General features: G+C 44.5%; 1 protein-coding gene across 1 annotated transcript; it reads left to right on the top strand.

The window, feature by feature from the left end:
* Positions 1–24,212: 24,212 nt before the first annotated feature.
* Positions 24,213–97,199, top strand: CABLES1 (Cdk5 and Abl enzyme substrate 1). The gene is made up of 10 exons (XM_074146623.1): positions 24,213–24,748; positions 61,961–62,032; positions 64,317–64,409; positions 71,286–71,363; positions 80,380–80,479; positions 81,974–82,130; positions 82,912–83,015; positions 94,248–94,354; positions 95,278–95,485; positions 97,059–97,199. Exons 1-10 carry the CDS (start codon positions 24,213–24,215, stop codon positions 97,197–97,199), a joined length of 1,596 nt encoding a protein of 531 aa, XP_074002724.1.
* Positions 97,200–101,365: the final 4,166 nt, after the last annotated feature.

Here is a 101,365-nt window from a genome sequence, read left to right as displayed (position 1 = left end):
GCCTTAAACCAAAATAAAAGAACAGAAAGTACAGATGCTTTTATTGATATATATTTACAAAATATATCTGTACTTTCTATTGTTGTATTGTTTTATATATATATATAGTGTATGTGTGTGTGTAAAAAATATGTATTTAAAAACTTGGGGGATAGGACCATGTAATTCCAAGTGTATTGTTACAGGAGTGGCAGTAGGTTCTGCTGGTAGAGAGGTTGGTTACATTATTCACTGTGCAGGTAGAACTAGAATATAGAGCAGAAGGAGGGCATTTGCAAAGCAGAAGGTAAGATTCCAATTGAAAAGGAGACACAGAAGAAGGGGTGTGATAGATGCCAATAAAGTCATGAAGTGTGGGAATGGTAAACAGGAGGTGTTGCTCACTAAGGGGCAGCAGGTTTAGTTACAGGCAGGAAGGAGCATCTTCCTGCATAACCCAGTTGAACCTTGGATTATGCTGTGGAACTGCTGCAGGATGTTATGGATACAAAAAAAGTTTGAGCAGGTTAAAAGGAACATAAGGTGGAAAGAAGTCATCAAGGATGTGTTATAGATGCTACCACTGCCTTAGGAGTTTTTGAAGTCTACATTACAGGAAGCTGGAAGAGTATTCTAGGGGGAAGTATCTGTGTTTCCATAGGTGTCCCTCGGTCTGGCTGTACTTCATGTTTCATACTGCCAAAATTCCACAGTATATTTACTGTCTTACTGTCTGAGATACCACTTTTCCCTTCAAAAGGTGATGTACTCCAGCTTTTTGTCTGCATCTGCCAACTTAGGAATAGCTTAAGAGTTGTTTCACTAAATATATGACGTGTCCTGTGTCCAACAAGCGTTACAACTATAGATCTGTGAAGTGTGCCGTTATTTAGACTCTGCCATTTGATACTAACTTCTGCTTACTTCAGAGTTTGTTAGTATTTCAACTGCCAAATACAAGAGATGTTTGCAGAGATTTTTGGTACAAAAGAGTGAACAATGTACAATTGAATATTTTAGCAATACACGCTTTTGTTTTTTTGAAAGGTGGTTACTGTCTGTGAGGACAGTCCTACTCCACTAGAGGACAGTAACGAACTGCTTTTATATGTAAAACAATATAAGAACTACCCTTTTTTCCTCTTTAGTTAGCCAATTTTTTAAGACTGTAGTTGCCTTTAAAATTTTAGATCTCTTGCCCAGCTGTTCTGATGTCAGGAAAAAATATTTCACTACTGAGAACCAAACTTAATCTTGACAAGTAAGATCAATTAAAAAAAGTATATCTAGAAACAAGAATAGAAACGGAACAGCTGAGATAGGCTAGGAGTAAGAAAAATTCCTAAAGAAATACCAAAAGTCTGAGCAACTTTTGTGTTACAGAAAAAATGATGGAAACTTACGAGTTTTAGAAATTCAGTTAGAGATTTCTACTTGCAATAATTCCTAATTGCAATTTCCAATTATGGCTTATCTGTATTTTTAGCAAACTCTTGTAATAATGTATTTTTTTTTCCCAGAGAAAATGGATGGAGAAGGGGAACCAGGCAAGCCCGGCAATGGAATCTGCTAAAAAAATAACCAGAAAGATTGTTACATTCAGAATTAGCATTGAACATCTTTGTACTCTTTATGGCCTGGCAGCACGTTGCCGTTGCGATCAGCTGCACTGTCAGGGGAATGAACAGTGTTCTTTGAGTTGTTCTTCTCTACATCTGTAAGCAGTGAAGAAAAAAGGGAATTTCAGATAAAAGCCATAAGCTGAAGTGGGTTAGTGTCTGTCGAGGAGACTGGGGCAATTGGCTAAAACTGATGTTTATGAGCCAAGTATTGGTATACTTTCTTACATGAGGCAACTGCTCACAAGTTGCGAGTGGAGGGGAAGTACCAATGATGGTACAGCCTTCAAGTTGGTGGCCTAGTGTCATTCCCAAAAACGTAAAGGTGGCAAGTTTAGCACATCCAGAGCACTATATGTCCAACCCACAAAACAGATCTCCGCCTGAAAAGCAGGCCTTTGATCATAAACCATTTCTTGGGCTGCTTGGAGCACAGAAGTCAGACAGACCGTTGTTAAAATGTTCACAGGCAAGCGGCATTTCCTGCGCTGCCTGCAAGGCCAACTTGGTCATTAGCTGCTTTTAATTAGTTGTGCTTTTGAACTTTGCCTTTCTCAGGCAGAAAGGATGAATGGCTTGTCCCTAATGAAGCAGGAGGAAGATTATGTCTGTTTGCTGATTAATGGGAACAAAAAAAAAAAAAAAAAACCACAAGAGAAAAAAATTATAGGCAGGGGAAGAGCAGAAGAAGAAGAGGAGGGAAGAGAGTGGTGAGGTGCTAGTTGTTGATAGCTCATGGGGTATATCCATGGACTCTTCTTTTTAGATGTAACACTAAAATCATCCTGGCCTTGTTGACCCTGATCCTCAAAGAAAGGGCTTTGCTGCATTTAAATTTACTTGTGGAAAACTTGGAAGAAAAAAGTGAGGATACCTTCTCTTGCATGTGTTAGTGCAGAAAGACTGCTCACTTTGAGGAGATTCACTCTTTGCTTTGTTCCTGCACAGTGAGCATAAAATTTCCAGGAGCATGCTCTGTGTATGAGTATGAACAACTAACTACCAAGGGAGGGAGCAAGACAGTGCAGAAATAAGCCCAACATTTGACTCAATGGAAGATGGCCCAATCTTGCTTCGTGCCCATGTAGAACAGTTTTATTGGATAAAAACTGAAATGGAGAGCATTTTTCTCAGAATTCCTCTTGCTTCTTTAGTCCGTGCTTTGCGTGCAGTCTTGGAGGACAATTTGCATTCCTGTACATCAGCACATGGATAAATGATGTGCTGTACACAATATAAACAGTGTTGTCATCTGTGAATTATTTTACAGGTTGCAAAGTGATGGGTCAGCACAGGTTGGGTTGCTGTGTCTTAGAACAAGGATATGCTATAAAAATACACAATTCATTTTGACCATCAAGTTTGAAATTATGAATGCTGTAAATACGGATAAATCTCTTCTCCCCTTAATGGTCATATTAATGTGAGAGTTTTCCTGGGTTACAATTGTGTCTTCTGTCTCCCATTCTTCTAAATCTGCTTCTCTTCTTTAGAATACTTCTAGGACACACGTGGCAAGACGTTTGGCATCCTGGGCACAGTGCTTAAGGTGCAGGCATCGTCACAACAGAGCCCCACGGCTCCCAGGGGCCTGGGAGGAGGTATGGCATCACATTCAGTGGGAAGAGAGGCACTGGGAGTCTCCAGTCGAGGACACATGTCTCCCACGCTTGGCAGTGGTGGGAGATAACCCTGCCCAGCAGGAACTTGGAGAAGGACGTTTGAGGACTGCTTGCCCTTGGTTGTTTTTTGTCTGCATTCCAGCTGCAGCCACCAACAAGGCTAATCAGTCTCATTTATAGCCAAGGCTCCTTTTTACCAACTTGTTAGGAAAGTTAGTTGGAACTTAAGGTCTACATGGGAGAAAAGTTTTTCATTACAGATGGGAAAGCTGATGTAAGCTAAAAGTATATATTTATTGGGAAGGCATCCTCAAACTAGAATATGGTACCAGATCAGGACAATAACATTTGGTACGTGCTTTCTACATCAGTAAGTGGCTATCCTTGGAAGTAGCCAATGCACGAGCAAAGTTTTAAATACAATCTGGTGACACGCATGAGATATTCAGGCAAGGAAAGTGAGGACAATAACCCTAGAAATCACAGTAGGAAGAGTCCCATGTCTACCTCTATACCACCCATTTCTTCTCCAAAGATACCACTTGCGCACAGTGATGACGCATATTAAATACATTTTAACTACTGTTCCAGAACAAATATAATTTTAACCGCAATTTGGAAATACAGGGAGAAGATCTCCCTTTTTTTCCCCCTTCTTATTTCTGAGTAGTTTACATAGAACATCCTTGATGTTCATACTTGGGACTTTAAACTTCAGAGCAGAGATTGGTTGGGTCTGCTGTTTTTATGTTTGAGATTCACCAACTTTAATAACTGTTTTGAATGAATTCATTTTCACTTACTTAGTATAAACAACATCAGGTAAAGTATTTAGCCAAGTGCTTCTGGTGGAGAAGGCTTTAAAAAAAAAACCCACAGTGATAAAAAAGACAAGACCTTTATATGCCTGTACTCCAGAGACAGCAGAACTTGACAGGAGACTGTGCTGTGGATCAGCCACATGTGAAACAAGCAGCAGAGGAGACACAATGCAGATCCAGTCATCAGCTCAAATCCATGTGGTGATTAAAGCCACCCAATTCCCTCACAGTAAAAATTACCAACTAGATGAGAATAGTTTTAAATAAAGTGAGAATGAAATAAGGCTAGATAAGAAATAAATGGCGATTTGGGGGCCTTTGGGAATCTTACATGTGCTTTACTCGTGCCCTTGGGTAAATCAGTTGTGGGAAAAGATAAAGAGATTAAATACAGTCTTTGAAATGACATTCCTAATGACTCACCATTTCAGAGAGCTTGGGAATTTAAGCTGCAATTGAAAAGAAGCATAAAATGAAAAAAAAATGCTAACATTATCTTGGATAATGTGTATCAGATAATGAGTTGATATTCTTCTAATGTTGAGCAGATGTCCTAGAAAAGGCAATTATTTTAATTCAAGTTTTCTTTTACTTAAGCCAGTTTGCAAAAATACAGGTACTCTATCACACAAGTGTAAGGATTAATATAATTAGAACCAAGACGCTGATGCTTGCAAATGAGAAAAGCTGATTTCCTATTTCTACTCTATGGAGTAGAATAGTCAGTATCTCAAATTGTAGTAGCATTCCACTTCGGAACAAAAAGCCAAAATTTTCCACAAAATTAGATCTAAAAGAATTGGGTTTAGACTTCTTGAAGTATTTCACTCTGTCATAATGCAATTCAGTTTATATCATTACTGTCAAATTAATAGAAGCAGGCAAGAAACTCAAACTCATCATAACAACCCTCTCTGAAATCACTGTGCTCTTTATATGTGTTTCTAAGGTGTTTTGCTTGCTGGGTATCAACTGAATACTTTTCAGTTTGCTAGTCTGCCAAATACACTCTATTAATTGCTAATGAATTGTTAAATGGTTGGCAAATCATTCAGACAAACCAATGGGACTTTTGAAGTTTAGTCCTAATAATTTGACACTTAAGCAAGGAAAAAGGGAAATATAAAAAGTTATAAAGAATATGTTTTTAGCCATGCTTCCCTCTGCTTCTCTCTTGGTCTATAATAGATAAGCACATGAAATCATCGGAAATAGGACTCTGTTCTTCTCAAGCCTGTGTTGAGAGAGTTAACTGTTTAAGGGCGATGTGGGCATCAAAAAGCTCTTCTTATTCCTCAGCCTCTGAGTATTGACACAGAGTATTTTCTTAGTGACTCCTGAAAGGTATTACACGTTCCTGAGGAAGGATTGCATGTATGTCTCATCTGCTCCATCTTCTGCCTTAGTTAATGGAGAGCATCGAGCTGGGAGAGTCTTTGCTTAGTGGTGCTTACTGGTAAGCCTCTCCACAACTGCACTCATCAAGACTGCGTTAAGGCTATTCTCCACCCTAAGAATAAGCAAAGGAGGCTTTGATGCCAAGGGTCATCATCTGCATTCCTTGTGGTAAAATATTTTCCCCGGTAATTTCCCATCTGTATTTCCCATCTGCAGTGATAGGACAAAGGGTAATGGTTTTAAATTGAAAGAGGGGAAATTTAGATTAGATACCAGAAAGAAATTCTTCACTGTGAAGGTAGTGAGACACTGGAACAGGTTGCCAAGAGAAGTTGTGGATGTCCCATCCCTGGAAGTGTTCAAGATCAGGCTGGATGGGGCTTTGATCAGCCCCTCCCTCTAGTGGGAGGTGTTCCTGCCCACGGCAGGGGGGTTGCAGCTAGCTGATCTTTAAGGTCCCTTCCAGCCTAAACCCTTCTATGATTCTATGTGTACAGCTTTTGTGTGTGTGCCTACTGGGAATTTGTGCTCAGCCTGGCTACAGGCTATCCTTGCCTCTTGGGCTGCTGGATCCAACAACCACCAATAAATAAAGCTTCATGAACCTCAAAACAGTCCCCATGTCTAGGGCTCTGCTCTGCTGAAAGCAGTGGGAATGAATAAGTGAGCTAAAGTCTGATATTAAATGAGTTTTAGACTATCGGGGTTTCTAAATGAAGGATTTCCCTTAAACATGGAAGGCTTACAGACACATGGGGTCCACCTGGTCTCTGCTGGTGGCTGCTCAGAGATCTGTACAGGGGGAAGTTCTGCCTGCTGTGCTGGCACCTCTAACTCAGCCCCCAAGAAAAATCAAGAGAAAGAAACCATGGAGGAAGAAACTTTGAGCTGCAACTAGTGCAGAGGCTGCATCTTCTCCCATCGGATTTCACTAGCGCGGGGCCAGGCCTCCAGGGTGGCCGTGCCTGTGGGTTTCATTCTCTAATGCTGCGAGGGATTACACAGCTTCGAGCACAAGATCACCAGCTACGTGACCTGGGGCTGCAGGTCCCTCCCACTATCCAGTTACTAGGAAATTTCCAGTAAGCGAGACCCCATAAGGAGGTGTCAGTGATAAAAGCCAACCTGAGAAGAACCCTCTCAGCATCAGCGCTGAGCGCACTAATGAATCATTTAGCCCAGTGCCTTCTAAGTAACAGCCCCAAAGCAGCAACATTTACATAGGTTTCTCCAGCTCGTGCACAGATGGTCTCCTACCGCTTGTGCTGCGAGAGAGCTCTCAGCGTGAGCAAGAAGAGGGAATGGCTCGGGTTATTCATGGGGACATTTTGCACGCTTAGCTTCAGGTACTAAACAGTGCAGATTAAAGCAGAGACAGTATTTTCTATGAGTCTGGGAATTCTGACCTGTGTCTAAACAAGCATCTGTTTACTCTGAGCATCATAACCATAAACAAGCACAGGAAAAACCTTCTTGCAAAAGCAGAGCAATGGAAAGCTTTTAAACCCTTTAAAATTCCTGAGAACCATTAAAATTCCCTTTAAAATTCCTGAGACGTGGAATCAAGCGGAAACGTTGCCTCAGCACACGCCAGGATGCCTGGCTGGGTTGGCTGCGATGCCGCTTGGAACAACCGGTCCACTGTCTGAGTGAGCGGAGACGGCAAAGCTTCATAGGTGATGTCCGTGTTCTCCCACCAAGAAAGCAAAAGACACAGTGGAAGCAGGTCATCTATGCTTGAGCTGCAAAACCTTCTGACCATGCATGTCTTAAAGAAAGGAGCAAGGATCTCTCTTGCCTCCACCTAATATTCAGCCTGATTTCCAAAGCATGGACCAGGGAAATGAACAGCGAAACACGCTGGTCCAAGTGAGCAGTTGATACAGTGACTCAAAATACAAAATGGTCTGGCATGATTTGTTCCACATCAGCGCACCGAGCATTCACGCATGCTGCATGGACAGTCCTCCTCAGTGAGGGCCAGACCCTCAGGGAGCTCCCCTTTCCCCCATACTGGAATTTTAAAACTGAAAGGCAGCTTCAAGGTCTGGCCCATATGTCTAAAAGATAGCCATGGGAAGAGCAGCACATCTACTTGGAGCAGAGGTCCAATAAAACACAGCTATGACTTAAAAAAGAGTATAGAAAAAGACATGGGTGAAGTATAGCACGCTGTTCTTCCCGCGGCACAGCATCCCAGCTTCCAGCAGTTTGGAGATTTCCTGCTCCTGAGGCTATGTCTGGACATACAGCTTACTCACACTCTCCATGAAGCAAGAAGGCTTGTTCCCATGTGAAATAAGCAAATATCCCAGGGGAAACAGTAATGAGCAAAACATCTCTGTGGGACCCGACACCAAGGGTTGAGAGCACCCTGCCACCTTGCCAAAGGGTCCCAGCTCAGAGCCTGCTTGCTCACGGCAAGTAAAATGCAGATTTCGGGTGAATCGGGTCTCTCCTAGGTCTTACTTTAGGTCCCATCTCCATCAAGCAGATTACCTTGCACAGGAACAAGCTGTACGCCCAACAGTAACTTGAAGCCAAGGAGATGGAGTAGGCCAGCAGAAGCTGACGGTGTCCATGTTGACTTGTGACCCACCTGGAGGTCCCCGTATGATCTCAAGAGGGGCGCCGGGGTTCAGCAGTAGGGAAGAGATGTGCTTTCTCCCTGCAAACGACACTGCCAGCACTACACCTGGGGCACTGCTGCCTTCCGCCGGCAGAGCTAACGTTAAAAGCATAGACTGTCTCCATGAAAAAATCCTCAGGGAAAGCAATCTTCCGCTGTTACATCAAGGAGGAAGAGGAGGATGCAATCCCCAGGGAAGCTCTGCTGGCAGCTGAAGTCTGTGCGCCAGCTTTTACTGGCCGGGTTAGGCCAGGCAGGGGAGGAAAAGGGATTCCTATGGCCCTTCATCCCTTCCGTTTGGCACATGCGTGGCTTCAGACACAGGCCTGGAGCTATGAAGACTGAGATTTGGTTTTAATCAGGTCTTTAAGAGAATCTAACAAAAAATGTGAGCATATTGGTTTGAGGTATGAATACCTAATGGAGCAAATACCAACCAAAACCGAAAGCTACTGTAAGCAACCACTGTGTAACAGAAATTTCGGTTCATCATCACAGTACTTTTTAACGTAGGGGTTATCCGCATGTAAATCATCAGAATATTTTTTGAAAAGGTAGTTCTCATAGAACAACTTGATTTGCTCTAGTGACACATTCTGGAAGTCAACTTTCTATTTATTTATAGACAACCGGAATGAAAATATTATGTCTGTTTTCATGTGGCAGGCTTCGAAAACAAAAAAAACAGTCACAGGAAAAGCATTTGTGATGGAAAGTTACTGTCTGCTCATGGGGAGTGCTCAGGCTGTGAGAAGAGAAGGAAAGGGGAGGGCAGGGATATATATATATGTATTTATTTATTGATATGTATAGTGTGTATGTTTTTATATATATATATTTATATATAAAAGTAAGAATCATAATCTCAGGAGAAACCAATATGAATATTTTTAGCTACCATAAGAAGAAATGTTTCTTAGGCTAGAAGGGAGCAGTTTGTGCTCCACCAATGCACGTGTCTTTGCTGGGAGCTGGAGGCCTGGACATTAGTAGTTTTGGTGAGGGCACGAATGACAGACAAATAAATCCAGGACATGGCTCCCACCACTGTAGCTCCTAGCACATGTCCCCAGGACATGGAGAGTGGCTGGGCATGGAGAGGTGGGTGCAGGGGCCCCAGCACTCCCGCAGCTTTCCCGTGGGAAGCCTACTGGGGGGCTATGGGCTCCATAGGAGCCTCATACGCTGTGCTCTGCATTTATGAAAAGCAATTATAAGGTAAATTATAATACTTTTCTTTTTTACCTGTAATAAAGAGCAGCCATAAGAAAAACTGCATCTCATTCAAACTCCTTTGCTCTGCTGCACTCTGCATTTCTCCAGCTTTGGCTGAGCCAGCCCTGGACAAACACCAGTCCTAACTCCCACACACACACACTCTGTCTGCCCCAGGGGCTCAGCATCTCTGTAAGAAAGGGTTTCACAGAATCATAGAATGGTTAGAGTTGGAAGGGACCTTAAAGATCATCAAGTTCCAACCCCCCTGCCATGGGCAGGGACACCTCCCACTAGAGCAGGTTGCTCAAAGCCCCATCCAGCCTGGCCTTAAACACTTCTAGGGATGGGGCATCCACAACTTCTCTTGGCAACCTGTTCCAGTGCCCCACCACCCTCACAATAAAGAATTTCTTTCTAATACCTAATCTAAATCTCCCCTCTTTCAGTTTAAAACCATTACCCCTTGTCCTATCATTCCACTCCCTGATAGAAAGTCCTTTCCCATCTTTCCTGTAGGCCCCCTTTAGGTACTGGAAGGCCTAAGGTCTCCTTGAAGCCTTCTCTTCTCCAGGCTGAACAACCCCAACTGTGTCAGCCTGTCCTCATAGGAGAGGTGCTCCAGCCCTTTGATCATCTTCGTGGCCCTCCACTGGACCCGTTCCAACAGATCCATGACCTTCTTGTGCTGAGGACTCCAGAGCTGGGACACAGTACTCCAGGTGAGGTCTCACCAGAGCAGAGTAGAGGGGCAGAATCCCCTTCCTTGACCTGTTGGCCACACTTCTTTTGACGCAGCCCAGGATACAGTTGGCCTTCTGGGCTGCAAGCGTACATTGCTGAATCATGTTGAGCTTCTCATCAACCAGCACCCACAAGTCCTCCTTGGGGCTGTTCTCAATCCCATATTTGTGCTTGGGATTGCCACGACTCAGGTGCAGGACCATGCACTTGGCCTGGTTGAACCTCATGAGGTTGGCATGGACCCACCTCTCAAGCCTGTCCAGGTCCCTCTGGATGGCATCCCTTCTCTCCAGCGTGTCAACTGTGCCACACAGCTTGGTGTCATTGGCAAACTTGCTGAGGGTGCACTCAATCCCATTATTGAGTCACCTTGCATCCCGAAAAATCAGCATCTAAAAACATCAGCTGGTGCTTTAATAAATAAAAAGGGAGTCCATAGGATAAAACCTACTGGAGACCCAGCAGATTCTCAGTGCCCACGCGTGTGCATGCACACCATGCCGCCTGCCTAGATGGACAAGCAGTGGGCAATGAGGCAAACCTCACGTGCAGCGATGCCGGCCGACTTGTGGAGAACAAATCCCTCCACCAACTCTTCCAGGAAAAAAAAAAAAAGCCTAATCAAACCAGCCCTGGGCCATTTCAGCCAGCGACAAAACCAACAAGCAAATCAAACAGAGAAATATCCCAGCAGACCTCAACTGGCTGAACAAACAAACGGAGAAACTCAGGTTCCAAAGAGCAGGGGAGCTGGGTTATGAAACAAGATTTTTGATACAAAAGGAAGCTTACAGCTATCTCTGGTGATTAGACACGGAAGAGAAAGGTCGCTCTGGGTGTCAGACCACACTTCACACACATGGAGGTTATTCAATCAATATTTGTCCTGGAATCACATGTGGTGGAAAAATTTGCAAGTGAATGGTCAGCAGAATTTAATGCTCGTATTCATTCATATTGTGCTCTTGGATGGACGTGTGTTTTTAAATCTAGCATAACCTAAGCTTCAGAATCCAGCAGGTTTTTAACGAAAATACAGGAAAATCTTGGAATTAAATACTATTTGTGTATTCCTTTCAATTACATCTTCACCAGGACAGGGACCTTTCACCTATGATTTTAGAAAGGGATGTGTGGTAGGAAGGAGATTATTTGAATTTCCAAGTTTTGGATTTAAATGGGGAAAATAAGGCTCCAGAAAGACAACCCTGTGCACAGAACCCACCCTCCTCCCCCAGGCAGCAGGGAGGGATTTATTCCTGCTATTGCTGAGTTTCCCGGTCACTCTGCTGCGCTGGCATTAGAGGTTTTATTTAGGGTCACGACAGTAACAGCAGGAAGATATAATCTTCTGATCAACAGACAGCTGTTACCCCCCGCCTTTGTGAAAATGATGATCTCAGGTTGAGGATACTGTTGCCTTGAATCATCATATTTTTTTAATCCCCCCGTGAGTTCACCACAACAGAATGTTTGCTTATGTTCAGGTCGTAAGGCCGTCACTCAATTTTCCCCCCCCACTAGCAAGAATTAAAGGAAATTTGACCATAGGGGCCCTAATCATGGACTTTAGAATTTGGCTGCAAATAATGATGATTAAAACATAAACAAAACAAAATAAAAACAGACAAACCCCAACCCTCTTGCTTAGTGACTTAATGACAAAATATGCACAAGGCACAGCACAACATCCAGTTCACTTCAGGTTGTGATATAGCTGAAGGGTGACATTCAGATACTTATCATCACAGGGGCAGGACACCTCTAAGTCCTTAAAATAGTTGTTTCGTGCAACTAAGGTAAGGTATTAGTGCTCTCTCAGATTGCATTGGGGGTAATTGCAGCTGAGAGGGCAAAGCTTTGAAGAGGAGAGCCTCATTCAAAAGCACAGAGATTTATAGAAGGAAGGTATATACAGAGGCAGGGTGGCTGCTTCAAGGCAGAAGCTTTTGGGGGGAAGTTTATTTTAATAGCCTAGCTGGAAATTCACTGGAAAAACAGCTCCATCAGCCCTGGTCAGGAAGAGTGAGGGCAGAGATTACGTTCCTCTGGCAGTCTGTCCTGCTGAAGCACCCGTGCTCCAGCAAAGACCGAGCATTGCCATGTCCTGCATCAGATGAGCTTTATTCCTCGTGTGGCTAATGCAAAAGAAAAAAAGCCTCTAAGTCGGTCACACTGTGTTAAAGATCGCTTTGATGGACTTCAAACAGCCAGCTGAAATCTTCTGCTGTGCTTGCAGGGCCACTCTGCTTCCCAAGGAGATGCTGCAGGAGGGCAGAGGGATGAGCAGGGAGCACTGCCCAGGTCAGGGACACATCCATATCTAAGGGAAAGGCTCTCTGTCCACATGGTGGGTGGAAAACTAGTAAGCCCCACGCCGAGGGGGTTTGCCGTAGCACTACCCTGGTGCATTCATGGGAAAAAGCAGCCCTGCTTCTCTTGCAAACTATTTATTTTCCACCTGCGCGCCTCCTCCCCTCTAAAACCACTCACCCTCAGGGCAGCGCTAACCCACCCCACCGTTGTTTGGGGAGAGGAAAACTCCCTACTCAAAGCGGGGAGCCCTGGCAGGGAACAGGGTTTATCCTGCAAATGGTGAAGAGCAAGGCTGGCACATTTCCCGTGGGGAGCTGCTCTTTCTAGGTTTCACCCACACAGGATATTGCATTTACATTTCGTAACACTTGCAAGGGAATACTCAAAGGGGAGAGAGAAATGAAAGCTCCTCCTTGAACATGATCTGCCCCTTTCAGAGCTTTGGCCCTCGACCTGTTCAGCACTGAGCATTACAGTGTCCTGCCTCCCCGCGTGATGTCCTCTGGTTCTGAATTGGGGCAAAACCGCACAGATTTGGGCACAATTAAAACAGTGGTTTGTGGAAGTCACTCTTAATGCTCTGTAATATATTTCCTTAAATAGCTACACATCTGGCCTAAAATTATTTGGCTTGATGTCCTTTAAAAATATCCACTTTGGAAACAATTGCATACTGAATTAGAGCATTTGAAGTTCTGGGAAAAATGACCCTACCTACATTTGTCATCCTCTTGCCTTCAGGGCATCTTCCTCCTGCTTTTCTCTGCAGCCCGGGTATGCTTCATACAGGGTAATAAAAGCAACATATCCCTCAACTATCTTGTTCTGGTTGGCAAGCAAACACTAAAGGCTCAAGACCAGCAGACGGCTAATCAAATAAATTCACGTCTTATCAAGCCTACAAAGGATTAACACACCCATGTGTTCACCGCGTGGTTCTCCTGTGAGCTACAAGGGTTGTTCTAAAGGCAGAAACTGCAAACGGTTGTTTCCAAGGGCACAGTAAGCCTCACGATGTATTATCAGATATTATATTTGGTCCACTGAAATCCTGATTAGGTGTCAGTCAGTTTAAAATTCCTGTACCTTCTCAAAAACAAAAATAGGAAGAGGTGACAACATGTCATTGCTGTTTAGACCAGCACAAAATGTAAACCAGGAAATTTTCTAGAGATAGGAAAGAGGAATTCCAACACTAATTGAAGTTCTCCAATTTTTAATCCTCCCTCTGTAGCCTGTTCCTCTTCACTTCTTTTTCTCACAAACCTGCTTTCTACCCCCAAAAAAAAGCAAACACTCAGGTGAAACTGTACAGGGAGGTGGGACCTCGTGGCCCCTTGTGAGCTGCTAAGGTGGCCCATAACACCAGAACCTCATAAACTAATGCAGGCAGCAGATCTCTTCTAAAACGTGCTTCAAGTTTCTCAACACCAAGCATCAATCCCACCATACTTGATTGGAGGTTTTTACAGGTGCTTTAAATCTAAAGGTGTCTTAGGCACCTTTTGGATTTCTTCTTAGGCCATCTCACCATCATCTGCCCTAAGGATGACAGGGGAAATGGCACACACAAATGGTCCCTCTGCCTTTAGCATGTGGATGTCTCACCCTGGCCACCCTCTGCACCTCAAGTGAGGTGCAAGGGGAGTTGTACTGATGTTAGAGTGTCAGTGAAGGAAGCCAGGACTATGCCAGCAGAGACAAGATGCAGATGAACCAGCACTGAGGACAGAGCTAGCGAAGACATTTAAGCAGTGGTTACAGGAGAGATAAGACCAGGACTGGAAGATACAACTCTGACATCCTTGTTTCATTTCTTTCCACTAGAAAATTTGTCCCATCATGGGACATAATGGGACCACACTTGAGGTTTCCTTTACATCTGTACCCTTGATGTACAACGCATTTGACTCCATTTAACTGCGTATTTCCCCCCAACTTACAATCTTGCCTTGACATTCGAGTCCCAGCCTCCCTGTAACTTCCAGTCCGTTCATTCATTACCTGCTGGCAAAGAACCGCAGGCTGAGTTCTGCCTCCTTCATATCACTTACGGGCATAACGGCTACTTCGCTGGCAATCTTAACGGCTTGGAGTTAAAAATAAAGCACAGATACATTTGATCAGCTTCAGTTCAGGGAATGAACACTCAGAATATTGATTCAAAGAAGCATTCAGCTAGCTGCATCAATCGCTCTGGTCTCGGACCGACTGGTCGGATCGACGCTTTTCTTCCCCAGAATCCCTTCTTTTCAAGGCATATTTGAGAGAGCTTTGAAGTTCCAGGGTTTTCTTCTGTAAGCATTGCTCCTGCTGCAAGTCAACATTAAGGCAACATAAATCTCTTACGATACACAGCACAAGACCTTGTTTTTCAGAGGAGATACGCATTTAAGGCAAATGTTAATATAAAGCCAGTTCTTAATATGCTCCCTTACAAAGAACCGTACTTTAATTCAGCAGTAGTCCCATTAAAGCAGGATTACTCCTGCAGCGTGGTGCTTTTCAAAAGGGGTACCATCATTAGGGTGCAGCTCTGGGAAGTAACACCATGGTTGCAAGGAGGGTGCGAAGAAGCTTTTACTACCGAGGATCTACTGGTTAGTCCTAACGATAATTTGCATGTGGCTGATTGCATCTTGCCTCGTTGGCAGAGTAAAAAAGAACTTAAATTCAATTTAATTCTGGTTTAATTCACTCATTTCCAAAACTAATTGGAAGCAATTAGTTTTGGAAATGAGTGAATTTAACCAGAATATTGCCAAATACTTGATATTTACAAAATATTTAGTTTTGTGCTAAACCACAAATTTTTAGCCAGAATTCACCTACTCTTCCTATAGAAGCCTCTTGCTTCGAGGCAGCTTGTTCCCATAGGAACACGGTCACGCAGGCATCATGGAGATGGCTAAAACATTTCCAAAAACAGCCAGCAGAATAATTCTACTGCGTATTCCTTCTACTGCTCTAGTTTGAGCGTATGTATTATGTCCTATTATATCTAGTTGGAATTACATCCCTGCAGGGCAAAATGAAATATATATATATGCACACACACACATATGTACACACACGGGCACTCATATAGAGAAAGTGAGCCAAAATCTTGTTAATTCCTTTTGGTGTGCATTTGAACTATTTCCTTTTTTTTTTTCCCTGACGGGCTGGCACAAACCCCAGCCACCTCCAAAGACATTGCAGTAAATTACTGCAATGAATGCAGTAAATGCATTAATTTTGACTTTGGAAGAAGAACTTACTTGTATGTCAAACTTCCCAACAGAGAGACTGCAGATGCACCAAATATGTACCAAATGCCATGCTAAGGGAGACATGCTGTCCTGCTACATTGACTTTTCTTTCAGTTTGCCCCTAACTAAGTTTTATTTTGTAATAAATTTTAGAATGGATCTGACAGACTCTTTCCAGATCTTATTTCTTCATAGCTTAATGAATTTATCCTTTCCTTGAGGGTCAAGAAGGCTTGAATTTTAGTCTTTTGATTTGAATGCCATCTCTCTTCCCTTACTTTCTTCTACACTTGAAGGCTTCATGTATTTAAACAGCCTCATTGATCTCAACATGAAGATTATTACACCGAGGTGCTATTCAGTTTGAGCAAAGACTGCAGAAGACTTTGGATCTGTCTTTACCAGGGCATCGCCTTTACATTTATGTTATTTCCATTTGCTTACCAAAATTTCCTGCCAAAACCTTCAGAGGAGAAATCTATCTTACTTAGACCAATTTTTAGGAGTTTTAATTTCTATCAGATTACGTGAGACGTGTGGCAAGTTATGGTTACTTGGGGCAGGGCTCAGCTGATGTTTTCCCCCCTGATGGCAGGAAGCCATCCATCCATCCATCCATCCATCCATCCATCCATCCATCCATCCATCTATCCCCTGCCCTGTAGGCAGCCAGCGCGGAGCTGGGGCACCCCTGGCCATTCCTCTTTTTTTTGCTGTTCCTTGAGCCAGGGGCTGGACTCCCTCCCCTCCCAACATGAAGACAAGCAGGAGAATTTGGGGAGTGCAGGCAGCAGCCCCACCTGAGCATCACAGCGACTGCCCAGGGCTGCAGTGAAAGACCTTGGGAGGGCTGTGGTGGGAAGCCTGTGACCCGACCCAGCCCACAATGAGACCTCCCCAGCCGGGCACACGCCAGCATCGGAAGCGCACAGCTTTTCGCAGCTCAGAGGTTTTTGGGGAGAGGAGCAGCCCACCATCCTCCTCCCACACAGCTCACAGCTGAGGCTGACCCCATACCTCCCCCCTACCAAGGTCACCACCAATTCACCTTCCTTCACAGCAGCTCAGTCGCTTGTGCTAGTTTTTCTGTCCATCCTGGGACAGAGGCAGAGATGATCTGGCTGGGTATTATTATACTGGGAAATTGCTGGTGGCAAATATTTACCCAGGAGTGTTGCTTGCAGGATCCAGGCAGGACACGTGCCCTGTCCTGGGGGCAAGGAGAAATGGCTGCAGATCCCCTGGATCCTCATGCAGGTGCCCCGAGGTGACAGGACACAAGGGTGTGGGTGCAGGTTTTACTTCTTCTCTCTGGCTGCCTGCTTTCCACACCAGCCTGTGGTGAGCACTACCCGCTGAGGATCTCCCGAAGTTCAAAGGGCTCTAAAATCTTCCCTGAAATTTTGGAGTGAACCGAGCGCAGTGCTCATGGGATATCACATTGCACGCAGACCGAAAAATGCCATTGAGCTGAACACAAAACCCCAGCTCCCGCTGCCAAAAAGTTTTCCATTTGCCTCCTTCATTCCCCTTGGAGTCACACTCCCTGAATTTAATATTTTCAAGAGCAGAAAAAAAAAAATCCTTTGAACTTTTTTTTCTTTTTCTTGGATATTAAACATTTCCAGCCGAGCTGAACTCATAGGAGAGCCTCTGAAGTGAAACACTCCACGTTCCCTGCACGTCCCTCTGGGAACTTCAGATGGTATTTATTTAATGTTTTTACTCATTGAAGACTGTGTCTGAGAAGGTGTCAACAGTGTTTTCACTCTCACCCAGCTCCTCGGGTCCGACTGTCTTGTGAACCAGAGTATTTTCCTACCCTAGGCAGCCAGCAAACTGAAGGACTTGCTCACATAAATGTTTCAGAAACCTGCAGCCTGTTTTAAAATTATCCCGAGGTGATTAAAAATTAACAGACACCGTGATGAAGATGGATGTTCTTCCCGGCTTCCCTCTGAAATCTTAACGTCCAGTGATTCTGTACTTGATTCCAAATTGTCTCAAAATGGTAAAGAATGGGACAAATCACAACTGTCAGTTAATGAAAACCTTAAAAAAGCCCTTTTTAGGAACCAGTCGTTCTGTTCTACTGTAGTGACAAGTTGCTTTTTATTTATGCCGCTGCTTAAGGAGATTTCCAGCCAGACAGGACATTTGCTCATTCCTCATTTCAACAAAGACTACTCCATTTTGAACCTCATGCCTATGTTAACTTATTATGATACAGCAAAAAAAATTAATTCTAATTTCACAGAAGAAAACTGCAGCAAGACAAGGTCAAACACAGACAGGGGTTGTTTTCTGTACAAGTCCCCACAGTTTTTGTTTTTCAAGGGAGGGAGGAGCTACGTGGCCCTGTTCCCATTTAATCACTCCAGTAGGAGCCAGCAACAGCCACATTCCAGTTGCAGTTGTGACATGGCCACCTTCCTTGTTTTGTCTAGTTATCCCGCAAGCTCACTGAGGCATCGGAGAGCATTTTAGCAGCACCCAGAAAAACAGAGCTCCCGTTTTAGTGTGGGTCTTTAAGGGATCCGATAGTATGTAGAGCGAGCAAATGATGACAGCAACAACAAAAAAAACCCTCAAAGCCAGCTCAAGTTCAACAATGAACTTTAAAAATTCAAGTGTGCAAAAATAAAAGTGAAGAGGAATTCAGGTTGGATGTGCAAGCCCTCAGCCCCACTGTGTGTATGCATCCGACCTGGGGATGGGATCTTTTCCTCCTGCAGCTCCTTCCCTCTCCACATCCAAACAGGCCATTCCCTCCTCCTGCTCCGCTTGCCCGCTCCGCACCCGTGGTCCAGCAGCTGGGAACATCCTTCCCAATGTTCCTGTAGGGCTGGGGACTGCATGTGCTCAGCCCGTTCTGCAAATGCAGAAGGCTGAGGTTTGCTCCATGAAGATATATCCTCCCTGGCAGTTTCAGCTGCTAGGTAGGAATAAGTCCCCAGCTAGCATATGTGAGCTATGACTGAAAGGCTTAAAACTGGACAGAGGTGGGTGGATTTTGACAGAAAGGGCACCCCCTCCTCCTTCCCCAGACCCACCTTGGAGACAGAAGCCCACCTCCCAAATTCTTGTCTCAGTACGGGAAGGCCGGGGTATTTCAAAGGAAAGGTCACAAGAACTTCTACTGTGGGCGAAAAAATGTGTTTTTCTTGGTCTTGCTCTTGGAGCTGGCATAACCATTTTGACCAAAGTTTTCCAAGAAATGTTTGGCCCGAATTGGATCTAGCAATGGAAAATGTTAAGTATTCTTAATAAACGGCTGTTGCCACCAGCCCCACCTAAAGGAACTGTAAGTTGGGGTAATGATACAGATTTCAGTTTTAATCACTTAACTGGACTGCCCTAATTTCTCCAAGAGACAAAAGACGATCAAATTGGCCCTACCACCTACATGTGTGCTACTAGCCTGCTGAAGAGCTAAGGAACCTTTCAAGGCACACACAAACACCATGCATGCCACACCTCTGACATCCAAAATAACTGGCAGGTTGGGTGCCCTGACCATCCACACCTCAGCTGATCTGCGGAGACACCGTGTCACCTTTGCTGAGGGCATCTGCTTCTGCACGTCCTGCCCTGCAATCACCCACACTGCTCCAGCCATGGTGTTCAGCAGTCACAAGTCTCTCCCACCTTCCCACTGCCATATATGAATTTGGTTTTACATTAACTGGCTGATGTTGGCACCTACCATGGAACGATGAAAGCAAACAAAGTTAGGTTCTTCATAAAGAGGCAAAGGCAAGTGTGGACCCATGCATATCCAAGGAATGCTGCTCTTCTAACAAGGTGACACTCACATTAGCGTCAAGCTTTTATGTTTCAATTAGCAAAGGTGGCCCTCAACAAGTAAAACACTCAGGATCCTGAAAAATCACCAACGGGAAGCACAAGTACTTAGCATTTCTGAGAATCAGGCTAAATTTACAACAGACTGAAGGTTAGGGCCTGGCACCAAAACAGGCCTTGCTATCCAGATGCAGTATTAGTCTTTAGTAAAGAATTTGTACTGTCTTTATCCAATTTCCATTCTTAACCATGGCTCGCAGTGAAATGTGTTCAAACTCCGTCTACATTTTTTTTTCTGCTAGACAGTCCTTCTAAGCAGAAGGATTATTAAATTCATATTCCAAGTCTTTCTCCAATATTACAACTGCTCTCCTCTTTTGAAGTGCAATTCTCTTCTGAAAAGGGACTCTGGGAAGGAAAGAAAAAAAGCATTTATAAAGATTGTACGTTTCTTGTTTCTCCAAAGTCTTGCACAGCAACACTGCTCACAGGCTTGGGGAAGCCTGCCCGACTGTTGGGATCTGACAGCCATGTATCCATGACCACCGGTAATAACGATCTCTGTTCTCAACTACAGGAGCGCAGAAGCTCCAGAGCACATCTTTGCTGAGCTTTGCATAACAGCATCACCTGACTCATCCTGACAGTCAGAAAACAAGCCTGTCAAAATTACAGGAGACAATTGCACTTACATTTTCTTCCCCTAGCTGCCTCGGTCCTGCAGCTCTAACAAGTATCAGTGACAATAAGAAACTTGTTTTTGTCGCTAAAGCAGGCAAACACTGGGCTGAAGCCACTCAAGAACTGGCCTGGTGACTCACGCCGGTGACTCAGGACCGGTTATTCCTGCGGTTAACTCTCAGTATAATACAAATCTTGCCTCTAACTCAAATTCCAGGTGAAGTTTTCAAGTCACCTGCAAAGATATTTTTAAGCTTGACTTGGCAAGCCGCTCAGGAGCCCAGCTTTTAGCTCCAGGTCGGTGGCCTTTCAGACTGGCTCTTCATGTCCTGCTGGCCACTCGCTTGCATTGCAGCAGGACTGCCCTCACGCTGGTTACAGTAAACCCAAGACAACATGAAGCTTCCACGCTTGGATTAACTTCCCTCTGAAGGCAGGTACGCAGAGGCACCGTTTCTCCAATCTCATTTCTCAGAGCGGCAAATTGCTGAGCCTTCAGTTTTGTCCAAACTCCCTCCACCTTCCTCAGCCAGCCTCTCCCCTCACCTGTGTTAACAGGCCCCCCATGAATTCCATGTTGTCTCCAAACACCCACGACTGATGTGTCTCTCTTCCAGCTCTTGGTGCACTGGGTGAAAAAGCCACCGTGCTCTCCCACTCCTATTACCGCTTGTCATCCAACTGCTTACATAAGGCTGTGACCTCTGAAATAAAAACATTTGCCTGCTCTTGGGTAGAGCTGGTTGGTTGGAAGAGAACTCAGAGAGGGAAATGATTGAAAAAACAGTCACCGAAACAAGCTTCCAGAATATGTCTTTTTGGTTTTCCTTTCAACTTTGCTATTTCCTCTAGTCAACCACTGGTTCCCCATCAAAGAAAAAAAAGTTTCAACTGGCAAAGTCAATTTGTTTAACATTTTCACGTATCCTCCAGCAGACAGGACTACTATAGCACATGTAATCATCTGTAGTTTTGCTAAGCACAGATCAAAAGGACATAAGTAACTGGAAAAAAACATTCACCTTAGGTTGTGCACATTCATTTAAATTTGCTACTAAACGTATAAATAGATCTAGAGAACCTGGTATGTCTAATGTGCCAATTATCTTTGTACTGCGATACCCCACTCGCTATCAAAAATAGCTTCCCTTCACACTGAAAAAGCCCTGCTTTTCTTCTTGTATGTGGCTTTCTCAAACAGGTTTATTCTCACGTGCATGTTTTAACCCACCTTTGACGTGAGTGTTGGAAGAGGCAGTCTGTGCACACGCAGTACCCTCAGAGGTGGCTGTGCATGCTAGACCACGAGCATCAGTTCAGGTCCACTGAGGTCGCTAGGCTGGTGAGCACAGACACGCACTTTGCCAAGGTTGCGCTGGGCGACGAGGTGAGCTCAGCTGAACGAGCCCCGCCAGCAAACACCTACAATTTATCACGACCCCTCTAATTTTGATGCAAGGAGATTCAATAAGCTCAACCGTTCACATGAGCATTCGTGATCCCAGAGACGGTATTGTAAGACTCAGGTGCCAAAAAGCATCTGGACACAAGTATGGACAAAGCGGGGGGTAACACTTTCCTCTGGGACAGCCCTAGAGGAGCTCTAGAGCAGAGGTTGTGGGTCTATTAAAAATAATACTTACAATAGAGAGTAATTTATCCCATCATAAGAGTAATTTTGTGAAAGGAATGCACACTTCTGCACTCATAAAATTGTCCCAAGTTAAACCAGGCTCTGGAACCCCACCTGGCATTTTGGTGTGGTTCTCCTTCCCAGACCTGTCTCTCATGAGAGGCTGGATTTGGAAAATACGCTCCAGGACTCAGTTGCCATAGCAAGCTTTTGAGCTCCAGAGAAAAACACGCACTGTGGCTGCTTCCCCTCAGAAATGCAAGAGGAAAAAAAAATCCCAGTGTATAACTTACTCTGCTACAATGTGGGAGGCCTGAGTTTCATGACCTATCTACCACCTAGCTGTAACCCTTGGATCAGAGGTCAGCATCCAGGGAACACGCTGACCATCAGGCTACAGAACTGTGACACTTCTCTGTGGCCCAAGAGCCCTCCTCCAAAAACTCCTGAATTCTTTTAAAAGCAGTACTGGCTCAACAGGAGCACGGGGCTCCTCCATGGCAGCCGAGTGCGTGGTTGCCCCAACACCAGACAGCCCACTGGTTCCCACTGGAGGGATGAAGCAGACGGTCAGAAATGGGCATTGCCGGCCCCATCAAAGGAAGGTGCAATTCCTCAGACTTCCCCTCTGAAACAGAAGTTAGAAAGACAATTTGCAACCATAGGGGTACACAGCATCCTCCCAGCACGTGGGAGATGCCAGATGGGCTCTCCTCTGCACTCAGGCCAATCTTGCACTCAGGCCAATCCACTTCCCATCCAAATGATCCATTCCTGATGTGCCACAGGGACAGGCACACCAGTGCCTTCTCTTAGGAAAGACAAGCATCAGCTTAAATCTCAAGAGAGCAGTCTGAAATGAGAATGCCCATCTCAAAATAGCACTTACCTCTAAGAAGGTGTGATCTAGGAAACAACCCCCATCATTTCCCCTTCCCTTGTTCAGCGCTTCCTGCTCAGGATGCAGCACTCTTACCATGTAAGAAGCCCACTCCAGGGACCTGGCCCCTGAAAGTTTGAGTTCTGTGGCACTCAGTGTCAGTAAAGGCCAAACTTTCAGAAATCAATCCAAGTCACGGAGCTCAGTTCTAAAGTCAATGAATGTCAAAAGGTCAATTTTGAGAGGAACACAAGCCTGGGTCTGTAACTTCCTCCAACAATACAATTAGGTCCCCCTCTCTGACCAAACAATCTAGGTTTTTTATCAGATTAGCAAACTTTTGATAAAATCATAGGGGGCACCACAACATTTGTGACAGTTTGGGATAACTGTAAATCATCTACCAACTATAACTTGAATATACTACTAGTCATTGTAATGCTTTATGAAGAAGGCTCACGTCGCTATCTCACAACAACCATATGTTCTGCTGTTTGTATGTATGTGTTATCCAACCCTTACATAAGCTGTTGATGAAATTATCATCACAGGACAAGAACACTTGTGGCACGGTTGAGTTGATCAAAATAAAGTAACGAAGAAACGAAGGAGCTTTATGCTGAGGTGGGACTGGCCGCTTGCCCTCCCCTGCAGCAGGAGGAGGGAGCCTTGCTGACCAGCAGCCAGCTCCACAACAGCCATCCCTTCGGAAAAAGACAGGGAATACACAAATTCTGGAACTGGGGCTACATACGAAGGGGCAAACTAAATACCTGGTGCGGGGCAGAGGGGAGGGCTGGGAAGGGGGTTGAGGGAAAGGCTGGGCAGGGGGCTTGCTTTAGCGGTTTAGGGAACTAGTGAGATGTTACACACATGCCTTACGCTGTCTCCAGCCTCCTGGGCGAGCTGGGGCAACCCGGGCGCGCCGCACCGGGGGTCACCCCGCCGGCAGCCAAGCGCATCCCCGGGGGACTGCCCCCCTCCGCCACTCCCCTCCCCGGAAAAACAGCGGGGCAGCCCCCGGGCCGCTTGCGACGCCGCGGCTGCAGCCCGGTAAGGCTCCAGCAGCCGCGGTGGGGAAGGGGTAACGCCGGGTAGCCCCCCGGGGGTCCGGTGCTGCCGGCGCCAGGCTCCGAGGGCCATGTGCCGTGTACTACGGGCGCAGACTCCACCTTCCGCCCGCCCCCACGCATCCAGGAAGGGAAAAAGAGGAGGAGGAGGAGGAGGGAAAGGGGTGAAAGGGAAAAAAAAAAAAGAGAGAGAGAGAGGTTGAAAGGAGGGAGCTCGCCGAGACCCACCCTTCTCCCTTCTCCCTTCTCCCTCCTCCTCCTCCTCCTCCTCCAGGCTGCTGGCCGGGCTTTTGTTTTCCTCCAGCTCCCCGTTTCCCACACGTGATTGCCGTGTTATTGCACAGGGCGCTCGGCGGCGCGGCTGCACCTATAAATACGGAGCGGGCGGGCGGCGGGGGCCCGGGGCAGCCGGCCGAAGGGAACCCCCCCGCCACCTCCATGCACCCCGGCGGGCCGACGGCACCCATGCCCCTCCGCCCGCCCGCCTAAGGGGGAGGCAGCCAGAGGCAGCGCCCGGCCAGCGGGGAGGGAGGGGGGGAACCGGCCGACAATGGCGGCGGCCGCCACCGCCGCCAGCCCCGGCAGTCCCGCCGCCGGGCCCCTGCCGCCGCCGGAGCCCTGCCCCAGGAAGGGGCCGCAGCCGCCGCCGCCGGGGCCGCCGGGGCCGCCGCCGGCGCGCAGCGACCCCCGCCGCAGGCAGGCCGCGCTCTCCTTCCTCACCAGCATCTCCCTCGACGGGCGGCCCCCGCCGCCGGGCAACGACGGTCCCGCCGCCAGGCCCCGCCAGGCCCCGCCGCCACCTCCGCCGCCGCGGCTGGGCAGCCCCCCGGCGGCGCCCGCCGAGCCCCCCCGGGCCCCAGAGGAGGAGGAGGAGGAGGAGGAGGAAGACGCCTTCGCCGCGGTGCAGGTGCCGGCCGCCGCCTTCCTGGGCGCCGCGGCGGCGGGCAGCCGCGGCCGCCTCAACTCCTTCACGGCGGGGGTGCTGCCGGCGCCCTTCGGCCGCGCCAGCCCCCAGGGCCCCGCCGCCGGCAGCGGAGAGCTGGGGCAAGCCGGCCCCGCCGCCGCCTTCGAGCTGCAGCGGTCCCGGTAAGCCGCGCCGCGGGGGTGATGGTGATGGATGCGCGGGATGCGGGGATGAGGGATGCGCGGGATGGGGCGGGCGGGCGGTGGGGTCGCCCCCTCGGGAAGGGCGGGCACGGCAGCTGTGGGGAGCCCGGTTAGCCGCGGGGTGGGAGCGCCGGTGGTGCCGAGCATCCCTCTGCGGGGCCAGGGGCGGTCGGCGGCCGCCCCACCCGGGGGGAGCAGCGGCACGGCGGGGATGTGCGATCGCGCAGGGGCAGGTCGGCTGCGGCGCCCGTCGTTCCCACCCCGAGTGGCTGGAAGTTTGGCTCCCTGCTCAGCAATAATGCAAGGCGTAGGGCTGCTGTGCCCTCACTGCGGCCCCAGCAGAGCGCCGGGGCAGTTGTCACCCCCTTTCTCAAGGCTGGTGGCGGATTCGGCCCGCCTCGCTAGGGAGCCAGCCCTCGAGGAGCCAAGTCCTCGGTAGCCCACAAAGGGGAAGGAAATCTTTCCATCGATGCCCACGGATTACGGTCTGTGCGTGTGGTGCAAGCAGCGGCTCGCTACCTCCCTTAAATAAGCTCTTTATCTCCAAGCGCTTCGTGCGCCTCTGGGTTGTTCCTCGCCGCCGGGTACTCTTTTGCCTTTTAACAAGCTCATCTCAAAAGAGTAACCTCACCTGCTTGAAAAGCTGAGGCTTTTGGCTAAGAAGGTGCAATCATGTAAAAATGTGCAAATGCGTATGGATTAATTGCTCCACGGGTACAAAATCATCTTCCTTCACTTCTTCAACAACATATTTGGCTATCAAAGGCTGGGGGGGGGGGGCGGTGAGAAGAGCCAGCGAAGAAGCCGGAGGAAATGACTGCGCTCCCCAAGCCCACATCGGTCGCCACTCCCACATTCCCCATTTGCCACACTCCCTTCTTGTTTCTCCCTTGGACAAATAGGTAGACTTTGAGTCACGTGTTATTGCAAGGGTTTATAAGGGTAATTGAGCATAGATTGCTGTAGAAAAATCCCTTTCAAAACCAACCAGCTTGGAGAAGTTGGAGGTATTCCAGGAGAAAGTTGTCTTAGCTGTGTGCCCCACTGTTGGTTGTTTTCTTTTCTTCCATCTGGATTGTACTGGTGGCATTTTTGAGCACCTTTTCAGGTGCTGTGCTAGGGAGCCCCACCTTCCCAGGTAAAATGCCTGCTGGTGGGTTACCACCCATCTTCTCCCAGTCACATGTCTCTCAAAACATTTCCTGCAGTGACAACTCTCTAATTGTGCTGTGGATCATCAGCTCAGCAACACGACACGCACACACCTGTGCATTTTCCTCTGTGACATGGTTCTGCACACTGCTGTCTGTGGCCGTGTGAGTTAGGAGAGCCACCGACCATGATTTGGGAATTGCTTTTCTACTCTTGAACTTTTCACTCATTGGTGATAACGCGCTTGGCAGTCCCCTCTTAGCGTTCAAGAGACTTGGCTTTCCAGTTAGTGAGTTTATTATTCATGCAGGATTCCTATGTCCAAACCAAGGATCCACCTTGTTTTTCCTTGCTTGCACGCTTTCATCCTACTCACCGTTCTGGGAAGGATGCTCAGATCTCACCTGTATCACTTCTTCCTTCTGCTCGTCATTGTTTTCCCTTGCCCCTGTTTGCCAGTCTCTGATTTTTTCTTTCCACAACCGATGCTTTTTTTTTTTTTGGTTACATGAGAACAGTGTGGAGCTTAAGAGGAAAAGGTAATTACTGGTTTTGTTAACAACCTGGAAATCCAGCGTTGTGCAAGTTCGGCTGTACTACGAGCACGCATGCAGGCTGAATGGATAGCCCAAGTCCGTGGCAAGGGAAATCACCTAACAAAACCTTCTCAGGGTGTTCCGCCAGTCCTATAACAGCCCTTCTTTGTGCCATATATTTTCTTGTGGTGTAAGATGTAAGGAAAGTGCTGGTTTTATCATGCTGTTTTGTTTTCTGGAGTGCTAGATTCAGCAGTGGCAGAGACCTTGCATAACTTCACTGCCAAGTGTGAGGCTCTATTGTAGCACTTGCTTAGGGCTGGTGCTGGTGCGGGAGAGCTCTGGGTTATGCCCCTGGCTTTGCTGACTGCCGTGATGCTGCATGTGTGTAGCCTGGGGCAGACTTTGGCCTGCCTTCAACAGATTTATTTCTCTTCTGGAAAAGGCATATATATTTTTAAACATCGGGAAGGGACAGCTGCAGACCACGGAGGTTGTACCGAGCGTTTGCTCCTCATCCTCTTAATGTAAAGAGGTGGCAGGGGCTGCAATTTCTGGGTTTGCTCTTAGCTGCACGGAAGATGAACTGTTGGCGCAAGCCCAGGGACAGAGGGATGGAGCAGACCTTCTGCTGCTCTCTTCCTCTCCAAGGAGCCAAATGCCCAGCACATGGTCTGCCCTTCTTGGTGCGACGGGGTGGGAATCAACAGCAACTGCCCGGAGTCAGGCGTTAGCTCACCTGAAGGAAGATGCGGAGAAGCAGAGAGGAAAATCAGAGATTTTTTTTTTTTTTTTTGTAGTCCATGTGTACATCTGCTGTCTCTCCTCCCACCCTTCCGCTCGCCTTGCAGCGGGCTTGAAATTGGGTTTGATGCGCCGTTTGACAGACTAGTCCTCTGTGCTGAGACACGTAAGTTATGTTGTAACGTGAAACCATTTTCTATTACAGTGTCAGGCAAGACAGGCTGCCCTCTGTTGTTGTTTTTATTTAGTTTTCAGAAACCATTGTGAACATATAATCAGAGTTTCCTGGCTTTTTTTTGTTTGTGTTAGCAGTTTGGATAATTGTGCACTAGTTTATATTTAACAAGGTTATCATTAATGTGGTTTGGGTTTGTTCTCTGTGTGTACTCACGAGAAACAAACCATATAAAAAAAGAACGTGGAGCTTCTAGCTGTTTGGAGGCTAGTATGTAATTACATGTAAATGGAAAAAAAAAGCTTGTCCAGAAGTCGGCTTGTTGATGCCAAAGGCTCCTGTCTAGTGCAGAAGGAGTTTGTTTCAGTTTTGTGGTGAATAGGTGGCTGAGGACATGAAGCCGCTGGAAACGGGGGGCAGGTTCTGCCAGGTTTTCCTTCATGTCAAATTACAGTTAATTTTAATAGCTTCATCTTTAATTAGTGGGGAGCTGAACGAGATTTCAGCAACACTGGTTTAAATTCGTTTCAGATCCTGTAGATTAGGTGATGTTCCCAGGTAGTTGTTTTTATGTATGCCTAGAATTCTTGTTGCCGTAGGGTTTTTTGGGGAAAAATACTGCTGTTTCCATACATGGTTTCATTTTCTACGTAAGGCCTTTTCCAGTGGGTCGGGTGGTTAGAAAAAAGCACATGCTTTTTTGTGGTGTTGTTTTTGTGGTTTGGGTTTGTTGTTTTTTTTTTGCTAAGGAAGCAAATCAGTGATTGTATTTGGAGTTTAAGCATCGCTTAGAGTTGTATTTGTCTCTGTCGCTGTGTCAGACTTGAAGGCAGATGGGCAGGAGAATTCTTTCTGGGAGCAGCTGGTGCTGGGAAGGAAGCGGAGAGGAGTATCTGCTGAGTAATCGCTGCGGAGGGAGGTCCACTCAAAAGGACATTGAAGTTATTGTGGTCCAAATAGATTTATCTTCAGAATTTATTGACCTACAAAAGAAATCTCATTTCCTGAGTAATTCTAAAATTAATTTATGATCAGTAAAGCTTGTGAAGATTCAATTTGTTTCTCCCCATTAGAAAATACAGAACTGTGTATGGCCTTGCTATTCATCTTCTGGAGAGATGCAGTGAAGAGGGATGCTGCAACGGTTGACTTGCCTGGCCTTTGTAGGTCTTGCAAGGTGCGATGGGTTGTTAGTGCTGGAGGAAGCCTCCAGGATGTTGCTGAGGATCTGAATCCCACTGTTTAGTTTTGTGGTGGAGGGCTGTGATGTGGGAGCCTGATCCTCCATGGCCTTGAGAGGGCAGGCAGTGCAGGCTCAGCCCACCACAGAAGATGCCTCCAAACACGCCGGAGACAAAAGAAGTCTCTCAGAAACAAGTGTCTTACAGGCAGAGTCCTGAAAGAGGAGCAAAACAAAGAGCTGGGGGCACTGTCCACCCTGCAGGGTCATCCCAGCATCAGGAGTGGGCTTGTGAGCCACTTGAAGCACATCGGACCTTTTGTGTGTGGTGGAGCCTCTGCTATTCACTGAACCTAAAGGCTTTCAGGCAGCCCGAGTTTCAGAATGATGTATACAGGAACAGCGTGAAAACAGCATTTAATGGTCTGAGAAGTGAATGGGAAGTACACATGCTGAACTAAGTCTTTTCAAAGGTGTGTGACCTTGTATACCACTGGTGGTTGCTGTCTCTAAAGAAGGGGATGCTTATTGACTTCGGCTGTCACTTCAGGAGGTTAAATGGCCTTCCTGTGCCCCCCTGAAGAGAGGACGTTCAACAGCAGGGTTAAGACTGAGGTAATAAGGGCTGTTTCACTGGTTGCGCCAGCATCCTGCTGCATCTCTAGGGACAGGTTCCTCATGGCCCCTTCTCATTGCTACAGGCCCTGCCTAAGTCTTTGACACTGGTCCCAAGGTCTGTTCCCCCAAGAAAGGGCTTGTGGTCCCCGTGCACACAGCTTGCAGGCTTCTGCAGGAGTCCCATGAGGGACACTGAGTGCACCCACGGCTTTAAGCACAAGAATGCTGAGAGGCTGGGTCCTCACGGTCACTTTGAGCTCTGCAGGAGTGGTCACTGGCTGCCAGTGGGCTTTCTCAGCCAGCCCCACGTTACATTGACCATCGTCCATCACCATTGGTCTCTGCTGACCTTGTCCCTTGTTCAGGACACATGTTTGTGCCTCCCTCTGTTGCTTCCTTTGAAACTTGTGGAAATGCGGTCATCTTCCAGATGTTAGTTGGAGTTGACCAGTGGTTCAGAAGTCACTGCAGTATGACGATGCACAGACAGATGGGCAGCATGGATACATCAGCCTTGTTCCCTTAATACACAAAGCTTTTAAGAATAAATCCCACAGAAGTTTGCTCTCATATATTTAGGCTCTTATTATACTACTTAGGAAGCATCTCTGGCAGATAAAAAGGTTAATATTCATCAGACAAGGAAAAAACCCCTTTGCTGTCAGTTCTGAAGATGAGCAGGGACAGAACGTAGCATTCATGACTATTAGGGAATTAATTAGACACCTTCACAGAAGGACAGATGCTGAGAGGGAGCTGCTTCTGCTGAAGCCTTGGGACTCGGCAGGTTTTGGAGTGAGACGGCCGTAGAGCCAGATGGGTGAGAGGGCTCTGTCTGGGTGGGTGCTCATTAACCTCTGTGAGAAAACCTGAGCCGGTAACATGAGAAGAGTCATGTTTGTGTTGGCTGCCTTCGCTGGACAACATTCAAAGCTTTCTAGGTCCAGCCCCACCTTGGGAAGTCCCATGGTTACACCGTGCAGATGCCTAGCCAGTATGGGGTGACCCCTCATTAGCTGTCAGGAGATTGGAGGAGCGAGACATTTTGGCAAGTTTGCTTATATGATCAGTGCATTTTTATTACTCAGTCTTTCTTTTCACCCTTTTCTTTACCAGCAAAGTCCCTGTGCAGGCAGCCAGCCTGGCCCTTTTCCTAAGGAGCCTGCTACACAGCTTTCCCCTCCGCAATACTTCTGCAAACAGCTTGAAATGATGAAGATCGGTAGCAACCATGTGAGTCACCAGCCCTCCAGACCATCACAGAAACATAGTTTGATGGTAGATAGATAGGATAATGACAGATCATAGTTTGGTGACAGCTTTTGGATAAGAAGTATGCTTTAATCTGTAATTATTATGACTTTGAGAACTGATCTGGTGGAGGATATAGCTTAGGTTGGAACAGTTCAAAACAGCTGAAACACAAATATGAGATTCTCAAGCGTGCTCTGAAAGGAAAAACACAATCCTCTAGTAATTCTGTGGCTTCCTTGTTTCAAATAAGTAAATACCAGGTGGGCTGTCCAGAGGCTCTGTAGAGTGGCGATTGTGATTTGAAGTAAAGACGAGAAGCAGAACCAAATCCTAAATATTTCCCTAATTTCAGCTGTTTGTGGTCTCTGAGGCAAGATCTCCACTACACAAAGACTCATCTTCATAATTTAACCTGAAAATACAGAAGTTTGATTTCGTCTGCTGGTGCCTCTGCACATTGAAACTTCAGTAGGCACCAAATATCCCGTGATAAACATGAGAAATCAGATTCTACTTGAGCCAGGCAAATATCCACAAAATTCACATCTGGACATACACTAATACCTCCAAGGAGGTAATCAGTCCTTTCTGACAAACACTCTCTTCTACGCTCAGTATTGCTATTGATGGCTGTGGGGCTGCCACCAGATATCAGGCTTAGGAACGTGGCAGGTGCAGCGAGACACGGAGCTGGCTCTTTCCATAACCCAACTAAAAAAAACCCCTTGCCAGTTTGCTGCAAGAAGTATTATTCCTAGAAAATGGAAATGACATAATTTGGCATATGGAGAGTATCTGTCTGCCGGCCTGCAGTTTGCAAATAAAAGACTTCAGAAATTTAAGGAATGGTATTTGATTTCATAAGAAGGTCTTAGCAGAAGTTTTATTTGTTGCAAGGGTAGGGTAAAGAGATCGGCAAATCAGTTAGGAGAGGAAAATTTCAGCAGTGGTTGGAGAAAACACGATGTGCCAGTGGGAAACTTTTAGGACTCTCAGGGTTTGCTTTTCAGGCTGCAATATGCAGATTTAGAGGAGTACGTATTTAAGGAACTGTGAGATTCCTTTACAGGGGCTACTGTGTTATATGTGTAGCAACTGCTTTCCTCTCATGAATGCTAAATGTATTTTCTGTTCTCATGATGTATTTCAAAGTCAACACTGCTCTTAGCAGCTACATTTCAGAATTTTTGCCTAAGGAAGGTTCTCTATTGTGGAAAATTTAGAAGTGAATGAAAAGTGAAGCAAAGGCTACCTTTAGTATTTTTTTTTAAAAAGCTTTTCACCCTATATATGAATATGAAGGACAAGTACATGTTCTTAGCAAGCAGTTGGGTTTTCCTCCATGTTGTTATAGATTAGGCTAGCAATTGTGTGAAATTGAGGTTTGGGGGAAAAAAGATTCGTTCACCACAACTGAAATGTGTTTACCCCTGCTTGTCTTAGATGGCAGAGGAAGGAATGTCCTTTCTGACTCAGGATCCGGCAAAGCCCGAACTCTCCATTTACATATGTATAAAATTACTCAGTTAACTTAAGTGCCAGTGTATAAAGTTATGCTAGTAAGTAGATCTTTTCAATATCAGAGAATTTACTGTATAATATTGGTGGGATTAAAAAATAGAAAGCTAGATAACTTTATAATAATTTTTCAGACAACAACGGATTGCATTTTGGTGCTCCTACAGATAATCATATTACCAGGGTAAATATGATTTGGTTTTCAAATCTACATGCTGTCAAGGCAAATCAGACACAGGCACATCAGTTTATAGGTAAAGGCATTTGAAAGAAGCATAAATTTTCCTGCAAAGAAAAAAAATCCCCTCAGTTTGTGTAAGGTGACATTATGCTGACTTCTTTCTGGACCACATCATGCAGCTGGAACTGAGCCGCATGGAATAAACAGGGATGAAGCTCTTCAGCTTGCTTTTCCCTTTCTCTGGGCTTTGCGTAGGATGCAGAGCACCAAGAAGCCAGCAGTGCCACTCAGTTTGCAGCCTCCTTGCAGGTAACTGGGTTTTTTTCAGCCATCCTCATGCTGTCTGCTGTGTGTGGCCTCACCCGTGACTGTACAGGACATATCTGCACACAAGTTTTATGTAGACCCAAGGGACAGAGAAGTGACAGTGGGATGTGGTGGTGGTGCCACTGCAGCCTCAGCAGGTACCAGGCACTAGGCGCTGTTGCTGTCCTTGGAGTTGAGCTTCTGCCTTCTGCATCGTGGGAAGGGTGGTGATGGGTCTCTGTCTCTGTCCCCTTCCCTCCGTGGGGCATCATTTCCTTTCCCATTTCAGGGTGGAGAAAGAGTACTGCAGGTAAATGGTCAGCAGCTCCCAGTAAGGAAAGTGGATGGGGAAATGTGTGGGAGGCTCCAGCATTCCCAGCATTGTTGTTTCTGGTGGGTCTGCCATGGGTGGAAGTGCAGGGAAAGGTCTCAGCGCTCCAACAAGGTTGGATCACATGGAGTTTAATATCCCAGAAGGGAAGAGGAGGAGGGCACCCCGAGCTGAGGTGTCTCTCTGTCTGACAGGAGGTGTGCATGCTGGCACAGTGGCATGGATTTTAATTTCATCGTGATGAAAGGATCAGATGCTATTACCATTGCTTTTTACAGAGATAACTCACAGCCTGGTCCTCAGAGTGGCTGCTAGCAGAGCCATTGTCACCCCATGGTGGTGGTGTGCCCTTTGAAGGGTGCAAGCAGCATTACTTCACCAGCTTACTTCAGAGGGAGATCTGCTGAATTTTAGTTTCCTGGTGCTGGAGAAGAGGAGAGCAGACCCTCACCGCCCCAGGGACCTAGGACACATTTGGCACTCAGGGAGGACCGTTGTGTCAGCTGGAGGGATGTCTGGTTTCATCCAATACGCGTAGCAATGTAGGAGTGGAGAAAGGGGAACCAGGGGATGAATGTCACATAATACCCTTTGCTTTCTGGCCTGCTTGGATCACATACGTTTGTGTGTACACAGATACATACCTACAGTTCAAGAAGCTCTCGTTACTCCTTGTTCACGCTGCAGTATGCTAGAACCTGCACTTCCCACCTGTCTGAAGGTTGTAACATAGAGCAGAAGCTAGATGTCAGCTATGGTCTGAAATGTGTCTTGACAACTTTATTCCTTGTGTTTTGTCTGTCATACCCTTCTGCAGATAAACCTTTTCTTTTCCTCTTGCTTCTGCACTTGTGTTAGTGTCTACAGATTCAACAGAAAAAGAGATTAATTTTCTCCTTTTTCAGTCGAGGTTGCAGTCAGCTACACCCAGGCAAATGTGGGGTGACAGGAGGATTGTCCACATCTCCGTGGGGTGCGGTGGACTTGCACAGCAGGGAATAAAGTCCTCAGTAGGTGACAGGGAGCTACATAAAAACCAAGACTTCATCTCGATATCTGGGATGTGGGCAGAGTTGAGCTGAGTTGATAAGTTACAAGCAAACTTCGTAGTTCTCCGAATTTACTTAACTGAATGATATAATTTCTGACTGTAAAACATGGAGGTGTTTGGTGGTTTTGGTGTAATAGGAAGAGAGGAGAAACAGCTTTCAGATGCTGCAGTGCAAAGTAGGGTTTAATCGCTTGGGTAGGTGAGTCGGGCAGGTGCTGCAGCGGGGTATGTAAAAAGGCGTGGAAAGCTCGCCATCTGCTATTAATAGGCTTGGAAGCGTGGTCTTAATCACAAAGGTGTAATTACATTTTCTAAAATGGAGTTCACATAACCTCCCGTCTTCGACCCATTGTGTATCTTACGAACGTCCTTAATTTTATGAGGCTGATTTCTTAATTTAAGCAAAACGGGGTTTGATTTTTTTTTTTTATTGGTGGTGTTTACCGTTTTGTAGAATGCCATCTTTTAGCATAACCTAATCCAGAAGAAGTGGCAGCTTAGAGGTGGTTGCTTAAAAAGGCAGAATTATTTACAGCAGCACACAAAGTGCCACTGTCAAGTACTTCCATCGTGACCTTTGAAATTTATTTGTAAAATCCATATTTTTCCATGTGCATGACTCGCCTCGAGATAAAATGCTTTTCTATTTTAGAAGGCACTCCAGGTACTCAGAACTCACGAGCAGCCTCACAGACAGCAAGTGTCTGCGCACATTTGTTTTAAGGAACAGACTTTGTTGCCCACGTTTTTTTTGCTTCTGTTTGTTTTAAAGAGATTATTATAAATATTGGTTTCTTGTTTGTCCATTAGTTTCCTTATTGATGTAAGGCTATTCAAGCCAAGGGTAGTGCTACGGTGTAACAGGGAGCAGAGTTTGAGCAAACGCAAATTGTATGAATTTGCCAGCACCCTTAAAAAGGCACTTTCCAGGCAGTAGTTTCTGTTGCTGTCCTCGTGCTCGGCGTGAAGGTTGAATGGATGATGGGAACGGAAACGTGCATTTTCTCGCAGTGAGTTTGTGCGCTCGCAAAGCTTCCTTCTCCTGGAAGGAGGTAGCAGCGAGGATTTTTTTTAATGTTGTGGTACTGATGCTGTGCTCAGTGCCGTACAAAATGCCATTACTCCTCCGTATCCCTTAGGAGCTAAGTCCCAGGCCCACGAGCTGTCCTGTGCAGGAGGAGACCGCACAAGGGTGTGGGTTGTAACTGGAATTCTCTTCCTTGGGGAGGATGGGGTGGGAGCGAAGAGGCTGGAGTGAAAAAGCCCTTGCGAGCCACTCTGTGTTTGCAGAGGCCGAGGCATCTGAAAATGAACGGGTTCTGAACTAATTGTGTGGCTGCTCAGGTACAAATGAGAACAGGATGAGGCCTGTCTTTTCTATTTTAGGTGTGGAGGTAGTATTTCCAACCTGTCGAGCGATTGCGTATCTCTAATGTCTTACTGGATGAATGAACGTGATATCAACAGTTGAGGGTGACCCGGTCTTTCGTGTAACTGGCGGTTGTTTTGCAGTCGTTGCACTTCTCTGTTTTGTACCATCCCTGGGAATATTTCAACATGGTCTTGTCTGGGGTTTTTTTTTTGTGTGTGTGTCATTTCCATATGTTAGAAGAAACACAGCTTTTGAGAGGCTCTTGACCCTCACATCTACTTTCCCAAGATGTGGGGTTACGGTAATGAAGACTTGACTTCACTTCTCCAGTGTTTGTTCTGAATTAGATGTCTGTCTTGTGTTATTCCAGCTAAAGAGAGCACAGCAGTCGAGCAATTCAAGCTGGGTTTTTTGAAGGAGCCTCTGAACCATGAATTTTGAGGAACTCTCTGAGCTCCTTTGAAAATCTCACTTTGAAAAGGCAGTGTGTGCTTTTCCTTTAGGGGTTTTCACAAATTTTGCTTACCACACTGTCCAAACATGCTCCCGTTTGTCTACTTGTCCTCCCTGGCTTTTTAGGGGAGCAGTTGATGTTGCTGCGGACTGTAGTTGTGGTTCCGCTTTTATTAGCTAGCAGCACACCTCTGGTTTAATCAGTGGGTCGGAGAGCTTGCTTTGGGCAAGACACCTTAATAGACATGAACAAAAATTCTCTTTATAAAACTTGAAATGTGGAGGCCACAGCAGTACTAATCCTCTGCATCTTAGCCCGTGGAGGGACGTGGGCCATAAGAAGCAAACTGAGGGGCAGGTTGTGCTTTTCTAACTCAATGTGATTGTAATTCTCTGATTGCTCTTCAAGCTGTCGCTTCCACAAGCTCAGAATGAGAGCAAAATTGGCATAAAAAGACATCTCAAAGGCGTAGTCAGCTCCTCACCCCATGTGCCCCTGCCGTCTGTGGGGTGACGGTCAGTCCCAGCAGGCTGCACTCTTTCTTGTTTTGCACAAGCTGCCTGAACATCCAGTGCACTGAAACAAAGCTAAAGAAGAACCACCAGTGCTATAAATCATTTAAACCTGGAGCCTTCATGAGGGAATTGGGCCTTCTCCATCCAGAAGGGCCGTGTCTGTGTCAACAAGCAGCATGGCCCAGCCGGAGCAGGTTTGATAGAGCCAGGAGCTTGGTGCTGAGGACCAGGTGTCCACGCTACGGATGTTCACACCAGCTCTAGCCTGGACCTGTGGACCGGACACCCAGCAGTAGTTGGAGGATAGGCGCTGTGCTCCTGCAGGGTGACACCTGGCTTCCCACTATCGGAGGGGAAGCCTTTGTGCTCCAGGGCTGGTCCATGCACCATGCAAAGAAGAGCGTGTCGTAAGTGGGCATGGTTGGGAGACTCGCTTTGAAAGTGTGCTTCTGAGCCAAGGTCAAACACAGTGGAGATAGAGATGGAGTCTAGTTCCCTATTCTAGGACAAAGAGATTCATATTAAGCTAAGTTAAATTTCTCACACCCTTCCTTCCACTTGGGTTAATACACTTTTTGTTTGACCCTATGAATTCAGATGCTTTTCCCCTAGTCATTTCCATTGGAAATTACCGAGTTCCCTCTTTCCACTGGGGTTTCTAAAAAGATTTTTTAGGGAAAACTTTTTTTTTTTTTTTTGCTTGTTGAATCAGAGAACTGGGCATCTGTTTTTCTTTTTACTGCTCAGTTGTGGGCTTTCCAAATCTTCATTTTGTAATGTGGTAAATTCTGTGAAAACTGATTATTTTTTTTTATTACAGTTATTCACATTAACAGACATCTTTCCCGTCTGTTTAGTGGAAAAGGTGAAACAGGAAAACCAAAATTTCAAAATTCTGTATCACATGTTGATGGCAGTTTGTGAGCTTGATCAACACAGAGGTCTAATGTCATACCCAGCACGGTTTTACCCTTGCCCTGTGCTGTTTTTAGATGTGAACGTGCAGCAGCTGAGGAAGTAGTGGTTTCTGTTCATGAGGTCTGGGGAGGAGGGTTCGTTTGCTTAATTAAAAGAAAGAAACCCCCCCCCCCCACTTTTATACAAAGTATAGATAATTTCACTTTCAGTGGAAGCAATAAGGCAAAATTTTGCCTGTGACTTCTATGTAAGTAGCTGCCAAACGAGCCTTCGTGTTGGATCCCACCGGAGATTTGCGAGGTGGAACCACACCGGGGTTTCGCACCGAAGTTGAAGACTGAGCTCCTCCTGCGGCTCCACCATCTGCAGCTCCTCACATCCACCTTTGTGCTCCTCCCCGTGCCCAGCCAGATGCAGGCAGCGTTTGGCAAGTCCATCTATGCATCTGTCTGCATCTATCTGCCCCGACCCATCCGAGCACAAGCCATTCCCCTCTCCCCTCCACGTTAGACAAACTCATTATTGTTCAGGTCTGAGGAGGCAAAGGATGACAGAAACAGAACAATGCGGGTTTTATATAATTTGGGTTTTTTTTCTGCTGCTGTGGGGGGCATGGGCCTCGTGTAGCGGCACATATCAGACTTCCTCCTCTGCAGAGACTTGCAGGGAGGAGTTGGAGAGACAGCAGCAGGAATGATTTTTGGGTTTTTTTGCTGGATGGATTCTTTCTAAGATGCTGCTGCTGCTAAAGGAAAAATAAAGGCATATAAATCTCATGTTTTCCAAATAGCGGTTAGCAGATCCTGCCCAAGAGAGGAAATCTTCCCAGTTCTCCTTGTAGCTCTGTCACAGGTAACTGAGTGCTGCTCTGTTACCACTTGCGTCTCCCGTTTTACTTGTTGCACTTGTACAGATGGTTTCCTGCTGTCAGGATTGAGTATCTGAACGAGTCTGAGCATTGGCTGGAAAACCCCTGGTCCTCTCCCCACCCACCCCACCGCCTCCTTGCACCTTCTTTCTCCGGAAGGCTTGGCCGTGGCACACAGATTCCTTGGCCATCCCTTCTCTTGGTGACATTGTTCTTGCAGCCTGCCAGGCTGTGTAGTGCCATCACTGTGAAGGCTTTAGATGTGCTTTACTTCAAACAATAGCTGTATGTCCACACTATATTTGTCCTTATTAGTACAAGCAAGGATGTTTATTCTGTATTGATAGCTGTATTTATTCTTTGTGAGGTGCAGGGATAGGTATTTCCAGTTGCTAAAACACAGCATTTTTTCAGGTCTAGAACTGCGACAGTTCTATTCACAAATTTGGTTTTCAATTATTTTTTTCTTAAAAACCTTCAAAGCATGGTACTCTTGTGGTTCGGTGCAAAAATTTGTTCACATATAAAAAATACAAGGGAAGGAATTGGCAAGGGGAAGTACTTAGTCCTAGGCACTCTTTCTCTGAACTCCTTCTGGCTAATGTGACTACAGAGACATTTTTATATGCAAGCAAGTTCAAAAGGATACTAAGCGGTTGTAGTACTACTATGTTGTAGTATTGTCATCAGGTTACTATTTTCTGTGTATTGTCATCTGGATACTGTTTTCTGTGTATTACATACATAGCAGGTACTACTTTATATATAATTTAAAAGCTTTAAATTACCAAAAATATGCTACAAAAGTGTATGCTTCCTGAGCTCCTACTTAAAGCCAAAAGAAAGAGATGTGTATTTACAGATAATAAAATGTATTGTTTTGGGGAGGAATATTGTATCTTTAATTGCTTGTCTGATGTCTTCCTTGGAAGACTAGGTATTTTTGGTAGCAGCTTTGGGGTCTGTACCCTGTTTGTTTAATAAAATGATGTAGCTGGTACTGGCGCAGGTAAAACTTGAGCTTGCGTTCACCTCCCTGGTAGGGTATTGTAAATGGGAAACTGTTGTCTGTGCATAATCCCATTAGGCAATATTGTTGTTCAAAATCCTTTTTTTTTCTTTTCCCTCTCACAACAAAGCTCCTAGGTCTGCGGTGAAGTGTTTTGTGGCACATTTTTGAATGGGCCTTTTGCCCTGCTTTCAGTTCTTTAATGCAAGAAGCTTTACCAGGAAACAAGAATCTCTTTCTTCTCTGTCCGTGTTTATTCAGCTTGGGGCTGTGATGCTGAATATGCAGACAGATACACAAGTCAGATGATCTAAGATGTGTGATATTATAAGGTTAGACTTTTCACATGAAAATTTAAAATCTATATCAGAGTTGTTTCATTTCCATTTTGTGTCTATGCCTTCTAAATGTATCTTAATTACTTTTTTAAAACATAGATTTTTGTGTGTTTTCACATCCCCCAAGGCTGCTGTAAAGTAAATATTCTCTTGTGTTATATTTAATTGCATCTTTTGAAAGAGGCGATTAGTTTGTATTTCTAAATTAGCTTTTGTCATTAAAAAAGGGCTGTATAAAAATAGAGCCTGATCCTGCAGTCTTACCCTCCCAGGTAACTTGCCGCCTTTGGCTTATAAAGTCACTGCCTAACACAGTCAAAATGAGCAGTTTTGTAGTTTCATTTTAGCACGAGCCCTGTCAGCCGAGGTTTCCACAGAAGTGCATCATTAGTCATGCAGTTAATACTTTTGTTTAGAGTATTGACCTGCATGCGGTTTTGCAGGATCAGATCAAATTACTGGTATTAGTGACTTTTTTTCCAGTTATTAGTCTAGTATATTTTAAAATCTTGGAGAGAAAGAGCTTTCAGTGGTCACCTTTGGGATGTTTCTGTAAATGAATGTACGTATTTAGTTCTTGTAATGTTAAAAGCTGAATACAGCTTCGAGCAGCCTGGGAGAATACTGGGCGCTGAGATTTTTTTCAAGGCATTTCACACTGTATGTTCCCCTTTATATGCTTAGTCTTTAAAGGAGATGTGATCAGCTCCTGTCAGGTTTTTTTTCCAGCTGTTTTTCTGTTTTAAGTTTTTTGTTGTCTATCTGATGTTGCTTATAGAGCAAAGACTTTTGCTGTATAAAAGAGGTGCCTTTAGGTGATTTGGGGCAACTTAAGAGATTACTGGCCCCAAAGCAGAGGCTGGCCAAAGCAAATGGGCTCACAAATCCAACATTTTATTTCACAACCCAAAGTATCACCTTAAACTGAATTAGCTGCTGATTTAAGCTAACACACAGGTCTGGTTCTGCTCTATTACAACCCCACATTTAGGTTTTTCAGCTTTCAGAAATGTGTAACTTTTTAGATTGAATGGAGTAGGAGAGCCAGATCCACTGCATCTGTTTTCAGGGTCTCAAACTTCTTCCTTTTCTTCCTGCATATGCAAGTGCCTTCAGCAGAACTCTGTAATCATGTTTGAAAGGTAGCATATGTATGCACGTCACATTCCTGGCTTGGGAAAATAGGGGAGCAAACAACATAGTGAGCCATGGCTTAGTGTTTTTAAGCTGTTTAAGTTTAAGTTTAATAGCTGTTTTTAAGATTTTCGTATGTTTTTTTCGTGATGGTTGGAAGCACTAGTAACATTTCTAAATAACATGATCTGATAAAGGATCCTATGTCTCCTCTTCATCTTTGTTGCAGAGGAGCTTATTCCAATATCGCCAACTTCAAAGTCTTGCAATGCATGATAGAGACTTTTTAAAGTTCCTGAACTACTGGGATGAGCTGGAGATGCTCAGTCTGATCTCCTTGTATTCTGTCTTTTTGACAAAGTTCCTAACTTTCAAGATCAAAAAAAAAGCTTTAAAAAGATGCAGCCTTAAAGACCTACATACCAGAAGGCAAAAATAAGACTCTTTAAGGATTCACAGAAATTCATGAATTTTTAATTTGTTTTAACTTTGTATTTGTTGTTTAAACGGATAATACAGAGTCACGGTCTCTCGTGCCTTCTGCTTTCAGAGAACCAGCAATGAATACTGGAAGCACCATGTCTACATTTTTGCGTGTATTTTTGTCATGGAGATAAGGCTCCCTGAAAAATGCCGGGTGCAACTATGGAAGTGGTGACAACTGTCTCTGTCGTGACATTGGTTTTAGTGTCTGGCTTGGGACTGCCGGTCATTGGAAGATGCAGCTTCTGAGGCAGATGTGGGTACAGCACAGCTGGGATGGGGCAGCTGGGGCACCTCGGTACCCAAGTGTCCCCGAGGAGTTGGGCTGTCTGGTGGATTGCCCCTGCATTGACATCTCCCGTAACAGGAGCCAAGGTAAGGTAGATGTGAAACCAGTAGGCCCTGACGATCAGTTCCTGAGTTTATGGGAGGAGGTGTAGAGAAACGCAAGGGGAACCATGCATCCTTCTGACTGTTGAACTTTGTTCTCGTGTCCTCACCCCTCCAGTGGTATCTGTGGGAAGGGTCTGGATATGGCAACCCCTTTGTCTTCTTCTCCCAGAAATTTGTGATATTGAACTCATGAGGGACTAAAAGCCTTAGGGATTTTATTCTTTTATTATTACTTTTTCTTTTTTTTTTTTTTTTTCTGCAAGGCGATTGCCTCCAGTTTCAAAAATGCCTTTGGCCCACGGACGTGACCCGGTGGCACCGTTGCCTGTCTCAACAAAACCGGCTGCTCTGGGGTGTGCCAAATCCCTGGCAGGTTGTTAACCTGTCATGAGACAGGGTGTCATCTCCTGCTGGACTGAGATGTTCAAATCCAGCTCGCAGCTCTTTCAAAATTACCTGTTCTGCACGAATAGGGGTTTCGTAATGGTGTTTCATGGTGGCACCAGGGGCGGTGCCTGGAGAAGCTCATCGCCAGCTCCTGCTGAAACTAGTCCCAACAGCAGCCACTCGCTTGGGTTGCGCTGGCTGCGGGGCTGGCTGCTGCCCATAATCCTGTCTTTGGGGTGTGAAGCCAGCCATGAAGTGTCTAATTAAAATACCTGGGTCTGGATGACTTAATGATTTTTGACAATAACAGAATTACTGGCAATAATAAAAGTTCCTTGAAAAACAAGACGTGGCGCTGTGACATTGTCACAGCGCATAACATTGGGATGGGACACAGAGCTGCCCCTTGTATTTGTGACCCTTATTTTTAAGAATTTCTCTCCAATTGTTGTAGTCAGTGAATTGAAATAACATCATGTCTCCTCCTGAATATTCATGAAATTGGGCAACGCTGTGGCCAGCTCCCCAGTCCCTGTGGAACCGGATGGGTTCAGCAGCTGTAGTAGCTTAGGAGGTTGGCATTACTGAGTTTCCTTTCAGTTTGTGATTTATTTTTTTTTAATGTATGCATGGTCTGTCAAATCATTTGCCTGTACAGTCAGAGGTTAGAATGAGCATCTTCCAGAGACCAAGATAAATATTTTTATAATTAAAGGCTTGATTCTGTGGAAAGCTTAATGGGCATTTAGTTATTCTCTGGAGTAGTTCACTGGGCTTCGAATGGGAATTAAAAATAAGAAACGCTCGGAGTGGAGGTCATGGCTGCGCAGGACTCTGCAGCCCAGGGAAAGCTGCTGCTCCGGTGCTCCAGCTCCCCCGTAAACCTGGCAGGGATACGGTGGGATATTTGCAAGAGTGAAGGAGGGTAGGGCTTTTTTGTCTTTCCAGGACAGAGGAAAGGGAAGTAGCTCCTGTTTTTACTGTATGTGTAAAGGAGAGAAAAGCTTTCAGAGGAAATACAAGGATGGGAAGGGAGAGCAGCCGTTTCCTCCTTCCTCCCACTTTCCTCTTCACTTCCCCGTCCCTCCCCCATTGCTGGAATGATCTCAAAATGCTGGGCTCAAGACTTATTCTGTGGCGAGATGCAAATTGGGAGACCGGCTGGGGGTTGCCCAGGGAAGCTGTGGATGCCCCATCCCTGGAAGTGTTCAAGGCCAGGCTGGATGGGGCTTTGAGCAACCTGGTCTGGTGGGAGGTGTCCCTGCCCATGGCAGGGGGCTTGGAAATCGATGATCTTTAAGGTCCCTTCCAACTCTAACCATTCTATGATTCTATGTAATTTTCTGACATTCGAGTTAATTACAGAGCCGGAGGCAGCGTTCCCCGGGGCTGCCCAGACGAGCCAGCCTCTTGGGGTGTCAGCCTTTGCGTTGCCTGGGGAAACTGCAATTTCATTGATGTAAAAGAGCATCTCTTGACTGTTCTCATTTCAGAATAGGATAGGTAATTTGGCTTTCGCTATTTCAGAGAGTCGGTGCTCTGAGTTGCTCGGAAAATTGCCATTCTTTAGCGTGAAAAGTTGCGGGTTTGGGGTGTGTGAAGCGAGGCGCACGCTGTTTGCCTGCAAGTGAAACCAAGCAGGTTGTTCAACCAACCATCAGGTTGGTCTCCTCACTCTTTTTTTTCTAATGCTTGCGGCAAATAACCAGGAGAACTAAATTCAAAGCGACTCCTCATGAGAGAGGTAGGACAGCTCAGGAAATACACGGTAGTACAGGATAAATATGTTGTTTTAGTGATGCCTTGGTACAGCATCACACCGTGGCCACAGGGGCAGGAGAGACACCTCGCCACGTCTGAATGTTTGGACCACTTTGCAAAATACTTTGAAATTCAGTTTTTTTTCCTTTTCCATTCTCCACTGGCTTGCCTGACGGTGTCAGAATTCCTGCTCCTCCTGTGGTTACAGCCTGGAAGTAGCTGCTGAAAGAGCTTCTAGAGAATAAAATTGAAGGGTAACAAGGGACAGAGCAGCATGGCCACACTTTGTGTATTATCTGTAATCCCTAACAGAGCTTCTTTAATGGAAGAGATTTCTTCTCCACTGTTCTTGTGTTAGTGGGGCACAAGCCTACAAGCAAAAAAAAAATGGGATAAGTGAATATTAATGAAATCTGTCATTAGTTATCACCAGAGCAGACCCTGGTGGGAGAATTGGGTTGCATTTTTGGTGGATTTAAATACAACTTTGGTTAAGCAATCCTGTTAAACATTGTTGCGGTATGTCACTGAGAAAGCTCATTATATTTGCTCTATAAAGATTACGACTTCGGGGAGGGGGTTTTAGCGGTGGTTGCCACCTTTCTTGTGGTCACAACAGCGAACTGTTAAATGTGGAGAAGAGGAGGGAAGCTGTGGCTAAGCCAGATTTTCCATCTGCCTGGAAACACAACCTTTAATGCTGTTAAGTCAAACCAGAGGAAACTCTGTGAGCTTTTTTTTTCAGGAAGCAAAATTATTCAGAAACGGGGACATGTGAAAAACAGTGAAAAACGTTTTTGTCTGAGTGTGAGACTTTTATATCATCTGTACAGATTAATATATATAGGTGTATATATAAAATAAGAAAAAAATATTTTCAAAATGAAGTATTGGCTTCAGGCAAATCGAAATGCTCTGTTCCCCACAAAATTTGAGATTTTTTTTTTTATTTTGTTGAGAATAGTGGCTAAAATGAAAGCAGAAATGTGGGGGTTTTTTAGTAGATGATTCAAAACCCTGCACCCAATGACTAGCAGTGCCTCTGCCCTGCCAGTGTCATAGTCTGTGTTGCTGATTGCTGGAGCTGCTTGGCATTTTCAGCATGACAGTTTTGCCCTTAGAGCCATGTCGTGCATTCTTTTTTGCTGTTGTGAACCTAAGGGTGTCCCTTTGGCCTGCTCGTTTCTGTTAGCGAAAGTCTGAGCTCGATGTGAGGGAAAGCAGGTCTGCCTGTGCTCGCAGCGCCGGGGTATGGCACAGGGGGTCGATGTCCAGACACTGTTCTCAATGTATTTTATTCACACCAAGCAGCACTTGCTTCAACAAGTCATTTGCTGACCCCACTTCAAAGTGATGTCTGCAGACTGATAGCTCTAATTGGACACAAGGCACCTGGTGTATCAGTGATTAAAAAAAAAAAAAAAAAGAGTCATTACGACTAGTTACTGCACAACTGGCTTGAAACCACTGTATAATGATGGTACATTTGCCATCAGATTAGGTCATGAAGCAGCTTTACTGCAGCTTGGAAAATTAGGATCAAAAATAGTCTTTTGATTAAAACTTGAGCTTTTTGAAAGCTCTTCAGAGAAGAAAGATGTGCGAATGCAGATGTATGGGAGAAATTAAGCAGTCTGGTTAAGCACAGTTCTTGAATTTAAAGAGAATAATTGATTGAACCACTGTGCTAGCTCATTTCTTACAGTCACCCTGTCTTAACAAAATTAAATGAAACATCAGAATGATCTGGGAATAAGTTGCCTAAAATACAATCTATAATGGGTCAATGTATTAACATAGTGAATTTAGTAGTTTCTGTGGACATGCAGTTGTTCAGCGTGTACCAATGTCAGCCTGCAATACCGTTCGTCTTGGTTTAGATTTATGAATTTCTCCCACATCTAAAAAAAAAAATTTCATACGCTTTATCACACATTGATCAGCAGTAAAATAATTTCTCTTTGAAACAACATTTGCTTTCTGATATCATCGGTAATTGGTCTCCTCCACCGCCGCCCTTCATTGCAGCAGCGTGATTCCATCAACCACGGGGAATCCTACGAGTCCCTTACGTCCTGCCAGGCAGCTTTTAAACACCAGGAAAAAAAAAAAAGAATGTTGGAACCGATAAAGAAAAATTATTAGACTCTCATTTTGCTGTCATTGTGTTGCTTTCTTTCCTTTGCATCAAGCAGAAAAGCATCAACTCTGCTGGAGTTGTGCTATCGGCTACCTAAAGGCTGAATCTGGTTAGTATCGGCCACAGGCCTGTTTGATCTCTGTATCTGTCAAGATTGAAGGAGTCCAGCCTAAACCTGTTCCCTGTGACTGTTTTCGGTGCCCGCTAACAGGCTGAGTTTAGGGTGAGACCTGTAGCTGCGATGGAGAAAGGCTTGAGGACAGGGGGGGAGCTATGGGAGCAGCTGACAGGGATGTAAAGTCACAAGTCTATTGCTGTGATTTGAGGATTGTTTTGGGCCAATCCCGTTGAGGGCAACAGGTGTGTTCTTCCCTCACAAAACCCAGTAACAGTTGATCACTAACCTGTTTTTTCACTTGTCTGCTTGTTAGCGGGATTGATTCCCTTACTGGCCAGCTGCAGGAGACCTTCTGCTGGCACAGTGCAAGGAGGTGGGTAGATGGCTGAAGCAGCACGGTGCCTTTTGGTCACACTGTAAACTTATTAGCATAAATGAGACTGGTTTAAACCAATCATGAAACTGTAGTTTGCAGGAGGTCTACGTGAGGGCTGACCTTCGCTTCATTTAATCTTATTTTGGTGTCAGGATGTTCGGTAGGTTTCTGGAGGTTTTGTCCACGAGGACAGTTTCTTTGCACATCAGGCCTCCAGCTGTGGGCTATTCTGCATGTAAGGTACCAGACTTTGATAAGTCTTAACAGTGTTCACTTTTTAAAATCCCATACCCATCTTAGACAAAATTCAGTATAGTGTGGGTTGGTATCTGTTTAACTGATGTCTGTTCACCCCTGTCTCAAGCCCATTTTTGTATATTAAAAGTGGTGCTACGTTGAAGTAGGTGTTGCCCATTGTCTATGACGTGGATGTGATTTATGGTACTGATAAAGGGTCATGATCATGGTGAATCCGGTTGCCGCCTGCTCCCTCTGCAGCAACTCCCTTAGCCTGGACACACAGAAGGCATTTGCTCAGTCTTGGAGAGGAGCGAGGAGCGGAGAATTAACTGGAGAACATAAAATCAACTAATGAGACAAACAAACAGTGTCAAATACGCTGAACCCCAAGCTCAAGTATGACGTACGCCAAGCTCAGAGGTGAGCACGAGCCTCATGCCTGTTCAGAAAATTGCCATGGGCTCTGCTGGAAAGCAGCAGAGATGCTCCTGGTGATAAGCGCGGTCCCGGCTAGCAGGGGAAATCAAATTCCCTTGCCTGTTTATCAGTGTTCCCAAGCTGAAAGGCTGATAGAAAGTGCTTCCTGATCAGCATGATAAATGGAATTTTGCATGATAATTATGTTTACAGCAGGACAGATGTACTAATAACACATCCCCTAAAGACTTCAAATGAGCAATAAAAGAACCAAATCTCTGCTGAAAATGCTGGCAGCAGTAGTATTAATTGTGTAAGTTACAGCTGATAATTGTCTTGTTTCATTTGAATGAGGCAGTCAGCTATTAATGGCTTGTGTTCCCTAGTACCGAAACAGCAGACTGCGCACAATTTGTCAGTCTGGATAATATGGTTACGTATTAGTAATGCATCCTAATGGACATACTCTAGTGGCTAGGGAAGGGAAAGAGGTGTTACAGTTAATTTCTAGTGCTATTTCATCTTTTATATCAAAATACTTGCTTATGTGCCTTCAGGAAGAGAACTTATTTTTCTTATCTACAAATTGTTTGATGTAAGACAATGCCTGCAGTAAAAAAACAAGCTCTCTTTGTGGTTATTGAGGATTGAAATGGAGAATGACTAATTAGCTGTCTTGTTCCACTTATCTCTTCCACACTGGTGATATGAATTAAAATCTTACCCTTGTTTTTATGTGTGTAAAAGATCCCACTGTTCTGCAAATCTGTTACAGAGCATGCATAAATGTGCAAGTGCATAGAGATATACATGTATATAATGTAAACGTGACCTGGAAACCTGTTAGAATAAGCTATTAAGCCTATTTTTAAAATAACTGTAAAATGAATTCCAAATCAGTGGTCATACTAGGTATCGTGCCAGGTTTACAGTTAAATAAAGATCTTGTAGGTAGCTAACCAGATTTAAAACCCTGCTGGTCCAAATTGAATTACTTTTTGTGACATCCTAATTCATTTGCATTCCCAAAGCGTGTCTCATTTCATCTGCGGTAAGTTGAGCTGCAGATAGTATCCCAGAGGAGCGCACTTCTAGCAGTCCTAACCCACATCCTTGCTCTGGCTGATAAATCTGTAAATCCTTCACATTTTCTCTCCCATGCTATTACATCAAAGCATCCCCGAGTAAAACATGTGAGCAGAATCCTGAAATGTGTCCCTTTAGCATGAGAAGGACTCTTTATGTGTTTCATTAGGCAATACTTTGGGTTTTTTTTATGGGGAAACAAGGGGTTCGCTTTCTGAAGAGTGCAAGACGTGTTCTTTGGTTAGCAAAAGAGAGCTGGTGCCTGGAAAAACTGCCTGGAGATGCTCCGTAAAAATTGTCCTTGGTTCCTTGTAACCTTTCATCAACTTAATTCATTGCTTACGAGCTGCAAGTTCATTGCAATTCATTGCAGAGCTTTAAAATTGCCACGGAGTCAGATGACAAAGTGCCTTGTTTTATGTTATCATAAGAAAAATCCTCCAATTGATGGAGGACTGGGCAGTAGCGTAGTGCTGAGAAGTCTTGGGCCCCTTGTCTCTAAAGGGTGTCGGTGGAAGTGCAGCGATTTTGAGAAGAGGAAGGAAGGGGGAGAGCAGAAAAACATAAAATCTTTGTTAGCTTGCATCCGCATAGGTTTTATCCTTATGCCTGCTCACCCTAGGGAAATGGTAATGTGATTGATTTGTTCCAGGCAGATAGGCAAAGCCTTAAATATCAAATATATCCACTTCTGCATTGGCTTAGTGTTTTTTCTTCCTAAAAAGTGCATGTATATAAAAAAATGAAACACCCACAAGAAAAAACACCAAATCAATAAGGGTCCCAGCTAAAGAAGAGCTGAATAATTTTTTTCATCTATAGTCATGGCATTTGCCATCCAAAGGTCTGTTACTCTGCATAGGGTTGTACTTGGCATAGCTGGAGTTGTAACCACAACACTGCTTCTGCCAGACCCTGTAAGTCATTCAGAGCCAGTCAGGGTACCGCACCTCAGCTTTGGGAGGACCCACCACTGCATTGGCTCAGGTTCCCCTGCCAGGTGTTTTTCAGGTCTGGTGCTGTGATTTGCTCCTGTGCTTCCCAGACATTTGGAGACAGCCAGCTTGAGGAGCCAGCTTTGACTGCTGGGAAGATTTGGAAGTGTTGAGTGGTGTCTTACACCCTTCTAAATACTTTGTTAATAAAGCTTATGGCAATTCCTTTTCACAAGGGAGAGGTCCATCATCAAATGTGGGATTGTGGAAGCCATCCCTGCCTCTGCTGAGCCTCAGAAGTGGAGAAGGGAGATCTGCTAACAAACTGCGGCCCCTGGGACTTTACTGTGATTTTTAAACTTTTTGCTCCCACCTCCTATGTGTATAGGCCCCCATCTGAAGTAATGTAGAGGGTATATAAACCTGCCATAGGCAGCTTAACATTTCTGTTAACAATTCATTTGTGATGGGAAGAGCTGGGTAACTCAGATACTCCAGACTTCCTCTAGGGTTTGGGTGTGAACCCATTCTCAATTAATCATCTCTACCAGAAGATGGGTTGCAACTGTATTATTAATGATTGCTTTATCTATTTGTTTTCTTATATGCACTTTAGATTAGATCAGGTCAAAGGCTCAAGAGACATTTGAAGTGGGTCACTGGGACATCAGGGGTAGATCAGCCAACCTCTTCCCTTCTTCGTTGCATAAAATGAATGCAACATATCTTTTAGGTGTGCTGGGGAAAGACTGAACATCTCAGGAATTACCACTGGAGTTATTTGGTACAGCAATCACTGTGCTTTAAGAGGGCTGCCTGCCCTTGCATCTGCCTGAGCTGATGCCTCTGCTTCTTCTGGCACGTCATGGCTGTACATGGAGATAGCGAACACAGCACTGACATGGGTGAACCAAGGCAGGGAAGCTCATCAAGTACATAACCATGAAATGTGGGTGTTGTGCTGCCTTCTAATAATCCTGGTCTTAAGGCAGCCCTCTAAATTGCACTTTCTTGGCCAGATTTGTCACTATAAGGTGCTTTTTATTGCTCTGATAGTATAAAATATCAGTGGACCCAGTCTAGCAAAGTGCTCTGGCAACTTTCGTCACTTCTGGGGTGTTGATGAATCTGCTTATAGAATAGAATAGAACAGAACAGAATAGAATATTTCAGTCGGAAGGGACCTGCAACAATCATCAAGTCCAACTGCCTGACCACTCAGGGTTGACCAAAAGTTAGAGCATGTCGTAAGGGCATTGTCCAAATTTCTTGGAGGGTTTTTTTTTTCCCCCAAAACTGACTGAAAACTGTTATGTCAGTACTGGGTATTTGCTGGCCAACCAACTAGCTGAGACAGAAAAATTCAGTCCAGTAATAATTAAGTAATTTACTAAGTAGGAGACTGCTCGGATTACCAGAATAAGCATTATTTCTGTACATCTGAAAATCCAGCACTTTCAGAATATGTAGGGAATTTAGGAATGTGAAAGGCCATAAATTTGGGACCCTTTCAGGTCTTCACATCCAGCTGTTTCTGGGATGGTAGATCAGCGTGTGTTCCCTGAGTGAGTCAGTGAGTGAGGATGGTGCCCTTGGAAGAGGCTGCTTGCGGTAGAGAGCTGGGGAGATGCTTTTGGAGCCTCCAGGCTCTGCTGGTTGTGGAGTATGCTCTCGGGGAAGTTTTGATCCTGGGAAAGGCAGTTCCCATGCCCATGGATGTAGGCTGCATTTACCAAGTCAATGAAGAGTTCATTAGGGTGACAGCTAGGTGCTCTCTCTTGTGAAAACAGGCAGGGAGGCTTTTTGGCAAGCTTCTCTATATATTGGATGCTACTGTACCACCATACCTTAACAGTGGGAAAATAGTACAGCTATACAATCAACTGTTACCAGTATTATGAGGATCCCCAGAATCATAGAATCATAGAATGGTTAGAGGGAGAGGGGACCTTGGAGACTGGGAGTAGGGAGAAGTTGAGGGTTCCTCGCAGAGATCCAACCTCTTAAATGTAACCCTTTAAACCATGATTAGACTTTGTATGTGTACCTGTGGTAAGCTGTTCAGTTCATAGCTGGTCTTTCACCCTGTGGATCATACAAACTAAATGCTCTGAATGAAGTTAACTGGCTTCTGAAAACATTTAAATTTTTAATAGAGATCTGTACCCGGAGAGAGCAACCTCAGGCTGGGAATGTGCCAATTACAGTATGCCATGCTGAGCAAGGGACCTCAACAGGGAGAGAAGAAAATGATCTAACCCTCTGCTACCACCTATCAACCCAGTGCCCGGTCACACTGGCAGGGACGGAGGGAAAGAGAAGGCAGTTTGCTTTTCCCAGAGCAATTACGCTGGTTGGCTCCAGGATCTGTCCCTAGCAAGAAGAACTGAGCTCTCTTGCGAGCCCAGGCCCACAAGCTGGCAGGCACGTTGGAGCGGTTCTGCTGGACAGTAGGGGTCTTCCTTTAGCCTAATAGTGGATCTTGTTGTACTGTTTTTGAAACGTATCTCCGTTATTGCAAATATGTTTTTAAGTTTAAGCGTTTGCATAAGCAAATGCAATATTTTAAGTAAATGCATCTTTTTGCGCTCAAATGTCTTTGGCATTACAGCTGATTGTTCACAAATTAATGGACAAGAACGCATTAATCCCTGTGGATGTAGTACTATTTATAATTTTGGTACTGGAGTGTCTTGCGTTATCACAGATACCCAAAAGTATACCCAGTATTGGATATCTAAGCTATCCAATATTTAACTTCTCTGAACAATATGAATTGTCTTGGGCCTTAGCGATTCATGGCCAGGGAAAGGAGGGCATTGACTCCTGGGTATGTAATAGGATGGTGGGAAAAGCGCCTCATCCTGAGGGAATTTGTAGCAAATGTGCCCAGAACTAAATCCAATGTATGCACCAGTAAACGCTGTGATTGCCACCACCTGTGCCAGCAGTCGTATCTCATGCATGAAATGCTTCGTGCTAGCTTTCACTTGTTTGGTTTGGTCTTTATGTCCTGCTCACATAGGGGGCTTGCTTTCTTCCGTCAAAAGAACTTTATCCAGGCAATTCACGCTGTCTAGGATACATTTTTTTAGCAATGAGATTTATTACTGCCTGTTCAGATCTCTTCTAAGTCTAAGAGGTCCCTTCCAACCCCATGTGATTCTGTGATTCTGTGATTTTGTAATGTTAAGGTGTGGGATTGCAGAGTAGGTTTTCCCAGATAGCACATGTGCGTCTGGAGGCAAGACAGGGATATGAGGTAGGACTGTAGGTAACCTAAGAAATACTGCAAATGAAATAAAGGAAAACAGGAAAAGGCAGCACTTTTAATTGTAAAAGTGCGTGTAACTGGCCTGTAACCAGTGGTGTCCCCCAGGGGTCAATACTTGGTCCAGTCCTGTTCAACATATTCATCAGTGACCTGGACGAGGGGACCGAGTGCATCCTCTGTAAGTTTGCTGATGATACCAAACTGTGAGGGGTGGCTGACACCCCGGAGGGCCGTGCTGCCATCCAGCGTGACCTGGACAGGCTGGAGAGCTGGGCAAGGAAGAACCTCATGAGGTTCAACAGGGAAAAGTGTAGGGTCCTGCACCTGGGGAAGAAGAATGTTAGGCACCAATACAGGCTAGGTGTGGACCTGCTGGAGTCAAGTTCTGAAGAGAAAGATCTGGGGGTCCTGGTAGACAGCAAAATGACAATGAGCAAGCAGTGTGCTCTTGTGGCCAGGAAGGCCAAAGGAATCCTGGGCTGCATAGGGAAGAGTGTGGCTAGTAGGTCAAGGGAAGTCATTCTCCCCCTCTACTCTGCACTGGTGAGGCCACAACTGGAATACTGCATCCAGTTCTGGGCTCCCCAATTCAAGAGGGACAGGGAACTACTGGAAAGAGTCCAGCGAAGGGCAACAAAGATGATTCAAGGATTGGAGCATCTCCCTTATGAAGAAAGGCTGAGAGAGCTGGGACTCTTTAGCCTGGAGAAGAGAAGGCTGAGGGGAGACCTTATCAATGCTTATAAGTATCTGAAGGGTGGGTTGAAGGAGGAGGGAGCCAGACTCTTTTCAGTGGTTGCCAGTGAGAGGACGAGGGGCAACGGGCACAAGCTGCAACATAGGAGGTTCCACTCAAATATGAGAAGAAACTTCTTTACGGTGAGGGTGACAGAGCCCTGGAACAGGCTGCCCAGGGAGGTTGTGGAGTCCCCGTCTCTGGAGACCTTCAAGACCCGCCTGGATGCAGTCCTGAGTAACATGCTCTGACATGCTCTGGGCAATCCTGCTTCGGCAGGGGAGTTGGACTAGATGATCTTTATGGTCCCTTCCAACTCTAAAAAAATTCAGTGAAATTCAGTGAAAATTGCATACTTATGTATGCAGGCTATAATTAGTGTCTTTTTTTTTTTCAGATGACTTAGTAGTGCGTATATGTGTTTCCACGTGTTATAGTTCCTACTACATATAGCATTGACTGGCAAGTCAGTTTCTTAGTTAGTTCCAAAACTTTGGCTGCTCTGAAATAAAACCTTACAGGATTTGATAGTTTAAAAACTGAGTTTGCAGTGTGGCTTTCTCAAGTAGTGTCCTCAGTTTAAGTGTTGAGTTTTTATTTCTTTTCTTAGAAAAAGGTATCCTTAGGATGTGACCTTTAAGGAGCAACGTTGCGTGTGGACAGACCTCAATATTCCTTGTTTTATAATGCACAGAGTTTGTCAGGCAGAAATGACACATGAAGAATCGGTTAGATTAATGTTGATCAGATAAAGGCTATTATGGTGTGGGTTTTACTGTAGAAAAAGTATATAAAGATGGGGAATTTGTATGTTCTTCACAGTGCTATTGTATCTGCTTTGGCAAGCATCCTTGTTTTCATAAGGGCAGATGATTAATCTTGGTTCCTCCTCTGCTAGTTTGGAGTGTCTTTAATTAAGCTGGTGCCCATTGATGTCTTACCATGATAATATGTGTTAGGTTATGAGGTAATGGCTGTTCTGAAAAATATAGCTGTGGCAGCGTTTGGGCATATTCAAAATAAATCACTGCGCACAAGCCTCCTTAAAGCTATCACGTTGCTGCAGAGTCAGTACAGTGAAGTCAGTGAATCTGTAAATCATTGGTTACAGATAAGAGAGGATGTAGATTTTGGGCTCTTCAGGGTCTGCAAGAGCTCTGCTGTCTTTAAGTGAATCTTACTGAATTGCAGCTGTAGCTCCTCATTACGGCTTGGGTAGAGCCAACGGTAGGAGGACTGGGTGCAGAGGCAGCTGCCTGCAGAGGGAAGATGGTAGGTTTCAAACAAGATCTGAATTTGGTCAATTGGGAATCCAGCTGGGGAAGGTGAAAATGAAAGAGCCCGCAGAATCAACAACATGTGGTGATTGCTCTTCCATTCTCCTTAGACTCAACTCTGGTTTTTTCTTCACTAGAGATTTCATATCAGTGCCTAATTTTGAATGCATTTCCTCCCAGAATCATGTGTTCTAGCAAGACTAATAATTAATATATCAAGTGGAATTGTGCAGGATGCTAAAAAAAACCTCCAAAGACAGTTCTACCATACCTTCTGTTTTTCTGCACACATGCATATACACATTCACACTATACAAATGCTTTGTCAGTGAACAGCTTGCTTCTCAGCATTTCTGGTTTAAGTCACCTGTCTCTTTGCAGTGCTGGTACTCCTGAATTTATATTTGATATAACCAAACCCAGGTGATCCCTCCAGGACACTGGGACAGTGCCGTGCTAGAATTTTGTGGGCCATTTGAAGGAACACGTATGTAAAGCTCCATAATAATTTGTGAACAGAACATTATGTTACATTGCCACACTATGAAAGGTCAGCAGGATACTTCAGTTATAGTCATGTTGATTTCCTTCATTCTTTCTTATTTCCTTCTTTTTGCACTCTGTATTTGACATGAGTATGGTTTGTACACACACCAAAAAAACCCCTGCCTTCAGGATGGCAATATAGTTATTTTTTCTACTGAGATGCTACGTGCAGAGACGTCAGCAGGCAGCAGTTCGAGTGCTGTGTATTTTGGAGCTTCTGCCTTGGGTATTGTGGGAGGAGGAGGCTTGGAGAAGGATTTGGATGGCAATAAAGGTAGGATACAGAGGGGGCAATATAGGTAGGAGGCAATATAGGTAGGAGGGGGACATCTGGCTTGGGAGGAGCCCGACACGGAGGCATGTTCATCTCTCCCCTCTTTCCCTTCTTTTCTGCCCATCTCCCTGCTTACCCCACAAGGCTGATGGAGACCCAGGAGACACTTGGCATGGCATTATTCTCCTAATTATCACTAGCTTAAGGTTTGAAGGTCTCTGTCCTTAAAATAAATATCCCAAGAGGAGCAGGTTGTTGGGGGTCTTGCTAGCTCAGAATTTCTGTGTCAGAGACTTTCCTTCACAGCCCACTGCAGAAGGCTGTGGTCTTCAACCATGTTTGCATCCTGCCTGCATGTAGGTGACAGCTAAATGGAGGTCTCTTGGTATATTCTGTGTGTGTTTGGGCCGGGCTGCTGAATTAACAAAATAACCCACTTTCAGCGTGCGCCAGATGCTTTTAACTCCCGTTGTGGACAGCCTTGCCAATAGGCTGGGCGGCTTAGAAGTCCTAAATGGAGTTTGATGTTCTTTGCAGAGAACGGCTCTGCTGCGTAATTATGATAGCACACAATTAAGTAGTGCTTTATATCGATTTGGGTAGCTCCTAGAAACTCTGTTTCCCTTAATAATTTCTAATAGTCTCAGGGTTTGTTTTTCCTGTGTTTGTCTTCCTGTGATACTGGACAAAGATAGGAAGAAAATGAGCTGGGACATAGGAATCCCAGTAGAAATTTCAGAGGGAGGGTGAGCGGTGACTCATTAGCGGGTCTTTCATCTGGGTTCATGCTGGGTCATGGAGTCAGGGGTCAGGAAGTGAATGGGAATTTGTACACAGCTGATGTCTTGTATAATATTTCAGAAGACTGTATTAATTGACAGCAGCTTAGCCTGGGATTTTGGGCAGAGGTATTCAGTGGGAAGGCAGAAAGGGAATCAGAGAGAAAATATAAATATGTAATGTATATATTATATGTTAAAAGTAAATATGTATATTTATATATATAGTTATAAATATAAAAATGTATATTTATATATTTTTTTGTAATATGTAATATATACATTTACTTTTAATCTTTCTGTTTCTATTCTACCACTTAGAAGCCTGGTCTTAGATCTTGTTGAATACTCTCCTTGTTTTCCTTTTACTGTTCAAGCTGTTTTGGTGCCGGACAGAACTGTGTGAAGCACAGTGGAAAAACAGCCCTAGAGTTGCTGTTCCCATAGAGGTAGGATCAAGGCAATTCTCTGCCTGGTTTGACCTATGGGAGCTGTACATCCAGAGAATGTTTTGGTAATCCCCCAGGGAACGTTGGTTTTTGGGCAACAGTAGGTTGGCTTTTGGGCAAGAGCTCCTGATTGAGTCCAGAGCTGGCACGTTTCAGAAGGGTGGATAGATGATGGATGGATGGATGGATGGATGGCAGGCAGAGGGAAACGCTCCACTTAACACCTCTAGGCAGGCCCTGAGGTATCCTTACAGGTATCCTGATCTCATTCCCCATTGCTGCAAGTATTATAATGACTTTCTTTCCACTCCCCTTGCATACATGTCTAGGGTGGTCTTCCTGTGCATAGGATACGTCTTCTGTGGAGAAGGCACAGTGAAAATAAGGAATTCAACATCTTCCAGGTGCCAGGCAGTTTGGTGCTTTTCTGATGCTCCTGAGCCCCACAGTATTAGAAGCATGGTTGTGACCACAAGGTAATAGCCCTGGTGTTCCGGCCCTGTGGTTCTTGTTCATGCACGTTTGTTTTTCCTGGCCACCTGAAGGGAGGAGGTGACCCAGTGGGCATGTGAACCACCAACAGTCTTCAGCTGCTGAAACGTCTTTGTCCTCCCAAGTCCTCCCATCAGTGTTAATGCGGTAGGCAGATGTTCAGATGATTAGCGCTCATGTGTCATCACTGCATCTCTGAAGGGATTCAGGTGTCCCAGACAAAGTGGAAAAGCTTATCCTGAGGGATGCTTTTCTTCAGGGAGCCAGCGGCACCTGGATTACTGGCTTCAGCATTGTAGGTTTGTAATCTTAACAGAAGCAAGGGGGATCTACACTCACAATTTTCACAAAAATTAGGCGTCTTAAAAATGCAGCTTTTTCTTCCTGGTTTTGTGGCTGTGCTAGAAAGTAATTACACATGGATTTATTTTTCCTTATCTCTCGGATTATCATCATCTTCCTTCCTTCCTTCCTTCCTGGATGAATTTATCCAGTGTTCTGATTGCAGCTCTGTTTTTTTATCACCTCCTGTCTATAGGGCTTAAGATTTTGTATGTTTAACATAATTGAGCTGAGTGTTTTGCAGCAATTGACATTGAAGATAATTTTACACTGATTGATGGGTTGGTTATAGTGAATATTTTTGCAGTCGTCTTTGGCTATTTGCTGTTTTAGTTACAGATCTACTTTATTTTATTTGTCCTTGTATTTTAAATCATTTTTGCAACTGAACCACATATTAAAGTGACTTTAGAGAAGAGAAATGGAGACAACATTTTATGTTTTAAGAAACATTTGCAGAGATTCAGACAGCTGGTCAAAGATAAATCCAAAATGCAAACAGGGTCATGAATATCTTAAAGAACGTCTGTTTAAAACACCAGGGCGTCAAATATCTCTTTATTCTCTTTCTTTGGACTAGGTTTGGAATTTGATTGCAGGGTATTGGTTATTTCTGGGCTCGTGTAAGAATTGCGCAGGGAACAGGGAGGAAACAGGAAAAAAAAAATATTTTAGATAAGTGTTTAAGGGAAAGTAAAAGGGAATTTTAAACAAAAAAAAAATCCATAAGTTACATGAGACTGACTGACAATGTCCTTCAGGGACTGATCATTAGAATTAGGAGGTGGTCATCTTTCCAGAGCTAAACTGCTTTCTTTTATGTGCCTTGGGGTGTGGGGAGAGAGGGGTGAGTTTGATATACCTAGGGTGTGGTAGTTAAACTAGGAGGAATTCTTTTAAGGCTTTCCGTGAACTAGGAGAAATTAACATTTTTACTGAAACATCTTTAATTTTGTTGTTAAGGACAATTGTATTTTAGTGTGTGAGTTGGCTGACATTTACTCTGCGCAAGTTTTAAAGTATTTTATATTGAAAATGAATCTGCCTAAAGACTTATCCCAAAGCCTGAATCCTGTATGAGTCACACAGTGCTATTTTGTTTTAGTCTGCATATAGATACTCTTCATTAACAATAGAAGGGTTTTCCCCTAATTATTATTGAAATAGGACATTTTTAATTATAAAATAGGTATCAACACAGCATTACATCAGAATGATGGTGATGTGTGATATAAAACAGTTTGGGTCATTTCAGTGCAAGTGTCTACATACACCAGCTGCTATAGCGCATTAATCAATTTTTGAAAAATAACCTTTTTAGAAATTGTATAGACAAGCCCTGACTGCCTGCAGAAAAAAAGATGATAAATTAGTTTAAATATTAAACACCAGTTGAGGTGATTAATTTTTAATGAAGACAATGAAAAACTGGTTTTGCTTATATTCCCTGGAACATCCTTTCAAAAGCTTTGCTTTTCCAAAATTGTTTTTTTTCCTGTGTGTGTGGCACAGGATGTGACTTGGTTCACAGCAGGCAGGTTCATTAGTTGGCATTTCTGGTATAATATCCAGCTGTGGAAAGCTTATAAATATTGGTATTTAGGTCATCTTAATTAGGCCTCCAAATAAAGATTTAAGATAAAGTGGAATAATTGCACATACTTCATTGAGGCTGAGCTTCTTCAGTGAAAAGAAGGTGCGATTCCCGGGCAGCGTGAACTGATTTCAGCAGAGTTGCTGCAAATCCACCTCACTGGTGCTGCTGTGATTGTGCAGGGAGCTGAACTGATTAAAACCAATGGTTTTAAAATAGAATCGTAGAATAGAATCATAGAATTGCCTAGGTTGGAAGGGACCTTTCAGATCATCTAGTCCAACTGTCAACCTAACACTGACAAAAACCATCACTAAACCATAGCTCTAAGCACTATGTCTACCAGTCTTTTAAATACCTCTAGGGATGACGATTCCACCACTTTCCTGGGCAGCCTGTTCCAGTGCTTAATAACCCTTTCAGTGTAAAAATTTTTCCTAATATCCAATCTGAATCTCCCCTGGCGCAACTTTAGGCCATTTCCTCTTGTCCTATCATCTGTGACTTTGGAGAAGAGACAAACCTCCACCTCTCTACAACCTCATTTTCAATTCTGGGGAGAGGTGAAAGAAGTGGCAGTTTTCAGCTGTGTTGGGTGCTGCACTGGGTATCCTTGCTCTCACTGCTACCGATGCCAGCACAGAGGGTGGGATTGGGCTGGGGCATCCCCCATTTATATCACTGCAGGCTTCTTTGTGACCCATGCTGCTTCATTGCTGGTGATTTGGGGGGAGGTGTGTTTCATCTGCTTCCTTCCTTCCTGGATAAATTTATCCAGAGTCGTGCTTATATTTACACTAGTTGAGAGGGAGCTCAGGTATCAGTGCTCCTCTCCCTAGATCGGGTGAGCTAAGAGCTTCCCCCTGCTTCTTTGTGCAGTCTCACTTGCTGTGTTAGGTCCCCAAAATACTGCAGAATCGGTGGTAAAAATCAGTGTGAACTTTTTTTGTGCCAAGAGGGGTGGCAGCAATTCCCATCCAGCCTGTGTTGCATTCAAGATCAGCAAGTGAAAACCAGGAGGCATCATCCCTGGTGCTGGGTTTAAGAAGTTGCGACCAGCAAGGGATGCCAGAGGAATTTGAACAGTCAGCAGGCAACTGGATGGCCAGTGTTTAAACTGCCCTGGAGCTGATGAAATGTAGTTGCGTGCATTTTTCTGCCAACCAGTGCATCTGCCTTAATAACAGATGGAAATGTAGGACACGCAATCTTCAAACCCATCTCTGCCAAGCCATTGGCAATGAGTTGTAGGGTGCTGGGTAACTTTGGCCAAGGAATGGCTTGGGGAGGGTTGTGGTGGTGGCTCAAATATGCATTGCATGTTGTACAAGCGCCTTAAGGCATCTAACAGGTGTCTACGGGAAATACTGCGTTACTAGTTTGATAAATTTAATATGAAGAAGGTGGCAAAGTTGTACTGTTGTTTTTCTCTGACTTAACAACACGCAAAATACACTTTTGGTGTTGAAACACCACAAGATGGGAGGGTACCATCACTTAAGTGCGTTATTAAGCTAATGACATATAAAGAGGTATTAAAAAGCAGCAGCTATCATCTGCTACGTCAGTGGTGCTGGTAATTGAAACTTCTAACTTTTGTTTATGGACCAATGTTACTGAAAATGGAAGGGGAGCTCCTCCTTATCTGAATTTCTCTCTCTGAGAGCATCGCTGTGTCCTCTGACCATGGATGGAGCCAAGGGAGCACCTGTGGGCACAGGAGACAGATGTTTAGTCTCTCCTTCCTTTCTATGCCAGCAAGTTCAGCACACCCTGAAATGCAGACTTCTTTATTTTTTCTTAGCATTTTGAAGGTGTATCCTATCTTGTACCAGATCTTCGTAAATTCTAGTTTAGACAAAGTCTGAGGGGGTTTAGGTTTACGTATTTTCCTAAGAGGATTAGGCTTCTCACTTAGTTGCTCGATAAATTGTTTGAGGTTTGTTTTTTTTTTTTATTATTCTGTAGGTACACGAAAAGCCACATACACATTCAAACTGTCCTGAAATGTGTTGTCTGGGGGTTAGTGATAGAAATCTGATGTAGTAAACTGAATCATTGAACCTCAGGGTTATTTTGAACTGAAAAACATTTCAGTAATCAGATTTGCAGCATGGCTGCAGGAACAGTTGTCAGCAGCACAACTGGAGGGGCTAGCAAATTGCAAGAAGGATTAGAAACTGCTTATACTGGCATCAGAGGAAACAATTTATTGTGAAAATACTGCCCAGGAATAAATTAATGAGCCCACTTCCAAGCATAGGGGGGTGCTCATAACATATTGAGATTCTGGAAACTCTTTACTTGCAGATCAAGGGAGTAGGGCAGCTCAGTGGGAAGAATATTAAGGTAATTGGGAAAAAATAGTAGTAGTCTATGAGGACTTTCATGATTTAAGTTCACACTCATAAAATCACTGGCGCAGTACTGTACACCTCAACAATGGCCCCTAGAAGCCATTGGGAGCTGACATTCCCGCTGCCAGCCAGGTGCTGCAGCAGGGTGTCTTCGCTCCGCTGGCTGTTGCAGCTGCTTAACACCCACCAACGGGGTCGTTCTGACATAATTTTTCATTATGTGCTTGTGGGTGGGCTGTATCTTTCTTAAATATATTTATTTTTTGTATTTATGGTGCTTTTTGGAGGGCTGGGTACAGCTCTTCGTTTTGTGCTGCCATTGGGGTGTTTGGAGGTCGTGCAGCAGCAACTGCTACTAAAACCAAGCCTGTGCTGGGGATTCTTCCCTGCTCACCAGGACAATGAGAAAACTTGAAATGCTAAGTTATCTGCACTTTATTTCACTGAAGGTGGAGGACATATCCGACTCCACCACAGAAAACTGGTTTAAAACATGAGTAAAACTCATCTGTGCTGAGCTCCCTTTTAAACTGCTGGTTTATACCCAGCACTGCCGGCTCCGTCATCCTTCTTCTCTCTTCAGTCACTCCTCAGAGGAGCGATGAGATGGACATCACTGACAAACGAGTGGCATTTATTTGGTAAAAAGGGCAAGGGGCAGAGAGAAGTGTCCCTTGCAGCAGTGTGAAAGACAGGCAGTCTCTGTAGGTCTACGTCTGCATTATTTTATCAAAGAACTGTACTTGTAGCATCGCAAGCTTTACCACAGCAAGTGTGGGGCTGGTGTTAGGTGGGTGTTAAACCCTTGAGAGAAGAAAAACCTGAAAGCACAAACAGAGGAGGAGCTGTTGGGAAGTTTCAACTTCTGCTTTGCTATAGAAGCTTGTATGGAGTAAATGTGCTTCTGGTTGGGATCACGTTGACTTAGTAAAATAAGCAGAACAGAACAAAATCAATGAATACCGAAAGTTACGGCTCACCTAATGAACGGCAATTTGTGAGCTTTACTAAATAACAGCTCTGAGGACTTTCTCATGCCCTCTAACCCATGGTGATCTTTTGTGTTCTGTTTTCTCTGCAGACGCCGGCTGATCTCTCAGCGATCTTCTCTGGAGACTCTGGAGGATATCGAGGAAAATGCCCCACTGCGGAGGTCATTTTATTTACTCTCTCTCTGGGTACTTGTCTGTATGGGACGTGCACGGACAGACCTGCTGTCCCTGTGCACATTGGAAAGTAGCTGGGTGTTCACCTTAAGATGTTCTTCATAGCGGGTGAAGTGAAACCTCATGCACCCTGCAAGGTGGTAGGTGACATGAATTACACATTCCCTGGCTTTAGGTTATTAAATAAAAAGCCAGTATTTAAATAAAATGTCAGGAAATGAAAAGTCAGATTTGATTAATAGAGCAGTTTAGTTGTCACTGACAGGAATGACTAGCCTCTAACATAGTACCTTTAAAAAGTAAGTACAGCTGGTTTAATAAAGTAAGCTTTTGAGGGCTAGTATTTTTATTATTCTTATTTTTTATGGATTTCTATTGTTTGTTCTCTTAACGCACACACAAGCTTATTTTGGTAACCACTGCTACTGTCTTTCTGTGTTGGTTGGTAGGTCTGTGACTGCTACCTCACTAATAAATCTGCCCCCATCCTTTTTATATCAGCAGCTTCAATGCATTTTTATTTCTGCATCCAGGAGGCCACAGCTTCTCTGGGGACCGCAGTAATTAGTCACTAGGCAATCCTCTGGGGTGACGGAAAATGGAGCAAGCGCTTAACAGTTCAGAAGCGGGCTGATGAGTAATCTGACCAGTGTGTGGTATGCTTCCAGGTCAGCTGCTCGGCAAGGCAGCAGCTTCATTTTGAGTGTTTCTTTATCTTGGGACCTGTAATTCAGCTGGTTTATATTGATATTTAGCCCATAGCCTTGTTTATCCACATGCAGATTGGCTGTCTCTCCCCACCTCGAAGCAAAGGCTTAATAGCAGAGGCTGTACCAACTGGCCTGTTACCAAGGCTTGATTATTTTTACCAAGCTTACTGTTGAATGCTTACCAGCATGTTATGAAGCGTTCTCATAAATGATTCAAACATGTATAATTGGCAAAAGATACAAACAAAGTATGGTTTGCGAGGCAGGATTTTGACTTGCTAATCTGCAGAGTTATTGGTAGAATCTCTCTCTTGGTGGTGTTTTCCCGTGAAGAAGCTAACAAGGCTAATTGCAACCACAGGGTGAGAGAATCTCCAGGATTTTACTAACAGGAGTAGGCAGAAATGGCAAAGTGATGGGGTTCCCCCCCTCCTCCAGGTTGTGGCCATGCAGGGTGATGGCGTTTGGGTACAGGCAGTCCCTGGTGGCTTGGGACTAGTGGTCTGTGGTTTAAGTCCACAAAAAGGACCCCTCAGGGTTGGGAAGCTGCTGAACTCTGCCTGTGCATAGGAAAGGATGGGAAAAGTAGGTTGTGGAGGCTGAGCACAGAAGGACCGTGGTGGTCCTGTGTGCTGGCAGAGGATGCTTGTCCCTTAGCTCCCACAGAGGATGCAGCGGCTGCGGTCCAGCAGCCCTGGCCAGGCAGCGAGCACAGGAGTTATCTCTGGTGCCTGCGCACCATGCCTTGCAAGAAGACAGCTCTGAGATGAAACAGAGAGAGCTTTCACATGGGTTGTGGTTTCAGCTGATTAAAAAGAGCAAGGCTGGAAGGGCGGGGATATTGCTGTTTGTCTCATCTCTCCTCCCTCTGGCAATTTCTTTCTCTAACGGCAATTTAAAAAGTGTGTTCAGATATAAAATAGATTTAAGGATTACTGCTTTGAAGAATGATTATTTTTTTTCCTGAGGTAATTTATTATATTTTCAGTTGTTTTGTATGCTGTCAGGAACGTGAAAAGTAATATTTAGTGTTAAAAGCAAATAGGAATTATCCTTGCAAAAGAGAGATTTTAAATCTTTCTAAAAATTAAAACAAGAGAGAACTTTCCTTAATAGCTCCTTTTCAATAGCAGAGGAGGATACAAAAGTGTGGGTGTTGGTGTGAGAGGGAAAATTGCATATTTACCAGGTTTTGGTTTAGTTCAATGTTTGTCTTGTTTTCCTCTGAAAGCTTGGGCTAAGCTGTCATGGTAGATTACAGGAAGTTTTATTTTGCTGAGATTTTTTTATGATGTGTTTTCTTGCATGAAGGGAGGGGTGGTGGTGCCTTTTCTTATTATTATTTTAAATATTTTGGTTTTTATTTGAGCTGTCGCATTTCCAGACTTATTGTCTTTATTGTTCTTGCTGATTCCTAACACAGTGTGACTTGAATCATTTGTCTTGTCTTTCCTTCCTGCCTTTGTGTTGATTTCTTGGCCATACAGCAGGGAACTGAGTACTTTCATTTTTTTTTCTCCCCCCCCCCCCCCCCCCCCCCCGCAACTGATTTATTTTTCAGATGTCGGACACTCTCAGGATCACCCAGACCAAAGAACTTTAAGAAGGTTCATTTTATCAAGAACATGCGGCAACACGATACCAGAAACGGCAGGTACTGTGCATCCAAAGGCTGCTTCTGCAAAGGCAATCCATGGGGCGTGAGGGGAAGGGCAGGGTCGGCATCCCCGTGCAAGAACACAGCGTGCCATTGCCACTTACCACATACGTAATAATGGCCTTAAAAACCATTAAAGTCTGTGAAGGCGCGGGCTGCAGTTCACGCTCCTTCCTCCAGCGAAGTACGAGTCAATGGAAGTGTAAGCCCATAGATTTTTTTTAAGACCTCAGCCTCTTTAATACAAATATCCTGTGTAAAAGCAAAATCCATGGTGCTGCCGGAGTAAACTAGGCATAATCTGGTTGTGTGTCTGCGAGGGTAGTGCCAGGCGCTAAGCGTGAAAGGGGCAGATGGCAGAACCTGCCTGCAACAAGTTTAGCAGCGGCTGAATGCTATTTCAACATCTCTTAGTGGGTACAAAGTGCTGGCTGGTAAAGGCACAGCTGGGGATGGCTGTGGCAAGGTGAGGAGTGGGATCCTTGTTTCCAGGGCAGAGGCAGGCAGAGGGGCTCCCGGGGTGTGTGTGAGGGGTGCACACCCCGAGCTGGGACGTGCACTGCCCAGATGGCAGCCACAGGCACCGGTGGGACCTGCACAGCGGTGATTGGACAGGACTTCACTCACTGCAAAGGCATGGTGCCTGTCATCGTGTTCGCATCGGCAGAATAGGTTCTTTATTGCAGTATCATCCAGCTCAGAAGTGAAACTAGCTCCTTCCTGCTTATGAAGAAGACACTTACCCTCTCTGGTTTTTTTCCCAAGACAATTTTCCCATGTGCCTCATGATTTTATTTCCAAACCTGAATAGGTTTGAGATAGGCTACCTGAACAGGCTGCATGTAGATTAAACCCTCCCACTGGGAGTCGACCCTTGCATTTACCCTTGCACATCCCTGTCCTCATACAACTGCCACGTACATTCCTGTGGACCCATTTGTGCACGTAGCCTGTGGCTTCCATCAAACGTGGAACCAGGTCAATAGAAATTCTGACATTACGTTGAACCACAGGTTTTATGAATTGAATTCTGGTAGGTGTTCCTTGGCTCAGGCTAAATTTTCCTCGCGTTTATCCTCACATGTACAATTAAATGCAGTGAAAGGTAGTAATCAACATAAATATTGCAGAAGGTGGCTCTGAGAGATGACAGCTTTTTAGAAACAGCTTTTGTAGCAAACAGGCGCATGCAGAACTATTGACTTGACTATTGTCTGACTAGCAGCTGATTATTGTCTTTACAACAAATACACGTGGAATCAAACACTGAAAAGCAGCCCTCTAATTTTAGTCTGTTTTGTGCATAAATAGATTTATGCTCTGGGAATTTCTTACAGCAAAAAATACTTATTCATAAGGTATTATGCAAATTCCACAGAGTCATTTCTGAGATGTGTATATAAAATACATGCATAAACTTGAAAGAAATATTAACTATGAAAAAAGTGAATAATTACTTGATTTGTAAATTCTTTTCTCCATCTTTTGCAAAAATAGTATTTGTAGGATATATGCAACATTTTATCTTAATTCATAGATCAGTCATTACGTCTGATAATATAACTGAATATTTTTCTGGCTAAGAAAACAGTGAGTAAGCTTCTGTTATTCAACTGGCTTCTTATCTTTATCAGCAGGCACGGTTTTCCAGAATATTTCCATAATCATAATAAAGATCTCTTTATTTAGAATGTAGAGACAATAAGAACAAGATACACAGTTTTGGAAATGTTTTTCATCCTATGGACAATGAGCCACAGCGATATTAGCTAAAAATAAAATGCAAAGTCAACACTTTGTGTCAGCCCTAAGGCCAGCTAAGCCTATAAGTAATCTGAGCACATACCCTGGTTTTCCAAGGGGTCTGGGTGCTGTTGCAGTTACTGAAGTTAATAGGCGTTCTGGATGAAAAGGACCTGAGGAAAGTCAGGTGGATCTGCTTTATGTGTTCATCCTAAAATAACAGAGTTTCTGCGTACCATAAGGCCTTTAAAGCAGGTGTCCTCCCTCGTTCCCTGTGACGGAGAGGAGCACAGATATTGCAATGGATAGAAGACCCTCCAGGGGCTCCTTCCCGTGCCTGGGACCTCATCCCAGGCAGCTCATGAGTGGTTGTGCAGGACACAGGCACTGAGTTGGGCTCTCTGAGCTCCCTCTGAAGTCACTGACCCTTCTATCACAGCATGTCAGCCTTTCACTTAACTTGAGGAACCCAGCTTTGAAAACTTCTACACAGGTTATATTTTTGAGTGGTGAATTAATAGCTGGGCTTTTAAATAGGTAGCACTTCCAGTAATTGTTTCTCTGGCTTGTGACTGTGAGTGTCACAGCAAAGAAAACTGCAGTGTGGATGACAGGTCGGGGCTCCTTTCTCTGGTAACTAACTGCCCTTATTTGTGGTGCTCAGCCTGTGAAGTGAGGTGTCCTTGTCCTGCGGCGCTGAGAGCTCTTCCCCTCTTAGCCCTGGGGGTGGCACACGCTGAGCGACGATGCTCTGGGTCCAGCCTTTGGCGGTCCAGCGGCAAGGCAGGACCAGCTGTGGTTAAAATAAGAGTTCAGCTATTTCAGCACAGAGAAAAAACAGACCTCAGCTTATCAGCCAGTCCTCGTAAAGCTTCCTGTTGATGGTTCTGTGCACTGGTTAAACCGGTTTCTTTGGATTTGTAGGACGTGGGTTATTAAAGGAGCTGGAAAATGAGGTTTCCTAGACTTTATTATCAAAGCAGTCTTTTAAAAAAGCACAAAACAAATTTCCCCATTAAAAGACAAAGACAAATCAACCCTAACATACAAATTAGCACAGGTTGCCACTGGCGTGTGGTTTCACTCACTTTACTCAGCAGGTTTATTGGTTCCATAAACTGTGAAGCATAAGATTTCCTATCTAACAGAAACAGACCACTGAAACAGCAACCTGAGCCAGCTGAACAAACAATTCGCGGCGAGAATGGAACAAGAACATTTCTAGAGTCACCTATATAGCAGATACAAAAGCAGTAAAACAATGCTTCTCTCCCACCCCAATGCCATCGCTTTCTCAATTTTTATGTTAGCAAACAGATCTAAGCCAAGGCCAAACACCACCCATAGATCATGAGAGGTCTCTTTTGCTGCTCTTTTAATTGTGGAAATGCACATTGCTGCAGTCCAAGAGGCTGACTATTTGCAGTGTCCTCCCAGTTCATAATTACTCTCAACCACCTTCCAGTAGCCCCAACTTGAACTTGGGAGACTCCAAAATGATGGTTGCTACCCAGACAGCGTCCATGATTTGCGTGTTCACCTTTGTGTTCCGGACAACAAAGTAGTCAAACATCATCAATCGGGTATAAGAAAAGAGGCTACAGTGTTCCACGTGTGTATGGTACATATGATGTATATCACATTGCCTGATCACAGCCTTTTGGTGCAACACAATCAAACCTGGACAGATGCTAAAGAAAACAGACATTCTTCTTCTTCAAGTCAAGCAAATTCTGTTGAGAGCCTTGTGCTTAGTAAGTTTTTGTAGTTTCATAGCGTATACCTCATTAAAGAAATTGGAAGATTAGCTTTTACAGTCTCAGACAGTTGCACGTTGGCAGAGCTCTCTTGCCAGATAATGGTTGCTCTGAACCACAGTAATTAGTACAACTTCTTGGTGAAATGTGAGAATTAGAGAATGAAAACCTTTTCATGAAGTAATTTTAAACACGTCTAGGTGGCACAATGGCAGTCAGGGCACGTAAACCCACTCTGACTCAAGCTGCTTCTGATGTCGGAGTTAGCTCATTCAGAGCTGCACAGGATCATAGACGCCCTTTGTTGAAGAGTTGAAATCCAGGAAAATGCTTTTCTCCCATAAACAGTAATTTGATTTTCTTGAACAGCAATGGGCTTCCACCACATCTTCTTCTCCAAAGCATGCTTTGTGAGAAGTTTCTGGACTTCCTGCTCCAGCAAACCATTGCAGGTCCTCAGAATTTTTTTGTTTTCCATGCATATCATCAGACCTCTAAATAAAATGCCGTTTTATCCCTCCCTGATGAGCTCTGGCCACTGCCTTCCCTGCTTCTCTTCCAGTCCAGCTCCTTAGGGCGTTTTGCACCAGCCTCTTCCAGCAGCTCTGCAGATGAGGGTTTGTGGCATCCTGGCAGTGGAGCCCCTGGGCTTCCGTCCTGCTCTGCCTGGGAGATCTTTACGTAAAGAGAGTCCCCTTGTTTATGGAAAGAGAGGCAATACTTGGGTCCCAAAGGAAAGAAATCTAAAAAAACCCACTGAGACTGGGCTGGTGCTTTTTATTTCCTTTCTGGTCTGATTCCTTCTGATACACACAGCAAGATTTCTGTGGTAACTTCCCACTGTTGTCTTGGCTTGTGAATGTGGAAGCACCAGTTTGTTTTTCTTTAAGTATTAAGAATTGTTTGGGGTTTTTTTTAGGGAGGTATAGGGCGTTGGTGGAAGAGCTGTGTTTCCAGAAGCAGCCGGAGGGAGTGGAGGGCATACGCTTAGTGGGTACCATGGTTTTCCGAATTCAAAGATGCTTTCTGATGTCAGCCTTGAAATCTCTGCCAAGTTTCATACATCAGCAAACAAGGCTTCCAGTGAACAAGCAAGCTGTTGTGAGTAGCAACCATTCAGCAATAAGCAGTAGCAAGCACAAAATTAATCATATGCCAGGTTTTTTTTGCTTGTGGATTGCTTTTCTCAAATGTGAGAAATGATTCCCCCATGCTCTATAACTTACTGCTGCACTGTGAGACCATCTTATGGGACCTGAGATATTTACCGTAGGTAAAGGGTGCAATAGCATTCAGACAAACAATGAAATCATGCTTTATCTGCTGCAGGAGAGCTTCCTAACGCCGTATGCATGTTTATTATTAGAAATACCCCTTTATTAAAGGGTAAATACTACTTTGCTTTTAAACATGCTTTTAAGGAAGAAAATAGGATTGCTATAACAGAATGATCCAGGAGAAGGAAAATTGATCATTCTGCATTTTTCCAAGCATTACATGCAGCAGCTCTCTTGGGGATCTAAACCTTTTCCAAGGATGATGACTAAGCTGGTCTCTTAAGGAAACAGTGTTTTAATAACAGTGTTAGTGGTACAAGATTTATAGGTGCATGTGGTGATTTTCAGACAGTAAAGAATAAAATAGCTTGCTAGGGTTTATTTGACCAGTGTAGGACAAAAGATGGAAAATTTGGGTGAAATCCTCACATATAGATTTGTGGCACAAAACGTCTAAAAAATCAGTGTTGGAGAGCAGGCCAAGGAATTGCAATAGTCCTGACAACCAACCTAGCAGTAGGCCTTGCACTTGGACCACACCTGGAGATTTTTAGAAAGGTAAAAAAGGTAAAAGATCAGTAAATTCTAACACTAATCAGATTAGAAGATGGCACAAATTGCCATCATTGTGTCTTAGAGGAATTTGAGGGGATGCAGCCTGTTGGCTAACTTTAGAGGGAAGAAGAGTCTTTTTAGTGTATGTTTTACAGTTGTACAATTGTCAGTGTCCTGAAGGTAATAAGGAAAGAGGGTATATTTATAGACAGTTATTTATTGGCATTTTATAGCTTACATCTTGATCAAGCTTCTCTTGGCTTCTTGCCAATCTGCATCTCCCAAAACTATAATAATGTAGCTATTGGCAGTCCACGCAGTTATATGGAAAGTGTGTCTTGACCTCAAGGTGGTTTTGATGTTGCTTAATGATATTCAGAGCTTGATGGCTAAAGGTGATAGTGTGGCTGTAAAACAGATAGGTTGCTCTGAAGTATTTGCTTTAATGCCACGCAGTGATTTTGCAGATGATGGAGAGATTTGGAGGCTGGTTAAAAATACAAGGCGTTTGCTGTGAGAGTGGCCTGGATTCTGAGATAAGCTCTGTGCAGGCAGATGATGTGTGCTTTCATCTAGCCAAATCCTGAGCTACCTGCCTTTAAGGAATGAAGGCAAGCCACGCTTACAGGAGGGATTCAGCCCTGACAGTTAGTGGCTGAGATAGCACATGGTACTGGAGGAGAAAGGGTGAGGACCTGTGGGATCAGTCATGCCTGAGTGTCAAAGCAACATCATAACCAAGAAGGCTGATGTGATTTCTGAGCACGGAGGCTGGCAGGTCATCAGGGCGAGACACTGATCTTAAAGGTAAAACTTAAAAGATGTGATATGTGTATCTGCCATCTGTGCAGCTGCTGAGGCCAGTGATACTGCCCACAGACCAAGATGGGTGATGGGGAAAAACTGGAGAAGACTCAAGGAGAAACCTGGAAAACGGTGAAAGGATCTGAAAGCTTATGATAATAGCAAACTTTGACTTCATCCATGAATCGGGCTATTTCAGGAACAGGAAGCTGAAAGGAGTCCTTTGGTTTGGCAGAGAAAGGTCATGACCAGCAGCTGGAAATTCTTGTCCGATAAATGCAGACTCCAGGTCAGCCACGGAGTTGTGGTGTGCCTCACAGGTGGTTGTTGCTGTCTGTCACCTGGGTTGCTGCTGGATTTCTCTCTGTAGTTTCAGCCATAGTGGTGAGTTGTCAGAACGGCTCCTTGCCTCTCTGGGTGGACTCCTTTCACTAGAAAAACATCTATCCTGGATTACAAGTGATGTATTCCAAGATAGTCTTCCTAGAAAGCCTGTGGAGGGGATGGGACTCCACTGCTCATTCGCTGTGTAATGTATGGCACAGGCTTCAGCACTTCTGTAAAGACTCAGTAGCGCAATACCCTACCAGTGAGATAAAAAAGAGGAGGGAGAAATCATCCGTGATGGAAGTTTTGTGATTATGAGTTCCTCAATGGTAACATCTCTTGCTTTGCTTATTGTGGTGGGATTTTTAAATTTTAGTCTTTGATTTCTTTTATTTTCTTTTGTATTTTAGAATAGTCCTTATCAGCAGCAGAAGATCCTTCTGTAGCATATTTTCAGTGCTGCCATATCGAGACTGTACCCAAGTCGGGTATGTATATTTATACATGTACTACATAGTCTTTCTGGGCCTGCATGTAGACCTGATAATGGACAACAGCATGATGGAGGCTAATGCTTTTACATATCTGCTCTGAGAAGAAATAAATGCACTTAGATATATTTGCCTTGTGGAACATTACCAGGTTAAAACTACAGCTCTCAGTCCCCAGTTGATTTATATGTGTTATGGTATATTTGATTATTAAACTGGAGAAAACTACCCCCCCTGAAATCAATGTTCTTGAAAAATGCACTGTTTTTATTGCTTCTTCTGACTTCACTCATCTTTGACAAAATAAATACTCTAGACAGTACAACTTTTATTTTATAAGTGGTTTTAGCTTTCTCATTCTCCCACACAAACATGGTACTGTATTTAGATTTCCAGAACTACAGAGAAATAGTTGGATTTAAACATAATACCTTTCATTGTATGTTTAGATCATTCATTAGTATGTCAGATCATTCAGTCAGTGAGAACAGATTATTTTGGTCATAATACCATACAGGTTCTTAGCTGCTGTAAGCAATGTCCGTGGAGCTGCCTTGCATCCCTCGATGTGCTGAGACAATAAACCTCTGATAGAAAAGTTTATTTGGATTGAAGCAGTTCACCAAAGACTGAGAAAGCTTTTGGCTCTTCCACCGAAACTGCAGAAGTGGAAGAAACTGGATTTGGCAAGGAGACGTTGGCTGGCAGGCTCTGGGGCACGGCTTGCTGGCTGCCTCCGGAGGTGCAGCACAAGGCTGGGAAGGGCAGGGCTGGTCGGCAGAAGGAGTAAAGCGTGGCCACTGTGGCCACTCGCCAGAGAGCTGAGAGTTGCCTGTAGCTGGGGTTGGCTCGGCACCGGCAGGGAACAAAATCTGCGGGAAATATTCAGCTGATACACTAAGGCGGGTTTAAAAGACCCATAAATCGTCTAGAGTCAAAATTATCCAGTGCATAAAGGATGAATTTGGCTCGTATTTTTCAGCCATCTTTTAATTCTGGAGAATGATTTGCTACAAACTGCTTGTGCATCAGTAATTCAAAACAAAGGGAGTTTATTTTTAATGTAGGAAGGAAAGGAGGCACCTTTATAGGAGAGCTGACTTGATCTCCTGTCTTCTACAGTAATTTTTTTTCCTTAATTAAACTGGGATGACACATCCGGCAAATTCTTGACAGACTGGCAGCTTTGTCTGCTCTTCTTGCGTACACTGTCATTCATTGATGGTCATTCCCTGTGGAAATTGCCTCCTTATTGAAAACTGAATGTATTTTGAAATGCTGATGGCTGGTTATACCTTCTAAATTACAGCAGTAGGAGCCCAGCTGCAAACCTAAATATTATTTATGTAATGTCTTGTGCTTGCGCAGCGAGAAGGGCATGGGATGAGAAGGTAGCAAGTGCCGGTACAAAACAATCCAGCCCCTTTCCTTTTGCTAAAAAGCTGAGATTTAAAAAAAATGCCCTCTGTCTTTCCTCCAGAGCATCAGAGGAAGAGAGAAACAATTCAATGGCACCTCCTTCCAGGAACATCTGGTGCAAAGAACAGATGAGGCAGCATGGCATAAACTCTAGGCACTCTGTTCAGGCTGCACTGTGCTTGCTTACTTCGTTGCACATTTTGGACGTGTGGTAGGAGCGGGGAAAGACACCTGAAGTACTGTAGTGACAGCATCCTTTAGCTTTGCTCTCTCTGAATCTCTGGATTGCTGATGTCTGTCCCCGGGCAAAATGTCCTACCTGATTTACGTTCTCCAAACATTACTGAATAGTTTAGAAAAATAAACAAATTGTTGCAGGGAACCTTGGGCATGTCTGCAATTAGTCTGGAGTACGTCCTGGAAGGAGCTGGGTGGACATGGATGCAGAGGGGACTATTCCATCTGAGAGAAGCACATGGTGGAGCTGCTGCTGCTTCTCCATCTCTGCTCCAACTCGCAGGCACTGTGGCCAGTGGGGAAGTCTCCAGGCACAGCTGTGTTTTGGGGAGGCTGCCAGCCCCCAGCATATTGTGGGCAGCACAGAAGAGCTCTACTGTATCAGTGCTGGCAGCTAAGCTGTGCTAGAAATTATCTGAAAGGCAGTTCCTGCAGACACAGCAAAACACTGCATGCTTGGCCGGGGTGGATGGGACAGCATCACTCCTTACCAACGAGGTGCAAGCAGTGTACTCTAGGCTGTGGCCCTTTCTTGCCCACCCTCCATACTGAGGTCAAGCTACAATAGCAAGAACCCTCCTCAAGCCCCCAAACTGTGTTTTCAAGTGGTTGTACTAATAGCAGTGGAGGTCTGGGGGGTGCGGGGAGGAGAGCCGTGGAAGGACATGAGAGGATGAAGTTTGAGCTGTCCTCTGGAATGTGTTTCCCAAATCCTTCTTCCCGGCAGCCAGAGTGTGGCTGGCAGCGGGCTTTTGAAGGGAAACGTATTCCAGAGTGGTGCAGAGGCTGCCGGGGATGAATGGTAGGTTTTTCTCCCTGTGGTTTCAGAAGGGCGATCTGGTGGTACTTGCTGGGGCTGAGAAGGAAGAACACCACCATGAGCCAGGGGAATTACTTTCTCTAGTTTTCCCTGTTACGCTGAAGAGAAGCGAAGAAAACTACAAAGCAGAGTGACATGGTGGGGAGAAAAAAGTCATGAACAGAAGTAATCACTAGAATTTTCTGTTCTCAAAATTTCGTCCGTACCTTGTATCTGATGGAAACCTAATGGTTTAGCTTATAGTGCTTTTGTGCAAGGGAAGAGGGGAGAATTAAAACTAAATTGGCAAAGGTTTTGAGATGTGTTATCTCCTGCTGGAGTCACTGAGAGGCAGGTACTTTTGTGGATCTGGGCCATAAATTCTCCTTTCCAGCTCCGGCTACATCAAGATTGCTGGCATCTTTGCTGGTGGTGTGAAGACAGGCACAGCTTTACCCGTTTCCATGGCCAAGAGTAGGGTAATGGACAGGACCAAAGCTTGCTTTTTTCCCCCCATTTAGAGCAGCAGAGCAGCTGTGAGAGCAGACATAGCCAGGTGAAAGCCATGTAAGGATGGCTATACTGCAAGTCAGGAGCTGGAAGAGGCGCTGAGCATCTTGCCTGCTGGCTTCCCTTGGCCCCCAGCATCCTGCGGTGTTACAGCCCAAAGTCATCAGACCCTATGCAGGGTTTAGTGGTGGCTAAAGGCAGTGATGAGAGCATTGCCCTGTACTGAGAGCACCGTAACAGAATTATTGCCTCTGATGTTAAGTTAACAGACACACACAAACTCTCATCATCATTACAGGCTGATCTGCAGAGTTAGGTAGCACCTACAGGATCCAGCAACACTGGTAATGTTGTCTGAATGCTTGGCTTTGATTATGTTTTTATGAAATACAAAGTCATTGTGTGATGCAAAGGTTAGAGGACTGGCAATTCCAAGTGCTAGTAATGGTACTGCAGGATCACTTGTGCAGTTGCTACTCCTCTTTTTTTTTTTTTTTTCCCAATGTATTGGAAATCTTCATGGCTAAAGGGTATTCATGATCTGAGCGATCCACTTCTCATTAGTATTTTGAAGTGCCTAAGCATTTTCAAAACAGGCGATGGCAGTGTACGTCTGTCGCTGTTAGAGGTGTCATAAAGGAGGAAGAAGGTACCGTATTGTCTTTCCCCCCAGGAAAGGAAGGTAGTACAGTCAGCTGGGTTTATAGTTGTGTTGTGTTTCGGTTTTTTATTTTTCCTTTGGCACACATCATTATGGTTCGTAATTTAAAACCATGTTTTTGAAAAGGTACTTTTTAAGCTTTTTTTCGTTAATGACAAAAACATTCACAGATTGAAATCATACCTATTCTGATGATATTTTATTTTGTGATGTTATAAGAACCTTTTAAGAACTTCCAAGTTCCTGTGAAGTCCTGCCCAGAAGATGAATCTAGAGGACCCTGGGGAGGAGCAGAGCTGGCGGTGTCACACAGATGTGCCACTGCAACACGGCTAGTCTTAGATTTGACTCTCAGCTGCTGGGCTGGCAGTGACTGACTGCCACTGGGACTGGAGGTGATGAGCTACGGGACAGCAAGCCCAGAGCATCAGATCGTGCATGTCCTTATAAAACCGGACAGTTCGCCTCATCTTTTATTCTTCATGGCATTGAATTAATTAAGTGGTTAGAAGCTTATCTGCAGCAGAAATAGCTGCTGCATATTGCTGTCTTGACAAGAATATAGGTATTCATCTGACTAAACTTGCCTCCAGTTAAGGGAAATAATGCAATATGAATAATCAAATAGATCGAAGCCCAGGAAACAGACCATTCTTCTGAAACAAAGCAGCAAGTCGTTAGATAAAATGAATTTGTGTCCTTCTTAGAAATGCTACAAACCAGCTTCATCCAGTTTCTAAAGATCAATCACTGCTGAATTTAACTTCCAATTTAACTAAATGCTGGCCAGAACACTAGTAAGTTCAATGATGCTGAGAGCAAGAGGTTTTTGGTACCATCAACCCAAATAACATGTAGCCACAACGATCAATGAGTCCATAGGCCCGGCATTCCCGGCGGCCTTCGTTACCTAAACTCTGGTGTCTTTGTTCGTCTTCAGTGTTTAAACTGGGTAAGAAAGTAGTTTGCGAAATGAGGCTAAAAGAAGCATTTAGGTGAGATCGCCTTGCACGCTGCACGCCCGCTGTCAGTTATTTGGCAGGTCAGGTAACAAGCAGTGCAGTGAGTGTGGAAAACAGGGGAATACATACAGGAGATATGAGAGCATCTAAATTGCCCTAAGGATAGTAGCAATAAGCACACAGCAAAGCAGGATACTCTGTTACGTTCTTCAGATTTGTTACCAAGGTCCTTGCTATTTTTCCCCAACAGATTTTTGTATGTGAGGCAATTTTGATTAAGTCATCAATCTTGAATGCTTTTCCTGAGCATTTATCATTTCGTAGGCCTGGGGAAGAATAACTAACTGTTTTTAACTGGTAATAGGGAAACTGAAATATTCCTCCATTTCTTTACCATTGCCCATTTTCCCTGTTTTTCCCAAATTGAACAAAAAACCAAAAACAAGTGCATATTAGCTTTACAGAAAGACACATAAATCTGGGTTTTTTTTCCCACAATAGGACATTTCAAAACTAATCATCTCATGTATGAATTTTATAGAGCCACCATTGCTCATTTTTCTGAGTTTCTCTCTTTACCTTAGATTTTACCTTTCTCTGTTTACCTTAGATTGAAATTAAGCAAGGAATCTGCAGAAACTAACAGGTTTAAATTTTGAACTTTTACTCGGTGTCGGGCAAAACATCAGGACAAGAGCTGAGGTGCTGACACCTGAATATGTTTGGAGAGAGAAAAAGGATACTGGCCCATTAGAGCCACCTTTCCAAGAGCTTTTTCACCTCCTCTCCCTGCAAATTGCCTCTGGAGTTGTTGTTCTAGCAACACTAATGGCAATTAGGATCTGAAAGCTCTTGATCAATTAAAGCAGGCAGTCTCAGGCAGTGGGAGATCTGCTGCCGGGCTGGCTGGCAGCGTGTCTTTTCCAAAGCTGTCATTGTCCTTGTCCCTATAAACAGAGACGATAAGTAGAAATTATTTACAGTGATGGATAAGAACAGTATCTTTTCTTGATGTCTCACAAACCACCTTCACTTTTAGAATAAATCTTAACAGTCAGGAACCACTAAGCATAAAATATAGACACAAAAGGCTTACCTCGCTAAATAACAATTATCAGATTCCTTTTTGCAGTAAGCAGAAGGCTTTTTCATGTATCTAGAAATCTACTTAATATTTAATAGACTCCTAAATTATTCACAGGTTAAAGTGTTCAACTGTTGCTGTCATTTAAAGAGCAAGTGCCCAGCAGGGGTCTTGCATGGGGCTTTGTAGATCACGTCAAAGCGTAACATTTGATTCATTAAAGAAATGTTATACTTCCAAAGGTAATAGCATCCAATTTATATTCTGTTAATCCTGGCCTGACTAATAAAAGATAGGGTGAGATTTCCTGTTTTGATTCTCATCTACCTGTTCAGTAAAACTTTTCACTGTCCCACAAAGAATTTGGGATCCCCAGTCACTTGGTACTGTTGCAAGAAAATCTCTGAACTCTTTTAGGTGGAGAAACTGTCGATTTTTTTCCGCAGTCCTGGATAACTAAAACAATATGCTTAGTTTTGAGTGTAGTTTATAACACTGCTCAGCTTTCTGGAAATGGTATGCACGAATACAACATGTAGAACTTGACATTGATGTAAATCAGAGTAACTTCCCAAACTTCGTCAGAAACTGGCATCTGTTTTTTTTGCCTGCTAAGGAAATATCATCCCTGATCTTCGCATTTCCTCAAGCTTTCCCTGCCCAAATAAAGTGAAGGTAGTAAAATTAAATTCACATGATTTATTTTTGCTTTTCCCTGTCTGCTTAAATCCCTTGAAAACTTTGTTAAAAAGCACTTTTGGAAAATGGAACAGAAAAATCAAAAATGAGGAATAGGAGGAAGGAAGTTTTCTTCACTTAAAAGCCTCTTCAGTAAGGACTATCTTTCCTACTCCACATTTTGCAAGCACCTTTACTACTGGATATTGGCTTGTGCAGTTCCTCAGTCCCATTGGTGATCTAAATAACTTAAACACAGTGAAAGTTCGATTATATTTTTTTAATATAAAGTGCCTATCCTCCATATGCTCCTGCACCGCAGGGCCCATTGATGGTGGTGCTGTGCTAGGGCACGTGTCCCGAAGAACTTGGTGGCGATGGTTGGCAGCACTGGTGCGGGGGGCTCTATCCAAACAACCATCCTGACTGTTCCCCAGACATGGCTTGTTTGCAGAGGGCAAAGCTGAGGCGTCCCCCAGGTCTTTCCTAGTTGCTTTTGGGATTTTAGGAGTGTGGGGAAGAAGCAGCTGTCCTGAGGCTCCTCCAGCAGCAGGGTGGCAGCCCCTGGGCTTGCTGGGGCATTTGTGAATTTACTTGTCTGTAATAGGAGGGAGGGAAAAATGAAGGGTTGTCCTACAAAGACTTGACTAGCTTGATGTTGGTTGTAATAAGAAGGAACTCAAAAAGGATAAGGTAAAGTCATCTAGGGATTTCATATTTAGTGTTCATGGAGGTCTTTTACCAGTGAGAGGAGGATGTGCACAAGCTAGGATGAGCCTTTCCATTTACACTGTGCATTGTTTAGTTCTGATTTTCCTCAAGAGAGGGAGTTTAATTCTGCTTTATGAGCAGGTTTCTCTCCAAACAGTAATATTTTATTACTCTGTTTTACAACACAAGCAGTTATATACGGCCTAGAAATATAGAGCAAATGTAGAGGAGCAGGAAACCCTAAGTAGCCCTTGCTACTCAGGACAAGGGATAGTAACTGCAGTGTTGGGCCTGAAAATAGAGTCTTCTTGAGAAACATCAGAAAGATGGGCAAAATGAAGGTGTTAATGTCCATCAGTCTTCAGCTAATGTCCAGGCATCAGTTGCTCACACTTGCCAGCTGACTCTGATCCCTGCTCCAAGAGCACTGATTTCTTTTCAGTCCCCAGAGCTGCTGCTCTTCTGATTCTTCAAAGGGTACCAGATTCTCATTTGATGAATTACGGAGTTATCTATTCATGTATATTAATTGCATGGAGAAATTTCTCCATGACTTGTTTTCAGAGTTGTTGTGACATTATTCCTTACTCTGCGTCTGTAAGGTTTTGAGTGAAGGAAACTGAACTGTTCTTATATTATTTCAGATAATTTAGATTTTTGTTCTCATTTTTGGGGTGGGGGGCTTCTTCAAAATGTGTACTTGTTTCTTAGATAAGACCTGCTGAAATGATTACTATTCGGTATTTATCTCTATGAGAAATAGTTCCTTTAAGTACATTCTGCACAGGAGCAGAGAGGCTAATCCCATGCCTCTGACAGAGGGTTATTTTTACATAATTACTTGTCCAGCCCCTCAGTAACACGATATCAGGAAACAAGAATGACGATGTGACACTGTGCTAAATGAACCCCAATCAAGAAACTAAGAGGACTTTGTTGGGATTAGAAACTTGATACAGTCTTTTCCTTTGTCACAGGAGTTATGTTTTCCAGCAGACACTGCTGGAAAAATCCAACACGTCTAAGGATCATGATTTACTGGGGACTCACTGATTGTCGTGTTTCAGAGAAATAACATGAGTGACAGGTTGGAAAGGGAAGACGAGGAAGCAGGGTGTGCAGAGGCAAAGTCCAGCCCTGCAATCGTGTGAGGAGCCTGCAGGGCTTCTCCCTGCCTCAGTGTCAGCATCTTTCCCACACAGATTTTTAAGTACACGCTTGGACCTCAGCGGAAATAATTTCCAACCAGGAAAATATTGTGAGATAAACACTCTGGAGTTGTATACAGCTGTTATTTGCGGAGCATAAATTTGCTCATAGTCTTTTTTACCTTCACTCATATTTTGATTGTGAGGCTAAAGCACAGGATACAGCCTGTTTGTCTCGGGCGTCTCACCTAACTCCAACTGTAAGATGGCAAACGGGTCAGTCCTCCTAAAGTAGATCCCCAAGTGTCCATCTGGGTTTCTCCTGCCGGCCTCCAGCAGGAGGGTCACTGAGCTTTGGACATTCTCCTGCGCTCAGGGGGGCAGGAATCCCTCCCGCAGACTTTCACAGGCAATTACCTCTGCTCGGCGGCGTAGGGGGAGGTGGGTATGTACTCTGGGAGTGTTCGTCTGCTGGATGCGTGGCAGTCAAGTGTTCAGGCTACATTGTTGGATCTCACCTGAAGTGTATATGATTTACAGTTCCTTTCTAGTGCCAGATTCTGTCAGAGGCACCCAATGATGGGGAACCTTGCTCGACATCGTAGGTGGGGTATGAGGTGCAACCTGCATTTTTCTGTAATGTATTTTAGACAACACAAGTGCTGCCTATAGGAGAAGTTGATCTATGCTTTGCATTGGCATGTTTGGATTAATGCTGATGTACCTCATTTCAGTATGGGGTGGTGGAAGGTAAACAAGGTGTGTATATTAAGGGCTGTTTCTGCTCTGGTTTCTGTTCCCCAGGGATATGAAGCTGGATGGTGGACGCCAGTGCCATTCTACTGGAGTGTGTCTCAAAGAGATAATTGGTCTTGAAGGTGTGGAGCTCGGAGCGGATGGGAAGGTGGGGATGCTTCAGTTCCTGTTAGATTTTTGTAATAAGGGGAAAAAAATTGTGTAACTAATAACAAGCACAGATACAGAAATAAATTATAATGTGCAGTGTAACACAATAGTTAAAGCACAGTATGTGCAAACTGAAAATCAGGACTGCCCAAGCTGTCAATGCAAACAACTCTGTTTCCTTGAAGAAATCTGCCTGTGGCAACGTCTGAGTCTGTAAAGCATTACTGAATCACGCAGCCTTCCCCTGGCTCTAACGGGAGGTATCACTGCAGAGTATATTGTCAGAAGCTTCAAAAGAATTTCTGGTGAGACTTGTAAGCTGTAATTCTGTTTGTTCTCGGTCTTATTTAATAAAATAAATTCTGCTTAACAGTATATTTTTTCCAAAGAGCGGGAAGACAGTAGTACAACTCTGATGAGTATTTCAAAATCCAAGAGTGTATTCACTTGAATAGAATAAGCAATTATGAGTCTGTGGGGAAAGTGATCCATTTTAAACAAGTATATAGAGGAGAGACAATTTTAATCATAAATTAAAACATTTTTTCCTGAAAGCCTGATTTACTTTCTACAGTTCAGTTTACCGAGTCATTTATGGCTTTAAAGGCACTAGGTCAAGGCTGCTACACATGGTGTGCTCACCTAACCAGGTGCCAGGCCAGACCACAGGCTGTAAATTCCTGAGGACGATCTGTCTGCTTATAAATAAAGGAAAGCTCACATGATTTATTTGATACCTGTTCTGACCTCCTCGTAAACCAGTCTAGAGTCTGAGACTCTTTTTTTTTTTATTTCTTCAATATAATGTTATTTTTTTGGAAAGCAAACTTACGAGAAGCAAAGCCAAGGGTGAAAGCAGAGGATTGGTACGCTCTAAAAATAATTTTGTCACAAGTTGTTCATTCACACTTAGTCCGTGTTAGGACGTAGTAAATGATATCCCGCAACCATTCCTGTAAGCTGGTAGCTCACTTATGACACCAATAAGACTCTGCCAGACAAAATCCTAAAGGACAAAAATACCGGAGAAAGTGCTTAAGTTTAGCAACGTTCAAGTGATTTGCCTCTGGCTGCTCCGTGCTGAGGGACGCATATAGATGATGCTGTTTCAGGAAAGAAGCAGCTGAAACCTGCTACAGAGAAAGCCCACTGAAAATAAAAAAAACCAACCAAACTGACATATTTTTAAATCTGACCCTTGAGTAGGATTTTGTAAATCCAGTGTATGAGAGCTTGTGTGTGTGTGTTTGTGGGTTTGTTTTGTTGAAGAATTAATGCCTTTGCAAAAGTTTTTTTTTTTGCATGAATAAACCGACAGCACTGAAGCAAATGTAGGTGACTGGTGTTTATTCATCTGTGCCTAACTATTAAATCCAGAAAATCCTCCGCTAATTTGGCTTCTCTTGCTTCCAATTGGGATGCACCGAAGGCATCCCGCTGTGGCTGAGCTGGGCTGATAGTAACTGTCTGTCCATTCTGACTTTCTTTTTAGACGGTTTCTTATACACAGTTCCTATTTCCCACCAATGCTCTGGGAACTCGGAGGAACACAATAGACTCCACCTCATCCTTCTCCCAATTTCGCAATGCAAGCCATCGTAGCCTTTCTTTGGCAAGAGCTAACAGCACCCAGGGGAGCATTGATGCAGGTAACTTCTCAAGAAGCTTGTTTGAATATCCTTGGGTACCCTGCTGATAGGCAGGTATTGTGAAGGACAGACATATGTCATGTTTTAGTCCCCCTTTTTGCTTAAATTAAGCAAAATACAGTCTCATGTCATGGGTAAAACAGCTCGTCCCATGTTTATTTAGCAAAGCTGGCTTGCGGGTGGTGACAAGTTAAATAAACAAGGCTGCTGGTTGTATTGCCTGTCCCTGATGGCACACGGCAAGCCTCCTCCTGTCACCAGCATTGTTTGTTCCTCCTGCATCAGGCCCATCGTTGCCTTCCTTTGCTATGGAAAATTTACAGTGGCAACACAGTAGTCATAAGCTGAAGGTGTAAATCATCCTCGTGACCTTTATTAGGCTGAAAAGGGCTGTGTTTACAGAACCAGGCACAAAACATAAGCCAAAGCACTATATGCTTAAGATACTTTGGCACGTTTAATGAAACAAATCAAAATATCCACATAAACAGATGAAAACTTGTTGCTGGGAATAATCGTTATTGTGGAGCTTCATATAATTTCACAGTTCTGTAAGCCCTAAATTCGTATTTACCAGGTAATTTGTAAGCTGTAGGTCCTCTGTATCTTTGCAAATTGTATTAGTATTGAAATACTAGAGTTTTCAAGATTTAGAGAAATCTTTCGATTCTTTCAGAAATCTTTCATGAAGACCATCTTGTTCATTATCTGTGCCACTTCTGTTAAGTCCAGATTTCTTGATGTAATGAATTCCTTTCTTATATTTACCATTGTTTTATAGGTAGCGACCTTGGAGACTTTGTTGAATACGACCCAAATCTTTTAGATGATCCCCAATGGCCATGTGGCAAACATAAGCGGGTTTTAATATTTCCTTCATATATGGTAAGTGATACGCAAAATTAAGTGTAGCACAGATAAGTTTTGGTAACAATATTTTGAAGGGTGAGGTTACATTTGGCCATATTTTAAGAAGATTATTTTTTTTTTTAATCTACTAATAACAGCTGTTTGGAATGCTTTGTTCTAAATGACACTTACCGGGACATGTAAAAACAAACTCGCAGAGGTATTAAAAAACTGAACGCTTTTATTACCGCTGTATTTCATAAATGCTGTAGATGAAAGGCTTGTTGGAACAATGCATTCATTCTCTCGCATTCAGAGGAGAATTTATACTTCCTCTAATTGGCATGTATTACAAAATAGGAGGATGCCCATTAGGGTTTTTCCAAAATCATGAAGCTGCATTGTGTTTTGATGCTTATCATTCACTCCTTGGAACAGCGCTTTGGTGTCTAGTAGAGCCTTTGTTTCCCAGGTATGTATTTCACCATGGGATAGTCCTTCTTTAATTGCAGCAATTATGAGCAGAGGCAGTGTATTTTTCGCTATATCCAAACCCATAACAATACAGTCGCATAACTCTTCCTCGACCTGTGCTCTGACGCAGTGTTTCCTCTGCTGAGAGACTTCTGTAGCCTTCTTTTCGGTCGCACCAAGTCTGTCGACTGGTGTGCTATTTTGGCAGAACGGCTGCAAGATGCGGTGCTTGTCATAGGTGTGTGAGCACGTATCTGAATTATACATCCAAAGTAGTAGTAGGCAGCAGGAAAAAGCTTCTTTGGTTTTTTTGTGTGTTTTTTTTTTTAAGTGGTGATCTAGTACTCATATACAAATAGGATAGGATTTGAAACACTGATGTCTAAAGTGTCATCCATGCCCTCACTTAACTTGGAACAGAGGTATGATTTAATAAACTACTAACATATGTAAAGATCTTTGTAGGTTCTTTTCTGCCCCTCACCCTGGTCTTTATTTGATAATCGGGCTCTTGGGTGCGCCTTCTTCAAAATAAATGGATTTTACCTGTTCCTTGTAGTCTGAAGCTTAACTCCTCGCTGGCAAGAGAGTTCTGCCTGTTGCACAGAAAGGCTTGATTGAGCTCTGAGCTCGGCATTTGTGCTGTTTTCCAGTGGGAAGTTCAATATGCCCTCTGCTTACTTTCAGCCAGTTTTTAGGGTTTAGTTTTCAGCCAACTTTTAGGGTTGGCAAGTTATTTTTTGGCTGCCAACCCACAAAGTGTCAGCCTTTCACAGCAGCTACTTCTGGGTGGAAAAATATTTGTTAGGTTTCGATATGGTTACTGTCACGGACAGGGAACTGTCATCCCTCAAACGGAAGGACGTTGTTAACTGGCGCCGATAGCGAACATCGCTCTCGCAGTCACGGTTGCGTTTCCAGCCGTCCTCGGGCTGCGAATGTGTGCCAGGCAATCTGAGTCCTCTAGGACCACCTGAGGTCTTTGATCCCTTTTCGACTTGGTGTTGAGAGGGACGTGGTCAGGACAGCCAGAATAGGTCAGGGGAGGTCTCTGCCCAGGAGCGGGTGTTCCATGCCCTTCTTTTCCATGTGCTGGTTAACCACAGCATTTTGAGGTACTTTTGTTGCAATACGGAGCTGGCTGGGGATTTCCACTGTGACAGAGGTATGATTAGATGCTTTAAAGGTGACAAATGGACTTCTAGGGCAATTGTTAACTTCAAAATCATTATTTGGCTAGAATATATCTGCATTGACTAGGGTCTCCCTGCCTTTTCGTCTTTTCTAGGAGTTTAACTCCCACTACTACTGTGTCTGGCAAAATGTCTTATTTCATGTTTTGGGGGGGGGTTTGCCTGAATTTGCCTTCCAGCCGTCACTTCTTCAGCACTGCCCGAGGGTCTGCAGCAGTCGCGTCTCCCTCTCTGAAAGCAGGTGCTAATCTAAGAAAGGGCTGAAGGACGTTAGGTGCTGTGTTTCTTTTCTTGGTGGGAATAACTGGCACGTGCCAAGAGCTTACTTGTCCAAGGGTCTTGCCCGGCCCTGGTCGAAGCAGCATAGCTGTGATGCCAAGCAGGAGCTGCACAGCTTTGCGAGAAACCAAAGAGTGGGCGGTTGCTCTTCAGGGCTCGGCTGAAAGATTTCACAAGGGGCTGGTGCTTCCTTCAGCTGCAAGAAGGAGGAAAAGGTAGTGCCGGAGTGTCCCGGGAGCTTGCAGGTTAAGTAGGATTTTGCAACTCAGGCTGTGGGTGAGGAGGGGGAGCTGGTGAATATAGGGCCATATTGGCTCCATAGGAGACTTTACTCACATCCGTATTAGACTTTCCAGACTCGGCTGGCACCCCCCCTCCCTGCAGTTCACGTCAGCGTGAACAGGAGCACAACAGGCTGTAATTTCAAGTCATTTTCTTCCCCAAATATAAAAACCAGTGTATGCTGCAATTAAAGCAAATTGCAGTCTGAGGCCAGCGAGGAACCTGCGGGTTTTTTCCTGACCGTGCACAGCCATCGCGGTATCGACAGACCTCCGCCAAGCGACCGCGGAGCTGTGGAGCTGCTGCACGCGGATTGAAACCAGTCTCTGGTCCTGAGCGGAATATAGCAGTAATTAACTGCCTCTCGCAAGTGCCGGAGCAGCTGAGAGCAGCTCTGCTGTCAGCGCCCAACATTCCGCTGTGTGAGGAGAGCTGCGGCTTGTAATTAAAGTTTCATTACTCGGCCAGCATTTAGCATTAATGCTTGGCAGCTGCGAGCTTGTAGATATTTCCGCCCTCAACCCCCCCCCGCCCCAGCATCCTCCCGCCCCGTATGGATGTCGGAGCAATTAATGGGGGGAAGGTGTGCGAGGGGAATGGGAACGCATGGCGGTGCGGGTGACGGGAGGCTGGATGCTGGGCTGCGGGATGGGGCTACACACACTGGTATTGCTCCTGGGAGCCCGGCTCGTGCTTTGCAGGCCAGGATCTCTCTTCGCAGGCCGGTGAAACTCCGTCCATGTGAATGCTGCGTCAGTAGACACTGCAGGCTCTATCCCGGGGCAATGGACAGGCAAAGTGTGTGGACCTGCTTGGATTTTCCTCTGAAATACGTGCAGTCAGCACTTGAGCCGATGCAACATGCGGTTCCCTCCATTCTTGGGGAGCCTGAGTTTGTCATCACTGACTGATTTTAGCAGTCTTGTACCTTTACTGGGCTGAATTAGTCCTGACTTGCAGAGGATTTCTAACTGCAAGTCCTCAGCTGTTTTCAAGGGGTAGCTGAGCTTCCTCCTTGAAGATAGCCGTGGGGAAGGAGAAGTGCTTTCTGTTTGGTCTTTTTTTACAGCAAAGTTCCTAGCTTGAAAGGGTATGCACTTCCCTGTCGCGTCTCTAAAAGTAATACCCACAAACAGCCTGTCAGGGGATGATTCTGAAAAGGCAGCTTCAATAGTTAACCAATACAAAATCTACAGCTTCTATTAATTGTGTTAGTCATATTTAAATTCTGGTCTACCCCAGAGAAATTATTTTGCTTTATGTTGGCTTCATAGGAGAGTCTACAACCGCTACCGCAACATAAACAGTAAGAAGTAGAAGAATTTCATGCTGGGGGGTGGAGGGGGGAAGAGGGAAACATCATGTCACAGTTAACAGATGTCTTCCTGGCTGATACTGCTAAAACAGGAATTCTTGCAGATTCGTAAATCTCTCTAGAATGGGAACTTTATCTACCAGACGGAGCAGTAATTTCTGTGCTAGAGTCTCACATTGACTAGGGTACATCCAAACTCATTGGTGCCTCCCTGCGGTCTTGCCAGTGGAAACGAACTCCTTCCCTGTAGAAGGAGAATTACAGAATTATAGAATCATAGAATGGTTTGGGTTGGAAGGGACCTTAAAGGTCACCGAGTTCCAACCCCCCTGCCATGGGCAGGGACACCTCCAGTAGAGCAGGTTGCTCAAAGCCCCATCCAGCCTGGCCTTGAACACTTCCAGGGATGGGGCGTCCACAACTTCTCTGGGCAACCTTCTCCAGTGCCTCACCACCCTCACAGTAAAGAATTTCTTCCCAATATCTAATCTAAATTTCCCCTCTTTCAGTTTAAAACCATTACCCCTCGTCCCATCACTCCACTCCCTGATAAAGAGTCCCTCCACATCTCTCCTGTAGGCTCCCTTCAGGTACTGGAAGGCTGTTATAAGGTCTCCCTGGAACCTTCTCTTCTCCAGGCTGAATAACCCCAACTCTCCCAGCCTGTCCTCATAGGAGAGGTACTCCAGCCCTCTGATCATCCCTCACTGGGCATGCGGCTGGCCTCCACTGACCTGCTTTTGTTGGTAACACACAAACACGGGAACATCTTCAGGTGGCTGCTTTGCACTGCCAAAATGTGCAGCAAAAGAAGAAAAGACTGTATCAGTAGCATCTTGACTTTGAGTGACCCTTCTGTAACAACATCCCTGCAATATCCATCCATCCGCGCCCAAGGGATGTGCTTGGAAATTGGTTTGGGTACTTAACTACAATTTCAGCGTATTGGTTTAATGATGTCAAAATACATTGGCATCATAGAATCATAGAATCATTCAGATTGGAAAAGACCCTTGGGATCATCGAGTCCAACCATCAACCCTACTCTACAGTAAAGTTTTTCCCTACACCATATCCCCCAACACCACATCTAAACGACTCTTAAACTCATCCAAGGATGGTGACTCAACCACCTCCCTGGGCAGCCCATGAGGCATCTCTACACAGCTCATAAAAAAGCACGTCGCAAAATTCTGCAGTGCTCTTACAGCGGGCTGACCGTCAGCCTGCGTTTGCCAGGTACCACTGTCGAGCACAGCCAGGCTGCGTTATTAAATATTAGTCCTCCGATGTGATTTTAAAATTAGAACTGCTTGCTGCCCTGGCCGCTTAGTCTAACAAAAGCCCTGCATGATAATGTAGCGCCGAATGATAATTTGGTCTCTCGCTCCCCCGTTCCGTCTTTCACAAGGAGCATCAAGGTCAGGAATACTCCGCTACAGCCAGCGTCCTTCAGTGCCGTCACCCTATTCTTCGAGCTGCTTCCGTAGCTGTAAATTAAGCATCTCCAGACTGCTTTTTAATCAGCTGCTGACCTTGTACCCAAAAGTCTCAGGGAGCAGAGGATCACAGGGGTGGTGTACATATTCCCATTTAAGCCCTGTGCTCTATGCATTTGATGCTATATTTGGCTGAGACTCCAATAAACAACTATTTTGTAGTAATGACACGCTGCATTAATTGAGAATGATTCCAGTGTGTTAACCAAATAAAATAAACTGGCGTCCTTCCATGTACTTTAATTCAAAGAGGCAGCTTTGAGATTATTTGCTTTGTAAAATTCAAAATCTTTCAGTTTAAGATACTTGAATTTAATAACTTTCTAACAACAGGAATATCTTCTTTTAGTCTTCCTTTTCCTTTTTTTTTTTGGTTGGGGATTTTTTTAATTATAAATAAGGTATCACTTGCATTTTCCATCACCATTTTAAGCCTCTGCTCTATCAGGATTTCCCATATGTATGCATCTTCAGCTTGCATACTTCAGTAAGTGTATGAATTAGGTTACTGCCAGTTCATAGCTACATAGCTGGTCACCTGTGGTACACGTTAAGGTAGCCAGGCAGTGCAGAGTCATGGACTTCTTTTCATTTCTTATGTGGTTGAGAACTTACCATTGACCTACCGAAATTCTGTTAAAGGTATCAGTCTTCCGTCTGCTCTCTGTGAAGTAGATTTATCAGGGATACACAGTAATGACAGCTGAAGAGAGCCTATATATACATCTTTCATGTTATTCACCTATTTTATTCTGATTTTATCCTTCTTAAGCGGGAGATAGAGGCATCCAAGGCTAGATCATCTTTTACTGGTAATGTGCCAAAGAGGATTTATTTTCAAAAATATTTCATCTTGCCAGTCTTTCCAACCATTTCAGGCATCCTCCCTCCTCCCATATTTATGAAACTATATATACAGCTTTCCAGTGAGAAAGCAGCTGCTTGAAAACGCTTGTGAATAACACACAAGCTAACCTCCAAGTTCAAAACTGCCAGCCATGCAGAAAGTGTGCAGAGGACAGATTTCAGCCCAAGCATTCGTTATGGTGTCCAGGCATCTGTCAGCTACCATATATCAAGGCTTTCATTTGTCTTGTGCAACTTCCATCGCCAAACTAAAATATACACACACAGATTTGTATACAGAGGACATGAACAGAGCTCACGAAGGAGTATTGCTGAATACTGAAGTGAAATGTGTTTTGTGCAAATAAGCTGTGAGAAACAAGACAGACGTTTCTGGATGACACAAGTTACAAACATTCGAGATTAGAGTATGAGAGAGACAGTTTGGTAGTTCCCAGTGCCTTGCTCGTGTGTCTGACAGCTCTGGGAGTGTAGAGTGCCTGCCTGCTAGGGAGTAACATTATGTATTAGAAAACACATTTGGATAGAAAAAAGCTGTGCTCCTTTTAGGTAAATATTTGCAAACCCTTCATAAAATTTGGGACATCACTGCTGAACCATGCTTCTACATGGGCAATACCAGAATTGTTCCAGATAGACAAAAATTGATGCTCTTTACAAACAGCTGCCTGAACATGAGCCAGCAGTGTGCCCAGGTGGCCAAGAAAGCCAACAGCATCCTGGCCTGTATCAGGAACAGCGTGGTGAGTAGGACTCGGGAGGTGATCATGCCCCTGAACTCGGCACTGGTGAGGCCCCACCTCAAGTACTGTGTCCGTTTTTGGGCCCCTTACCACAAAAAAGACATTGAGGTGCTGGAGTGGGTCCAGAGAAGGGCAATGAAGCTGGTGAGGGGTCTGGAGAGTAAGTTTTATGAGGAGAGGCTGAGGGAACTGGGGTTGTTTAGGCTTTTACAGAATCACAGAATGATATGGGGTTGGAAGGGAGCTCTGGAGATCATCTAGTCCAACCCCTCATCTAGTTTAGCCTGGAGAAAAGGAGGCTGAGGGGAGACCTTATCGCTCTCTACAACTACCTGAATGGAGGTTGTAGAGAGGTGGGAGTCGTTCTCTTCTCCCAAGTAACAAGCGATAGGTCAAGAGGAAGTGGCCTCAAGTTGCACCAGGGGATTTAGATTGGATATTAGGACAAATTTCTTCACCAAAAGGGTTGTCAAGCATTGGAACAGGCTGCCCAGGGAAAGTGGTTGAGTCACCATCCCTGGAGATGACGTGTAGATGTGGTGCTTAGGGACATGGTTCAGTGGTGGACTTGGCAGTGCTAGGTTAATGGTTGGACTTGGTGATCTTAAAGATCTGTTCCAACCAAAACAATTCTATCATTCTATTCTGTTCTCAACATGTCTGCTTTGTTTGGGACTCACGGGCACCTCAAGCGCAATGAAATGGCTTAAAACAGAGAAGAGAATCATAAACACTGAGCAGAGAGCCGGCAACGAAGAATGACATCAGGTCAGAGCCCTCACGTGTCAGATCCCAGCTGGTCTCTTGGGGGTCACTGGGCTACCCCAGAGGTTTCCTCTGCTCCATCCCTCATGGGCAGGGGCAGCATGGGGTACAGGAGGTGCCCCAGGCAGGAACGGGGTCAGGGACTGGGGTTTCTCTGGAGCCTTGTGGGTGCTGTGTGCCAGCTACGGTGTGAGAGCGAGAGGGGTGCTCGGGTGCCTGGTCAGAAACAGTTAGAAGGGGTAACCGATGCAGTCAGTCAACAGACGCTGATTCTGCATTGCTTTTAAATTACCTATCAACAGATTTTTTAAATTTTTTTTTTAATTTCTTTTTTTGCTGCCCACCTCTGGTGGGCAGGGTCCCACACGCACACATTTCTATAGACACCAACTGGGCAAACAGCACCCCACTGTTCAAAGCTGGGCTTCTGCAGCAGCTGGGGAAAATAAAAATCAGGGGGAAAAAAAATAAAGTTGCACAATTCCTTTTCTTGAGAATAAGGGCAGTTAGCTGAGCTCTCCAGCGTGGCACTGACAAGATGAGACAGCTGCCTTGGAGCCAGTGTGTTCAAACATGCTGCCGTTATCCTGTTACATGAATCAAAACCAGCACACACCAGCTTTCATCTGGATTTCATTATTGTGATTTATATCATAGGGACTGTTGTCTTGCAGGAAGCAGGAGTATACGGAGTTGGGAGGGGGGGAGGGAGCAGATTCTTATCAACAGGACAAAATTGACAAATCTCGCTGTTTAAAAATAGCCGTACCTCCTTACTGGTTTCAGTTTTAAGCAGTCTGCTTATTCTCAAGCCTCTTGAGCGCTTTGCTTTAAATAAAATTTTTAAAAAGCGAGCTTTTCTCCTTCAAAAGAGAATTTAGCTGAATTCTGGTAAATCTCCCGTCGGCTGGAGGAGTCCCAGGTAAAACAGGTTGTGAGGAAAGGTGCACCCCGGGGGGGGGCTGCTGTTGTGTGGCAGAGACCGGGGCTAATTTCTGGCATCATTTCTGGGCAGCTGAGACTGGAGGATGGCCGGGCCCTCCCTCTGCTGCCAAGTGGTTTCTGTCGGGCAGGCGAGGTTCCTGCGTGATTGCGTCCTTCCCTGCGCGAGGGAAGATGATTACCTGGAGAGAGCCAAAGGCAAGTCTGCCAGAAAAGCCCATGATCACTTTGAGGGAGATAATTAAGATAAAACCAAGGAGCTCCGTGGTGATGGAGAGCAAACAACGGGCAGTTAGGTTTGCAGTGAAGCATGAAATAAGGTGTCATGTAGCTTTGCACAGTAGGACCGAGCTCACTCTTTCTAGGATTGCCCAAGACAACCAAAAAATGCTGGTAATAACTAAAATGATCTTTGGATTTAATAGCAGGTAACCTTTATGTGCTCAGTGTCTCTTCACTCTGTAAGTAATAGCAGCATGAACCGATGCTTCATTTGCTGTGAGTAGCAGATGGCACTAGTCTCAGTTATGTTATGTGGCTTGTTTCAATGGTCCTCATATAATAGTACTAAGAGGAACCTTCTCAAAAACATGTAAAACTCCCAGCATATCTGTGTGTCAGAAGCACCCAACCTGCTGATGGTCCTCTGGCAGCAAAACCAAGGAGCAGGCAGGCAGGCAGTGACCTCCCAGGGAAAAAAGGAGAAGAGTAATTGGTAAGATCTTCATTCTGCTTTGGAGGGCTGAGCCCTGCTAGGTGAGATGAAGCACAGGAGAAGCTGTCTGTGACAAAGAGCCACGGCCACACGGGCACATGCATATGTCCTTCCAAACTCAGCAAGATTAAAACCAGGCGGACCCACGCGTTCACTTGAAGCCTTTTCCCTCCAACCCTGGGTAGGGCAAGGTTTCTCCTTCCTGCCTTTTCCTCACTTCCTTTTATTCAGGTGTGGTAGAACATTGCCTGCCTCAGTGTCAAGACAGCGTATGAGTTTTTAACCTCAGTGGCAGTGCAACATCTGCCCAGACCTGCGCTCGAGCTCCTCTGTACGCATGCAGGGCGGCAGGGGTGGCTGAAGAGGGTTGATGTGGCTTTCTCCCTTTTGATGGCTTCTTATAACTGTCAGCTTTCCATAACAGGGATGAGTTTCCTTAATAAATTATCCCCTTTACTGAGTAAAATTTGGACTGGTGCCTAACAGGTTAAGTGTGTTGGAGGGGGCTCACAAGCATTTATATTTAGGAAGACAGGCAGGCAACTGTTCTGCGTGACGTGCCCAGCAGAATTACCTGCCAGGACGTAGCGGGGAGCAATTTATCTGGCCAGATAATGCTTCTCACATTGCAAATCAGATGGCAGAATGGCCCACATTTTAAAATGTGTGTATGACCATAACAACACCCTGTGGCAAGAAGTTGTTTTTTTCCTCTCTATTACAGTATGTTTACCTCAAATACTGCTCTGTGCTATTCAGGGAAACAAATGCTCTGCTTTCTTTTAAAATCCTATAATTATCCATTATTTCAGTACTATATCTCCTAAATGAAGTGCAGGAAAAGCTAGGTGTGTTTTGCTCCCCTTCGTGCTCATTTTGGCTCCAGACAAGAACATGATCGGATAACAAGAGTTGTCCGATTGCTCTCTAGAGCCATTACACTCTCTCCTCCCCAAGCCCTTCCATATACCATTTTAATTATTGAAAAAAAGCCTGCAAGCATATGCAGTCAGTCTTTTTGGTTAATTCAGATTCCCATGAGGATTTCAATATAGCGAGACTCCATCTTCTATAAAGGCATAACATGTGTCAGGTGTTTTGCGTGCCTCTTTCCACGTCTTGTTTAGCATTAACAGCCCTTTGCCATAATATAGGTTAATCAGAAACAGAAATTAGAAGGGAAAAATTGTTTTATTGGGAGCAGAAGGCACTGCACTGCAGACTGCTGCTCTCCCACTGCCCGTGCTTGAAGCTGGCTGGGAGCTGGGTGCTTGGTGGACCAGTCCCTTGGCTGCCCAAGCTGGGGCTTTTCTCTGCTTCTCTCCGAGAGGCAGAAGAGCCAAAGCCAGGAAGAGAATTGATACATCCCCAAAATGAAGGTTGGTTTGTTGTTCAGCTGGTAGGTTTTTGGCCAGGTGAGTGGTCACAAAGGATTTGGGTAAAATGCATCCTGAAAGAAGACTGAAGGAACAGGAGAAGTGCTGCACAACCCTAGATGCGAGCGCTGGCGTTGCAGGACTGGCCGGGAGGACCCTCTGCTACCTGGGGAAGCTCTTTAGGTTGTGACAAAAAGGAACAGCAAGCTCAATGTAAAGGAAGTAGACCGTACACTTTGAATGTTGTCCTAACTCAGTATTCTTGTCCACTTATTGCCTAACTTATGACAGCATTACTGTCTTGCACTCTACTGAATGACCTGCTGTGTAGGCTAATTACCTGCTTTATCACAAATGTATGCTGTGGCAGCCAAGAACCTGTACCAGCGTTTCCTTTAAGGAACTGATTTGAGAGAAATTCACAATATGTCTCAGAACCACATGGAAATAGGCACATAAAATTGGGTCATCAAATCAGATATTGTGATGATTTTTTTTTTTTTTGGTTTAACGAGACTTCTCAGCTAGGTTTTATCTACCTACCCACATTTAGCTTAAACTCACTTTTAGCAATACTTGGAGGATCCTGATAAGGTCTGTGTTGTTCAGGGCATGTGCTGAACAGTCATCTCAGATTTCAGGTGACTTGTGCTGACAGAGCAGTCACAAACAAATTGTTGCCTTAATTCAGACTGGATTTTCCCCTCTCCTGAAAGCGTTGGGACTGACTGGCATTTGTTGGGTATTCCTTGCTTTTGGGAATTGAGTGATCTTGTTACCAACTAAAAGAGAAATTCTCTCTTGACCATGTGTTACAGACCACAGTCATAGACTACGTGAAGCCATCAGATCTCAAGAAGGACATGAACGAGACCTTTAAGGAGAAGTTCCCTCACATCAAGTTAACCCTCAGTAAAATAAGAAGGTATGTTGCGAAGCTTGGTAAGGCTGCAGCGTGATGGAGCTGTCTCACGTTTCGGTGCAATTGCTGCTGTACATGAGGGGAAGTACAGCACTGGTTGATCTTCCAGGAGCAGCGACTGGCAGAGGTGCAGCATAAGTCGGATGATTGCTTTGATTGGGTGGGCTGAGTAAACAAGAGAGGGCAATGTACAAACACACACCGGTCAGGTGTCAAATGCGGCTTCTAATGGGATGAGGATGCGATCTGGGCATGCGTTATACTAAAATAGCCAGAAAAATAGCACAACAGAATCTTTAAGCTTATGGCACTTAGCTTAGGAAATTAAAATGCTGACTTTTGTGCCTTGTCCAGGGAGCACGGCCAGAAGGAAAACAAGTGGTCGGCTTCACAGCAAAGTTGTAGTATTTCATCACTCTTTCCAGTGTAGCAGGCTAGACATATTGCTTCACTGAAGTAATGATAATTTCATTTGACTGAAGTGGCCAGAAGGCTACCGAGTCGTGTTGCTCTGTATCCAGACAATACTGCGGTACATGGAAAGACTGCCGGTTTGGATTTGACCAACCATAACCAGCAGCAAAGCTGCATATAGAGCACGAACAATCAAGCTTAGTTGTTACTAAATAAAGTGTATGCACCTTGAGACCTCTGATGAAATATTGTTACTAAAAACGTCAAAGCTTTTCAGTTGCTTTTATAGTTTGACAGAACTATCTACTGGGGGCAGTGGGGGGAAAGAGTGAGGTCAAAATGTGCCATGAAATGTGTCCCCAAAACAGAGCAATTAACGTAATGTAATTAATGTAAATTATGTTTTCTTTTCCCTCCATTTGACCCAATCTCTGAAAGGATGGCTCTTAGGGTGAGATGAGAAATGCTTCAAAGCACAGTTCACAGCATACTTGTCTGGTCTCTTTACTCAGCTTGAAGAGAGAAATGCGCAAGCTTGCTCAAGAAGAATGTGGTTTTGAAGAGCCTACAGTGGCCATGGCCTTTGTCTACTTTGAGAAGCTCGCTCTCAAGGGGAAGCTGAACAAGCAGAATAGAAAGCTTTGTGCTGGAGCCTGTGTTCTTTTAGCTGCCAAAATTGGCAGTGACCTCAGAAAACATGAAGTCAAGCATCTTATAGATGTACGTATCCATACGTTTCCAGTGTTCCTTCTACATGAAGTGCCAATGTGTGGTGTGGTCTATGCAAGGCTTCTTGTTAGTAGTCACCCTCTCATCTAGGTTTCCAGCTGTACAGCCAGCTAAATGCCTTTTTTTTTTGTTATACATTTATGTGAAAGTATTAGTGATCAATGTCAAGCTCATTTGGAGTGATTGAAGACCCTGGTGTCAGATACTGTGAGGTTTGAGAGGTATCTGACCACCATTCTGTCAATAGAAGTCAAAACTTAAACCTCAGGAAATTCATTTTGCTTTTAATTATGTTTTCAAGAGTGTCAGTAAGGGCTCTCCTTTGAGGGGTAAATGCAGATACTAATTTCAGAGGGAGTCTAATAGACTACCAAGTTTGTACTTCTTTCATCAAGTTAAGCTTTCGGGCAAGAAAACCTGAAGAGGTGTTCCCATTAGGACACCTCAGCCCAGCTGGGTTTTTTTTTGGTAGAGTAAGGTGTTTGGTCTTCCACTCACTCCATATGAAAGAGTTAACAGAAGAGAGTGTTATTCCGTAACCTGTTTGCAAGCACCGAGATACCAATCTGATTTAAGGCTACAGAAAGTTAGGGCAGGTGGCCGGGTACTTGGCTACAACAGCTCACATAGTTCAAGAGACGTGGAAACTTGGCTGGGGGGCACAACTGGACTCATGCCCTTCTGCTGCCGTCACAGAACTGGGCGGACAGTCAGTTTGTTAGAAAGCTCTCCGAATAACCAGAAAAAAAATCAACCCAGCGGGAGTTGGAAGATCTGGCCTCTCTTGCTACCAGGAAAAATTGGTCTATCCTTAAGACACGTTGAAATTTTCTGTAGACCCTTTGTGGGCAGAGAAGGATGGGGAGGGAAATATCCCTGAACAGCTGGTTGCCTACTCGTAGCGTCCAAATCCAGTGAAAGCAGCAGAGCAGATGGGAGGTTTAGACATTACAGCAGAAAGCCAACTACGAAACCCATCTCATCCCCCTTGAGGATAGTAATTTCTGTTACTCACTGTTCTTATGGTTGTTGCAGATGACACCTTCTGCCTCTGAGGTATTAAGATCAAATGTATCTAATTGTAGCATAAATAATTTCCCCAATAGGGTTTTGTAACAGAGTCTAATGCTGAAAGGAAAATTAGTGATTTCAAGCAGCGCAGGAAGTTTGTGGGCAGTTACGAGATGCACGTCTCCCATTACACCAGTGATTCTGGTGTTTGCTTGAAGCCAGGATTTTCCCCTTCCTGCAGTGGTAATCTCTATGATCATTAGAAGATGTATCCGCTGGAGATGGAATGAGTGAAATGACAAACATGTCAGAAATAGCATGGCTGGCTGAGCTTTGTAAGCTCACCTTCACAGCAGGAATCGGTACATCCAGTTCATCCTGCTCTCATTTTCTAAACCTAGAGCCGTGCAAGTCCAGCAGGGCAGAGGTTTAATGACAGCAGCACGCGTGTCTTGAATAACGTCATCTGTAAGAAAGCACTAAAAAGTCAAAATCCTCATTCGTGAAGACTTTTTTTTTATTTTTTTTTTTCTTCCCTCGGTTGTCCTTGCAGAAACTGGAAGAGAAGTTCCGGCTGAACAGGCGAGAGCTGATCGCCTTCGAGTTCCCGGTGCTGGTGGCCTTGGAGTTTGCTCTCCACCTTCCCGAGCACGAAGTGATGCCGCACTACAGACGCTTGGTGCAGAACTCCTAGCGCTGGCTGCCCTGCGGGGAAGGGGCTCCCGACTGTTCCCACTTGGCTCTCCTGAGCCACAGTTACTACTGGAAATGCAAAATCAGACTCCTAACATTTCGCTCGCTCTCTCCCCAGTACAGTTTTTCCGGCAACCTATAGGAAACACTGCATCGACGTTAAGACTCTCAGCTTTGACAAATTTACGTATCGTTACTTTCTCAGAGCAGGTGAAGACTGAGCTGTTGGTAAATGGTTAACGCGCTGAAACTGGGTGGCGACTGACCCTACCTGTGGGGACTACAGCTATAAAAGTAGGCAGAGATTTGAAGGGCAGCCTCCATGACCACCCCTCTCTCTCCATCACACAAACCCTGGAAGCCCACGTGAGTGCATTCTCATAGTGCTTTTTCTACAGACCTGCTGCAACTTCCAAGAGGACTTCTTTAACGTGAAAAAGCTTTTAAAGAGGATATCTTCACTGTGTCAAAAAGAATGTGCCAATCTATTTTTGTATCAGCAATTGAAAGTGCACTTTTTCCTGTGGGGTGTTTGTGTGTCTAGCCGTGTGTGTGTGCGTGTGCGACACCAAACTGATCTCAGTGCAGGTGGTTGGCTTAGCTGTTTCCGAGTGTATCAGTTACCAATGGCCAAGATCAAGGTGACCTTACGTGTTTACTTCTTGAAAAACATAACTACTGGAAAAGTGGTAAATGGGATCATTTCTGGACACTTGGTTTTTTTTATTCTCTGATCTTTCCAACATTGTACCTTTGAAAGGATTACACTACTACTACTACAAGAGAAGGATCAGCAACTGACCTGGAGTTTTCAGTCATGTTTGTGGTAAAGATGAAAGCATTAGTATGAGATTTCCATGTCATGTTTTTTAAAAATATCTTGTGTTAAGCCACATGCATATTTTTAACCTTCGCACTTTTCCCACTGTGGAGATGGTTAGACTTGCACTCTGTAGTGTTGTATTTCTGTGCTCTATGTTAGAGTGCGTAATAAGCACATTTATTGTGCTGTATCTTAAAACAGTGTTTTATTAAAAAAAAAAAAAAAAAGAGTAGGGCTCAGCAGTGTAACAGGTGTCTTAAGGCTCCAACAGCAGGGGCATCAGCTCTCGTTAAAGTTTTTCGGTTTTTAACTAGAATTGACTGTGCAAAACCTAAAATCAGTGCCCATTGAAACTAAAGATCCAGCTCCTTTAGACATTTCAGTACTGGAGTTTTACAGTAAAACTTCTCGCAGCTTCCCTGGTTCTGACTGGACATCCAGAAAGCCGGAGGGTTTCACCCAAGCTCCCCGACGGTACATCCACACTAAGCTAGCGCCACGCTTAACGGACATCGTTCAGTTGTTGTTACCCTGTGAGGTTACACCCCTGTCCAATCTTCTCCTGTGCTGGTTCACTTAACAAGCCTTGCCCTCGACATGCCCCACATGGATCCAGTAAAGTCAAATACTTTCAGCTATGGTATTTCTAAAAATAAAAAAAAAAATATTAAAATCTCAAGCATGAGATTTTAGCTGAAGCCTTACCTTTCTTAAGTTTGGGAGTGCTTGCTCAGAGTATGGAAAAGGCTTGTGAGCAGAACGTAGAGAAGTGGGACGTAGCAGAGGATGTAAACACGCTAATGCTTACTTTCTTTCGCTCTTACTTTAATCAGTTTTATTATTTCCTTCAGTTAGGCCAGGAAACATCCAGTTTCTTTACCAGCTTTGACTCTTTTAAATTCTAGCATGAAAAACGCCTGCGTGTGATTGCTCTATAGGATCTGGAAAGGTTACACATGTCAGGACAAAGGGGAACTTGTTTGATGCTGTTGCTCTCCCTCCATTTTAAGGGGGAGGGTGACTGTGCTAGCTTACAGTTATTATTAATAGTTATCTAATTACTGATTAGATACATTCCAACAGGATTGGGGAGGAGGGGGTAAAGAGAAAAGCATGCACCTCCCTGGTGCAACACCCTGTGTCTCTGCAACCCACGTGTCACTTGGCCGGCTGCAGAACAAGGGGAGGGGGGCCCTCCCTGGCGCTTCTGCTCCCTCCTCCTCCTCCTCCCGGCCCCCACGCAGCCAAAGAACACAGGAGCCAAGAGCCTGGAGAACGCCTAACGCCTACAGCTGCCCTGCCGGTTTATTCAACCCAAAAAGGCAGTGTAGGGTTGACCTAGAAGCCAAAATGGTCTGCAGGTCTGCCAGGAGGGCTTCCATCCTTCGCTGCATCCCTTCCCACCGAAATCGTGTATATACGTTCAAGATTTGCTTCTGATTGCAGAGATCTGTTTTTAATAGCGACCACTCAAGGCTAAGCAGAAGCTTTAACATTCCGTCAAGGCTTCTACCTTTTGCTTTTGAGTCTGATTTTTTTTTTTTTTTAATGTTGCTTTATAGTATTGCAGGGAAAAAGCAAATTATGATTGCAAGATGCAGACTAAAGAATGACAGTCTTACAGTAGTCTTTAGAGACGCTATTGAATCATGCTGTCACATCTTTTGTCTTCTGTGCTGCTACCCAACCCTGATCTACAGTTTACACAGATTTCTGGGATGAAATCTGATTGCTGGAGACTTTCTGCTTTTTGTTGTTGTTCTCGTCGTTGTTATTTTGGGGGCGGGAAAGGGTTTTGGAGTGATGTTTAGTTACAGTTTGAATGTGGAATAAACACTTAAGATGGTGATGATGTTGCACTGTTCACTTAGGAACGTATATAAAGCCATATGATGCTAGATATCAGAGCACAAAGCTTGGTCAGTACAATTATGGTTAGGACAATGGGCAGGATTCGCCCCCCTTTTCTCCCCAACCCCAGGAAAATTCAGGCTGAAGTGGTAGAGGAAATCTGTACCAAACAAAAAAACCACGTTGATTGTTTGCCTTTGTCTTACATGGTAATGAGTGTTGATTTACAAATGATTTTAGGTTCAAGTTTAAATAGTTTGGGAAAATAATCCATTCCATATCACTTGTTCTGTTTTGAAATTATATACCGTACACTCTACCATGCAGAGTTTATTCCTTTTCTAAAAAAATAAATAAAAGTTTTAAAAAAATTGAAAAACCCAGACTCTTGTCCACCAATGACAGTATGTAAAATTATTCCATTCTGTCATCTGTATGCGTCAAATGTTTTTTGTTTTTTCATCCTCTAGGACATAAAGCTGCTTATTAATAAGCCAATGGTGGGATTGCCCCAGGGCCCTCGCCATCTCCTGGCATTCATTTCCCTGCAGAGCCCTCACTTCCAGGATCTTTCCTCCAGCCCAGATTTTAGTCTTCTTTTTCCCAGACCATTGTTATGGGTTTGGGATATTTTTTTTTTGAGCCCTTCTTTTTGGCACCAGCTCCTTTTCCTGGAGCTGCCAGGCCCTGATTCTCCCAGTCCAAACCATCAGTGTGAAGGATGAGGCACAAGTAGGCTCCTCAGCGTTGCTTGTGTCTCACGACCACTTGTTCACTGGAGAATTAGAGGTACACTGCTTTGGTTTAGTCCAGTTGGTAGTAAAATTTACAGCTGGTCCCTGTACTAGTTGTAGTTCACAAGCAGCCCCTTCTGTTTGGGAAGCTGAAAGTTCGGTTTGGGACATTCATGCTCACACACCCAATTATCCACCACCTATTGGCATTCAAGCTGGTTTTTTTCCTCCTATGACACCCCCTAAATCCAACACCTATCTAGGTGGTCTCGCCAAACAACACCCATTTATAGTGGATTTTCATTCCACATTAATAAAGTTATGCAAAAGGTTTGGCTCCCTACCTCCACCCATCACTGTCTGGGTTCTCCAGAGACCCACAGCTGGAAATCATATTTGTGGCTACACAAACATTAGCTGTTTTTTACACAGAATCCAGGACGTATAAATATACAGAAAAATGCTTTACTAATCCTTTTCCAGAGCTACTCACTAACAGGCAACGGCTTCTTTGGGATAGTCTGTGACGTCTTTAAATGATATAACTTCAGCTAATTGTTCCAGCTTCCTAAAATCAGAGCCCACACCATAAGCGTTCCCTGGAAGCCGTGAGGAGCAGTTTGTTAGGAGATGATAACACCTTCCCACGAGGCTGAAGGATTTTGGCACCAGGCCCCACATTAAACATTTTTTTTAAAAGGAAAGGTAAAAGTAGTTTAGCGAGGTGAGAGACGGAGCCATCACAGCAACAATGTCAAC

Source organism: Numenius arquata, chromosome 4 (assembly GCF_964106895.1).
Source record: "Numenius arquata chromosome 4, bNumArq3.hap1.1, whole genome shotgun sequence".
In the NCBI taxonomy this organism is placed as follows: Eukaryota; Metazoa; Chordata; class Aves; order Charadriiformes; family Scolopacidae; genus Numenius; species Numenius arquata.
This window is presented reverse-complemented; position numbering and strand designations above follow the sequence as displayed.

Excerpts from the sequence above, each read along its gene's own strand:
- CABLES1 (XM_074146623.1), top strand. The coding sequence starts at position 24,213 with ATGGCGGCGGCCGCCACCGCCGCCAGCCCCGGCAGTCCCGCCGCCGGG. Across the intron at positions 71,364-80,379 it reads CGAGACTGTACCCAAGTCGG|GGATATGAAGCTGGATGGTG; the intron begins GTATGTATATTT and ends TCTGTTCCCCAG. Across the intron at positions 83,016-94,247 it reads TAATATTTCCTTCATATATG|ACCACAGTCATAGACTACGT; the intron begins GTAAGTGATACG and ends CATGTGTTACAG.